At 42.3% G+C, this 116959-nt stretch overlaps 3 protein-coding genes across 4 annotated transcripts; 2 read left to right on the plus strand and 1 right to left on the minus strand.

Moving 5' to 3' along the window:
• Positions 1-2161: 2161 nt before the first annotated feature.
• On the minus strand, positions 2162-45467 carry atp6v1ab (ATPase H+ transporting V1 subunit Ab). Its single transcript, XM_055636637.1, has 15 exons — positions 45367-45467; positions 29401-29492; positions 28844-28972; positions 25262-25476; positions 24656-24793; positions 24112-24263; positions 22762-22924; positions 22026-22134; positions 16184-16306; positions 15474-15588; positions 13857-13920; positions 12821-13024; positions 11215-11309; positions 8552-8723; positions 2162-5177 (listed from the first exon to the last, which is right to left on the minus strand). Exons 2-15 carry the CDS (start codon positions 29480-29482, stop codon positions 5085-5087), a joined length of 1854 nt encoding a protein of 617 aa, XP_055492612.1. The 5' UTR covers positions 29483-29492; positions 45367-45467; the 3' UTR covers positions 2162-5084.
• A 1553-nt stretch (positions 45468-47020) lies between these two features.
• Positions 47021-74908, plus strand: naa50 (N-alpha-acetyltransferase 50, NatE catalytic subunit). Of its 2 annotated transcripts, none has more exons than XM_055636638.1 (5): positions 47021-47162; positions 62328-62464; positions 68335-68454; positions 69716-69782; positions 74257-74908. In XM_055636638.1, exons 1-5 carry the CDS (start codon positions 47155-47157, stop codon positions 74426-74428), a joined length of 504 nt encoding a protein of 167 aa, XP_055492613.1. In that variant the 5' UTR covers positions 47021-47154; the 3' UTR covers positions 74429-74908. The 2 variants fall into 2 exon arrangements, with proteins under 2 accessions (XP_055492613.1, XP_055492614.1); XM_055636639.1 differs by having other exon boundaries at positions 47022-47162; positions 62331-62464.
• A 3279-nt stretch (positions 74909-78187) lies between these two features.
• LOC129697911 (basic helix-loop-helix domain-containing protein USF3) lies at positions 78188-116068 on the plus strand. The gene is made up of 6 exons (XM_055636640.1): positions 78188-78677; positions 92359-92428; positions 104072-104100; positions 107345-107427; positions 108650-108746; positions 109086-116068. The coding sequence occupies exons 2-6, from the start codon at positions 92382-92384 to the stop codon at positions 115028-115030; spliced, it is 6201 nt and encodes a 2066-aa protein (XP_055492615.1). The 5' UTR covers positions 78188-78677; positions 92359-92381; the 3' UTR covers positions 115031-116068.
• The last annotated feature ends 891 nt before the right edge of the window (positions 116069-116959 follow it).

Below are 116959 nucleotides of genomic sequence, written 5' to 3' on the forward strand. Positions count from 1 at the left end.
ACCTTCAGTCATGACTAGCTGTCAGAGGAAGCTGGAAAGGTGGGTATAATGGTGACAGCTACATGGATAGGAAAGATTTAGAGGGGTGTGTGCTTATATGACCAGCTCCTATATGGCCGGCACAGTCGAGCTGGGGAGAAGAACCCATTAGGCTGTGGACCGAGGAGCTTTATTCTGCAGTTTCGTGACCCAAGTCACCAAACTACATGAAATTTTCACATATTGTGTAATTTTTTTTAATATAAATCACCCCTGAAACTCGATATGAAGAAGACTTGCACATTTTTATTAAATTAGAGAAAAACCGGAAAAATGTCGGGGAATTTTTTAGTCCAATCAAAGCACGTTTAACATTGAGTTGTCTGCCAGTTGGCCAATCACGCGCTTTGTTTCAGGCTAGCACACAAAATGGCTGAGGGGGCTTCACAGATGCCTGTTTTACTGGAGATTCCGATGTGTTGTTCTGTGGAATAAATGTCGTGGAAACTTGCAGCAGGTTAATTGTATTTAGTGGGAAAAGCATTAAAAAGGCTGAAGAAAGTGCTGCGAAGTGGATTAAAGTGCAAAAAAGCCTTCAAAGTCCCTGCTGATGTGCTGGAACACAAAGAAGGACCCCATGAATCAACTCTAACTGAAAGGTAAGACTAAAGTCTGAATTTATGAAAGTCTATCTGTATGGACTTTAATTAATTTAATATAATGTGAATAAATTCATTCATTCATACCTTAATCATTCATTCATTCATGAAATTGAGGGCCTAAACTATAACACAGTCAATTAAACATTGTCACTAATGCCAGCTTGTTGTAGAGTAATAAGTCTTTAACAACTAATCTCGGAGCTGCCTGCAAAAACTTACTGGAAAAAGTGCTCCGATCGCGGGATCTAGGTACCCGCGGTAAAGAGCGATCGATATCCCTCCGTTTTACTCCTGTTATCGGGTTCTGAAAAGGACCGCTACAGACGGCACTATGTACAGCCTCCCCTCCCCCCGCCTGCGGAGATGATCCCTGGATCCGCGATCGCGAATCGGCTGCTTATTAATTGAGACCGCAGCTTCACTTTACCGCGAGTACCTAGGCCTGGCGGTCGGAGCACTTTTTCCCGGTAAGTTTTCGCAGGCAGCTCCGAGATTATTTGTTAAAGACTTATGGCCCCCTCAGCCATTTTGTGTGCTAGCCTGAAACAAAGCGCGTGATTGGCCAACTGGCAGACAACTCAATGTTAAACGTGCTTTGATTGGACTAAAAAATTCCTGACATTTTTCCGTTTTTTCTCTAATTTAATAAAAATGTGCAAGTCTTCTTCATATCGAGTTTCAGGGGTGATTTATATAAATTTTTTTACACAATATGTGAAAATTTCATGTAGTTTGGTGACTTGGGTCACAAAATCCTATTTCTAGACACATGTTTGATGCTCGGCCCACAGCCTACATGTTTCAGGTTATGAAGGACATTTATGGATCTAAAAGGTGGACGCTTTCCAGCCCCCCCCTTGAATTTGCTTTCCAAGGCAGCTTCATCCTCTAAAAATTGTGCACTTATTGCAGCACTAGGATCACAACACCTGTGGTCTTTTAATACAGCCCCTGGGCTGCATAACTCAATTTTTCCACACCCAGTGGTAGCAAGCTAGTGCTATAAACAAGCCCCGCTTACCTAATTTCAGTTTAGTTTAGAGATACATTGCAGAAATGGGGCTTTCGTCCCACCGAACCCATGCCGACTAGTGATACCTATGCACTAGCCCCATCTTATACACTAGGGACAGTTTACAAATTTTACCAAAGCCAATTGACCTACAAACCTGTACGTCTTTTGAATGTGGGAGGAGACCAGAACATCCGGGGAAAACCCACTTACAACTTTCATTTACAGGGAGAACGTACAAACTTTGTACAAACAGCATCTGCGGTCAGGATCAAAACCGGGTCTCTGGCCCTGCAAGGGTGCAACTCTATTGCTGTGCCACCCTGAAATGTAACATTGCATGAAATTGCTACAATATCAGGCACCGTGCCAACATATGAAACCCCACCTCTGTACTAATTCATTGGATCTTTGCTTCCAATTGAATTTGTGTTACTAGTATAAAACCCCGTCTTAATATGGAAAATAAAGGCCCATGACACTTTAAAAAAAAAATCAGTACTAATCATTAAACACCATTACAATTTTATTAGTTTATATTTTATACAATTTTGAACAATGACTAAATTTAAAAAACTTAACCACGCTGCACACAATAAATCATTTCCTGAACAGTGAACTGGAAAAAATACAACTTCAATTATTGCCTTACATTAATCACAATGTACAACTTAATCACTGCTTTAAATTCCAAATATAGTTTTAATATCTGTTACAGCAAGATAATTAATTACACCCACGTTGTCATTTGCTGCATTGGGTTTGACATGAAGTCGATAGGAGGGAATGACTGAAGTGCAGTGACTACCTGTTTTACTACAGCGAGAATCAGAATTATATGCATTTTTCAGTTACAAACATTGTATATGAAGAAACCACCTTTCCTGTTCCATGTCTTTATTTGCTGCAGATATTCAACATCGACACTCGCTTTTCCATTTCAGCCAAACATCAAATATTCTAGGCAGTGATCAGACTGATTTCCCCTGCCTGGATTCCCTTTCAGGATTTTCAGAGCAAAAATGTTGTCATTTTCACAGAAACTAATGCATGAACAGCCTTTCAATTTTCTTTAGGGGAAAAAAAAAACATGAAAGCACCTGGGGCCAAATCCAAACTTATTTACAAATTGGACTATTTCCCTTGCTTATTCTAGAAAAAAACGTGGCCATTTACATGGACAATTAAGTTTAAACAGCAAGCAATTATATAGGACTGAAACTTATTTTGCCAGATTCTTCCAACCGAATTTAAAAAATAATATAGACTACATTAAGTTTTTATAATGGCAAGTATTACATATTTTAAAACATTTCAAAGTTGGTTCCATGGAGATTTGTTTCAGCTACTTTCAATAATACAAATTGGTTGTCAAAACTGGACTGAAAGCAATTACATTGACATTTTTTAAGTTGCATTATCTGGATAATTTTATTGAACTGACATAACTTTTAATTCATTGCAATGCTCTGTATTCATAGAACACCAAATAATTGCACATTAATTATACCAATCTAATGCTAACCTTGTTTGGGAGTATGGGACTTCAAATATTCAACTATTGCTTTACCATGCACTGAAATTATTTACTCGCATTAACTAGCGATGATATTTTTCACTTTAAACTCAGCTCAGTTTTTTCCCCTCCTGTCCAGGAGGAAGGTTCTATCCTGACTTTCATCTACTATCCTCTGCTCTCTATATCTTCACATTAAGAAATATCTCATACTATCACTCACAGCAAGTTCCTTTCGCCAATCAGAAAGGAGTGCTTAACCAAATTTTAGATAACAGCCGATCCTTCCACCAGACACATAAGCAATGAGGCGATCCAATCATTTGTGACATTGTATCGGTTATCTCCAAAATAATATTCTAAAACTAGAGATCATGTATCAACACCAACAGACCTAGAAACCAAGAAGCTTGTCCTAAAGTATAGTGTTTAAGTCACACACACCAGTCAGTCACAACTCATGAACCAAATTTAACTTGTGCAAATAGAAAATGTTGTCCATTGGGGGGAAAAATAAAATCTAGGCAAAGGGCATGCTCTTAGGAAATGCCATTGAGAAAGCTTCCGATGTTGGTCAACAACTGAAACTTAAATGGAGTTAATCAAAAACATGTAGAAACATCAATACTAACAGAGTGTGAACTGGTTATTTTAACAGGTACATTGTGCCATGTATGAAAAACTTATTCCATAATCCCTCAAAATCTCCTTTCGGATTAAAAAATTTAGACTCACCCTGGTTTCATTAGATCCCTTCTTACACTGCCAATTTTCTTCAATTCTGTTTCATGCTCACATCTTTGACTATTATGCGACTATTTTTCAAAAGAGATGAATTTGGGAGTTGAAAATTTAATTATACATTTATTGCCCCAATTCCGCAGCTCAATTTGGTGTTCTTCACAGATAGCTTTCCAAAACCTTCTTGGCCAAATAAATTGATTTAGAATCTACCACAATTTAATGAAAACAAGACCATTCCAAATTTGTTGACTTTTTCAAAACTCTAGAGCTTGATCTGCTGTATTGACTACTTCATAAGGTTACAGGCACATCCCTGTTGAAAAACTTCCAAGTGAGCTAACTGTAAAAAAAGTGTACATTTCACATGGAATTTGATTTAGAAGCCTAACATACTGTAAATCAAGCTAGAGCCAAGACAAAATGCTAAACCAGTGTTTTGCATAAAGTTGCATCAAAGGTAGAGAAGGATGCAAAACTTGCACTACCAGGGACCAAAACAACAGGTGTTTTACTTAATTTGCAAACAAGATATCTTTGCTACTGCATTTAGGGTTTACAACAGACTTGCATAAACCAAATTAGTTCCTTTGCTGAATAATGAAAAATCTAAAAAATAAATTTACCATGCGACTCCTTAACACCAAATGATCGATGCTGGGAATGAAGCTGGTAGATCTGCTTGCTATCACTCATTTTCCTCTTCCCCAAAGCTTAATTCTGGCAAAATGTCACACAGAACCTTGCTCACAACTTGAAGTACTTCATTTCAAAACAGCTAATTCTGAATGTACACAAAATTGCTGGAGAAACTCAGCGGGTTCACATATCCAGTGGCTTAAAAAAATAAGATGGAGGACAAATCACATTTGCAGTGGTTTAAAAATGAACTTGACTTGTGATTTACAGAAAATCAAAAGCACACAATACCAGTTATGGCAGATACATAGAATACTGATACTTGTTTTCACGACAGGTAAGCAGACCCCACACTTGTACAAACACATTCAGAATAAACCATATCTATCAAAGGCTGTCCGAACGGTGAATTAATAACCAGACATTCAACACAACAAAATTAACACAAAAGGAATGCAGGAAAACAAAAAAAAACAAAAACATAAATACTGGGAAATACAGGTTTTGTTTCAAGTATTTTCAGGGACAACCCATTTTAATCTTCTAGACTACGGAATGCAGTTTGCATGTCTTCGTAAAGTTGTATGTAGTCTGCCTTAATTTTTTGCTCGCCATCTTTCACTGGGTCCTAAAAGAAAAGAATATTCATAGCAATATATAATTTTGATAATGAAAGATTCCACTACATTGTAAGCAGCAAGTCACAAGTAAAATCATGCTGTTGTTACACGTGCCACTATTTAGCTCAACTTAAGGGCTCCATTGTGAATATGCCCTAAAGCTGGAAATGTTTTCTTCAAAACTGGATGCAGTGACATGGTAGTTAGGCGACTGATCTGGAGCAAGAAGCCTCAACTATTGACGAATCAAGATAAAAGTACAGTGGGGAATTTTAATTTGGATTTAAAAAGTCAGCAGCGCCAAAAACAAAACTATAAGTTATTAAAAAAAACCCACTGCTTCACCAATGTTCTTCGATGATAAAATAGTAACAACAGTCCCATATTGTACCGGAATTACAATAGGAAAACTGTCTGCTCCATTGATGCAGAATTCCATTTTCCCTCGTAACCAGAGGCCAAGGGTAAGGCCATGAGTGTCCAATACAGACAACTTCTTAACCATATATAACCATATAACAATTACAGCACGGAAACAGGCCATCTCGACCCTTCTAGTCCGTGCCGAACACGTATTCTCCCCTAGTCACATACACCTGCGATCAGACCATAACCCTCCATACCTTTCCCGTCCATATAACTATCCAATTTATTTTTAAATGATAAAAACGAACCTGCCTCCACCACCTTCACTGGAAGCTCATTCCACACAGCCACCACTCTCCGAGTAAAGAAGTTCCCCCTCATGTTACCCCTAAACTTCTGTCCCTTAATTCTTAAGTCATGTCCCCTTGTTTGAATCTTCCCTACTCTCAGTGGGAAAAGCTTATCCACGTCAACTCTGTCTATCCCCCTCATCATTTTAAAGACCTCTATCAAGTCCCCCCTTAACCTTCTGCGCTCCAAAGAATAAAGCCCTAACTTTTTCAACCTTTCTCTGTAACTTAGTTGCTGAAACCCAGGCAACATTCTAGTAAATCTCCTCTGTACTCTCTCTCTATTTTGTTGACATCCTTCCTATAATTAGGCGACCAAAATTGTACACCATACTGCAAAATTGGCCTCACCAATGCCTTGTACAATTTTAACATTACATCCCAACTTCTATGCTCAATGCTCTGATTTATAAAGGCCAGCACACCAAAAGCTTTCTTTACCACCCTATCTACATGAGATTCCACTTTCAGGGAACTGTGCACAGTTATTCCCAGATCCCTCTGTTCACCTGCATTCTTCAATTCCCTACCATTTACCATGTACGTCCTATTTTGATTGTCCTGCCAAGATGTAGCACCTCACACTTATCAGCATTAAACTCCATCTGCCATCTTTCAGCCCACTCTTCCAACTGGCATAAATCTCTCTGTAGACTTTGAAAATCTACTTCATTATCCACAACCCCACCTATCTTAGTATCATCTGCATACTTACTAATCCAATTTACCACACCATCATCCAGATCATTGATGTACATGACAAACAACAGTGGACCCAACACAGATCCCTGTGGCACCCCACTAGTCACTGGCCTCCAACCTGACAAACAACCATCCACCAATACTCTCTGGCATCTCCCATTCAGCCACTGTTGAATCCATCTTGCTACTCCACCATTAATACCCAACCATTGAACCTTCTTAACCAACCTTCCGTGAGGAACCTTGTCAAAGGCCTTACTGAAGTCCATATATACAACATCCACTGCTTTACCCTCATCAATTTCCCGAGTAACCTCTTCAAAAAATTCAAGAAGATTAGTCAAACATGACCTTCCAGGCACAAATCCATGTTGACTGTTCCTAATCAGACCCTGTTTATCCAGATGCTTATATATATTATTTCTAAGTATCCTTTCCATTAATTTGCCCACCACTGACATCAAACTAACAGGTCTATAATTGCTAGGTTTACTCTTAGACCCCTTTTTAAACAATGGAACAACATGCACAGTACACCAATCCTCCGGCACTATTCACGTTTCTAATGACATTTGAAATATTTCTGTTATAGCCCCTGCTATTTCTACACTAACTTCCCTCACAGTCCTAGGGAATATCCTGTCCGGACCTGGAGACTTATCCACTTTTATATTTCTCAAAAGTGTCAGTACTTCCTCTTCTTTGATCCTCTTAGTTTCCATAGCTACTCTACTTGTTTCCCTTACCTCACATAATTCAATATTCTTCTCCTTGGTGAATACTGAAGAAAATAAATTGTTCAATATCTCCCCCATCTCTTTTGGCTCTGCACAAAGAGCATTGGTTAAAAAAAAAGAGCCAAAAACTCAAAGAAATTTACTCTTCCACGATCAGACTCATTCCCACAACCCTCTTGACTACCTGGTTCCCAGATCTCAAGGCATGTTGGATACTGGGACTGACTTGTCAGATCTTTCACTGGCACTAACAATAATATCAAACAACTCTTTAAAAGAACTGTTAAAGGCATAATGGGCCGAAAGTTGCCGATGACTCTTACAGACTTCGACAGAAGCACCATAGAAAGCATACTGTTGTGTTGCATCGCAGCCTGGTTTTGGAACAGTTTGGCCCAAGACTGTCAGAAATTTCAGTTGTAGATGTAGCCCAATACATTACACAGACCAGACCTCCCACCATTAACTCCATCTACACTTCACATGGCCTTGGAAAAAAGCCAACTTAATCAAAGACTTGTTCCACCCTGATCATCCTTTCTTCAGCCGCTTCCATCAGGCAGAAGATACAGTAGCTTCAAAGCATGCACCACCCGACTTAGAAACAGCTTCTCCCCTGTCATGAGGCTTCTGAACGGTCCTTCGATAAGCTAGGGTACTGTCCCGATTCACTTCTTTCCCATTGCAGACAATGGAGTTTATCTATGGAACTGGTGCGCTGCCATGTTGAGAACTGCATTCTTGCACTCTGTATCTTCCCCTATGGTCTTACTTATTGTACTCGCTTTTGACTTGTTTGTATTTATATTTGGTATTATCTAATCAGATAGCAGGCAAAATAAAGCTTTTCAATGTTCCTCATACATGTGACAATAAAACACATAAACCTAAAATGTATTTGAATGACTATCCCTGCCCTGCCCTGGTCTTCCTCCCTGATGAGACTTGTCTGATTCCGAGACAATAATGACGTGAAGCACAGTAATGTTTGAGAGTGGCCCAGGATACAATGCGTCCACCTTCTTTTGTCTAGGGAATTTGAAATGTTTACCCTCTGAGATTAAGTGTGAACAAGGGGATTTGGAAAAAAAACAAAAAACATTTTGTTCTGGAAGGGCCTAGTGTTACCTTTTAGATTTAATGGTCAGATGTCGGGAATGGGCGACTGGCAAATCTTATAGAAGCACACAGGATGATTGGTGGAAATTATTCATTTGAATTGATTACCTTGAATTTCATGGCGCTCAGCCTGTAGAGAATCTCTCCCATGTGCTCACGAATAATCGCCCACGTGATCTTGTTATCACTTTGTGCAGTCGATTCCACTGCATGACGAGCCATATCATAGAAGCCAATCATATTTGACAGCATACCAACAGTTTTATAGAAAGGACAAAAGCTGGAGGAGGTTGAAGAAAGAAAACGCAAAGATATAATCATGCACCCTCATCAGCTGCCACCCAGCTGTATATCATCAGCTAACCTGCACATATTAAACTTATTCCAAGAGTGTCAAGAGTGTCAAGAGTGTTTAATTGTCATGCAAAAAACACTAAAACCAGAACAATTAAATCCTTACTTGCTGTAGTATCACTGGCACATTAAACACAACACAATCAATAAATATACAGATGATTATCCTAGGTAAGTTACATAGCAGTGCAAGTCAAAAAACATAATGCAGTATTACAAAGATAGTCATAAAAAGCGGGTCATTCAGCATCTGTGGAGAAAAGGAATAAGTGACGTTTCAGGTCGAGACCCTTCTTCGGACTGAGTTAGGAAAAGGGAAACAAGTTATTTGTAGATTGGTGTACAGGGTGCAAGGTTGTACAGGGTGGTTCAAGAGTCTGATGATTGACGGGAAGAAGTCATTCTTGAACTTGGAGATATTGGTTCTCGGGCTCCTGTACCTTCCAAGTGATGGAGGCAGCAAGATAAGAAGTAGACAGGGTGACGTGGGTCTTTGATGATATCAACAGCCTTTGAGGCAGTGATTCCTGTAGATCACTTAAAAAGTGGGGAGCTCACTATCTATGCTGAACGTGGAAGTAGCAGAAAATCAAACACGTCATTATCCAAGATTATGGCTTCAGCTATCATCCACAATCATCTAAACCCTTTTACCCCATATTCATTTGTCTCCCCACCTACCTCAACCCGCAAATACATTAAATACGTGACTAATTTCCACTATTCCATCCCAATTGTCCTCTCTCCCACAACCTTTCCTCACAGGAAAAAATTCTCCCCTTCATTTGAAACACTCACTTCCCCCAAAACCACCCTCTACCACATTCTATCTGGGAGAAATTCCCCATATGCATCTCTTTCATTTCAAGCAACTTGAAAAATCATATGCAACAGTGAAAATGATAGTAAATCGTTTCACCATTAAGAATTTTTACTTATTTTTTCTCTCCAAAACCAGACAGGATGATTAACTATAATTTCTAGAAAATTATTCTCTCAAAGGGAAGTAATACGGATAAAGAATACTCCACACCAAGGATTGCTGTAGGGTACAGCAGCATTCAGAAACACAATCACTACTGACACCAGGAGGCACCAGCAATGGCTGCCTCGCCAACAGTCTGTCTGTCCCTTCCTTCTTTTGTTGTTTGCTTGCATGTGTTAAATGTATGTTTGTAGTGTTCTTTAGCTTGGTTTATGTGCGGGGTGGGTGTGGGGGTGGAGGAGGAGAAGTTGGGGAAAACTTTTTCTAATCTCTTACCTCGACAGAGGTGATTATTTTCCGTATCGTATCTCCGCCTGCACTGCGGCCTAACATCGAAGAGTTCGCGGCCTTTGCTGGGCTCTGACACTGAGAGCTCCTCCGCGGGAGCCTGCGGACTTATCACGGAGTTTGCGATCCCTATCAGGGGTAGACTTCGGGGCTCCAACCGCGGATGCCTGCGGACTTTAACATCGCAGAGCTCGCGTTCTCAGGCTAGAGACAGACTTTGGGAACTCCAAGCCGCAGGAGCTTTGACTGCCCCCGAGACGGGAGCTTCGATCGCCCCGACCCCAGGAGAATAAAAGAGGAAGAAGATTGGACTTTATTGCTTTCTATCAGTGAGGTACGTGGGGAGTTCACTGTGGTGGATGTTTATGTTAACCTTAATTAGTTGTGTGTCTTGGTGCTTTCTTTTTTTTTTTAAAGTTTGGCTGTATGGCAATTCGAATTTCATGTACATGTGACAATAAACTGACCTTGAAACCTTGAGCTTGGTTACCAAACAGTAAAAGCAAGCACAGCCTTTCCTTTAACATGGTAGTGATACTTATGGCAATTCCAGGCATTGTTAACCTTCAGTTCTCTCCGGCAAATACATCTCTTCTTTCTCTAGACAACTGCCGTTAACGATGAATAACTAGTGATCTAACCCTCCACATACATCATTGCAAGGATAATTAAAAATATTAATTCAAAATTATATGAGAGAATAGGGAGGGAAACTATACATTTCTGATTGTATATTAAACTACCTAGCAATTTCCTTCACTAGCACTGAAAGAAAATCTGGAAAACCGCAAAGGAAAACTAATCTCTTATTACTATTACCTCAAACATAAAATGGAAAACAAATATGCTGCAACTGATATTAATAATAGTCAATTAAAAACAAATTAAAACAGAAAATACTGGAATCACTCAGGTCAGCTTCCAGGAGAGGAGTAAATATTTTAGTTCTCAAGACAGATAAATTAACAGTCAACTGAGAACTTGGCTTCATTCTTCAAACATCCCTCTTTACTGAAATTTGATTTTTAATTTCAGAATTTCAACATTTTTGTACCAGATGATAAATATTAGATATTCACAATTCAAAATGGGATGAAGCGACTATAATATACTTATTAGGGTTCAGTAAGCACAAGAAATTTACCGGTCATAGGCAGTGTATCCATTCTGTTGCAAAAAATCATCCTTTATCAACTTTGCCACCTCCAGTGTTATTTTGTCCGTTTCTGCCAGAGATGCCTGCACAAGAATTTAGACATTTGAAATGAGCAGTTGAACCTCAAGAATATTTGGCATTATCCTTTTACATCAGTAGTTAAAAGATTTGAATTTCATTCATACCATATCCTGTAAAGTGAAACTTAAAAGGACCAAAGTAAAAATCATATTGTCAATTTACAAATAATATTACAGTCACCTAAAAATCGACAAATGGAAATTGCCTAAAATATAAAGCCAACTTCCACACTGTAAAAGTATGACATTTCTGGTCTTTCAGAATCCAAACCTTCTTTCCCAAAGTGAAATAGAAAACAATGAAGCAATCTCATAGCACAACCATTTCAACCACTTCAAAAGAGATGATGGCTCAGTCGAGACAATTAACATTTAGATCATTTTGAGATCAGTTTCTTTATGACTTTAACATCAAAATAAATTCAAACTTTACTAAAATTCCCAACCTACCTTGGGGCTAAAACCATTGAATACAATCACCATTCCAACCTAGTTCCATGTGGATTGCTCAGATCTCAAAGTGGAAGCAAATCACTGTAGAATTTGAATGTGGTAATAATAGGTGACATTATAATTTGAGAGGCAAGCAGCAAGAATGAGAACTACAGAGAGTATATTGCCTGCACCCAGTGCAAGGTCATGTAAAATTCCATCATGGCTGGGGAGAGACTTGTAAAGGGGGAAAATCCAGTTGGTGTAGTCCATATTTAAATAAAAGACACCAGTAGGAACAGAGCTGAGATCCTGTTTAAAGTTTCAATTCAATTGCATTTGGAGAATTGTGTGGATTAATTTCAGAGACTAGAAAGCATTCAATGGAGAAAGGAACAAGGTTGTGCTAATTAGTGGAGGGAAGATGTGGAATGAAACACACATGAATTGTGCAAGAAAGAACTGCAGATGCTGGTTTAAATCGAAGGTAGACACAAAATGCTGGAGGAACTCAGCAGGATAGGCAACATCTCTGGAGAAAAGGAATGGGCAATGTTTTGGGTCGAGACCCTTCTTCAGACTGATGTCAGGGGAGGGGGCGGGACAAAGATAGAATGTAGTCGGAGACAGTAAGACGTGGGAGAACTGAGAAGGGGAAGGGTATGGAGAAAGAAAGCAAGGGCTATCTGAAGTTAGAGAAGTCAATGTTCATACCACTGGGGTGTAAACTACCCAAGCAAAATACGAGGTGCTATTCCTCCAATTTGCATTGGGCCTCACTCTGACAATGGAGGAGGCCCAGGACAGAAAGGTAAGATTGGGATGGGAGGCGGAGCTGAAGTGCTGAGCCACTGGGAGATCAGGAGATGAACATGGATTGATTGGGCCAAAAATAATACTAAACTCCCTATTTCTATGCTATATATCCTACACACAACCCTATGTAGTGCTCGTACTTTTGGTACCTACGTTTTGTCAGATGTAACAGGATCAGCTGTCAGGGGAAAGCTGGTTTGTGTACTCTGATGCTTCGCAATTCCACGATGAGGCTTGTAAAAATAACTTTTGTGAAACAGACTTACTTTTCCGACCAGCTGAACAATTTCTGCGAGGTCCTCTTCTTCCTGCAGGATCTCTTTAGCTTTGGTCCTTAATGGCACAAATTCCGTAAAGTGCTTTTCATAGTACTCATCCAGTGCACGGGTGTATTTGCTGTAGCTAATCAGCCAATTGACTGAAGGAAAATGTTTGCGCTGTGCCAACTTCTTATCCAAGCCCCAAAATACCTAAAAGTCGGCAAATGAGAGAAAAAAAAAAAAATGTTTCATGGTGTCAGTGACATGGAGGCAACACCTGGTGACCACGCAAGTTACATCTCAAAGATCCTCAATATTGCAATAAAATGTGTAAGTAGCAGGAGAAAGGAAAAAGAAAAGGCCAAAAAACCAAGAGCACAAGCTAAGGACTAGAAAGTCCAATGGCTGTAGTTCATGATTCAGCGAGTTCAAAACCTCTTCTACCACTATATTTCTTCTTGTTTAGGTAAGTTTCAGAAACATCTTTTTTTTCCCCCAGGTCAAGACAGGCACACAGAGTGTTAATCCTCCAATAACGCATCTAAACAATAATCACCCCAATGAAGCATTGGATTGCAAGAGTTAAAATGTCCTATCTTTTTATGTTACAGATAAACCACTGTATATAGTGGGTCTCAATTAATTACCACGTGAGCTTCAATATATTTCAATATTTGTTTCCGTAGATAAAAAGACCAGAGACAACGATTCCCTTTGAGTGCGACAGAGGTCGGCACAACTCTCGTCACATCACAGTGAAGGATCGTGTGTGTGGCCTGGACATTAAAATTGATGGCTGTGAGCCTCTGCTTATGCTATGGGTCCCGGGGATTCTCACAAGCTACTGTGGCGGGTGTTTATGATTATGTTTTATTTTTTATGAGGTTATGTATCTTGGTGCTTTTTTGTGTGACAGTAGACAAATCAAACTCCTTGTATGTTTACATACTTGGCTAATAAATTAATTACAATTATAATGTTGTTGACTGCTACTTATGGAGGTGGTATGACAAGGGGAGAATATTTATATTAGCTTTGTTACCTGCACAATGCCAAGAGTAGCTGATGTCACAGGATCCGAAAAATCACCACCAGGGGGTGAGACACTGAAACAAAACAATGGGTTAGCAAGATGCTGAACAAAACAATTTTAGCAGTCAGCTTATCCAAGTGGCTTTCCAATTCTAGGTTGACAAAATTAGTTGCAATAAAAGGTGAGAAGTAGAGAATGTGAATATCAGAGAGGGGTTATAGACACAAAAGTAGAAAATGACAAACACGAACAAAAAAGCAAGGCAATTTAAGAGATTAGGTATACCTATTAGCATTTGGATACATCCCCGCACTCGCAACAAGGGCAGAGTCCCCCTGGTCCTCACCTTTCACCCCACCAGCCGGCAAATACACCAAACCATCCTCCGCCATTTTCGCCTCCTCCAAAGTGACCCAACCACTCGCCACATCTTCCCATCTCCCCCCATGTCTGCCTTCCGCAAAGACCGCTCCCTCCGCAACTCCCTTGTCAATTTTTCCCTTCCCTCCCGTACCACCCCCTCCCCGGGCACTTTTCGTTGCAACCGCAAGAAATGCAACACCTGTCCCTTTACCTCCCCCCTCGATTCCATTCAAGGACCCAAGCAGTCGTTCCAGGTTCGACAAAGGTTCACCTGTATCTCCCCCAACCTCATCTACTGCATCCGCTGCTCTAGATGCCAGCTGATTTACATCGGTGAGACTAAGCGGAGGTTGGGCGATCGTTTCGCCGAACACCTCCGCTCAGTCCGCAAGAACCTACCTGAGCTCCCGGTGGCTCAGCACTTCAACTCCCCCTCCCATTCCCAATCCGACCTCTCTGTCCTGGGTCTCCTCCATTGCCAGAGTGAGCAACACCGGAAATTGGAGGAACACCACCTCATATTCCGCCTGGGTAGCCTGCGTCCGGCGGGCATGAACATTGAATTCTCCCAATTTTGCTAGCCCTTGCTGTCTCCTCCCCTTCCTTAACCCTCAAGCTGTCTCCTCCCATCCCCCTGCCCTCGGGCTCCTCCTCCTCCCTTATTCCTTCCTTCTGCCCCCCACCCCCCATCAGTCTGAAGAAGGGTTTGGCCCGAAACGTCACCCATTTCCTTTGCTCCATAGATGCTGCTGCACCCGCTGAGTTTCTCCAGCATTTTTGTGTGCCTAGCATTTGGATATTCTCAGTTTGAGATAAATGCATTTGTTTTGGAGAGTATATTAGAATATACAAATATTATTTTATAGTCAGCTATCTTTTAGCATAATTCTCTATAACATGTACTAATAGAGTGGCAAATATCTTAAGGAAGATTGGAAAAGTGCCCCTTTCCAACACCCTTCCTTTAATTCCGATGCAGTTGGAAGAATCCATGGAGAACAGATGACTGGCATAAAAGCCTATTCATTGCTGATATGAGAAGCTTGTAGCTACACAAAATTTTAAAAGTGAAGTCTACTACATATTATGTATTGAAAAACAGCCAATTTCACTTAATTTAGTACTGGTACAAGTTATACTTCAACAGAAGTCATAAAGATTTGTACCTCTCATTTTTACTCCATCTCAAAAGCAAACTAAACAACTTCCCTTCAGACAAGGACACACGGAATACATGCTTGTGCTTTCTGAGGAAATACTTACGCTCCGACAATGCTGACACTACCCTCTCTCTCAGGATTTCCCAGGCACTTGACTCGGCCTGCACGCTCGTAAAATGAAGCTAAACGGGCACCCAGGTAAGCAGGATAACCACTGTCTAGGAAGACGGAAAAAGTTAGGTTCAACCATTTTCCCAGCAATAAGCCTCGTTAAGCATCAGTGTAATAGTGTGCTGTAAGTAAAAATTAAAGGTAATTGGTCCAACGCTCGTTATGGAAATATGAATATGCGACCTACAACCTTTAACCTACTGGGTAAAATATACTGTCATTTCACTAAACAGCTCAAACCTTGCTTTCAGGAGTGTGCTAGTACTTCCCAATATCTAAAAGCAGGTGCAACAATCACAATAGTTTACGCTTTTATGAGCTTCTCAATTGCAAAAAAAAAAAAATTTTCAATGAATTCAATTCTAAAGATTTAAAACCAGCCTTTATTCAAATCATTGTGCCCACCTTTGTTTAGTGAAATTATTCAAATTGGAAGTACATTTCATTGTTATTTAGACGATTCCCATTCTCCGGCCAGTTGATATAGAATAATACGTCAAGCAATGTAAATAGACACAGGAGTGAAAGCTACTAGCAATCCCAGTCATGGCTTGATTTTGACATCAACGTTGGAACTAGTTTGAAATTACATGGTGATACTTTGACTTTAATTGTTAACAGTCCAGTACTTAGAAAACCTACCAGCAGGCATCTCTGCCAGCCGTCCGGAGATTTCTCGCAAGGCCTCAGCCCATCGGGAGGTGGAGTCTGCCATCATGCTGACGTGGTAACCCATGTCCCGGAAATATTCAGAAAGTGTAATGCCTTTTCACAATAAAGTGGTAAACCAAAGGAATGAATTAGAATTAAAATCATTTTCAGTGTGGCATTTTCTGCAACTAGCACAAACGTCCTTCAATAATTGAAGGTAAAGGGTTGAGCGAATTGAACACTTCATTGGTAGTCATGTAAAAGGATGGTAAGGGATGGGATTTACCATGTCAAAATTGAGGCAAATATGCAGGAGAATAAGTATGTGCTTGGGTAGCTTACAACCTAATGGTATGAACAATGAATTATCTAGTTTTATCTAGAACATTGAATTATCTATGAGTAATACCACCCTCACCCAGTTGCAGACACATTTCTCCCACCATTTCCTATCTTCCCAATCACCCTGCTCCTTTGAGGATAAGGACGTGCAGAACTATAAGAGATGCTTTTGTTTTGAATAGAGGGAAATAAGAACAGTCATGCACAGATAGTCCAAAAATGGACAAATGCACTGAAAATTGTTTTATTAATGTTTAGGTGCAGCAAAGAGGTCAAATAGGAGTTGCCAATCTAAGAGATTTACAAAGCTTGGGAAGGAACTGTATGTCCATGTGGGAGACAAATAAGTTGGAGATAGCAAAAAAAAGTGATAGAAGAATTCAGCAGGTCATTCAGCATCTATAGACAGACAATGTTTGAATCTTCTTCAGACTGATGGAGTTGGAGGGAAGAAAACTGGACAAGAGGCAAGAGTGTGGCAAAGCAATGTGTGGATACAGGCGAGGTGGGGAGGCACTGATTGGCAGATGGGTGGAATAAGTGACAAAGGTTAGAGGTTTAGAGGAGACAAAAAGATAGAAACATAGAAAATAAGTGCAGGAGTAGGCCATTCGGCCCTTCGAGCCTGCACCTCCATTCAATATGATCATGGCTGATCATCCAACTCAGTATCCCGTACCTGCCTTCTCTCCATACCCCTTGATCCCTTTAGCCACAAGGGCCACATCTAACTCCCTCTTAAATATAGCCAAAGAACTGGCCTCAACTACCTTCTGTGGCAGAGAATTCCAGAGATTCAGCACTGTGTGTGAAAAATGTTTTCCTCATCTAAAAGATTTTCCCCCTTATCCTTAAACTGTGACCCCTTGTTCTGGACTTCCCCAACATTGGGAACAATCTTCCTGCATCTAGCCTGTCCAACCCCTTAAGAATTTTGTAAGTTTCTATAAGATCCCCCCTCAATCTTCTAAATTCTAGCGAGTACAAGCTGAGTCTATCCAGTCTTTCTTCATATGTCCATGTGGGAGCATCAAAACCATCCTGACCACCTGCTTCACGGTATGGTACAGCAGCTGCACTGCAGCTGACAGGAAGGCACTGCAACGGGTGGTGAAAACCGCTCAGCACATCATTGGTGCCCCGCTCCCTGCCATGGATGCCCTCCACCGAAAACGGTGTCTGAGACGGGCATGGAAAATCATCAAGGACCCCTCTTACCCTAACCATGGGCTGTTTGCCCTCCTCCCATCAGGGAGGCGGTACAGGAGCCTCAGGTCTCGCACAAGTAGGCTGAGAAACAGCTTTTTCAACAACACCATTACACTGCTGAACTCAGTCCCGTTGCTAGCTATCTTTAGACTCTCCCATTTGTATACAGTTATTTGCCCAAGTACCAGTTCTAATTCATCCACAATCCACACATTGTTAACCAGTATTTTTTATTTTTATTGTATGCTTATTTTGTATTTTTATTTTCACTTCTACTATCTTGCCCTATGACTATGACCAGATGCTAAACTGCATTTCATTGTACCTATACTCGTATTTGTGCAATGACAATAAAGTTGAATTGAATTGATATGAAAGTCCTGACATCCCAGGAATTAGTCTGGTGAACCTTCTCTGTACTCCCTCGATGGCAAGAATGTCTTTCCTCAGATTAGGAGACCAAAATTGTACGCAATACTCCAGGTGTGGTCTCACCAAGACCCTCACCAAGACTCTATACAACTGCAGTAGAACCTCCCTGCTCCTATACTCAAATCCTTTTGCTATGAACGCTAACATACCATTCGCTTTCTTCACTGCCTGCTGCACCTGCATGCCTACTTTTAATGACTGGTGTACCATGACACCCAGGTCTCGTTGCATCTCCCCTTTTCCTAATCGGCCACCATTCAGATAATAGTCTACTTTTCTGTTTTTGCCACCAAAGTGGATAGCCTCACATTTATCCACATTATACTGCATCTGCCATGCATTTGCCCGCTCACCCAACCTATCCAAGTCACCTTGCAGCCTACTAGCATCCTCCTCACAGCTAACACTGCCCCCCCAGCTTCATGTCATCCGCAAACTTGGAGATGTTGCATTCAATTCCCTCGTCCAAATCATTAATATATATTGTAAATAGCTGTGGTCCCAGCTCTGAGCCTTGCGGTACCCCACTAGTCACTGCCTGCCATTGTGAAAAGGACCTGTTTACTCCTACTCTTTGCTTCCTGTCTGCCAGCCAGTTCTCTATCCACATCAATACTGAACCCCCAATACTGTGTGCTTTAAGTTTGTATACTAATCTCTTATGTGGGACCTTGTCGAAAGTCTGTAATTCCCCGTTTTCTCTCTCCCTCCCTTTTTAAAAAGTGGGGTTACATTAGCTACCCTCCAATCCTCAGGAACTACTCCAGAAAAAAGATGTCAGATAAGGAAAAGAGAAGAGGAAAATGTAAAGCCCATCGGAGGGATGTGGGTGGAAAGAGCCAGGGGGAGGGGAAACAAATGGGGAAATATGGAACTTGGGAATGGGAGATGAGTGTATAAAGAAGCAAAAAGGAGCAGGGTGACTGGGTAGATGGGAAAATAGTGGGAGAAATGTGTGCTCACCCGAGTGGGGTAGTATTACTTGAAACTAGATTATTAAATATTCATACCATTCGTAAGAGTTCGTGGATGTCTCGTAGCGGCTCGTACGAGTAAAAAGTAACAATTTTTTTCATCGCGAGTATTCTTTTACTGTACGAGGTAATTCAAGAGTTATCAGCGTTGAAAAACAGTCACAAGTTCACCGGATTTCCCGAGTACCTACCATTAGCATTACTAGTCGCTACGAGACATCCACGAACTCCTACGAACCCGAATTCGACTCAGGGGAAAACTCGGGAGAACTCTTGAATTACCTCGTACAGTGGGACAGGCCCTTAAGTGCAATGACCCAAGAATGGAAGTGGTGCACGTAAACCTTTTTCTCACCAGGAAGGGCTGCTGGGATCCTTTGATGGACGTGAGAGAAGCTGTGCAAGGACAGGTATTACATCTCTTGCAGTTGCAGGGGAAAGTGCTTGGGAAGGGGGCAGATTGTGTGAGAAGGAATGAGCCAAGGGGCTGTGGAGAGTGGTTTCTACGGAAAGCGGTCTAAATAGTGATGGAATCATGTTGAAGGTTACTGACATGTCAGAGAATGATGTGTTGGATGCAAAGGCTGGTGGGGTGAAAACTAAGCACAAGGGGAAGGGGGAGGGAGAGCAGAAATGCAGGTCATAGACAAAGGTGAGGTAGGAAAACCAAGTTTTGTAAATCTTGGGTGTTCTGCAATAGAAAGCATCATCTTCACAGTGGATGCGAGCGACAAAGAGATTAAGAGTAGGGATGTCTTTTGTAAGAGGCAGGTTGGGAAGTTGTAATCATGGTATATGTTCGATTCAGTGACTATGTAGCACATAGAAACATAGAAAATAGGTGCACGAGTAGGCCATTCGGCCCTTCGAGCTTGCACCGCCATTCAATATGATCATGGCTGATCATCCAACTCAGTATCCCGTACCTGCCTTCTCTCCATACCCCCTGATCCCTTTAGCCACAAGGGCCACATCTAACTCCCTCTTAAATATAGCCAATGAACTGGCCTCAACTACCTACTGTGGCAGAGAGTTCCAGAGATTCACCAATCTCTGTGTGAAAAATGATTTTCTCATCTCGGTCCTAAAGGATTTCCCCTCTCTCCTTAAGCTGTGACCCCTTGTCCTGGACTTCCCCAACATCAGGAACAATCTTCCTGCATCTAGCCTGTCCAACCTCTTAAGAATTTTGTATGTTTTTATAAGATCCTCCCTTAATCTCCTAAATTCTAGCAAGTACAAGCCGAGTCTATCCAGTCTTTCCTCATATGAAAGTCCTGACATCCCAGGAATCAGTCTGGTGAACCTTTTCTGCACTCCCTCTATGGCAATAATGTCCTTCCTCAGATTTGGAGACCAAAACTGTACGCAATACTCCAGGTGTGGTCTCACCAAGTACAACTGCAGTGGAACGTCCCTGCTCCTATACTCAAATCCTGTCAGTCGATAGTTTGATCCCCATGATGGAGACAGATTGAGAAGGGGTGCCAGAGTTAGTCCAAGAGAATTTACCGTATTTCCCGGCAATGAAGACGCACCTGCGTTGAAGCCACACGCCCATTTTGAGTTGTTAAATTTTGAAAAAAGACTGGTGGGACAGGATCAAGGGGCTGGTTTAGTCCAGGGCAACCTTTTTTGCATAGGGGCCAGGACCCATGTTTGTGAGCGGATGGCGGGCTCTATCTATTGCTACAGTTAATAAATGGAAGTAATAATACATACTAACTAATTTAGTAATTAGTAATAATACATACTAAAAATACCTAAATTAGTAATAATACATATTAATAATACATAATTTTCATGTGTTTTTCCATTAGTTTTCTGCAGTTTCCAGATCGCCTGCGAGCCCCGGGACTAGCTGCAGTTCCCAGGTCGCCTGCGAGCCCCGGGACTAGCTGCAGTTCCCAGGTCGCCTGCGAGCCCTGGGACTTGCTGCAGATTCGCGGCCGCTCGCAGCCACCCGAGCTACTGAGTGAGTTGCTGGAATGATCCCCGGCCCCCTCCTTCTCAACGCTCCTGCCCTCCCCGCAACTTAACCCCTGGCGGCCCAGCCATGCTGACCCTGTCCAGACTCTTGTGGAGGGAACTCTTTCCTCTCTCCTTCCCCCCCCCCCCAGCTATGCTGTCCTTTTACAGCTGCTGTACTGAGGGATTGCCAAGTCTATCTATCTTGGCTAGCAATCTAACATTCGGCCTACAAGACGCAGGTTAATTTAAATTTTCGGGCCTTATTTTAGGGCAACAACTGGCGTCTTCATTGCCGGGAAATACGGCAAGTAGTAAAGTTGATGAAATCCATGGGTACTGCATAGGTGCAGGAGGCAGCTACAATACAATTATTGATGCAGCAGAGAAAGAGTTGGGGAATGGTCCCTGGGCAAGTTGTGAACAAGATATGTTCAATGTATCCAATAAAATGGACAGACATAGGTGGGGCCCATGCGAGTACCCATGGCCACACTTTTTACTTGAAGAATGAGACAGGAATCCAAAGAGAAGTTAAGAGTGAGAACAAGGATGAGATTGATGATAGACCTATATAGCATTGACAAAGGAGTCAAAAGTTGGTTTTTAAAAGGATGTGGTGATTATAGTTTTGAAGATATTTGCAATACAAATCATTTGGGTACTCAGGAGTTTACTTTATAAAGCTTGTGCTCAGAAACAAACCAAGATTAAACATATTGTACAATAGGGAAGGGAAGGTGTGGTGCTGGGGGAGCCATTGAATGAAAAGCAAGCATGGGTTATCTTTGGGGACTTTCAATAAACCACCATGACATATACATTCATTTGCGATTCTCCAATAACAAGACAAAAGAACCAATTCAGAATCGTACTCAGCAAATTAATTAACAAATAAGATATTATACCGGTATAGATGGAAGCTTCCCTGGCAGCGACAGGCATGTTGGAGGTATTAGCCACCAAAGATGTTCGCTTCATGATGCTTTCTATTTTCCCATCAACTTCCATCGTCAACTAGAAGAGGAAAGAGGAAAGAGCAATGAAGCTCATTAACACTAATCAAAAATAATAATTTGAGAGATCAGTCAGCCCAAATGCTCTCTTTATGCAGCCTTTTGGCAATGCCAATAACCTGAATTGTTCATAGGTTAAACAGTGGAACTAAAATCTATACCCTTGTGTTATACTAATTAAAATAGAAAGAATGCAATATGGAGAACTAGATTCTTAACTACAATATAGACCAAGACCGAGCATTCAGCAATCATATGGCTCAATTTTAATGAGAAAGTACAAATGCTGAAAGACCAAAGGTCTATTGACTTATACTTATTTCATAGCAGGTGAAGGATTTACCTATTACTTTGCTCCTCTGGTCCTGCCAATGGGAAGAGGTCTTTCAGGAAGGGTTTTTCTTACCCCCAATAGATTTAATTTTGCTTTCCGGGTAAATTATTTTTGTGATTAGTCTCTTAGGGGATGAAAGTTACTTTTCATTTAGTCCTTGCTTTTGCTGAATTTGTTGAGGAGTTTGTCAAATTCTAAAAATATTTTGCAATGTTAAAGGGTACATATATAGCTTTTCCAATCCTTTGCTGCCAGCTTTGAAACACTTCAGCTTGAAGGGAACATTACACTAACCTCTGGGAAATCTCTCAGTACTTCAGACATCTCATTGCCACGCTCCCCACATCCAACGTAGATGATAACATCACTGTTGGAGTACTTTGATAGAGACTGAGAAATCACAGTTTTTCCACAACCAAAGGCACCGGGAATAGCTGTTGTTCCACCTTGCACACATCTTAAACATAACAGGACAAACAATGGTATATTAATCAACTTTGAACCAACTTTCCAATCAATCCAAGTAGAAATAGAACATGCTATTCCAATCAGATACACTAATCATTAAAATGACTGTAATATCATGCACAAAACCCTTATGACTAACCCTCGGCCAAGAGTTTAGAGTCCTCACTTAGAGTCCTCAAAGAACATTGGTGAGTAGTTGGGCCACAATGCATGGTGGAGGCAATCAACGGTATTCAATAAAACAAAAAAAATGAAGGAGAACATCTGTACCCATGTTCTAACATGAGATGCCTGTTTGACTATCTATCTTTCATTAAAAGTCTTGTTTTGTTTCTGTGTCTGTCTGTCTGTCTGTGCGATTGTATTTTTGCCAAAACGGTACATGGTAGCTAAAACTTTTGCAGAATCATTTCCCGTTGTCGGTCTGATTAACTATGGATAGTTATATGGATGGGAAGGGAATGGAGAGTTATGGTCTGAGCACAGGTATATGGGACTAGGGGAGATTATGTGTTTGGCACGGACTAGAAGGGTCGAGATGGCCTGTTTCCGTGCTGTAATTGTTATATGGTTATTATCTTTCCTTCAGATTTGATGGTATATTTCATGTTATTAATATTTAAAGGTTTAAAAAAGCCAACTTTAACAAGATTTTTACTGTTAAATTCCTTCCTGCCAGCTTCCAACAAACTTCGATCCAAAGTTGCAATACAGGAATATTCTACCAACTTTTCACCTGAACGAGATATCACAGTCCTCCACCCGACATTTGCAACAATGTTTCCATCATACAACACTTTCTCCAGCTCCTGGCAGGACAGGAGGGGGAGGGTGAATTGGTATTGCTATTGGGGAAGTGCAATTGGAATTTACAACATCTCTGGAGAACATAAAATATCCAAGTAGAAAGTGTGAAGAAGGGCCCTGAGCTAGAACGTCACCTTTCCATGTTCTCCAGAGATATTTACTGACGTATTGAATTACTCCAACAGTATATTTTTTGGATGCAGAAGTTATCTTGGTATCACTAATACAAGAGCCAACATTGTGCCTGCAGCAACAAAGAAATCATGAGCTGTTACACCAGTTGTTGGATGTATGGCAGCCAAAGGATTTTGGCCAAGAGTGGGATCAGGATTTATAATATTTGAAACATCTGATTGAAGACAAACTCACGGGAAAAGTGCGTCCAGCACTCGCTGTCCTGTTAGCAGAGGGTGAATTGCTGGAAGCTTCTCAGTGACTGGCCTCACCTGACGGACAGGCCAGATCTGAACCATAGTAAACTTATCCTTAATTCCTTCAAATTCAAGTTCCAGAACTACATCCTACCAAAGGGCAAGAGAAAAATGCAATTAAGAATTAATGTTGACCACTGTCATCTTCAAAAAGGACAATATTTTGTGCATACCCACATTCTCCTTGAGCCCACTACTAGAAGTTATTCATTCACACTTCCAGCCCCCAATTACCCACTATCCCCCATTTAAGTTTTCTACTGCAAATTATGTTCTTTTTGGACAATTTTCATTTTATTCCTTTGCTTATCTTTTTAACATAATTAAAAAAAAATTTTTTACTTTGTCAAAAATGGGAAATGCATAGAGGCAAAATAAAGTGAGATGTCTACAGTCTTTGGTTTCAAACAACTATTTCTAACTAATAAATCCGAGTGTATTTTTGATTCTGGTTTATGGAACAAACAATCACAAATACTTACAGAAACATCATAGTTTCCCGCTGGGGCAACATATGTCACAGTTCCTCTGTTTTTTGGCGGAAGCATGATTTTGTGCTTAATAAGAGAATTTTCATAGACTAAGCCATATATGTCTCCACCAGTGATGTGACTACCAACCTTTAAAAAAAAATGTTACAGCTCTAAAGATATCACACATTTCTTGTTATATTCACCAATAAAATCACATTCAGAAAGTCAAATACAACTACTCAAACTAATTACACTTATAATAATAATAATAATAATAATATTTATTTATATAGCACTTTTCAACAAAACCAGTATTTGAACCAAAGTGCTTTACAGAGATTGATTAAATTAATTGAACAGATCAATGCAATAAATCCATACAAATCAAAAAAAGAGAAAAAAGAGAAAAAGAAAAAAGACACAGAAACAGTACACTATAGAAATCAACATGAAACGTCCCCCCACAGCAGAATTCACTGTGAGGGAAGGCACCAAAAACACTTAAATCATAGGATTCAATTCAGGAGAATGCATAGCAGGTACAAAGGAATATATAAGTAAGTGGCAGAAGGAAGTGCCACAATTTTTTATAAACTTTTTACTTAAAGCTCTTACCCGCATATTCTTGGAAGGTGTAAATTCCCACTTTAAGTCTTTACTCAGAGCATTCACGTTGACACCACGGGGGATGTAAATGCTCTGCGATAGATCATTGATGTCCTTTAGAGGTCGCTGTATTCCATCAAAGATGGCTCCCATGATGCCAGGTCCCAGTTCCACAGAAAGGGGTTTACCTGTTCGCAACACAGGATCTCCGACAGATACACCAGCTAGAGGTGGTGGCTCAGGACAATGTGGCTTAAAACACTGACAGCAATGAATTAAGCTTAACTAAGATACCAGGCACCTTCAGTTGCTTTGAACATGCTAAGCAAGAAATCCCAGCCCACCAGCACTTTTAACTATTATGCAGCTATTTGACCAAATATGCCCGACACTAGTTTCCTGGAACACTATCAGAGCTCAGTCATGGGAAGAGACTATTAGAAACATAGAAAACAGCTGCAGGAGTAGGCCATTCAGCCCTTCGAGCCTGCACCGCCATTCAATATGATCATGGATGATCATCCAACTCAGTATCCTGTACCTGCCTTCTTCCCATACCCCCTGATCCCTTTAGCCACAAGGGCCACATCTAACTCCCTCTTAAATATAGCCAATGAACTGGCCTCAACTACCTTCTGTGGCAGAGAGTTCCAGAGATTCACGTAGACTCCACGATTATGTGGACAGAGAAAATGATTCAAGGATGTTCTCAATGTCTCTTTGAAACATGTCAATGCAACATATCCGTCAACTTTTGGCCTACAACTGCTCAAAGTAACAGAGCAGCGTTCTGCTTGTTACTGAATCTCCAACCAAATGTTACCCTCCTTGTTACATCAGACACATTCTGCCCCTTCTGAGAAATAATCTGCAATTCCTGCATTAGCTTCACTAGCTCAAAACACACTAAACCAGAATTAAAGTAATCCTTAATTCTGAGTGTCTGATGAAGTGTACAGGTCACACTTTCATCTTCAAGTGGAAAGCTTCCAAGTTTGGCCCCACTCCAGGACACACATAGAAAAATGAAGACCAACACTCCCACTGTTGCATTCCCAGGGAGGCATTGGCTGCTGGATGAGGTAATAAACCAAGGCTAATCTCTTGTGTGGATGTAAAAAAACCCATAAAAGTATTTCAAAATAGCAAGGGTGTACTTGCTGGTACTCTGAACCATTAATCATTCCTCTATCCACATGACTAAATCACATTGCAATTTGTCGGAACCTGGTGTGGACAAATCAACTTGCATTTTTAACTAATTCAAATGTACTTCAACTGTTGTCAAGTGCTTGAAATAAACCAAAGAATGCAAATCTATTCTACGTTCAAGCTACATAAGTATTTGATTAAGTTACCATACATCAAATTAAATGACAAAATATAGGAGTGTCCATCAATAGGCACAGTGCCCTCCATAATGTTTGTGACAAAGACCCATCATTTATTTATTTGCCTCTGTACTCCATGATTTAAGATTTGTAATAGAAAAAAAATCACGTGGTTAAAAATGACATTGTCAGATTTTATTAAAGGTCAATTTTATACATTTTGGTTTCACCATTTAGAAATTACAGCTGTGTTTATACATAATCCCCCCAATTTCTGGGCAGCATGACACATGGCTTCACAGGCATTTGTAATTGCTCAGGTGTGTCCTTAATGCAGGTATAAGAGGGCTCTCAGCACCTAGTCCTTCCTCCACTTTCGATCACCTTAGGAAACTTTTATTGCTGTTTATCAACATGAGGATCACAGTTGTGGCAATGAAAGTCAAAGAAGCCATTATCAGACTGAGAAACAAGAATAAAACTGTTAGAGGCATCAGCCAAACAGGCTTACCAAACTCAACTGTTTGGAACATCATTAAGAGAGAGCGAGCACTGGTGAGCTTACTAATCGCAAAGGGACTGGCAGGCTAAGGAAGACCTCCACAACTGATGACAGAAGAATTCTCTCTATAATAAAGAAAAATCCCCAAACACCTGTCCGACAGGTCAGAAACACACTTCAGGAGTCAGATGTGGATTTGTCAATGACCACTGTCCGCAGAAGACTTCATGAACAGAAATACAGAGGCTACACTGCAAGATGCTAACCACTGGTTAGCCGCAAAAATTGGATGGCCAGGTTACAGTTTGCCAAGAAGTACTTAAAAGAGCAACCACAGTTCTGGAGAAAGGTCTTGTGGACAGATGAGACAAAGATTAACTTATATCGGAGTGATGGCAAGAGCAAAGTATAGAGGAGAGAAGGATATCACCTCATTTATTTATTTGCCTCTGTACTCCATGATTTAAGATTTGTAATAGAAAAAAAATCACGTGGTTAAAAATGACATTGTCAGATTTTATTAAAGGTCAATTTTATACATTTTGGTTTCACCATTTAGAAATTACAGCTGTGTTTATACATAATCCCCCCAATTTCTGGGCAGCATGACACATGGCTTCACAGGCATTTGTAATTGCTCAGGTGTGTCCTTAATGCAGGTATAAGAGGGCTCTCAGCACCTAGTCCTTCCTCCACTTTCGATCACCTTAGGAAACTTTTATTGCTGTTTATCAACATGAGGATCACAGTTGTGGCAACGAAAGTCAAAGAAGCCATTATCAGACTGAGAAACAAGAATAAAACTGTTAGAGGCATCAGCCAAACAGGCTTACCAAACTCAACTGTTTGGAACATCATTAAGAGGGAGTTAGATGTGGCCCTTGTGGCTAAGGGGATCAGGGGGTATGGAGAGAAGGCAGGTACGGGATACTGAGTTGGATGATCAGCCATGATCATATTGAATGGCGGTGCAGGCTCGAAGGGCCGAATGGCCTACTCCTGCACCTAATTTCTATGTTTATGTTTCTATCTGTAAAACACAGTGGTATGCGTTGTTATGGCCTGGGCATGTATGGCTGCTGAAGGTACTAGCTTGCATCTTCATTGATGATACAACTGCTGATGGTAGTAGCATAATGAATTCTGAAGTGTATACACACATCCTCAAGTTCAAACAAATGTCTCAAAACATTGGCTGGCAGCTCATTCTACAGCAAGACAATGATCCCAAACATACTGCTAAAGCAAAAAAAAAAAAAAGAAGAAAAAACTGAAGGGTACTAGCCCCCAAAACAAGCATAAGCTAAAGATGGCTGCAATACAGGCTTGGCAGCGCATCACTAGAGAAGACACCCAGCAACTGGTGATGCGCATGAATCGCAGACGTCAAGCAGTCTTTGTATGCAAAGGATATGCAACAAAAGACTACTTTCATTTACTTGATATTGCTGTGTCCCAAACATTATGGTGCCCTGAAATGGGGGGGACTATGTATAAACACAGCTATAATTTCTACATGGTGAAACCAAAATGGCCTTTATTAAAATGTGACAATGTGCACTTTAATCACATGTGATGTTTTCTATTACAAATCTCAAATTGTGGAGTACAGGGGCAAATAAATAAATGATGGGTCTTTGTCCCAAACATTATGCAGGGCACTGTAGATATTTCTTATTAGCCCTAATTTTTCTGCTTATCCCAAAGTATACCTGTGAGCAGAGTATTCAAATGTATATGGTTAATCAATAAGGATACAAGTTTCTTCATAAACTTGGATTGTGGCCATATCTCCCTCCAAACGAATAATCTCACCAACCAACTCAGAGTGACCTACACGGACCAGCTCGTACATCGCTGCTCCAGCCATATTTGAGGCAGTGACAACTGGAAATAATAACAACAGTGAAACAAGTAAAAACATTCGCTCAGAGAAGAGAAAAACTAATTGAAATCAAAAGTCAAGGGTCGTAGATACCACAAAATGACACGGAACAGGCTCAATCTTGCCATTTTTTAAAATTGATTTTCAAAGTTTTAAAATAGTCCATATTTTAAGTTTAAAATTCTGAAAGCCAATCCTCGCTCTTGAAATTAAGAGTGTGATAAAGAATGCAATAGAAGCATTGCTTGCTTGTTGAATCTAGTAAATAAAGTTATTGGGAATACTTCTTTCTGCTCTCAAAGCTGTATCATTTGTTAAAGGGTGGCTATACGTTTTGAGGATATGTTAACAAAAGCCTGATTATGTTAAAGAAGGTTTGCATAACACACAACAGTCAGGCAAGCAAACTCCAAATGAACATAATACTCACCGGGCCCCGAGACTCCAAAAACATATCCAACCATTGTCTCGTGTTCGGCATCTTGGATTTTGGGAAGTTTGCTGAAATCCATCTTGAACGATCTGAAAATATTTTGTTATGATCAGTATACAAATACTAAAACCAGTGCCAATTAAAAGGCAAGTGAATGAAAATATGGGCCCTAAATGGAGATAGGATAATTTATATGGGAAATAGCAGAGGAAATAAATACTGTGCAGAAGACAAAAAACAAATCTTCCCAAAAATACGAAATTGCCAGTGCAAACGTGGAAGTGGGAGAAATGAGTACAAGAAAAGTATAGAGAAGTTAATGCCCCAGAAACGTGCTGAAACCCAAGGAATTGATGATCAGAGTTTTGAAGATGGTGGCGATGGAGGAAGTGCATTAAATATTTATCAGTTTCAAAAACTACAGATTCTGGAATGGTTCCTGTACATTGGAGGGCAATAAATGTGACCACAATTGTTAAGAAAGGAGGGAGAGTGGGAAACATGGAACTACTGCAGAGCAAGTCAGCCTGATATCAGTAAGATGTAAAATGCTGGAATGTATAATAACATACGAGATGTCACGGTACCAAGAGAATTTGAGCACAAACAACATGTTTGATTAATCTATTAATTATTTGACAATGCATCTCATTGAGAAGCAAGAGAACCAGTGGACGTGGTCCATTTTAATTTTCAGAAGGTTTGATAAGGTCCCACACCTTCGGTTAGGACACATGGAATTGTTATATATTAGTGCGGTTTAAGAGTTGGCAGATACAAAACAAAATAGAAATGAATGGGCCCACATCAGGTTGTGACCAATGCAAGACTGCGGCGATCAATGGTTCAGTCAGTCCACATCTTGGCTGAGAAAACTATGCATCATATATCCAAGTTTGCGGATGACTTCAAACTGGAGAAATGAATATGAATGAAACTTTGTCACTTGACAAGTCACAGTGGTATTCTTTGTTTTGCATACCCAATGTGTGCAAAGAGTCACCACATAATGGGTGACAACAAAGTTACAAATTATTCCATTTTACCCAAACCATTTTTAGCATGGAGTTAAGACAACAACCTCTCTTCCAACACCAGTAGAAAAAAGGTGCTGGTCATAACGAAATGGGGTAAACTATGTTTCCCAATCTATGTCAATGGTGCTGAAGTGGAGATGGTCTAGAGATTCAAGTTATTAAGTGGAAATACCATTATCAATTTGACCTGGTGCAACCACATTAATGACACACCCAATGACATGTTTCTACTTCCTCAGAAGACTAAGGAAATTCTGACGATAGACACAAATATAACTCAGTGGGACAGGCAGCATCTCTGGAGAGAAGGAATGGACGAAGTTTCGGGTTGAGACCCTTCTTTAGACAGTCAGGGAAGGGGAGATACAGAGATGAGGAAGGGTAAGGTGTGAGAATGAGACATCAAAGGGGGTGGAGATCAAGGAAGATATTGAACAGATCATTGTCAGTTAGGAGAAGGCAACAACAGAGCAGAGATAAAATGTAATTAGGGACAGTCAGACTTGTCAGACAAAAAAGTTGCAAAGGAGGAGGGATGGAGAGCGAGGGAAACGAAGGTTTACTAAATTACTTGAAATTAGAGAAATTAATATTCATACTGCTGGGGTGCAAGTTCCCCAAATGAAATACGGGGCACTGTTCCTCAAATTTGTGCTGGGCCTCACTCAGACAATGGAGGAAGCCCAGGACAGAAAGATCAGTGTGGGAATAGGAGGAGAGTTCAATTCTGACCATCTCCAACGACTCTTACCAGTTTCTACAGAGTCGCCATAAAAACATCCTACCGCAATGCATCACAGCTTGGTGTGGCACCTACTCTGCTCAAGCCCACATGAAATTGCAGAGAGTTGTGGACATAGCCCCGATAATCACACAAACCAGCCACCCCTTCAACTCCATCTACAAATCATTGTGGCTCGGGAAAGTAGCCAAAATAATCAAGGAGGACTTGCACACCCCTCATTGAAACTCACCAAATAGTGAAAGGCCTGGATACAGCAGATGTGGAAAGGATGTTTCTACTAGAGGGAGAGTCTAGGATCAGAGGCCTAGCCTCAGGATAGACGTACCTATAGAAAGGAGATGGAGGAATTTCTTTAGTCAGAGGATGGTGAATCTGTGGAATTCATTGACACGGAAGGCTGTGGAGGTCGTCAATGGATTTTAAGGCGGAGATTGACAGATTCTTGATTAATGTGGGTGACAGGGGTTGTTGGGAGGGCAATGGGGTTGAGAGGGAAAGATAGATCAGCCACGATTGAATGGCAGAGTAGACTTGATGGGCTGAATAGCCTACTTCTGTTTCTATGCCATGGATATTTTTTTATGAACACTCCAGTCCTGCTCTCTTCTCCCCTCTCCAGTCATGCAGAAGATACAAAAACTTGAAAGCATGTACCACCAGATTCAAGAATATATTTTTGCCTGCTTTTACGATTCTAGCTCACTGCAGCACTAACATTTTTTTAATACTCCTTCCTGTGTAGCTACTCTTTTGCTGCAACACTGTTGTGGGACGTATAATTGTTATATGGTTATATGGTATCACTGATGGGGACGAGTCAGCGTACAGAAGAGAGATCGAGCAACTGTCCAGCGCAATAACCTGGCCCTCAACACCAGCAAAACCAAGGAACTGATTGTGGGCTCTGGAAGGAGTAGGAGGGGGACCCACAGCCCCATTTATATCAACGGGTCGATGGTTGAAAGGGTCAAGAACTTCAAATTCCTGGACGTGCACATCTCTGAAGATCTTTCCTGGTCCGAGAACACTAACGCAATTATCAAAAAAGCTCATCAGCGCCTCTACTTCCCGAGAAGATTACGGAGAGTCGGTTTGTCAAAGAAGACTCTCTCTAACTTCTGCAGGTGCACAGTAGAGAGCATGCTGACCGGTTGCATCGTGGCTTGGTTCAGCAATTTGAACGCCCTGGAGAGGAAAAGACTACAAAAAGTAGTAAACACTGCCCAGTCCATCATCGGCTCTGACCTTCCTTCCATCGAGGGGATTTATCGCAGTCGCTGCCTCAAAAAGGCTGGCAGTATCATCAAAGACCCACACCATCCTGGCCACACACTCATCTCCCTGCTACCTTCAGGTAGAAGGAACAGGAGCCTGAAGACTGCAACAACCAGGTTCAGGAATAGCTACTTCCCCACAGCCATCAGGCTATTAAACCTGGCTCGGACAACTCTGATTATTAATAACCACTTTCTGCTATTTGCACTTTATCAGTTTATTTATTCATGTGTGTATATATTTATATCATGGTATATGGACACATTTATCTGTTTTGTAGTAAATGCCTACTATTTTCTGTGTGCTTAAGCAAAGCAAGAATTTCATTGTCCTATACAGGGACACATGACAATAAACTTGAACTCTTTTCCAAATGTTGTTTAAATTCCATGAGCTTCACAAATGCCCTAACAACTACAGTGCCCTCTAGTGTACATTTTGTTTTCTGCAGCCAGAGGGATGCTTAAAGAAAAAAAAAATCAATATTCTGCTTTAATTTCAAAAGATTTTGGGATTACCTCAGGCTGTCCAGTCAGAAGTGAAATTGAGGAATTGGATCCCACAACACTGGGCAAGCTCAAAGTCGAAGTTTACAGATATTTTCAAATTAGTTACTTAATTTTTAAACTTCTGCAATCGAAGTTAATGGGGAGAGCAGTTTCTCAATTGTTTGTGCAATTTTGGGATCGTTTCTGGGAGAGAAAAACCATAACTGAAACAAGAAGAGAGTTGCAGCCATTTGCTGACACTAGTGCCAACGAAATGAGTGAACTGGAGCAGTTTGAGGGTGTGAGAACATAAGACAAAAAAAAGTGGGAGTTGCAAAATGCAGAGGAGGGCGATAAAGCCAGAAGGATTAACTCTTTGCCCAGAACAATTTATGTACACACTCCAACATTCAAACAGGACTGACAAATTATCACCATAGAACCATGCTGACAAGGTTTGGCAAGGAGTCTTCAATTTCTTCCTGATCACAATTTTGCCATTTTAAACATCTGATAAAAAAGACTGTAGAAGGTAACTAAAAAGGCAATATGGGGAGAAAAGTTGCTAGCTAAGAATATAAATGAGGATACAGGGCTCGAAATTAGCGGTTGCCCTGGTCCCACTGACCACTCAAAGTGCCGCCGGGCAACCTAAATGGCGAGTCATTTTGCCCGGCTTGGCAACTTGGTTTACGGGTATAGTCAGTTTTGACAGCTATTATCATAAAATGCCTTTAGAAAATTCCTTGGATATTTTACAGGGCTCGAAAATAGCAGAAAACATGCTTGCATCAATCCATGGTTAAGCATCCCAGGTCCTGACACACATACCCTGAATAGTGCCAACCACCGGGCAACCTAATTGCAATGGCGAGTCATTTTGCCATGTCATTGTGGTATATATCATGTCTTGCAAGATATTAGTTTGTTTTTATTTGAAGGGTATATGCTTCAGTGCATAATTTGGTAACTACGCTAAAGGTCCAAAATATCGCGGAATGCAAGCCATCTTAAATTACCACCTCGCGTTTGCCTAAAAAGCTGCCAATTTATCAAAAGGGAAAAAAAGTTAATGAGAGCCTTACTTTGATGAAAAATTCAGCGAGCAAACGCGATAATTCACGATATTTTGGACCTGTAAGGAAGACACAAAATATCCACGGCACAATGTCGGCTGTTCATTTCCGCCGGACTTTGGCACCTTCAGTTCCCTCTTGAATTTACCTTACTTGCTATCTGACATTTTTTTTTTCCTGTAAATCTAGGTAGCTGTGCCTCACGGTCACCCCCGACTGGCACAGTAATTTGCAGCTCACAACCTCGCCGTTTTCTAATCTTCTGGAATTATTTTTTAACGGGTGGGAAAATGCGTTTTTTCCCCATCCACTATTGACATGGATAGAAAATGTACCGACATTTACGGGTCCCCCAGAATGGCAGGTAGTGTAGTGGGGTACCCAGGCTCTTGAGACCGCAGCTTTTGGTCATGTGGGTGCGTTAGGATCAAAGCTGGGCTAGCCAGTGAACCTTTAGGGTGACTTTGGGTGAATCATGGCCCGTGTAATATTAATTTGGTGGTGACAAGAACAAGGCAGATTATCTGAATTGTGTAATAGGAAAAGGGGAAGCGCAACAAGACCTGGGTGTCCTCGATCTTACAGCAGGCAGGAAGAAATAATTCTAGGAGCAGAGCCTGTGCCTTTCATCCGCAGTACGCGTAATACACGTAACTATGTTCAACTCGCGTGCCGAGGGTGGACATTGTAAGCCTTCACTTACAATGGGCAATAAAAGCAGCTGAAATTCTGCCTTTGCACCGTGGACTGCGCGCAGGGTGCTGTGCATGCCTACAGGAGTGGAAACCAATCTGCGCATTTTGCGCGGTTTGAAAAAATAAATTTTTTTAAACGGGTGGGAAAATGCGTTTTTTCCCCATCCACTAACTTGTACCGAACCTCGAGTGTCCTCCACAGACTAAGGCATAATTCTCCTGTGCCTTTCATCCGCACGCGATCTGCGTATGCACGGTTTTTACGATTTTCTGCGCATGCGCGGTTTTCACGATTGTCTGTGCATGTGCGGATTTTTACAATTTTTAAAAGTCGACTGACTGCCTAGTGCTACCCCGTGCACATGCCTAGAGCAGAGGTCGTTCTGCAGTCATACAAGGCCCTGGTGAGACCACACTGGAGTATTGTGTGCAGTTTTGGTCTCCTAATATGAGGAAGGACATTCTTGCTATTGAGGGAGTGCTGCGTAGGTTCACGAGGTTAATTCCCGGGATGGCGGGACTGTCATATGATGAAAGCATTTGAACGACTGAGCTTGTATTCACTGGAATTTAGAAGGATGAGAGGATATCTTATAGAAAAATAAAATTCTTAAGGGATTGGACAGGCAAAATGCAGGAAAAATATTTGCCATGTTGGGAGAGTCCAGAACCAGGGGTCACAGTTCAAGAATAAGGGGTAGGCCATTTAGGACTGAGATGAGGAAAACCTTTTTCACCCAGGAGGGTTGTGAATCTGTGGAATTTTCTGCCACAGAAGGCAGTGGAGGCCAATTCACTGGATGTATTCAAGACAGATATAACTCTGTGGGCTAACGGAATCAAGGGATATGGGGGAAAAAGCAGAAACAGGGTACTCATTCTGGATGATCAGCCATGATCATATTTAATGGAGGGTGCTGGCTCGAAGGGCCTACTCCTGCACCTATTTTTATGTTTCTATCCTCAATGGAAAAGATGTGTACATAGACGGGTCACCAGGTGATTGTCAATATGTCATTCAACTGCTTGCAATACATCCTGATTACATAGTACAAATTTCATTTACATATTTGAAGTTTTTCCTCAATGATGCAGACCTTAACTGAAGAAAAACAGGAATCTATCTACTTGCAGGCATTTCTCTTCCCTCCCCCAAGCCTCAGTCAATACTTCAATAGATGTTTCCCTCCATTTCCAACACCTCTGGTGTTGACTGAGGTGATGGATTTGAGTATAGGAGCAGGGATCCTTCTGCAGTTGTATAGGGTCCTAGTGAGACCACACGTGGAGTATTGTGTGCGGTTTTGGTCCTCTATTTTGAGGAAGGGCATTCTTGCTATTGAGGGAGTGCAGCGTAGGTTTACAAGATTAATACCCGGGATGGTGGGACTGTCATATGCTGTGAGAATGGAGCAACTGGGCTTGTATACTCTGGAGTTTAGGAGGATGAGGGGATCTTATTGAAACATAAGATTATTAAGGGTTTGGACACACTAGAGGCAGGAAACATGTTCCCGATGTTGGGGGAGTACAGAACCAGGGGCCATAGTTTAAGAATAAGGGGTAAGCCATTTAGAACGCAGATGAGGAAACACAGAGAGTTGTGAGTCTGTGGAATTCTCTGCCTCAGAGGGCAGTGGAGGCCGGTTCTCTGGATACTTTCAAGAGAGAGCTAGGTAGGGCTCTTAAAGATAGCGGAGTCAAGGGATATGGGGAGAAGGCAGGAACAGGATACTGATTGGGGATGATCAGCCATGATCACATTGAATTGCGGTGCTGGCTCGAAGGGCCTGCTCCTGCACCTATTGTCTATTGACTGGCTTGATGTGCCTTGCAAAGTGCTGAATGATTCCCTGCCATCAGTTGTCATTTATGTAGTTGTAGTTGAATAATACCCTGTTATGACATCTCTTTCACCATCTCTAATTTCTCATTTACTCAGGATCCCTCAGCAAAACAACATCAGCATCCAAATCAAGCTGATTATGCCCTGATCTACCTCATCAACATTTTCCTTGAAGTGTTCTGTGTCTTTGTACAATGAATCAGCACTGGATAAGTAAATATCGTTTCTAATTAAGCATTGTGAATATTGAAATCGACACCTTTATTTTCGCAGTCCCTATCCTATACTTTTCATCAATTTTACCCCTCTCCCCAATATGTACTTGAAATTGAACTAAAACATTCATAGCCTTGATGTCATACTTAATTTTGGGCTGAAGTTTAGTCTATATTGCTATACTAATTACCTTCGATTTTCTATGTCCCCAAGATTGCCCAACTCTAGTCTTGCCATGGATCATCTGCTACTGAAGCCTTCACCCAAACATTCTTCAACTCGAGAACTTACTCTCCAAACACACATTAACATCCTCTTTCTCTCCTTATTCATCTGGTGAATGCCATGTTCTAATGTAGAACCCCTTCACCGATCACCATGTTCACTAATCTACACTGACTGAATTGATCACGACAGAAGGATCATCAAAGCAAACAGAACACCCATTTTCCAACACCTTCATCAAGGTTCCGAACAGAAGGATCAAAGTCTCCGAGGGCCCCCCCCCAATGATTCTGCTAAAAACGATAAAGATTAAAAGGAAAATATTAAAAGCTCAGTAACGTATACTAATTCAGATAACACTGGTTAACAAAATAGACAGCAAGCAGAAATAAAATTCTAAAGAGTGACCTGGTACAGCACTAGGGAAACTTTCACATTTCACTTTTTTGGTGCATGTCCCATTAGATACATCCTCGTTTCTTTCCCTTTTGCCCATCATGTTGCAGATGCAGCAGGATAGTTTTGCCCAAGTCTCAATTTTTCCAAAGCCATGAGCAGAGAGAAAATGTTTAATCAATAAGAGTTTTGTGCGAATAAAGAGAGATATTGAGAAGCAGAAATAAGGTATTGAGAAGGAGAAATAAGGTATATTGAGAACGATGGAAAAGACAAAAAAAATATTCCCCAACAGGTCTGCGCATTTTAACTATCCTTTTATGAAAACACATTGTTTCACTGTCATGCTTCAGCACTTTGGAAATTATCATAAGTTACCCCTGCATATCTCATCCCTGCATAAAATCGCCATAAATGTTACTAAAAGTTTACGATCCATATTTTTAAAGAGCTACTTGCCTGCTGAATACGTTAAAGGTAGTGAAATATTAATCTTCATCTCTCAAACTTCTGCTAACTGAAAGGTAACATCTAAACAGCAAAGTTAACCTGCCTGTTATATTTAAAAAAAAGTCCAGTGGAAAGTCCATTTCTAAGCTGACAAAGTTATTTAATAACAAAGTCCGTTAAGCATGTTGGTGTTGAATATTTATACACACAATCATACATGTTTAAGATTTTCAATGTCGCTTTAATTGCAAGATTGAGTTATACGCAAAACCCTTTTTGTTTATATATGAGTGGGACCACAATACTACTTAAGATATTCTAATTCAGTACAGTGTGAACAATTTATTTTATGATTAAATAGACACAGGAGCAAGACTAATTTAATAAATATCTTGAAAGGACCAACTTTGAAATGACCCATTACACAGAGCTACAGCAGACGCTGTAAGCAAGTCACTGATGCAGTAAATCGATTTTTTTCTTGCAGCCTGTACAAGGTTAGTGACATTCTGCTTGCGGGGAAAGTCTTACTCAAGATTTGCCACACCAAATTTATCTAGCTTAATGGCAAAAAAGCCAAAGAAACAATGATACAGCTGCCCCAATGTAAAATAGCCAGACATTCATATTGCAAAACGATTCAAGAGTGAACTGGTTACATTACTAAACAGTAAAATAACAATTTAAGGAGTAAAAAAATATAACAGTGATTAATTTTGTAATTGGACAAAACACCAGAGCATGGGTAAGTAATATGGTTCATATGGGCAGAGCAAGGGAACTAGTCCAATTGCTGGAACAAAAGGTACAGATTCTGATATGAAACCGCCACCATGTTTGAAAAGGGCACATAGCTTTGCAGATGATGTGCTCATTTGCAAAACATCCCATACAAGTATAGTGCCCTCCATAATGTTTGGGACAAAGACTCATCATTTATTTATTTGCCTCAGTACTCCACAATTTGAGATTTGTGAGAGGAAAAAAACAAAGGGGGGGGGGAAAACAAAAAATCAAAAAAAAAAATCACGTGGTTAAAGTGCACATTGTCAGATTTTAATAAAAGCCATTTTCATATGTTTTGGTTTCACCATGTAGAACTGACAGCAGTGTTTATACATAGTCCCCATTTCAGGACACCATAACATTTGGGATACAGCAATGTCATGTAAATTAAAGTACAGGTGCACAACCTTTTATCCGGTGTTCCGGAAACCGAAAAACTCCGAAAACCGGCCATTTTTCCCCAGGATGTCGTCTGCACACCAAAGCTCGTGTTTGGCGCCAAACTTGACCCGAAACGACTCACGGTCAACCCAGGTCTGTACTACTGTCGCGGCTGCCTCCTCCCCGGAGACCGGGGAGACACTTAAACATCTGTAAATCATTGCTTAAATGATAGTCAGTTAGTTTGGAGGGCTTTTATGTGAAGGGGTAAACTTTAATTCTTAGTCCCCTACCTAATCGGAGAGGCGGGGAGCGGTAAATGCCTTACCGGGTCGCCGTGCAGTAACCTCCGCAGCACTGTGGCCGCCAACTCCCAGCTGGGGCTGCGGGCGGCACCGGTTGTAGCTCCGACCCCGGCAACTCTACCCCTGGCTGCGAGGCGCTCCAAATCCAGCGCTGCCCGCGGCCGGACGCCCGCAGCCCCAGCTCCGCGAATGTTGGGAGTCGGCGGCGTCGCAGCGCTGGGATACCAGCGGGGAGCGGGCAATGCCTTACCGGCTCGCCGTGCGGTAAGCTCCGGAGCGCTGTGGCCGCTGACTCCCAACATTCGCGGAGCTGGGACTGCGGGCGTCCGGCCGCGGGCGGCGCTGGATTTGGAGCGCCTCGCAGCCAGGGGTAGAGTTGCCGGGTTCGGAGCTCCAACCGGCGCCGCCCGCGGCCGGACAGAGCCCCCAGCTCCGCGATGTTGGGAGTCGCCGACCAGGTAGGGGACTAAGAATTAAAGTTTCCCCCTTCACACCCCACCACCACCCCATAAAATCCCTCCAAACTAACTGACTAACATTTATGCAATGATTTACAATGATTCCCCGGTCTCCGGGGGGGAGGCAGCCGCTCCAGACTTTTCAAGCCGCCCGCACTACCTACCTAATCTACGCTAAAAATCTTCCATTCGGAAATCTGAAAATGTCCGAAATCCAACAAGTGTCTGGTCCCAAGGCTTTCGGATAAAAGGTTGTGCACCTGTAATCTTGTTTATTATTTTGTTGCATATCCTTCGCATGCAATGACTGCTTGAAGTCTGCGATTCATGGACATCACCATTTGCTGGGTGTCTTCTCTGGTGATGCTCTGCCAGGCCTGTATTGCAGCCATCTTTGGCTTATGCTTGTTTTGGGGGCTAGTACCCTTCAATTTTCTCTTCAGCATATAAAAGGCATGCTCAATTGGGTTCAGAGCAGATGATTGACTTGGCCACTCAAGAATTGACAATTTTTTAACTTTGAAAAACTCCTTTGTTGCTTTAGCAGTATATTTGGGATCATTGTCTTGCTGTAGTATGAACCGCCAGCCAATAAGGTCTGAGGCATTTGTTTGAACTTAAGCTGATAGGATGTGTCTGTACACTTCAGAATTCATTATGCTGCAACCGTCAGCAGTTGCATCATCAGTAAGTGAGCCAGTACGTTCAGCAGCCATACATGACAGGCCATAACACCCCCACCACCGTGTTTCACAGATGAGGTGGTATGCTTTGGATCTTGGGCAGTTCCTTCTCTCATCCATACTTTGCTCTTGCCATCACTCTGATACAAATTAATCTTCGTCTCATCTGCCTACAAGACCTTTTTCCAGAACTGTGGTTGCTCTTTTAATTACTTCTTGGCAAACTGTAACCAGGCCATCCTATTTTTGCGGCTAACCAGTGGTTTGCATTTTGCAATGTAGGCTCTGTATTTCGGTTTCTGAAGTCTTCTGTGGACTGTGGTCATTGACAAATCCACACCTGAATCCTGAAGAGTGTATCTGATCTGTCGAAGAGTTGTTTGGGGATTTTTCTTTTTATAGAGAGAATTATTCTGTCATCACCTGATCAATTATAAACGCCTGTGAAGCCATGTGTCCCAAACATTAAGGTGCCCTGAAATGGGGGGGGGGGAACTATGTATAAACACAGTTGTAATTTCTACATGGTGAAACCAAAATGTATAAAGATGGCCTTTAATAAAATCTGACAATGTGCACTTTAACCACGTCATTTTTTTCTATTACAAATCTCAAATTGTGCAGTACAGAGGCAAATAAAATAATTATGGGTCTTTGTCCCAAACATTATGGCACTGTATTATTTTCATTGTGATCTTTGGTTATTATGAGTAAATTGATTGAAACTTGCTACTCAGGTTAAATAACAAAGTAGAAATGTAGATATCCTACATCTCTCGCCAGGACCTGACAGTTATTTCCTGGCTGTGATCCACTGTTGGACTCAACATGGCATCTAATGAAGAAACAAATGGTTGGTCAGCACTTATCCTTAGATCCTTGCCTGGCTATACATGGTGCAGGATCTACAAGCACATTCTTTAGAATGACAATTATATGGTTATGAAAAAGAATAATGTTAAACAATCTGAGATGGCTTTAATGCTATTCATTTTAGAAGATATTTTATTTTTTATCATTTTTTCAAAATGTTAGATTTTTTCTGGGATTGTGGAACATTGGAAATGTTGACAGCCTGGACAGATAATAAAGGGTTACTAGCAGAGCTTGGTGGTAGGGCTTGTTCAGACCCTACAATATAATTTGAGCACTTTGCTGAAGGCCCAGGTAGCTGCTGGTTTGTTTTAAGAAAAATAAAATCTGCATTATTGAATTTGAATCTGGCAGGTTTGTGACCAAATGGTGCGCGAGTGGCAAGGGGGAAAATAGGGCCCATTTTCTGCAAAGTAGGACAAATCAAAATGTTGTGCCCGATGTGTATGAAACATGCTTGGATGAGTTTCATAATTGCATTTTAAGACAGTAGGTTTAGTATTTCTTTGTTTCAGCTAGTATACACTAATTTGGACCTATGAATTTGGGTGTACTCTGATGGAATAGGTGTCAATAGATATATTTTTGTCAATGGGTAAATGGACTGCATTTAAATAAAAACATCTCATCTTGACAGAAAGTTAAAATATCAAGACAAAGCTAGGGAAAAATATCCTGGGAATGAGTTCTCACTTCTACCATGGGTGCATTCTGAGATATGTTAGATGTGCATGAGGACACTGGATTATGACATTAAGCTCTCTTTGGTTTTGTACCCCAAAAACATTAGACAATTAACAATGCAGCACTAACTATCCAACCTTACTTTAAGAATAATCACATGCAAAATATTCCAGAGGACTTGCAAGTTGTTGATTATCTAATTACTAGATGTTAATAAAGAATGTTTTAAAGGGAAAACCACCAATTTACTTCACAGCCACATACTCTCTGAAGCAAGGATGGATGTTTTTTTATTTTATATACACAAATAGTATGGCAAGATACTTCAGAGAATATAAAGAAAGGCTGTGTGGCTTTTAGACCAGAACATGTTCATACTGCATTAATAAATCAGTTGAATTTGTCCAACAACGAGAGATCACTAAATAGTTTTTCTAATTCCTCGCCAACGTGTAAGTGGAATTCAAATTTGCAACTTGCCATGACTAGATTTGTACTCGCCACACTTTAAATGCTACTCATGACTGAGTCTCAATACCTACATATTCATTAAAGCATTTGAATGAGAAGGTAGGGAAGGAAGTGAGAATAAGCAAATAAAATGCCCAACAAAACTTAATATTTCACCTGTACCTAGAACACGCTGCTTATTGAAAATATACACATCATAGCCTGAAGCCAGGATAATTCATCACATGAACTTGTTTGGACAGCAAAATCGCAATGCCATCTGGCACTAAACAGACCAAAATACTTTAGCTTATAACACCATTGTAACACTTCACAAGCATGTTGTAGTTGACCATCTAAAAATACAACTGCAATTGCTAATGAATCAAACATCTGCATTTGATTCATGACTTATTGCATAAAAAGATATTTCCTTAAGTTGCCTCATTTTTGTCAATCACCTAAAATCTATATGTTATGCTTACTATCCGATCGCCAATTGTAAGTAGTGCTTTATTCAATCTCACAAAAGTTTTAATTATATCTCCTCAAAGACCACCTCAACGTCTCTCTCGCCATTGTGTGAAGATGTGGGAGAATTGGGCAAAGTCCTAAGATTATAATTCGGTCGTTTTCAAAGCAATTTACTATTTTTTCAATATTACAGCCAATGCAGAATTTACCTCCCACTGTGTGGTAAGACAGCAAGCTGGAAGCTAATATTTTTTCAGGTCAATTTGGAACTTTGACCTTGATTCTTGTTTCACGTGCATGTCAAGTCTCAGATTCGCTCAACAGCCCAGTGTAGAATTCTCAAATGGTAGTTTTTCTTAAAAATGCTGACAGAATTAGAAATTGACCTAACATTCTCCCACGGCTTCTTTCTTGAATTAAAGAACCACCAGTCATTCTCCACCATACCCTACTTTATATGGGTGAATTTTGTTATCCATACAATGGAACACGTGCAACAAAAGAAAATAAGTGCAGGAGGTGACCAAAAAGTCCCTCATGCCTGCCCCACGATATAACATGATCATGGCTAACCTGCCCCAAATCTTATCTCTTTTTTTGTGGCAATTTCTCATGGCCCTCAATTCACTGATCGTTCACAGATTTACCTCTTTAAATGCTTCTTGTTACCTAGACTCCACAACACCATATGGTAAAGAATTCAAAAGAAACATTTAAGCATTTCAGTTTTGAATGACAGTCTGCTTTCCTTGCAATTATATTGCCTTGTTGGAGATCATCCCATTAGTGGAAACATTTCGATGTCTACCATGTAATTCCCGCTTATTGAAACATAAGATCCTGAGATCACCCCTCATTCTTCTAAACTTCAAGCAACAGTGTTTTTAAGACATTTGTGATAAGGCAAACTTCTCAATCCAGGAGTTAGCCTAGGAAATCTAATGGTTTTCCTAACTAGTATATTGTTTTTTTAAAGACCAGAACTCCACACATTTCTCCAGGTTTCAGCTACACTAAAATCCAATGCTTTAGCAAGAATTGTTTACTTGATCAATCTTTGACTAATTCCTTAACTTCTCCATCTCAGAATGGATTAATATCCATAATTAGCCCAGAGACTCTTAGATATATTAACAACACTTCCTCTTACATTTCCTGCTCTGAAACAAAGTTCAAAATGAAAAGGTAGGAGTAGTTCATTATTCCTACCAGTTAAGTGTTATATTCAGCATTTAATAGTTGGCCAGTGTATTAAGAACCTCTACAAGAGTTATGAAACTAGAGTTTCATTTCCTTAAAATGGTACAAAGAACAGCTTGACTCTACTTCTCAGCCCACATCCCTGGATGATTGATGGATTGCTCAATGATGCAGCACGCCTATATAGCCACTTAACCTGACACTACACACACACATACAACAACTGGCCGGTTGGGAAGGTGGTTTAAAAAAACAGTACTGGGAGATTGTAGAAGTGGTCAAATTGGGACAATAGCTCTGTTTCAATGTTTGAGGTAAAGCAGAAAGTAATGAGGCCATGGGGATGAGACTAAAGTCTAGCTTGGCACTAAAGTAGGAAAATTGTCATCTCCCAACTTCACTGAACCCCTCAGCTTGCTGTTTTCCTCTACTCTTGCTCATCAGACCTAAGCTTATTACATAAAATGCTGGAGTAACTCAGCAAGAGTTACTTCAGTCTGAAGGGTCCCGACCCGAAATGTCACCCATTCCTTCTCTCCAGATGCTGCCTGTCCCGCTGAGTTACTCCAGCATGTTGTGTCTACCTTTGATTTAAACCAGCATCTACAGTTCTTTCCTATACAAGCTTATTACATTCTCCCTTCCTTCTTTACCAACTACAGACTTGCTGTCTCCCCCATACCAACCCTGGGCTTGCTGATTTCACCCATTCGTGTATCATCCCCATACACTACACCCTCACCCTCTACCAGCTCCAGGCTTGTTGACCCCTTGTCCTCCACCAGCTCCAGGCTTGTTGACCCCTTGTCCTCCACCAGCATCAGGCTTACAGCCCCTCTCCCTCCTCCACCAGCCCCAGGCTTGTTGCCTCCTTGCCCTACACCAGCCCTTCCATACTTGTTTCAAGCCTCCCTCCTCTGCCAGCCCCAGGCTCGCTGCCCCCTTGTCGTCTGCCAGCCTCGGGCATTGCCTCCCTTCCCCTCCTGGGCTTGCTGCCCTCATCTGTCAACCCTGGGCTTGCTGCTTTCCCTCTGCCAACCCTGGCCTTGCTCTTCTCCCTCTGCCAACTCCGGGCTTGCTCTCCTCCCACGTTCTTCAGCCCAGCTCTCTCTCACACTCTCAGGCCAGGTCCCCCCCCACACCCCCATTCCTCTCCAGAGATGCTGCCTGCCCCGCTGAGTTTCTCCACCATTTAGTGCGTATCTCCACCCGCGCTTTACCTGCTGCTGCTGCCTCCGCCTCGAGCTCCTGCAGTCGGTTGACAGTCAGCTGACCGACCGACCGCCCGCCACGCACGCGCACTCCGCCAAACCGCAAGGGGCGGGACCACACAAAACGCACACATTACTCGCAGCTAATTCATATACTTTTAAAAATTACTGGCGGAGATTAAGATCTGAAAGTAGAAGCGATCGATAAAATAAAAAAAACTCGTTTTCCCTAAGAGAAAAAAAGCTTAACGAACGGATGACGTCAGCCAATGTTTCTTCTATTCCGAATACTGTCCATTACAAATATAAATTACTATTCGGGTTTAGTTATTTGTTGAGATGCACCGTTTGGAGCGGCTGATCGTATTTATTATCCCTTAAGTCAAATTGTCTGAAACGACCCCTGTCACGTGATGGACGGTTACCTCCCACAAACTTATGTTTTTAATTCTATTTAGTGAAACCACACAACATAAACCAAAGATCTTATAGATCTTTGACATAAACGGCGTAGACCAACATCTACAGTTCCTTCCTATAGATAAACGTTTGTTGAGAATGACAGAAGCTTCTCTTTTATGTGAAGATTAGAAAATTATAAAGCAGGAGCGTGTTAAAAGATCGGGGAGACTGTCGTTCATTTCTCTCTTTTTAAATGGTATGCACACAATTTGAAGCGAATTTAAAGGACATATGATGAAAGGAAATAAACTTAAATGAAGATTAAAGTGGCGGCAGTTCATTGCGAATCATTATTTCTGAGAGATTTTTGTTGCGTTCGGCTCGATCCAGGGACTGGGCTCGATCTTGGGACATTTTAATTAAAAGCAAAGTACTACCGATCATGGACATTTGAAATCAAACACGAAACGTTGGAACCATTCGGCAAAATAGAACGTGGTCATATAAACTGTTAATATTTCAGCATGCGACTTGAGTTCCGATTTGTTTAGCTTAGATTCGGATCCCGTTCTCGGGTCCCGTTCGTCCTGGCTCGGGAAGACTCGGGTCATGTTCGCCCGGGCTCTGGAAGACTCGGGCCCCGTTCGCCCAGACGCAGGACGTCCCGGGTCCGGTCCTCCCGGGATCGGGAAGATTCGAGTCCCGTCCGCCCTGGCTCGGGACGACCCGGGTCCCGTTCCCCCAGACTCGGGACGTCTCGGGTCCGGTCTGCCCGGGATCGGGAAGACTCGGCTCATGTTCGCCCGGGCTCGGGAAGACTCGGGTCCCGTTCGCCCGGGCTAGGGACGTCACGGGTCCGGTCAGCCTGGGATCGAGAAGACTTGAGTCCTATTCGCTCGTGCTCGGGAAGACTCGGGTCCCGTTCGCCTGGAGTCGGGACGTCACGGGTCCCGTCCGGCCGCACTCGGGAAGACTCGGGTCCCGTCCGCCCGAGCTCGGGGCGTCTAGGATCCCGTTCACCCGAAGTCGGGAAGACTCGGGGGCCGTTCGCCCAGGATCGTGAAGACCCGGGATCGGGAAGATTCGGGTCACGTTCGCCCGGGCTCGGTACATCTCGGGCCCCTTTCGTCCGCAGTCGGAAAGACTCGGGTCCCGTCCGCCCGGACTCGGGGAGACGTGGGTTTCGTTCGCCCGGACTCGGGAAGACTCGGTCGTGTTCGGTGAGGTGCGAGTGGAGCGTTGGCCCGGAGGTGGGGTTAGAGGTCGGAGGTGAGAGTGGGTGGCGCGGAGCGGAGGGAGCGCGGCGAGTGGCATGTGTTAGAGAGGAGTTGGGCGATTACCTTCATCCCCTACCCGCTCAGTTAACAGGTGAAGACGGACAAGCGCCCGCGCACCATGAAGGGGTGAGTGGGCGAGCGGGCCAGGCCTGTCGGGCTTTTCGTTGGTGGCGGGAGTTGCGCGCTGAGTTTTTAGTCAAGTTGTTGGAGTTGAGGCCTCGGGCTGCTGTCGCTTCTGACTGTGCGGCTCTCGGCCTCTTTCTGCTATGGCTCGGGGCGCTGCCTTCACACACAGCTTTCCATATCTATCCAGGAGCAGCAACATTGCCGCCTCAGAAAAAATCTTCCTTTGGGGTAGTTTTTTTTTTATGGCTCCCGTAAGTCTCTTATTAATTGGCCAAATCTGCCGAGTTTGGGCCAATTTTTTGTTGTTTGTACCTATACACGACGAGACACTTCAAGTTTATTGTAATATTTCTGTTATTTTGTACATTTAGATTGGAATATAATTTTTATGTCGTGCAATGGCTATTCATCTATTTCTGCCAATTGAACGACCCAGGAACATATTCACTAGTTTGTGGGTATTTAATATTTTAACGTCTCTCGTGTGAAGCCTTGGCCTAATTGTGTATCGTTTTATTACTATAGATTTAAAAAAAATGTTATGTCAGTCTATAACAAATTGGGATGAATGAAGAAGTTTGCACACAAGCGTTCTTTAAATGTGCAGTCTGGCATTTATTGTTGCTTCATCAACTTGCAAACATTTCCTCAAAAGTACTTAACTGAGTTTTTTTCTTAAATTTATATTTATATTCAATTTATATTCCTACTTTTTGAGTTGCAATGGTTATATAAAAGAAAAAAAATAGTTTCAGATGCTTATTGCTGAAAAGGGGAAGTCTGAGGCTGTGCAACAGGCAGTGTAAATTGATTTTATTTTTCTCATGCTCTGGGATTAGTTAAAATTATTTATGTTTAAATTGAATGAATGTAACATTTAATGTTCCATGTGGCCTTTTCAACTAATTGCACTGACAACAATCTGCCACTTGTGGCTCATTGGGAGGAGTCCTGTTGTCTCGTGAGTCAGGATGTTGCGGGTTAAAGTCTCACTCCAAAGACTTAAAGCGCAAAAAGTTTTAGACCAACATTTCCAGGGCTGTAGAGAATACTCTTGTGAAGGAGGTGCGGTGTGGATGTTAAATAGAGGCCCTGTCTGCTCTCCTTTTAGATCCTGTGTTGCTGTTATAAATGAGTAGAGGAATTGTTTCTTGTGTTGGGCAGTATTTATTGCCTGACCAACATTGCAAAAATTCTCATCTGGTCTTTATGGCCTTGTGGTTTGTGATAACTTGCTGTGTGCAAATTAACAGCTGATTTTTCCTCCAACAGTAACTACTATAAAGTGGAAGGGATGACCAGAGGTTACAAAAAGTGGTCCAATGGAGCCACTAATTCATCCCTCTCTCTGGCAGCTGCCTGAAACTGAACCAGAGCACTGGCAGCTTTATGTCATATTGAACATGATTAATTTTGAACTACATATACATTCCATCAATAAAACCTCCTCTAATATTGCCCATCTTTGGCCTTGTGTCAGACCTGCTGTTGACACCCTCCTCATGCTTTTTTAGACACTTCTGATATTCCTGTTGGGCCGGGGCCCTTCACTTTCTTACTTTAAACATGAAGTATACCAATTCAACTGCCCATATTCTAATTTACATCATCTCAGGAAATTCAGCTGCAATACTTACAGAGTACTCACCCCATTGTGAATCTAGTGGATTGTTAACTTTTTTCAGGTTGAGTAACGTGCAAGTTGGGATAGGAATCATTTTGATGTTGGCTATTTGAACAAGCACCGACAACATCCATCATCCACAAACCAGCTCAATCGGAAGTGATGTTTTCAAGTGAAGTGGTGGCATGGGCAAAGCTTTGCTTAGTGTACTGCTTAAAATGTAATCCATAATCATTTTGGATAAATCCTACACTATTCCCAGCATTGGTGTTTTATACTTTCAAACAAATAAGAACCAAATAGATCCAGGTACAGTTTTTAAAGGTACATCCACTTTCAAGTCCCACATTGAGATTGGCCTTTCCTATCATTGTAATCTATAGTTCACCAAGAATCCTGCATTATTCCTGTTCTAGTATCCATAATTTCCTTTGCCCCATCACTGGTGATCCTGCTTTCCTTTGACAAGGAACTAACCACATTAATTAATTTCCTGCACCTCCTTGCCTCTAGTTCTTTGAGATGTATGAGTCTCCTTGAAACTGATTTAACGAATCAAACCTCTCAAATGTTCTTTCTGGGCCAGCGTTAGTTTTTTATTAGATTATGCCTCTTTTCTCACAATGTTTTCCTATGTTTAGGCAAATGAATATAATTTGCTCTGTTGAGAAACTAGGAATTCTATGCCATTTCACTGCCAGTGATCAATTACGTTGAAATACACAAAATGTGTGGAGATGATCACTATTTAAAAAAATCCTATATGAATTTATTTTTCTAAAACAAACACACAGCTTGGTATCGAGCTTAGTTACTAGACGTGCTAAGTGTACGGTGTTACACATAGCAGCCTGTTACATGTAAAACTTGTTGGATTTAAAAAAAGTATTTTATTGCAAAAGGTGGGGCTTATGGCGATTGCATGTTAATAGTACATCTGAGATGATTGATCAAGGTGTGAACCTATTGAAGAGATAGGAAAGGAGAGAACATAAGAAGTATGTAGGAAGGAACTGCAGATGCTAGTTTATACCGAAGATAGACACAAAAAGTTGGAGTAACTCAACGGGTCAGGCAGCATCACGTCAAGGGTCTCAACCAGAAGCGTCACCTATTCCTTTTCTCCAGAGATGCTGCCTCACCTGTTGAGTTTTGTTTCTATCTTCTGAGTATAAGAAGCTGTTTTATTTGTCACCACTTCTTGTAATGATTAATAGTATGTCAGAATAGGAGAACCGGGAGTGATATGGGTAGTCCATAGATTGGATGTGATCAGTTACTTAAATGTGTGAAAACGTGTGCTTGACGTCCACTGAAGAAATATGTGTGAAGTGGCCAGCTAGACCTACTTCACACAACAGACACTATTTAGGAACAAGAAATTGTGCTGTTGGGTAATAGCACATTGATATGGGAAACTCCAGAATGTAAACACAATGTTAAAGACTTCAGGTATAGGAAACATGAGCTACTGAAAGATCAGTCTGTTGTACAAATAGGCGGTCTTTAAAAAAAAAACACATGTTGGGTCATTTGAGAGAGTTTACCGAAGAGGAGCTAGGCAGAAAAAAAGAGGAATGGAATGTGAAAATGACACAACATGAAGTGCTGGAAATGAATGGTGTTTATATATTAAAACGGAAGCTTGGTACACACAAAGGACTGAGAAAAACTTCTCTAATGGGCCTGTCCCACTTAGGCGAGTGCAGGAGACTCTGCGCTTGCCACATGTTCGCTGATGGTCTCTGGTCAGTCTCCTTCATGGTCGTGAGAAGTTCTCGCATTCTGGGAACTAGTCGCAGCCTTGGTATGGTCGCTGCAATTTTTTAAACAAAAATTGGTCGCCATGGAGAAAATCTTTTATTCTGTAATCGTAGGTGCAGTTGTAGTGGGGTCACCATGTAGTTATGGGTAGTCGAGGTAGTCAAAGGTAGTTTTAGTTAATTGCCTTTTCATTGGCTCATTGGGGGGAAAAAAATGTAGGCAGGAGTTTTAGGTTAACCGACCGGTAAGTTATAATGTCCGCTGAACTTCACAGCTGTGTATCTCTGGCTTCTTAAAAGTTGTCTCCACCCCTTCTCCCCTCTTTTAAAGGACTTACCGTACACTGTGCTAGCCGTCTTAATTACAGCGCCCATCTTGCTGTTCATCGCGGTGTGTGTCTGTATCACCTTGGCTTTCTACCGTGGGAATTTCAGACAGCGCTCCCCCACTTGTCCTGGCCCCCGCCTTTGCGATGTGTTTGTGTGTTCCACTCTGACAATCGCTGTTCCAGTTCCCGGTTTTTTAGGCGACTGCCGGCAATTTCACAGTCGCCGGCAGTCTGCTGAAAAATCGCCTAAGTGGGACAGGCCCATCTATATAACCACCTTTGCCTAATTCCATTCTTTAATAAAAATGTCCGTCAGGGTTGGCATGCAACTGGAACTGATGGCATACATTTACCCTTTTAGTTGATGAAGGCTGTGCATTTGAGTGGTGCTGCTGATGAAGCCTTGGTGTACTGCAGATGTGCATTTCATGGAGGGTGCAAACTGCAGTGTTAGAGATGAAAGGGGACCCTAACAACATGATAATTTACCTAGGGGTTATTGATCACGAGTGCACTCATTCAGAGGGGCTCAGGTTTCATAACATAAACTTGTTTGTCAAAGGGATTTCCCAACTCCCAGCTTTCGCAAGAAGTGTTCCCTGACTGCATTGCTGAAAGGCCTGAATTGTTTTAAGTTACTTAATATACTGAATCCAAGACTCCACAACAACTGTGCCCTTCTGATAGTTTTTAGTTTTGGAGATACAGCATGGAAACGGGACCTTCGGCCCACCGATTCTGTGCCGACCAGCGATCCCTGTACACTAGTTCCATCCTACACACCAGGGATGATTTACGGAAGCCAATTTACCAACAAACTGACGCATCTTTGGAATTTAGGGGAACACCGGAGCACCTGGAGGAAACCCGCGCAGTCACAGGCAGAACGTACAAACTGTACCGACTGCACCTGTGGTCAGAATCAAATTAGGGTCTTTGGCACTATAAGGCAGCACCTCTACTGCTCCGCCGCAGTGCCGCCACTGTTCTATCTTAAATTTTATCTGAGTTGTTCCTTGGTGTCATATTGTGAATACCACAGTGAATTTTGCAACGGCGCCATACAGCTCAGGAGCAGCCCTTTTGGACCACCATGTCCATGCCAACTTCCATGTGCTTATGCAGATTCATTTCCATTCCCAAAACGTGGTTCCCAGCCTTGTGTTTGTGTACTGGCAATTCAAATGCTTGGCTCGATCTTTAAATGTTGTGATAAAGCACCCTCTGGTTGAAAAGGTTCTTCCCCAAGACCCCTTCTAAATTTCTTGGTCTTTACTGTAAGCATATGCCCCTGAAATACTGCAGTTAAGGGATACGTTTTATACAGTCTACACTTCCCATGCTTCTCATAATTTTGTACATCTCTATCCGTTTCAAGGAAAACTAATCTAGCTCAACCAATCTCCCCACAATGCTTAATTCCAGGCAATATCCTAGTGAATCCCCTCTCCAATGTATTCCTGGCCTTCCTGTAGTATGGATGAGAACTTTACACAGTACTCCAGCTGTAGGCAAACCTGGTTTTGCCGTAACTCACTGCTCTCGTATTCTGTGCCCCAATTAATGAAAACAAATATTCTGCACACCACCACTTTTATCTACCAGTGCTGCTATCTTCAGGTATCCTTGGATTTGTACAGTGATGTCCCTCTGGTTGTCAATACTCACTTGGGCTCTACCATTCTTACTGTCCCCTACCATTATTATTTGTCCCAAAGAGCATCATCCCTCGTTTATTAGGATTACATTTAATCTGTCATTGCTCTGCCCATTTTACCAACTGATCAGTTACATTCTACAGCCTTTGTCCTCATCAATATTACTGATGTTTATGTCATTTGCAAATTTACTAATACAATCGGCACCTATATCAAAACTGTTAATACAAATAGCCAGTGTCCCAGCACTGATTCTCGTGGTACATCATTGGTTATAGGCTTACAACCACAAGTCAGCTTACGATAACCAAGCTGTTTTTGTATCCAACTTTCCGTGGATTCCATGGGCTCTGAATCTTTGGGACGTCTCTCGCCATACCTGGTCTAATGGCATTCTGAATTCTATATGGACTACATCAACCAAAGTGTTCTAATCAGTTCATTTTTCTACCTCTGGAAAAGTCAATCAATCTGACATGATCCATACCTAACAGAACCATGCAATCTAATCTAAGACCATGATTAATCTCAAACTTTGCAAGTGCCTTCCTACTAATCAATCAAATTTCCCTACCACTGATGTTAGACATTCCAACCTGTGATTAATTAGATATTAAAAAAATGTTCTATCTACACTGCAAATATTTTGTTGTTGAAAATTTGAGCACATGGCTTTCCATCTCTACATTTAAATCTTTAATACTTGAGGTCATGGCGTATTTATGTGTGATCTCTTGAGTTTGAGTTTAGTTTATTGTCACGTGTACCGAGGTGCAGTGAAAAGCTTTTGTTGCATGCTAACAAATAAATGGGAAGACAATACATGATTACAATGAAGCCATTCACAATGTACAGATACATGGTAAAAGGAATAACGTAAATATCATTTAATGCAAGATAAAGCCAATAAAGTTCGATCAAAGATAGTCCGATAGTAGTTCAGGGTTGCTCTTTCGTTGTAGGACGGTTCAGTTGCCTGATAATAGCTTGGAAGAAACTGTCCTTGATTCTGGAGATGTGCGTTTTCACACTTCTATACTTTTTGCCCGATGGGAGAGTTGAGAAGAGGGAGTGGCCAGGATGTGACTTGTCCTTGATTATGCTGATGGCCTTGCCAAGGCTGTGTTAGGTATAAATGGAGTCAGTGGAAGGGAGGTTGGTTTGTGTGATGGTCTGGACTGCGTCCACAATTCTCTGCAATTTCTTGCGGTCTTGAATGGAGCTATTCCCAAACCATGCTGTGATGCATCCTGATAAAATGCTTTCTATGGTGCATCTGTAGAAGTTGGTGAGAGTTGTTGGAGACATGCCAAATTTACTAAGCCTTCTGAAGAAGTAGTCATTGGTGTGTTTTTTTGGCCATTGGTCCAGCAGCTGTTAGTTATGACATTTACTCCTAGGAATTCGAAGCGTTCAACCATCTCTACTTTGGCTCCATCAATACAAACCAGTGTATGTGTACCGTTTTGCTTCCTGAAGTTGTTCACTATCTACTTTGAGAGAAAGGTTGTTGTCTCGACACCAGATCACAAGGTTCTACATCTCCTTCCTATCTCCTCATTATTTAATATCCATCCCACAATGGCAGTGTCTTCTGCGGATTTGCATGGCTGCGCATTTGTGGGTGTACAAGGGGTGAAGAAGGGGGCTGAGAACGCATCCCTGCGGAGCACCAGTGTTGAGGATTATTGTAGAGGATAATTTGCCACAGCGCTCCGGAGCTTACCGCACGGTGACCCGGTAAGGCATTGCCCGCTCCCCGCTGGTATCCCAGCGCTGCGACGCCGCCGACTCCCAACATCGCGGAGCTGGGGCTGCGGGCATCCGGCCGCGGGCGGCGCTGGATTTGGAGTGCCGCGCAGCCAGGGGTAGAGTTGCCGGGATCGGAGCTCCAACCGGCGCCGTCCGCGGCCGGACGCCCGCAGCCTCCGCGATGTTGGGAGTCGGTGGCCACAGCGCTCCGGAGCTTACTGCACGGCCATACGGTAAGGAATTGCCCGCTCCGCGCCTCTCCGACCAGGTAGGGGACTAAGAATTAAAGTTCCCCCCCCCACCACATAAAATCCCTCCAAACTAACTGACTAACATTTAAGCAATGATTCCCCGGTCTCCGGGAAGGAGGCAGCCGCTCCAGACTTTTCAAGCCGCCCGCCGCGCTACCTACCTAATCTACGCTAAAAATCTTTCATTCGGAAATCCGAAAAATTCAGAAATCCGAGTAGTGTCTGGTCCCAAGGCTTTCAGATAAAAGGTTGTGCACCTGTAATTTGAACACCTGTCTATTTTCACCGACTGCTCCTGTTTAGTGGTAGACACAAAATGCTGGAGTAACTCAGCGGGACATTTATGGGCCTGTCCCACTTAGGTGACTTTTTAGGCGAGTGCAGGAGACTGCGCTCGCCACATGGTCGCCACATGTTCGCTGGTGGCCTCTGATGAGTCTCCTTCATGGTCGCGAGGAGTTCCCGCATTCTGGGAACTAGTCGCGGCCTCAGTACCGTTGCTGCAAATTTTTCAACATGTTGAAAAATTTTCTCTCACCAGAATTGGTCGCCATGGAGATAATCGATAATCCTGCAGACGTAGGTGCAGTTGTAGTGGGGTCGCCATGTAGTTGTAGGTGGTCGCAGGTTGTTATAGTTACTCTCCTTTGCTGACCTGTCATTTTCATTGGTTCATTGGGGAAATATAACGTAAGCAGGAGTTTTCAGAACCAAGGATAACCGACCGGTAATGTTAAATGTCAGCCAAACTTCACAGCTGTGTATCTCTGGCTTATTAAAAGTTGTCTGGCTTCTTAAAAGTTGGCTCCACTCCTTCTCTCTCCACCCCACCCCCCTCTCCGCCCCTCTTTTAAAGGACTTACCATACACTGTGCTAGCCATCTTAATTACAGTGCCAACCTTCCTGTTCATCGCAGTGTGCGTCTGTATCACCTTGGCTTTGCACTGTGTGAATTTCAGACGGCGCTCCCCCTGCTTGCCCTGGGCCCCCGCCTTTGCGATGTGTTTGTGGGTGTGTGTTCCACTCTGACAGTCGCCGTTCCAGTTCCCGGCTTTTCATGCGATTGCTGGCAACTTGACAGTCGCCGGCAGTCTGCTGAAAAATCGCCTAAGTGGGAAAAGCCCATAAGTCATTGGACATCAGTAATTTGCCTTCATTTATATTAGCCTTAACTTGAACTAACTGTGTGTTCGAACAAATGTCATTGAATGCCTCTTGTAGTCCATATAAAATAACATCAGTATGCAGTTCGCATGTCCACTTCTTAAGTCAGCATGTCAAAATTTTTGTTTATTATTGAGCATGTCCAAACTATTATAAGTCAAAGTTATTATGGAGGCAGAGGTAACTGAAAATTATTTAATCTGATCTTGTACCATATCTCGTGATGGCCAAGTTTGGAGAGTGTAAGAGCAGAAGATACAAGATACCTTGTCAATTGATTCTAGTTTTAACATTCCAACTTTGGTGCCTTTGCTTCATTGAAGCCAAAGATCTAGTCCCACAATAATTATTGTTTACTTATATAATGTGCTTCATTATACTATTACTTGTACTATATCTGCCCTTTCAATGTGGGATTTGCAAACTTTCCAAACCTCTGCATTGTGAGATGTGGTTCAAGAGCAGATTAATTTTATTGATATTTTATCAGTTTATTTTCAGAACTTGCAGGAAAAAATTAGGTAATATTCAATTGAGGGATGTTTTTGAATAAAATTACAATTAACCAACTCTCCAATATTGATACTAAAACAAGCCTTTTAAATACTGTAATTTGAAAGAAAAACTAGGTGATTTTTAGTATTGCACATTTTTTTCCAGTAGTACAGGGTATTTGGAGGTCGCCGTTTGAATTGTAGAATACCCTCAGTATTCTGTAGCTGATGCCCTTTGATTATTCACAAATGGTAATGTGTTCATTGAATTGCTTAGATACCTCACATGGGACTTCGAGGAATTCTGACAACATTGTGGCCACTTTACTGAGACAGATTTAAGTTCTTGAATAAAATTCTTCAGGCATGTTCAACATCCAGTAGAACTTAATTTGGAGCATGAATGGTTTATCTATGTCTCTTATTTCATTCTGAAATTTGTTAATGTTGTAGTTTTGATGCTAACATTCTGTTGAATTTCTTTTTAAATCTTTAATTCTGTCCCTACTGCTGCAACAGGCAAATTAACGAAGAAGTTTGCAGTTTATATTATCCCGTGGAGGCTGCAAATGCCACACCAGTTTATTACAATAAATGGGCAGGTTAACCCATTAAGTCACATTTACAATTATAAAATAAAAGACTGAATGCCTTGTCCTATGCCAAAGTTCCTAATCATAGGACCAATAAGACAATAGAGCAAAACTATAAACAATTTAGATTTGTAAATGACTCTGCCTATTAATTTATAAGTAGTTTTATGCATCAATATGGAAAGCAGGACAATTATAATTTCTTCAAAAACTTTCCTTAATGGAATATTACCAGGTTTTCTGCTACAAATTGTATATGTGGATTCAATGTACTCTCACTGGATGATGCAGTAGCCATCTTTAAGATTCCAGTATTTAAAATGATAGCTTTCACATTTTTAATTACTGTCGTGCATATGGTATTTATATTATTAATATTATATCCTCAGTCTTCCATTGTGGATTATAAAAATCACAAGGTGGGCTTTAATGGAAGGCTTTAAGAGCCACAGTGTGAAGTAGTGGCAATTTAAAGGAAGAATATATATTTGTGCAACACCTAATCTTCTAAATTACAAGCAATGGATTTTAATGTGAAGTCACCTTTACATTAGAAGATTTAATTCTGGAACAGTTGAAGAATACATTCTAGGCACAGTGCCGCAAAAGTAGAGCTCCTGTCTCACAGCATCAGAGACCCGGGTTCGACCCTGACTACGAGTACTGTCTGTGTGGAGTTTGTACGTTCTCCCTGTGGATTTTCTCCGGGTGTCCCGGTTTCCTCCCACATTCCATAGGTGGGAGGAAACCGAGAGGTGGGAGGTGCGGGTTTGTAAGTTAATTGGCTTAGTTATATTGTCCCTAGTGATTGCTATGCGTAACAGGTGATTGCTGGTCAGTGCTGAAGGGCCTATTTCCACATTGTATCTATAAAAAACATATTCATGACATTTAATTCCTGAATTTTGCCCATTTATCCATTGTCAGGACCATTAATAGCAACATTTAAATGAGCTATTAATGGTCCTGATCGTGGAAAAATTGGGCAAAAATTGTTCAAATGTAAATTGCAGCGTTAAATATTCTTGCCACCTTGAGTAAAGAGATTTCATTAGATTCATTGGTAGACAAATTGCGGGTGAGGCAGCATCTATGGAGCGAAGGAATAGATGATGTTTCAGGTCGAGTCTATTATTATATTTGTATCCTTTTGTTTCCCTCTTCAAGTGAGGTTATCTATTTGGCTGAAGAAGGGTTTCGGCCCAAAACGTTGCCTATTTCTTTCGCTCCATAGATGCTGCTGCACCCGCTGAGTTTCTCCAGCTTTTTTGTGTACCTTTGATTTTCCAGCATCTGCAGTTCCTTCTTAAACACTATCTATTTGGCTGCCAAGTTGAACCTCTTTACAGTTGTAACTATCTGTTTATCCTTTTGCCTGTTTTTAGTGTAGCGATCCAAACCTGTTCAATTTTTTTTGACAGTTATGGCCTTTCTCGTATCGTCACCTAAAAGGATGACTTTTTCTTCTCTGTGCATACATGTGCTGTGTTCAATCTTTTGCTAAAGGTTGGACTGCATGCAGAGCATAGAACAGTATATAGCACAGGAACAGACACAGAACAGCATACTGGAATTAATTTAATTATTGTGATATTGCACCCGTACCTTTCATGCAATAGAGTTTTTCTATATTTACACTGCCCAATTATCTGTTGTTGTTGCCCATTGGAAACTAATTGATAGTGATTTTATGTATTTCTTGAAGGTTATTGTCTCAAGTCCTGATCGCCTCTGCAGATGCAACATTTCCTTAGTGCTGTACTGGACAGAATACCTGCCTAATTCTGTGCTTGACTGGCATGTAACACTAACTTCTCACAGACAAGAGTGTTGTCCTCTAGGCCATGACTGACATGTTGGTTGGATGACCATTGTGTTTATAATTCCATTCATTTTATTTCCCTTGATTTTCCCTGCATTTGGAAAGAAAACATTTTAAAATCAGCCATTGGTCACCATTTAAGCGGTCACCAGTTCAATCTGCACTGAGAGTGACGATTTAACACCTTTGCCACTTAAAAAAAAATGCATGTTATAGAACAAGCCTTGATTATTTTCATAATAGTATAATTTTTGAGGTCCCCTGATGGGATGTGATCTCTGCATTATAAAATGCAGATACCTGGTAGATATGTAGTCTGTTTGTATGGATCTGTGCTGTCTGCTTCATTGATTGAGTTTTGGTTTCATAAGGTAGAGTGCAAGCAACGGTGGAAAAATGCTGACACGAGGAACTGTAGATGTTGGAATCTTGAGCAAAACACAGTTGGAATAACTCAGCCGGTCAGGCTGCATTCGTGGAGAGAAGCCACCATGGATGCTGCCTGACCTGCTGAGTTACTCCAGTACTTTGTAAGAAAAATCCTTCTGTCCCCTGCTCTGAATTTTGGGAAACTTAATTGCTGAACGTGTAATTTGTCCGTCAGGCGTTCATCGTGTTAGTTGAGTCAGTGTGCTGTTGTACATGAAGATTAAATTATTGAGGACTAAACCGTAAGCAGTTAGTTTGAAGTCCTTAAATACTTTGAAATGCTTTATATTTCATTGCTCAAATTTTGAAAGCAAAGGAAGTAAACCTATTCCCGTCAGCACCACATATTGAAATCCCATATCACGATTCTATTTTAACACCAACACCTGTCTATCTAAATGTAGTCCTTTACGTTGTCATTGCAAGCACAGCTAATATAAAAAGACCGATAGTAATTTTATTAGCAAATTGCCTAGGCAGTCTCAACGGCCTGTAGTTTCTATCTGTTGGAAATATGAATTATATCCAACAAAGACCAGAAGATGAAAATAGGTCAGAATTGAGAATACAGATTTTGTAGACAAACTGGAAAAGGGTGAAAACTATTTTCCCAGGTGTATTCAAAATAAATGTAAATAAGATTTTATTGGCAAATGACTATCAATGTATCTACATGTTGTATGTCTCCCTATATGAATAACCTATCATTATCTGACATGGATCTGGTACACTGGTGTGTTATCGAGGTTCTGCAAAAGTCATTTTTGACTTCATGGTGGCAGTTTGAGTATTTGAATTTAATAAATAAATTAAATACATTCAAATAAATGTAAAGTTACTCTTGGTAAAATTGATCAGAAAACTGAAACCCCAACTATGACCTGAGTCTTCAATTTTTATGACTAGTTTCAACTGATGTTAATTGTCTAACTAACAATACTAACTCTTTAATTGTCCTTTGAGGTGGACGTGTCAAGAATTAATATAAAATTTGCCTTGGAGGGTTGAATGAAGTTTGGGAATTGTATTCCAACATCATTGATCTAGAGGGTAGCATTTTTATGGGTACCTGCTGCTTGGGTAAAGAATCATGCGAAGGTTTTTGCTGTCAAAGCATAGACATTTTCCCTATTTACGAGGATTGGTTGTTATCTTTCATTTGAAACCTCTATTGAAATTATTCTGTGGTTTATTTTACAAATTGTCCCTCTGTTGTCATTTAACTTGTGATGTGGGATGCTTAGAGATGCACCCCTTCTGGTCTTCTGTTCACCTCCATGTGCTTAGTTTGTATTTTGGAGTCTTGCCTTCCTTTACTATTGGATCAAAATTGGATCTTTATTGTAGATTCTGGCATGCTGACAATTTTGATTATGGCTCTCTCACCATATCATTCAATTTTGCTCTCTTTTCCTAGTAGTGACATTATAACAATACTGTTTACATGCATCCTCATGGTTTACCTGATCTTTTTAAATGCCTCCACCATTCTCCTGATCTACGTATTTCTTCCTCCATACATTTTTTCAAATTTGAAACATCCATTGGAAAATCTCACCTCTTAAGGGATCATTCATCTCTTCCATACTGGCACTGAAAATACCGACATCTTGTTGGAATAGTTTGTATTGTGTGGTTGTGATATTTGGAAGAGTAGAGGTGCAGAGTGACAATGTATGACATGATATGAGCCACAACAAACGAGTCCCCCTTGGAGTCTCCTGAGCTAACTGTTTTGCCCACTTCTGGCAGGTTTTATCTATCCTATGATGTACAATGGATAACATAAACCATTAAGCGTCAGTTACAAATTATTAAGTAAAGATTAGGCTATATTCCATTCTGGGCAAATGGATCATATTAATCCTGGCAACATATCAAAACCATTAACCATTTGCTTACAGAAAATTGGGTGGTTAAGGGTTGGTTGCCTGGGTGTACTTGAAAATGAGATGAGCTGATCCGTAAGAATTCTGGTATAAGCAAGATTGGTTAGGATGAGATCTAGCAACTTTACACTTTGATTCCATCTTATAACAAAGTTCGCAGGAGTTCCACATATCTTAAAGAAATTTGTATTAATCCCTGAAGTTTGAGTTTGGTAGAAGAGATTTACTGGAATAGGTCTGGGATACAATAAATGCTTATGTATGGTGGATGGATGAAATGGCATGTTTTTTTGAAACGCAGAAAGGGCTGAGGATCTTGAAGGGTTTTTGTAGAATTTTGCATGAAATTGAGTGCAGAGGATGGCCATTGAGCCCATTGTGTTTGCGCCAGTTAATAAAGAGCTGACCTAATCCTACCTCCTAGCACCAGATCTGCAGCTGTAGGTGGTGGCTCCTCGAGTGCTTTTGAATATGGAGAGGGTTTTTCTCTCTTAGCCTAAAACTTAATGCCGTCTGGCTGAAGAGTTTTCTTTATTTCCCTTCAAAGCCATCTACCAGTTACTTTAAATCTGTGTGTAGGAAAGAACTGCAGATGCTGGTTTAAATCGACGGTAGACACAAAATGCTGAAGTAACTCAGCAGGACAGGCAGCATCTCTGGAGAGAAAGAATGGGTGGTTACACAGAAAAGCTGGAGAAACTCAGCGGGTGCAGCAGCATCTATGGAGCGAAGGAAATAGGCAACGTTTCGGGCCGAAACCCTTCTTCAGACTGATCAGGGGTGGGGGTGGGTGATGTTTCGGGTCGAGACCCTTCTTCAGAAGATTTAAAAAAAAAATTTGTGCCTCCCACTGCCCTGCCTGTTTTTTTAAAACTCCTTTAGTAAGGAATAAGTGCTTCCTTTTACCTTACCTATGTTCCTTGATTTTATCCACCTTTATTAAGTCCTCGAATGCCTTTGTTCCAAACAAAACAATCCTAGTTTGTTCAATCTTTTCTCATTATAATTTTTTTAATCCTGGCAACATATTTCAATCAATCAATCAGTTTTATTCGTCAGTTTTATTTTATTCGATAATAAATCTGAAAGAAGAGTCTGGCTCTGTGAAAAGCAAATGGACAGTAACACGCCAAAAGCTGCAAAAGTCTGCAGGAGCATCATGCAATTGATAGAGTAAATGAGGGAACAATTTTAAGATAATGAGCAGGTAACCAGATGACACATAGAGTACGTGCTTATTAAAGTTGGGAATGGGAACAACTAGATTGCTTTGTGAGAGAGCCTGCGTAGAAATGTTAGGGTGAATGGCCTCCTATACTGTGGTTTGATAACTGAGTTTATAAATAGTTTCTGTAGTCCAAGTGCAGTTAATTACACTGTCTTTGCTTTGTTTCAGTAGCCGGATTGAGCTTGGAGATGTTACTCCACACAACATCAAACAACTGAAACGGTTAAACCAAGTAATCTTCCCTGTAAGTTACAATGACAAATTCTACAAGGATGTGCTGGAGGTTGGCGAACTGGCAAAATTAGGTAAAATTATATTTTGTTTCTGCCTTAGTGTATCCTATGTGTAGTGTATCATATGCTTTTAAATACGTTGCCAGTATTATATTGAAAGGAAGTACTCTGATACCATTGTGTTCAAATGATAGACTAAATTTTTGAGGATCAAATATCCTTTATCCACTTGCACAGATTCTGATTCTTCTCATGGAGTGGTATTTTGCAAAATTGGGAAGCATCACTTAGATTTTAGTTATCCATATTTTTGGAGAGCACAATAACATACATAAAACATTCCATTGGAGTGTTTGTTAAGTTATTAATAGGTTATTAATAGAAATTTAGATGGGGGTTTATATGAAATTATTTCCTGCCAGAAAATGCCACTCAACAGGATTGATGCTAAACACCATTTTTGAAAGTGAAGCAATGCAGGAAAATTCAAGGAGTTTCCACCTGCATTTGAAAACACTCCAGAAAATATTTATCTAACATCAACTTTAGTTCAGCAATCTGATCAATCTTTTCTTTTTCTTTCGACTCTGGGAAGGAAACTTGATAATTGTTGTTCCCATCTATTCAACTAAACTTTGGATTTTCTGGATCCTTAACATTTAACCACATGATTGCAGAAATGTGACCACTGACCTAGTTTGTACCACAAATAATAAAGGTTTCGGCTTCTGAATACTTGCACTTACGATACATGTATGACAGAGATGGAACCCAGATTACATTATGTTGATTTGGACAGGCCTCTGTTTCTGGGTGATATTTAGCTTATGTCAGAAAGCCTAATTACCTACTGGTTTTCTGAATTTAAGTTATTGCCTGTTTGTTGCAAAGAATAGCAAAAGTGACCCATGAAATGTCATTGTTGCTGGAAACTGAAAGGACACCATTACTCCCTTGGCACCATTGAAGGGATGGAAATAGCCTCATGGGTTCCTTACACCATTGTAAGGACCAGTTGAATTACATTGCCTTTTTATTTTGCTGCCCCCTGTAAAGTCAAAGGCTTGAGCAAGGGGTTTAAACAGGGTGTGCGTTCTTGAGAGCTGGCTTCTGATCGGTCAACGTTGAAAGGATGAGCCAGATTCAGTCAGTGATGGGGTTGCAAGCATCTGGGCAAGACTAAAAGCTGCAGCTGGAAGTTAAGTACTACTGAAATAATCCATTATATACTCCTGCGACTTTGGACAAAAATATCTTTGGGACCTAGAAGGGACTACACAAAGATAATTTAAATCAGAGGCTGATGTCAAAGTAGGATTTGAAAACAAGATTTGCACTTTCTTGGGCATTACTGAATAGATGAAGTAACTGAATATTCCAATAGGTTAAACACTTGATGCAATATTTACAGAACTTTATGGTCTTCACCCTTAGACACAGAGTTCAAACCTGAATGACTAGACAATTCTTTGAATCAAACTTTTTTATTAGCACAAGAAGTTTTTCTATAGAAGCAGGTGTATTGATATGAATCCTAGATCAATTAACTATAAATTGAGGGTTTGAAAATTCTATTCTTGACCATGTACTTTGAATTTCCTGACAACTAAATGGTACTCTTGGTTTCCTGCTTGATCTCTGTGGCATGCACATTTTCCCCATGACAGACCATCTCATATGAATGTCCCTAATCACAAAGCCCCACTCCCTTGCGTGCACGCCCCCGCCCCACCTGCGTATGTTTTCAGAAATGTGGGTTGGAGTTATAATCTCTTGATACTCAGTCACTCCAGAGGTCATCTTGAACGATGTGCCCACTTGCATCTATTGTGCACTTGCAACTCATTTTGCATGCAAGGGAGTGGGGCTTGATTAGTCAAAAATCCCATTTGTCCCAGCCATGTACACCAGCATATATCTGCACCTGTGTATTCTCCTATCCCTTAGTTTCATCCCTAGTTCCGCTCTCTCCTTGCGTTTCTACCGCTTCCCCTTATACCTATCTCTGTTCTTTGCCTCAGCTGTTTAATGCGGGTGAGATTTCTTGCCCTTTCTGAAGAAAGCTACTCCTGAATTTTACATTGAATGAATTAATAAGTTTATTGGCCAGGTATGTACACATATAAGGAATCTGCCTTGGTGCTCTGCTTGCAAGTAACAACACGATATACAGTAACAATTAAGAATGACACATTAAACATTAATAATAAAACATTACAGTTTAAATGTGAATGAAATAAAATACCTGAGCAAAATGAGGCTACAGACTTTTGATTATAGAGTAGAGCTGCTACTCGTGGAAAAAAGCTGTTTTTATGTCTGGCTGTGGCGGCTTTGACAGTCCGGAGTCGCCTTGCATCAAAGAGTTTGTGGCCAGGGTGAGAGGGATCAGAGATGATCTTACCCGCTCGCTTCCTGGCCCTTGCAGTGTACAGTTCGTCAATGGGGGGAAGGTTGCAGCCAACAACCTTCTCAGCTGATTGGACGGTTCGCTGCAGCCTCCGGATGTCGTGCTTGGTGGCTGAACCAAACCAGATCACGATGGAGAAGGTGAGGACAGACTCTACGATGGCCGTATAGAATTGGACCATCATTGCCTGTGGGAGATTGTGTTTCCTCAGCTGCTGCGGGAAGTACATCCTCTGTTGGGCTTTTTGACTGTGGAGTCGATGGTGGCCCCCATTTCAGGTCCTTGGAGATGATGGTTCCAAGGAACTTAAAAGACTCCACAGATGTGACTGTGGTGTTGTTGATGGTGAGTGGGGTCAGGGGAGGGGGAGCTCAAGTCTACAATCAATTCCACTTTCTTAAGAGCATTGAGCTCCAGGTTGTTGCAATGGCACCAGGATGCCAGCTGTGTCGCTTCCTGTCTGTAGGCAGATTCCTCCCCATCCTGGATCAGTCCAATCAGGGTTGTGTCGTTCGCAAACTTGTGAAGCTTGACTTGAGGAGTCTGTGGAGGTGCTGTGGTTGGTGTAGAGAGAGTAAAGGAGAGGAGAGAGTACGCAGCCTTGCGGTGCTCCTATGCTGTGAGTCTGCGGGTCCGAGATGTGCTTTCCCAGCCTCACAGGCTGCTTCCTGTCTGTCAGGAAGCAATTGAATGCATTGGATGCCAAGGTGGCTTTGGACAACTCTGTTGTCAACTATCTTGAAACAACAAACCCTGATGCCCTGTTCATTATTGGCAATGACATCAATCACGCTAACTCAGGAACATACTCCCTAAATAACAATAGCGTTTCTCCTTCCCCATCAGGGATGTTAACACTCTTGACCACTTCAATGGTCTACTGTTCCAACATGATCTAAGGAAACCTCCATCATTCTAGTCCCCAAGATAGATAGGTAAATAAATGTCTGAAGAAGGATCTCCACCCGAAACGTCACCCATTCCTTCTCTCCAAAGAAGCTGCCTGTCCTGCTGAGTTACTCCTACATTTTGTGTCTGTCTATGATTTAAACCAGCATCTGCGGTTCCTTCCCAAGATAAATAAAATGACCTGTCTCAATGACCACCGCCCAGTAACACCATTGACCAGAATGAAGAGCTTTGAAAGATTGGTAACGGCCCACATTTATGCCAGTCTTCTGGACAATCAAGACCTCTTGCAACTTACATAGAGGAAAGATAGACCTACAGAGAATGCCATCGATCTTGCATTAAATTCAGCTTTAAATCACCTTGACAATGATATATTGCCTATGTCAGGACTGCAGTGACTACAGCTCTGCCTTCATCATCATAATACAAATAAGCTTATCCGTAAAATGTCAGGACATTGTCTTGGAGCCTCCTTCTACAACTGGCTTTGGGATTTCCTGACCGGCAGACTTTAGTCAGTTAGAATTGGTTGTAACGTTTCCTCCGCTGTGATGCTTAATTCAGGATTGGTGTACTCAGTCATTGCACTACTCTCTGTACATCCATGATTCGGTGGCTAACTTGCTCTTTAAGTTCACCGATGATACCACTGGCTTTAAAACAATGATAGGACGAAGTACAGGAAGGGGAACCAGAACTTCATGTTATAGCGTCAGGATAATAAAGTAGACCTCAACAGGAAAAACAAAGTTGGTTCTTGGCTGAAAATCTTGGCCGAAGGTTCTTGCAGTGGCAGAGTGGCGCAGAGGTAGACTTGTTGCCTTGCAGCGCCTGAGGCCCAGGTACAATCGTGATTACGGGTGCTGTATGTATGGAGTTTGTACTGTCTCCCTGTGACTGTGGGTTTTTCCCCTTGTTTTATCCCTCTTCAGTGCTTTTATTTTGTGATGATCAGAGCAGTTCATGTCAAATTATCAAAAAGTTTATAGCCTCTTCCTCACTGCAAACCAAATTTCAAAATATCACTGTTTCTGTGCAAGAACTCATTAGAGTACAGTTACCATGGAACATTTAAATGGAATAAAAATGATGAATAATTGCAAAACTGCAATGTGACAAAGTCCTAAAGTGATAGAAATTAAAACTGAAGATGTACATATGTGTGCAGTTACAATAGACATTCCTGTGTTTGCTGCTGACTGGAATCTAACAGTAGAGCCTTGAATGCGTTAAGAGTATTTGTAAATGTACTGATCATACCATCTGTATGATCAGCAGAAGACTGTGGCATTTAACGGTATTCATGATGGAGGAAGTGAGCAGCAGTTCTTTTTGATACAAATATAGTATCCAAATTAAGCTTTAATTGATTAAAGGAAAAGAGAGAGATAGTACTAGAAAGTGTTCGTGTCTATGTGTTTTCTGTAATAAATTGACATGCTTGCTAATGATCTATTTCCGCAATGTCCAATTGGTATCAAACTGTGCAAGAGCCCATTATGGCTGTCCCACATTTTAAAAGAGCGCTCCAATTAGTACCAGTTTCACCTGCCCTGAAATGCCATGAAATGTTCCCCGTAGTATTTATCCAATTCTCTTGAAAATTCTGATGGATTCTACTACAACATCTCAGAAAACATTCTCTTTGTTTCACCTTGGGTTCAAACTCTTTTCAATGGAAAATGTCCCCTTTTCAGTGAGAACTGTCCATTTTCCATCCATGACTTCAAGAGTCAAGAGTCAATTTAATTGTCATTTGGACCCCTAGAGGTCCAAACGAAATGCCGTTTCTGCAGCCATACATTACACACAAATAGACCCAGACACAACATAATTACATTTTACATAAACATCCATCACATAGCTGTGATGGAAGGCCAAAAAAAACTTATCTCTCCACTGCACTCTCCCCCCCCCCCCCGATGTCAGAGTCAAAGTCAAAGCCCCCGGCTGGCGATGGCGATTGTCCCGCGGCCATTGAAGCCACGCCGGGTGGTGCGAGGTCGCACACCGGGTCTTGGTGTTGGAGCCCCCGGTGTGCGCTCGCAAAGTCCCGCGGCCCTTCCAGCCGCGCGGGGCAGTGGTGTCAGGCCCCGCTCCAGGAGACTTCGAAACACTCCCTGGAATATTTTGAATACTAATATATTTATACATCATTTCTGTTCCTAACATATTTTTCTGGGTCATCTCATTTTAGCAGTGTACTTTGAGTAAATTCTGGGTTGGATGAAGCTGAATGAAAACAGAATTTTCCTGGATATAGATATTGCAAGGTCTGGCACTTTTGGAAAGAGGTTCTATATGCTAAGTGAGAATTGGAATTCCCATTAGTAGTCACCATAACATAAACATATTAGAGCGGCTGAGGGGAAAGATGAGAGGCACAAATAATGTATTCGGGGATAAACTAAGCTGGTAAACATAGAATATTTTGAAAATTTGATAATTAATATATGGATAGTTAATTCTTTATACAGATTTTAATTTATTTTTAGTTAGAAAATGTGCTTGCTTTGTGAAATACTGAATGTTGTTATGAATTTGGGGGGTTCCTTTTCCGCTACTATGCGTTTGGAAATGGTTTAAAGTTTTGAATGGAACTTTATCTTCCTACTTGCAGCATATTTCAATGACATTGCTGTGGGCGCAGTGTGCTGTAGAGTGGATCACTCGCAAAACCAGAAACGATTGTACATCATGACCTTGGGATGCCTGGCACCATACCGGAGGCTAGGAATAGGTAAGCACTCATCGAATATTGCAGTGAGACTAGTCTTCTTAATTACTGACTAATATCATAGTTGTAAAGACTCAGAGTTTTCTTTCTAGACTGAAAGATTAGGATTGATGTACTTGAGATTGGAATCATTGATAGGATATATAGAAACTACAGAAACTACATTCTTTGGTCCTGGAGGTGGTGGTGTAAAGAAGGTCTGGAACTGGAGTCGGCCTATTCAGGGGTAATATGAAGAATCTTGTCACACAGTGGATTGAAATCTGGAATGTACTTGCCCATAAGAAGCAGTTAACTGAGTTTTTTTTGTGAGATGATAAACAAATGACATAGAACCTAGGTATGTGGATGTAATTAATATTCCAACCATTCATAATACAATTATCATTAAAAAAACTGGGGTCTGAATGTTCTCCTTGTGTCGCATGTTTCTAATATTTCCAGAAATATCCTTGAATTATTTTCACTAAGTGGTTGTATTCGTATTAATATTTTTGATAGAAAAGTAGGGATTGAACATTCTGGTTTTATTATTATGATTTAACAAATTGATTCATAAATTTCAAGGTGAAATACATTTTGGATTGGGGCTATTTTGAAACCATATTGGGCTTATTTTTAAGAAGGAACTGCAGATGCTAGAAAATTGAAGATAGACAAAAATGCTGGAGAATCTCAGCGGGTGCAGCAGCATCTATGCAGCGAAGGAAATAGGCAACATTTCGGGTCTGAAGAAGGGTTTCGGCCCGAAACGTTGCATTTTTCCTTCGCTCCGTAGATGCTGCTGCACCCGCTGAGTTTCTCCAGCATTTTTGTCTACCTTGGGCTTAATTTTAATGTTTTTGGAATTGAACTGTCCCAAGCATTGCATCAAAAATATATTTAGCACTCTGAATTCTCACGGTATTGGCCCAAATTAAGAAATTTTAAATTATGATGGGATGATAACTGAGCAAATTGCTTTGTCATGGCATGGGCGGTGTGCATATCTGTTACTGGCTTCCAAGAAAAGATCAAAAAAGGCTTCTTTATATAGACAGCAATATTTTCCAGTGAAAATGGTCCAATTTGGGAGTAAGGTGATACACTTATAAAGATATCACACCTGTTAAAAAATGTAGAGCATCTTTGTGGCCATGAGCTTTTTTCTGAAATGCACTTCAAATGGGAACATCCAGGATCTCACTTGGTACCAGTTGGTAACCTGCTATGTTACTGCTTATCTGTCATTGCTGTGCTTGACTTAAATTCCTTTTACATTTAGGAACCAAAATGCTGAATCATGTGTTAAACATCTGTGAAAAGGATGGAACCTTTGACAATATTTATCTGTGAGTATATTTTCTTTAAATCCAATTCATTCCCTGTGCATATTGTTGTGAAGTATTGATTTGAAAATGGTTAGTGTATAAGATTGTATGAGCATATTAGCAATTCAGCAAACTTTCCAGCTACAGGTGCACAACCTTTTATCCGGTGTTCCGGAAACCGAAAAACTCCGAAAACCGGCCATTTTTTCCAGGATGTCGTCTGCACCAAAGATCCTATAGCAGAGGATCTGCTCTGCTATAGGATCTTTGGTCTGCACACCAAAGCTCGCGTTTGGCGCCAAACTTGACCCGAAACGACCCACGGTCAACCCAGGTCTGTACTAGTGTAGCGGCTGCCTCCTCCCCGGAGACCGGGGAGACACTTAAACATCTGTAAATCATTGCTTAAATGTTAGTCAGTTAGTTTGGAGGGCTTTTATGTGAAGGGGGGGGTGAAGGGGTAAACTTTAATTCTTAGTCCCCTACCTGGTCGGAGAGGCAGGGAGCGGTCAATGCCTTACCGGGTCGCCGTGCAGTAAGCTCCGCAGCGCTGTGGCCACCAACTCCCAGCTGGGGCTGCGGGCGTCCGGCCGCGGGCGGCGCTGGTTGGAGCTCCGACCCTGGCAACTCTGCCCCTGGCTGCGCGGCGCTCCAAATCCACCGCCGCCCGCGGCCAGACGCCCGCCCGCAGCCCCAGCTCCGCGAATGTTGGAAGTCGGCGGCGTCGCAGCGCTGGGATACCAGCGGGGAGCGGGCAATGCCTTTACCGGGACGCCGTTCGGTAAGCTCTGGAGCGCTGTGGCCGCCGACTCCCAACATTCGCGGAGCTGGGGCTGCGGGCGTCCGGCCGCGGGCGGCGCTGGATTTGGAGCGCCGCGCAGCCAGGGGTAGAGTTGCCGGGGTCGGAGCTCCAACCGGCGCTGCCCGCGGCCGGACGGAGCCCCCAGCTCCGCGATGTTGGGAGTCGCCGACCAGGTAGGGGACTAAGAATTAAAGTTTCCCCCTTCACCTCCACCCCACCACCACCACCACATAAAATCCCTCCAAACTAACGGACTAACATTTATGCAATGATTTACAATGATTCCCCAGTCTCCGGGGAGGAGGCAGCCGCTCCAGACTTTTCAAGCCGCCCGCGCTACCTACCTAATCTACGCTAAAAATCTTCCATTCGGAAATCCGAAAATGTCCAAAATCCGACAAGTGTCTGGTCCCAAGGCTTTCGTATAAAAGGTTGTGCACCTGTACTAGCATGAAGAAATACTTCATGCATCCATCTACATTATTTCACTTTCTAGTTTGAGAATCTTGGTTTTCTATAATAGTTGTAATGTTTGTGCATTTTAATATGTAAAGTTCAAATGTAGCTTTATTTTCTGATTTGAGACGTTTCAGGATATCTTGGTTTTGAGAGACGATTAGTTATGGGGAAGTTGTACAATTATAATGAAGTATTGTATGAGTACTTGCACTGCAGCAATCACAAGACTGGTGTTGGGTTTGAGAACAATATGGCCTATCCAACAACCAACTGAATGTAATTAAGAGGTGAGAATGTTGGCTTGAAACAGGATACAGATGTTGCTTTGCTTATCCGATCAAAGAATTTTGTGGAAACTGTGTGGGTGGTATATTTCCCGATGCCGGACTCTGGAAATATAAATTCCAAGCTCTTTTACGGAAAGAGGTAACTAGACAAATAGAGGAAGAGATTCCAGGATGTGCACAAGGTCTTGGCAAATGTGACCATTGGGAATCCCTGGCGCATTACCCCATGTCAAGGGGCATTTAGAATGATATTGAGAACCTTGAGGCTACATGCCAAGCACCCAGAAGCAGTACATAAATGCAGTTTGAGTGTACTATCTCAAACTACCCGCCTGCTTGCACCATGGGGCACTTCTTGCTCCATCTGTGGGAGAGCCCTCTGTTTCCACATTAGTCTCATCCAATTCCCCAGAATCCACATAACCAGATTGGTAGCAAGATCATGCTCGATCCTGAGAACAATTTATGAAGAAGAATCTACATGGTTTTGTATGAAGAGCAGTAAATGATATTGATCTAGATAGCGTTTGACCCTTCTTCGTGTTGCAGAACCAAATATCCACCACCTGTTTGAAAACCTTCCAAAACTGCTGCCTGGTGAAGTAGGTCATTTAATGTGGTGGTTCTGCTTTTTATTGGAGTCATTGAGCATTTGTGAGCTGTGTGAAAGCACATCAGGCAGAAATAATGCACCCAATCTGACAGCACTCGTGGACTTTTAATTGGGAAATGGCTGGAGTGATATTTTGGATAGCTTGTAAATATTGGAGCTTTTGGTTTCATAAACATGCGCACAGTGTTCCTTAAGTTTGACCCTGTTGCTTGCAACTGAACTGCAGCTGGAGGTGTCAATTAAGTGTACTCTTGGTTCATGTAACTGGGAATCCCCTTGGACTTAACATGATCTGAGGCAACATGCAATGTACCCTCCAAGATCTTTGTGTTCTGATCCAAAATGAATTAGTGTCCTCTGTGTGCCAGCATAGTAATGTATTCACACCTAAGCAATTCAATATGGATACAGAATTGGAAATACTTTGCGCTAATGCTCAACCTGATGTACAAATCTGATGCTAATGGTGAGGTTTACTTCCCTGGCAAGTTGTGCCTTTTTTCTGGTATCTAGTCAGTCTCCAGATTAAATCTGCAATTACGTTATAACTATATATTTCATCTCAGTGCAGCAGTTGTGCTGTGAATGTTTCAGAGCATCTGTGCTTATTGAAACCGAGTGGTCACATCTTTTTTACTCCTGCCGTTAGAAATCAGTTTATTAAATTTATTTGGTAGACAAAAGTGCTGGAGAAACTCAGCCGGCAGAAGCATCTATGGAGCGAAGGAAATAGGCAAACTTGCCTATTTCCTTTTATCTACCTTTGATTTTCCAGCATCTGCAGTTCCTTCTTAAACATATTAAATGTATTTCTCTGGGCATTGTTTTGCTGACAAATGCTTTGACCTTTTTTTATTCTAGACATTTTAAGGATTGCAAACTACAACAAAATAATGGTCTAGATAAATGTAAAAACCTTCCTCACCGCTTCACATATATTCATGAATGAAAATGTGCTGTCTCGATTTAGTCAGGCCTGCATGAGACTAATCCCAATCTTTGTGCGATTTTCCCTTGTCATCACTTTCTGAAATGACTCGGGGAAAGCCACACAGAAAGTTTCCCAGAATTTATAGCTACTGTGGATTGGCAAAATGAAAATAAAACTAGTGTTGCCCACATTTCATAAATGTTTATTTTAAATTAAGAGATTCATGACCTTGGGACAGCAAATTAAATACTATTTTTGACAGAATGTTAACAATTGAAATCAACCTTTTTATTAAATAAAACATTCCAGGAACAGGTCATTTGGCCTCTGCTGTCTGCTGAACCCTGATTAACTAAACTAATCCCTTCTGCCTGCACATGATCCATACCTCTCCATATCCCACATATTCTTGTGCCTATCTAAAAGCCTCTTAAGCACTACTATCAAAACTATTTTTACCACCATTCCTGGCAGCGTGTGCAAAAAAAACTTGCTCCACCTAGCTCCTTTAAACTTTACCCCTCTCACAAACCTATTCCTTTAGTATATGACATTTCTACCCTGCAAAATAATTCTGGCTATCTATCCTGGGTATGACTCTTATTTAACCATTCAGTCTCCCCTCAACTTCCACTCCATAGACAATCGCAACTTCCTTCAACAAAGAAACACCACTAGCTACTCTACAGTCCTCTGGGGCCTTGCTTGTAACTAGAGGGAATACAAAGATTTCTGTTTGTAAGGCCCCAGCACTACTCTCTTGCCTCTCTCAATAATCTAGGTGAATCCCACCAAGCCATGTGGATTTATACACCTTAATGCCCCAGGAGACTAGACACCTCCACCTTGATCACAAAATGCATTTACATATTAGTATATCCCACACTGATCACACAAATGTCAATGTCCTAACCTGCAAATTGCTGTCTGTAAATACTGCCTGCATTTCTAGCATTTGTTGTTATTGAAAGACTTCTGAGGTACAGTAAAGGAATGGCAGCAGCTTGTGCACAGAGAGCAACCTCAAATAATAATTAAATAAATGGGCAGATAATTTGTTTGAGATGTTGATTGAGGAACAAATATTACTCTAGGCAGAGGGCATAACTACGCTGTTGTTCAGAACTGTCATTGGGCAGAAGTACCCTGCTATTCAGAATTGTCTATTTTGAAAAGATAGGGGGACCTTCTACAGTACATCAGGAGTACTGCACTGTTGGAGCACTGGTGCCCAAATCTCTTCAGTAAAACTTGAACTGTCAATTTTCTGACTGAGAGGGAACAGAGCTATTAATGCTGCTGAGTTAGTAGGTATCTGATGTGGAGTTAATAATTGATCTTTTTGCTTTCAGAAACAGTACATTTTAGTAATGTGAGCATTAATGCTGTGTTTACCTTTCTAGGCACGTTCAAATCAGCAATGAATCAGCAATTGAATTCTACAGAAAATTTGGCTTTGGAATAATAGAAACTAAAAAGAACTACTACAAGAGGATAGAGCCAGCTGACGCACATGTTTTGCAGAAAACCCTCAAATACATTGCTCCATCCCAGAGTATGGAATGTCAGAAATGAAATTGTGGCTGATCTTGCACGTTTGTTGCCAAAAAGAAGTCTGTATAGACCATTGGAGGGTGAGCGTCAAGAGGAGCCAATTCTCTACAACGCGTTGTGGCAATAGTCTTACCACGTTAACCAGAAACCACTCAAAATTATTCCTGCATAAAGCATTCTGTATCTTCAATTAGAATTAATGTATCTGAGACAAGTAACCCATTTGCCAGAACTGTAATCAAAGCATGGGGTTTGGTCGTGTTATTACTTTACCAGGTCCTAGGCGGGACATTCTTTTGTTTTCCAGTTCAAACGTGCAAACAAGTGATCTGATTTTGTATTTAAAAACAAAAAAGACCTGTTCATGCATAGTTAATTTTTCCATAAAAGTTTAATTGGTACTTTCAAAAAACTAATTGTCCTACAAACTTATTTGTGCCTATTGGAGTTATATCTCCCACTTTTCATTTCGTGGAATAAATATTTCAATTTTAAAGATGAGACTGTATTTTCTGTTGTGGTTGCTGTTTATTTTGTTGGTTGGAGCCAAGTCCACCCTTCTGTCCTGGAATTGTTAATGTGGTCATATGCTTGCCTCTGTGTCTGTTGCATGTATTTAATGTCTGTGTTATAAAATTTAAACATCAGTGCTATGGCTGCGGACAACATTGGGTCTTGAGAGTTAAAGGGATAAAATGTTTTAACTGCAAACCACATAACACATAGTTTTATTTAGTAAATGGGCCAGTGGGAAAAAAAAAGAAATAATAGAATTGTAGGTTACAAAACCAATTTGGCAACATTAAATAATTCCTGACCTTGAATCGAGGCAGGGAGAGGTGGAATATAATACAGTGAAGGGTTTAAATGTATAATTTAAGATGATGCTAAAATGCAAGAAATTATAATCTGATTCATTTAAGATCTGAATGATGAAAGCCATGCAAAAGTGCAAGAAATAAGAGAATGCATGTAATGCTCTTAGTAATAACTGCAGTCAGTGAAACTGGTTTGTTGAAGGAATCATTGATTGAGGCCCACACCTCAAGTTCTGAGACGGCCATAATGTTGAGTTGCCATTTCTTGTTTTTTTTCCTCTGGCCAGGAGTCCTTGCTATGACAATCCCTTCTCCTGTCTAATCTTCCTCCTCTGTATGGATTCTTTTTGCTGGCCTTCTACCTTCTCTGGACCTTTTTACTTCCAACTGCCGGAGGTACATCAACTTTCTTGACCTCCACTTCCGTCTCAACTCGCCCGCATCTGAATGCACAGACCTATGCTCACTCAGTAACAATCCCAATATTATTATCAAACTCGTCAACAGGGGAGGTGCCATAGTAGTCTGACAGGCTAAGCTCTACTGAGCCGAGGCCAGACGGCAGCTCTCAGACACCACCTCACACCTGTCCCTTGACACAGATAAACACCAGGCCAACATCCTCCAGACTGCTACTGACCTTGGTGATCTCCCCTTCACAGCTTCCAAATTTATATTTCCTTAACCTCATGCTGTCTGTTTTTACTTATTTCCTAAAATTCACAAACAGAACTGCCCTGGCAGACGCATTGTTTCTACCTGTTGCTGCCTACAGAACTAGTTTGCAAATACTTCAATTCTCTCTTGCCCCCTTTGTCCCTTCAACCTACATCAGAGACACGTCACACACTCTTCTACACTTCAATAACTTTTAATTCCTAGGCCCCCATTGCCACATCTTCACTTTGGCCATCCAGTCCCTTTACATTTTTATTTCCCACCTGGAAGGCTTTGAACATATGCAATCAGTTCCCCTCTCCAAACGCTCTCCTCTGCCTGGCAGAACTTCTCCTCGCCCTCACCAACATTTTTGACCTCATGTTCTTCCAGTCAAACAGTTCTTGTTCCAAACAAACATTAGGACCATTCCCAACTCTTTCTTCATTACATTGGCGACTGCATTGGGGCTGCCTCCAGCATCTGTGTAGAACACCTGGATTTCACTAACTTTACCACCAATTCCAAGCTACCCTCAAATTCACTGACTTTCTTTGACACTGCTCTCCCCTTATGTAGAAAATAGGTGCAGCAGTAGGCCATTTGGCCCTTCAAGCCAGCACCGTCATTCAATATGTTCATGGCTGATCATCCAAAATCAGTACACCATTCCTGCTTTCTCCCCATATCCTTTGATTCTGTTAGCCCGAAGAGCTATCTCGAACTCTCTCTTGAATACATCCATCTGTTTCCAGGGGCCAGACTATCGACTGATGTCTACAATGAGCTCACTGACTTGCACAGTTACCCGGACTACACCTCCCACCCTGCCTCTTGCAATGACGCCAACCCCCACTCTCAATAACTCAGTTTCCACCTCATCTGCTCCCAACACGAGGCTTTCCGTTCTAGGACATCCAACATGTTCTCTTTCTTCAGTCAATATAGTTTCTCCCATGCTGTGGTAGGTGGATCCCTCACCCGTATCTACCCTGTGACCTGTAGTTCTGCTCGCTTCCTTGCTTAAACCCCCCCCCCCCCCCAAGACAGAACATGGTTAGAGTTCCTCCAGTCCTTGCTTTTCACCCACCAGCAACCGCATCACCGAACACATTATCCTCTGACATTTCTGCCATCTTCAACGTGGTTCCACCACCAGTCTCATCTTCCCTTCCCCACCCCTTTTTGCAAGGGACCACTCTGCAACTGAAGAAGCTAGTCTGAAGAAGAGTTTTGGCCCGAAACGTTGCCTATTTCCTTCGCTCCATAGATGCTGCTGCACCCGCTGAGTTTCTCCAGCATTTTTGTGTACCTTCGATTTTCCAGCATCTGGAGTTCCTTCTTAACCACTCTGCAACTACTTGGTTCACTCAAACCACCCCTTTCCCAAGTACTTATCCTTGAAGCCTCAGGAGATGTATCACCTGTTCCTTCTCTCCAGACATGCTGACTGTCCTACTAAATTACTCCAGTTTTTTGTGTGTCTATCACCTGTTCCTGTGCTTCCTCCTTCACATCCATCCCAGGCACCAGCAGCCCTTCCAGGGGCACTGAGAACGAAGATGCACCCAGTGTGGCCACGTGCAGCAGCCAGGCCTGGTTCGCCACGAGAAGATAAGACTGTACTAAGAACTTTTAAAGCTTGTCAGCACCAGAAACCTGGTGACTCTGTGTGTACTGCCTAGGTGAAGTCTGCTGTATGATTTTACTGGATTGTGTGCAAAACCAAAGAATTTCACCGTACCTACGTATGTGACAATAAAGTATCATCGCATTCATTGAATTGAAGAGTCCCAAACTGAAATGCCATCTATCCATATTTTCCTGAGATGCTGCCTGACCTGCCGAGTTACTCCAGCATTTTGCGTTTTGCTCAAAGTTCCAGCATCTGCAGTTCCTTGTGAAGTCTGAAGAAGGGTTTCGGCCCGAAACGTTGCCTATTTCCTTCGCTCCATAGATGCTGCGGCACCCGCTGAGTTTCTCCAGCATTTTTGTGTACCTTGTGAAGTTGTGCCTGGTCCAGGCCCCGCCCTGCGCTGCTGTCATTCAGCTCCGAGTCCCGCCCCGCCCTCCTGTTCCCTCCCCCTTCGCAAGAATGAGCAGGCGCTACATTCAACCCATCAATCAACATACGTCACCGTGGCCACGCCTCTTCTCACGCTCACACTTCCTGCTCCCGCTCAACCGAACTTGCGCCACATCTCCCACCCATTGGTCCAATGGCTTCGCCGTCTGCTCGGCGATAGGCCCGATCGCCATGACAACGGCGGGTAGCACGTTAGGCTGCGCTGGGGCCTGATATTAAAAGGGGGAGGGGGGGAGGGGGGGGGGAAAGGAGAAGAGAAGAGAAGGTCCGGGCCCGAGCCTCGAATAGAAGTTAGAAGTTGCGGCCGTTTGGGAGGGAGAGTCTTCCCCCCCCCCCCCCTTCCACCCGCCCAGCCCAGCACCCCGGATCCTCCGCTGGATCTGAGCGCCCCCCCCCTTCACCCCATACCCCTCACGGTGGGGCCTCGGGCAGGGGCTGGGCTGGGCTGGGTTGAGGCCTGCACTTGTCTTTGGGGGTGTTTGTGAGCACGACACATGGATTGCTGGAGGAGGCTAAGAGGCCAAGATCCTGTCCAGGCCAGCCTTGAACCCTGAGCCCTTGCCCCCACCACCAACCCGCACACCCCCCTCCTTCTTTACACTTCACCCCCTCCCCACGTCCCCCAGAGAGAGGGAGGCAATGTGGGCACCGACGGCCGAGACCACCTGCGAGGCTGCAGCACTGGACCTTTCCCCCACCGTACCCTGAGGTAAGGCTGGACCATTGTCGAAGGCTGGTGATGGGAATGTGGGCAGTGGATTCAATTATATCCCCATTTCCCCTCTCACTGCTGTGTCCAAAACGTATACCAGTATGGAGTGGTGTAACTATTAAGTAAGAAAACTATGTGGTTTAAACCTCACTCCACAAATGGGCAGAAAGTCTTTACTGATAGAGATGTTTAAGAAAGAACTGCAGATGCTGGAAAAATCGAAGGTAGACAAAAATGCTGGAGGAACTCACCGGGTGAGGCAGCATCTATGGAGAGATGCAATAGGCGACGTATCGTGTCGAGACCCTTCTTCAGACTGATAGGGATGTTGTCTTTTGGATGAAAAATTAAACAGTGGTCTGTTTGCTTTCTTGGGCTTGTGTAAAATATTACATTACAATATTCAAAGATGATCAGGGAAGTTGTGTTCAGTTCCTGGCCAGTATTTATCCCCTTATAAACATTGCTAATGCTGTAATATATGTGTTTATTTTATTATATGTTTGATATTTCTCCAAGCATATTGACTGCTACATTTTTAATGTTATAATAATGTTGATTAAAAGCATTCCATTGGCTGTAAACTCCTTTGACATGTTCTGAAAAGGATGAGAAAGATATAGTGGAAATATTTGTTTTCATTGATGTTGCCTGAGTATTTGCTTGTCCAGTAACAAATGTGTCTTCTGTTTTCACAAACTTTTCTTTGATGCTCTTTCCCTGACTTGCTGTAGCATCCTTACCTGCTCTTTAAACCCATCTATCTGTCGAAGCCTTTGACACTAGTCCCAATATTTCTTTGTGGCCAGCTATCAGATTTTCTCTGACAATTGCCTCTGAAGTTCCTTGGGATATTTTACTCATAAAAGTGTTTCATAAATGTGTTAAAAATAAATGGTGTTGGGAATACTAAGCAGCTCAGGCAGCATCTGTGGGGATAAAGAAGCAGTTAACATTTCAGATTAATGACCTTTCATCAGAGCTGTCAGTTGTGTTGATCACCTGTAGATCTACAGAATTAATTGTTGCTGACTTCCAGTTGTTTCCTCCTTCATTGTGTTGTTGTAGTTATTGCCACTGGTAAATTATACAGACGGCATCCTAATTTTGCTTACGGTGGTATTGCTAGATTTGTTATAACATGCATGTGTGAATGAACTTTGTCAGACTCCTTGAGTAAACACATAAGAAGAAAGCAATTGAAGCATTTAATCTAGATAGACCAATGAGACAGATTTGCCTCAGCATCACCACAACAACAGTCTTAATGCTAAGCTAATATAGAATAGAATGCTTTCATAGAAACACATGTACCTGATCTGACATTCAACATGGTCATAGCGGATCATCCTCATCAGTATTTCTGCCCCTTCTCCCTGTGTGCATTGATCCCTTGGGCATTGACAAATACATCCCCCTCCTTGAATAAAAACCTGCATTTTTTTTTGCTTCTCTCACTTTCTTCCAGTCAAAGGTGTAGCCATGGGGCCAACCAATGTCTGAGTATTTTTTGGTTATGTCAAACAGTTCCAAACATACACGAGGACCATCCCCCACTCTTTCTTCATTACATTGACGACTACATTGGGGCTGCCTCCTGCACCTGTGTGGAACTCATGGATTTCATCAACTTTACCGCCTATTCCACGTTGAGGGGAAGACGAGACTGGTGGTGGGATTTTACAGCTGCTGAACAATCCCTCGCACCTTCTTCTGAAACTGTAAGAGGTGCAGCACTTGTCCCTAAACCACATCCCCAACATCTTTAAACAACCCTTCCATGGGAGGTAGTGCATCTCCTCCAACCTCATCCGTGATTCGGTGCTCTCCATGTGGCGATCTCTACATTGCCGATTGTCCTGCAGAGCATCTATGCCCTGTCTGCAAAGGCCATTTCGAGCTTCTGGTTGTATGTCATTTCATCTCTCTTTCCCATTCCCACGCTGACCTGTCTGTCCTTGGCCAGCTCCACTGCCTGCCATGGTGAGGTAATATACGAACTAAAAGAACCTCTCCTCTTATTCCTCTTGGTTAGATAGATATAGCAAGGTGGTATAAAATCATTAAATATTTCAATTTCAGATAGCCTACTCTCACCATGTTCTTTTCCCATTCCCACTGCTCCACCCAGAGTCTCTCTCCCTTCCCCGTTCACATTTCCTATTTCCATCTGTCCCATCAGCCACACACCTATCTACCTTTGTTTCTTTTCCCCTGGCCTATACCCTTTTCCCCTCCTCTATCTGATTTCACCTACCCTTTATCCTTCCCTCATCAGGTTCCACCCATCACCTTGTAGTTTGTAGCTACCCCTTCCCATCACCCTCACCTCATCTGGTACCACATATCACCTACTGGCCTGTCTCATCCCTCTCTCACCTCTTTAAATTGGCTGCCTTCCCCTCTAAGTCCTGATGCAAGGTCACAACCTAAATTGTTGACTAGCCCTCAGGCTTCACAAATGCTGCTCGACCCACTAAGTTCCTCTTGCAATGTTTTAAAAAAAAAACCCCATCTCTTCTCAAGTGGATGCCTGCTAACTACATTCGTCCTTAAGAACTTTCCTTAAGAAACGTAATGGTGTATTAAGTTCAAGTTCAAGTGAGTTTATTGTCATGTGTCCCTGATAGGACAATTAAATTCTTGCTTTGCTTCAGCACACAGAACATAGTAGGCATTTACTACAAAACAGATCAGTGTGTCCATGTACCATAATATAAATATATACACACATGAATAAATATACTGATAAAGTGCAAATAACAGATAATGGGTTATTAATAATCAGTTTTGTCCGAGCCAGATTTAATAACCTGATGGCTGTGGGGAAGTATCTATTCGTGAACCTGGTTGTTGCAATATTACATACAGTAATATTGCTCAGAAAGGATTACTCATGCCAGAACAAATTTCTATATGTATTTACCATACGTAAGTACCATATGCTGACCGTATTCATCTCATAATTGCAGCAAGACAATCCACAATACAGTTAGTTGCTGTGCTAAAACCACACCACCTCCTCTGTGCCATAAATAGGGCAACAAAATACTTAAAGTGTTTTCCCAAAGTGCGTGCTGTTAGTGATATTCCCACCATCATATCCTTGAACTGTTCATGTATGAAGTACATTATGATCCATGATGCCACTTTATGCCACTTTGGTGGCAAAAACAGGAAAGTAGAATATTATCTGAATGATGGCCGATTAGGTAAAGGGGAGATGCAACGAGACCTGGGTGTCATGGTACACCAGTCATTGAAAGTAGGCATGTAGGTGCAGCAGGCTGAAGAAAGCAAATGGTATGTTAGCATTCAAAGCAAAAGGATTTGAGTATAGGAGCAGGGAGGTTCTACTGCAGTTGTACAGCGTCTTGGTGAGACCACACCTGGAGTATTGCGTACAGTTTTGGTCTCCTAATCTGAGGAAAGACATTCTTGCCATAGAGGGAGTACAGAGCAGGTTCACCAGACTGATTCCGGGGATGGCAGGACTTTCATATGAAGAAAGACTGGATAGACTTGGCTTGTACTCGCTAGAATTTAGAAGATTGAGGGGGGATCTTATAGAAACTTACAAAATTCTTAAGGGGTTGGACAGGCTAGATGCAGGAAGATTGTTCCCGATGTTGGGGAAGTCCAGAACAAGGGGTCACAGTTTAAGGATAAGGGGGAAATATTTTAGGACCGAGATGATAAAAACATTTTTCACACAGTGGTGAATCTCTGGTATTCTCTGCCACAGAAGGTAGTTGAGGCCAGTTCATTGGCTATATTTAAGAGGGAGATGTGGCCCTTGTGGCTAAATGGATCAGGGGGTATGGAGAGAAGGCAGGTACAGGATACTGAGTTGGATGATCAGCCATGATCATATTAAATGGCGGTGCAGGCACGAAGGGCTAAATGGCCTACTCCTGCACCTATTTTCTATGTTTCTAGGCAAAATCCCCCCACCCCACCAACCTTGTTCCCAATTGGTAGACTGGCATTTTCTAACGTACAGAATTTGCTGGATGCAGATCTCTCCCTTTTGCAATTGCCTGTCTCCTAGCCCAATTAGTCCAGCATCATCAATTTTCACTGGAGTTGTGTTAATGTTGGAGGACTGAGTTTATCAGCAGATTGAAATATTCTTTGTTACAAAAGATTCACAAAAGTCAGTCCATGTAGAGAACAGTTAATGTAAATCGTGTTACAAGGTATAGTTCAGTTCAGTTTATTGTCACGTGTACCGAGATACAGTGAAAAGCTTTTTGTTGCATGCTAACCAGTCAGCAGAAAGATAACACCTTTATTTGGGTGGGGCTAAAACATTGAGATCAACAATCTTTGAGATTATTCCCAATCTGCTGAAATAATTTTATTGATATAATGCTAATATTATATTCCAGATTTTTAATTTATGTGAATCTCATTCAGAACTCGAGATTCGTGTATAGTATTCCAGTGAAAACTATGAACACAGCTGTCACAAAAGGTTACAACTTAACATATTTATCAACCTTCACTCACACACTTTGTCACTCTTCATTAATCATTTTACAACAGGTGGTTGTAAGAGACCATTCCTCAGTCCAAGTTCACCATGCTTTTCCACAACTAGTTGCCTCCCTAACAGCTCATCATAGCTGCACATATTGACTGCAACTTCCCAGCACCTGTCACAAGTGTCTTCCAATGTTACCTGTTCTTGGCTTGCATAAATAAGCTTCTCCCAGTGAAAGTAATCTTGCCCTACCTCAAAATTCAAAAAGCAGTCTAATATCCATTGGTGAACTTAACGTGAGATATGTTCCAAAGGTATTATCCTTCCATTTCCAAACTAGAAATTATTGTTGGACATGCAGATTTGTCAAAATTAATCTGGTTCCTAATTAAAACTCCATTCTAGGAATGCAGAATGAAAGAGCACACAGTAGAAAGTGTTAGCTTCCCAATTTATCCACACTGGTGGTCTTTCAGCAATGGAGTGCAAGTTGGATAGTCTTATAAACAAATTCCGCTTTGGAGTTTAAAAAATATCTCGCTGTGTCTTCCTTTAGGAGCAAAAATGAAGTAGAACATTTCAAACCAGAACTGATATCCATGATTAGATTTACTGTTCCTTACCAGACAAAATCCCTTCAAGAGAAGCCAATCCCCAAAAAATCTCTCAGACTTGCAGCAACTAAATTAAACTGTGCTGGATGAATGTTCACTTTAAAACTAAATAGTCCCATTCATTCCAATTTAGATTGGATGAAACAAAAGTTTTTATTGCGACCAAGTTAAAACATTAAAACAAGAAGGGTCTTGACCCAAAATCTCACCAATTCCTTTTCTCCAGGGATGCTGCCTGACCCACTAAGTTACTCCAGATTTTTTAGCCTATCTTCGGTGTAAACCAGCATCTGTAGTTCCCTCCTAATCCATTGATTTAGAATTTGGCACCATAACTTAACTGAGTTTCACCTTCAAAGCCGTATTAATTCTAATTTCCTGTATCTCTATTTTATAAATAATCAATTATTACTTCCTCAGATCTCAACTGTTGCCAGCCTCCTCATGCACATTACTTGAAGTTTTCCAAGCCTTCTAACATTTCAAAATTCACAGAACATTTGCATTTCAAACAAAATACAATTTACTGTCAAAAACATAACAGCATATGCCCACATACAACTCTAGGAAATCTATCAATCTTTTAAAGCTGTTATGTAACAAATTGCCAGAATACATTAATCATATGTGTATACTTTAAAACTCCTCACATCACCCAAATCTCACAGACTATTGATGTTCCTCCCCCTTAACTCAAGTTCAAGTGAGTTTATTGTCATGTGTCCCTGTATAGGACAATGAAATTCTTGCTTTGCTTAAGCACACATAAAATAGTAGGCATTTACTACAAAACAGATAAATGTGTCCATATACCATGATATAAATATATACACACATGAATAAATAAAGTGCAAATAGCAGAAAGTGGTTATTAATAATCAGAGTTTTGTCCGAGCCAGGTTTAATAGCCTGATGGCTGTGGGGAAGTAGCTATTCCTGAACCTGGTTGTTGCAGTCTTCAGGCTCCTGTACCTTCTACCTGAAGGTAGCAGGGAGATGAGTGTGTGGCCAGGATGGTGTGGGTCTTTGATGAAACTGCCAGCCTTTTTGAGGCAGCGACTGCGATAAATCCCCTCGATGGAAGGAAGGTCAGAGCCGATGATGGACTGGGCAGTGTTTACTACTTTTTGTAGTCTTTTCCTCTCCAGGGCGCTCAAATTGCCGAACCAAGCCATGATGCAACCGGTCAGCATGCTCTCTACTGTTCACCTGTAGAAGTTAGAGAGAGTCTTCCTTGACAAACCGACTCTCCGTAATCTTCTCAGGAAGTAGAGGCGCTGATGAGCTTTTTTGATAATTGCGTTAGTGTTCTCGGACCAGGAAAGATCTTCAGAGATGTGCACGCCCAGGAATTTGAAGTTCTTGACCCTTTCAACCATCGACCCGTTGATATAAATGGGGCTGTGGGTCCCCCTCCCTTTAATGAAACCGAGGAATGTACATTAAAGTATTGCCCATATTTTTTAAGATTGGTTCTTACTTGTAATTAACTCCTGCAATTATCATCAGCGATTCATGGTCTATAAACATTGGAATCAGACAATGTAAAACAAAAACGGAAATGCAGTAAATACTCAGCATGTCAGACTGTGTCAGTGTAACAGAAACAGTGTCAACATTTCAGGTCTTTAACTATGTAGTAGGTGCAGTACGTAAATTAATTGGATCTCTGTTGTTCTATTGAATTGTAATGTTGATTGGTTTGCGTCCACTTTGTCTTGATGATTTTCTTCATTAGTAAGATGGTCAGTAATTGGATATAATTTGCAAGATAATCAGTTCATGTTTCACTTAGTCTAAACTTTTAGCATTGTAACTTATTGATAGACATTTGATTGTGGATGTTTTCTAATTGCATAAACTGCTTACCTTTACCTATTGTAGAGGACATAGGAGATTATTCCTCCCACCTTTCTGCCCAAACCTGTAGTACTTTTGGATGAGGAAATAGCTCTTCTTCTTGCGAATGAAACACAAATCAAAGGAACCAAAACAAAATAGCTAATCTGTCCTTAATTCCTTTACATCAATTTGATTGGTTATCCTTTATTATTGTTTACGAACAGTCTATTACCGTCGTTTTTGAGATTAGCATTTAATTTACAGCCTCGGTGGTTTTGGAATTCAGGCATTCAAGCCAAACAAAGATGTCTAGATAGATATACCTGCAAATAGAAATGTGCAAGGTTGTGGGGAATGAGCTGAACAGTTGGACTAATTGGATAGTTGTTTCAACGAGTCAAACAGTAGCAATGTCCCAAATGGATGGCTTCTATTACCTCTGGAACTCTCTGCCACAAAGGTAGTTGAGGCCAGTTCATTGGCTATATTTAAGAGGGAGTTAGATGTGGCCCTTGTGGCTAAAGGGATCAGGGGGTATGGAGAGAAGGCAGGTACGGGATACTGAGTTGGATGATCAGCCATGATCAAATTTGAATGGCGGTGCAGGCTCGAAGAGCCGAATGGCCTACTCCTGCACCTATTTTCTATGTTTTCTATAATGGGAGTATCTTTTAAAAAATACTTTGTTAATCTGCTAACCCTATGGTTCATATACCTTTCAGTGTTTACTGCTATGTCCATAATCTCCATCAGGGGATAACATTAGGAATTTGGTCATCCAATCATTGGATATTTGTACTCATCAAATAAAACTTTCTAATTAATATGATTTTTCCTCCTTTGATCATTGAATGCTGGCTATTTTTCTTAGTTCCTATTCTCTTAATCTCACTGTTGGGTTTCTTGCTGACTTTGTAGCTGAATTGTAGCCAAAGGTTTGGGACTTCCTGTATAAATTCGATTAGCTGCTTAATCATCTTCAACTGTCCTTTTACACAGAATATTCTCATAAAAATATGATTTTGATTATTTGTTGTTGGAAACTAAAATTTGCAGCCTACTCCCTCTAGTTCTTTTCCCATTAATTTAATCTTTCTTCTTACTAATGATAGCAATTTGGTGAGATGAAATTTTGGTCTGGACTTTAGAAAGGTTGCATTTTAGATTCACCAGTTTGATTCCCAGGATAAGGGGTGGTCACACAGATATTGTACAACATTGACCTCTCCTGACTGTATTTTGGAGGAATGATGGGTGATCTCATTGAGCCGTGCAAGATTCTGAGTGGGAAATAAGTGGCTAGATGCTGAGAGTTTATTTCCTTTGGCTTGATAGTCTATATTTAGGCTTAGTCTCGGAATTATCTAACCAATTAGGGCAGGGATACGGATAAATTCATTTGTGAGAAGAGATGTTTTTGGCTTCTTGATTGTATTGAAATCTGATGTTGATAGGGTTTTAGACAGAAAGAGAATGGGAAGATGTGGGCCTCGTGGTAGGTGATCATTGAATTATTGGGTGGCATGCTGTTGCTTCTGTTGTACATTATTAAATTTTTTAAACCTCTGTTAAATCTCAATCGACCAGCTGTTCAAAGAATCCTAATTTCTAATCCCAATCCTAATTTCTCAAGTTTCCCTATATGATGTACATGTTGTCTGAACATAATTTCAGATTATTATTCAATGAATAAACACCTCATTAAGGAGATCATTTCTGTTTTGTGCCCCTCAGCTGTGTCTGAGTAATGCAGCACAGAAAAAGACCCTTCAGCCACTGTGTCCATGGTGGCCATTTAGTTCCCATATATACAATTTCCATTTAGCACTTGCCCATACCATACTTTTGCGATATGTGCTTATCAAAGTACTTCTTAAATATTGACTCAACTCCATCACCCACTCCAGATTTCAACCATTCTCTCGGTAAAAAAAATCTTCAGATCCTTTGTAAACCTCTTGCCCCTCTGATTAATCCTATGCCCGTTGGTTACAGACACCTGTACTAAGGGAAACCATCCCTCACCATCTAACCTATTTATGCCTCATAATTTGGTATATCTCAATTATATCTGTCTTCTGAGGTTTTTTTTGTATGTTTTTATCTTGTGGCAGAGAAGTTTTCAATTGAAAATCAAGGAAACTGCAGATGCTAGAGGTCTGTGGATGTTTGCTAGAATTAAAATGCAAAAAAAGTAACCAGGTCAGGCAGCATCTCAGGAGAAAGATACAGAGTTAACATTTCATGTTGAAGTCATGTTGTTCAAGCAATGGCTGGTAGCAGTGAAGTTCCATTAATATTTTTTGACTTATTTGAATTGACACGGGAGATATGAGAGGTATCTACTTTTCCCCAACTGTGATAGCAATTGAGACCCATTGTTATAGATCCTTTATTGGGTATATAATTCTTAATTATTATCTGTATTAAATTGAGATCTAAAGGACAGCAGATTTTAAGTATCATCTCTTCATACCTTGTATTTTAATGAAGGTAAAACTCAATTTGAGTGTAATCTGGAATGTTGTGGTAATTTAGAATTTTAATACTCAGATTGTAAAACTGGAAGCATTTAAAAAGTCCACAACTTTTGTGCTTTTAAAAGCTCAACTTTTTGAAATGGTGTTAGATAATTCATTCTTTTGCTAATGTGAATATTCAAGAGAACCTCGTAAGAATTAGTTTGCTTTATCATTGTTTCGTGTACTAAGGTACAATAAAAAGCTTTGTTTAGCTTGCTATCCAACCACATCAGATAATACCATATATAAATACAATCATCAAATTTAAGTACAATAGATAGAACAAAGGAGAAGACACAGGTGCCGAATATAATTCTCAGCATTGCATTACAACAGATCCTTAGATGGCTTATAAATGGTGATGGCATGATTTTTAGGTTTATCAAAATCTTCCAAAAGTGACTTTAAATCGAAGGCTAAAAAGTTTGTCGAATACTAGGTGCAATAGCAAAAAACCATTGATCTTTGCACGGGAACGCTCAGTTATGTGCAGTTTTACGAAATGGACATTATTTTGCTGCTTGGAAAGGATGGACTGGAACATGAGAACAACGTTTACTTTCTGATTGCTTTAATGCATTTAGTGTCTTTTGCTTTTCTTATGCATTGATGGGTCTGTTCACAAAGTTTCAGACTTCCCATGTTGCTGTGTCTCTGTAAAGTGATGCTTGAGAGTTATTCAGCATTACTTAGCCTCGTCACTTCTTCTTTCCTCAGGGAATTTCTCTTATGCCAACCAAACAGCTACACTGAGATGGGTTCTTGATTTTTATTTGGATTGCGCAATGCAGTGAGGTAGAATTTATCTGGTAGAATCCCATTGATGTGCTGTTGATACATTTTTGATACAGCATACATTTGTGAAACACAGTACCTGGAATCCATCAGGCAAGAACTGGGAATAGGGTACTATGAAGATAATAATAGGGTTTGGCAGCGTGGACATGGGTTTACGAAAGAGAAAATCGTGTTTTACAAATCTGTTGGAATTTTTGAGGTACTAAACAAAAACATTAAAGTATACAAAATAAGAGTAGTAGGATATTTAACCTCTGAAGCATATCCTGCCATTTAATATCATATCTAGTTTCTACCTCCATATAATTTTTCCACTTGCTGACCTATAGAAAAGATAAGACAAGTTGAAGTGTCTTTGGCTTTTCAAAACATCTTCAAACTTCACAATAACATCAGAAGTTATTTCCAAAAATGAGGACATATTGAATTGAGATTAATATAGAGGCATACAGTAGATTGAGGATTGGCTCACGAACCAAGAACAAATTAGAAATAAATGGAGCATGTTTAAGATAGACACATGGACCAGTGCAGTTCCGCAAAGATTGGTGAATGGGCCCCAACTGTTTTATCAGAAATTTGAATGAGGGTATCAATGCACTAAATCCCAATACAGAAGATTGTTGCAGAATGAGTAGGATTGGCAGCTCCACATTCTGGGATACAGATTCTACAGGCATGATAAAGGTGGAAGGTAAGAGAAGAGCAGCCGTTTGTTTGATTAGGGAGGACATTACCCAGCGAGTATATGTGAGTGGAACTCAGAAATAAGAGATTGATCTGATGGGATTGTACTATGGGACTTCCAATAGTAAACAGGAAAAGCAACTATGTAAAAGGATCGAGAATAGCTGTAAGAATAATAGGGTTGTAATGGTAGGCGATTTTAACTTTCCTAATGTTGACTAGGACTGCCACAGTGCTAAGTACTTGGATGGAAGTGTGTGCAGATAGGTTTTCGTAAGCAATTATCTTACGAGAGAGAGGGCAACACTCAACCTCACATTGGGAAACATCGCTGGGCATGTGATTAAAAAGTCAGTGGGGGAGCACTTTAGACCCAGTGACTATAATTCCAGAGTTTAAAAATAATTATGGAAAGAGATAGGATTGGTCCACAAGTTAAAATCCTAAAAATTAGGACAAGGCTAATTTTGATGGCATCAGACAGAAACTTGCAAAGATTGACTGGGAGAGACTATATGCAGGTAACAGAGCATCTTGCATAAGCAAGTCTTTTCAAAGTGAGTGGGGGAAGAGTTCAGGGATAGGATGTTTCTGTTCAAATGAATGAAAGACTGGCAGGATTAGGGAACCCTGATTTAAGAGGAATATTCAGGCTCCGGTCTGGAAAAGGGAGGCATATGTCAGGGACAGGAAACTGGGATCAAGCCAATCTCTTGAAGAGTATAAAAATATAGGAGTACACTTAAAATGGAACCCATGAGGGGGAAAATAAAGAGGGCATTTTTTTTTTTTTATTTTTTTTTTAAAGAAAAAAAAAAAAGAAGTTGGTTCAGTCTTCATGAAGAGGACACAAATAACTCCTGGAAACACTAGGGAGAAATGAAAAATGAAAGGAAATTGTTTCAGGAGCTCGAGAAATTAATGGAACTAAAGATCAATAAGGGAAATAGTGGATTTATTGGTGGTCAGCTTCCAAAATCCTATGTATTATGAAATTGTTCCTGTGGAACAATTGGAGGATGGCAAATGTGATCTCACCATTTAAAAAAAGTGAGATCACAGATCAGTTGGCCGAAAATAGACACAAAATGCCGAACAACTCAGCGGGGGAGAGAAGGTCAGTATCAAGGTAATTGTGATGGCAGGAGAAAATATCAAAATACTCGTCATGAATTTACGGAAGGGAAATAGTGTTTGACAAACCTCAATGATTTGAGGAGACAACCGGCACAATAGATAAAGGTGAACCACTAGATACGGTGCATTACATTTAGAGGTCAAGACAAGCCAAGAGAGTTTATTGTCATATGTCCCAGATAGGACAATGAAATTCTTGCTTTGCATCAGCACAACGGAATATAGTAGGCACAAATACATAACATATCATATCAGTGAGTCCATATACCATTATATAAATATATACACACATCAATAAATAAGCAGATAAGGTGCAAATAAACAGATAATGGCGTATTAGTGTTCAGAGATTTGTTTCAGTTGAATTTAATAGCCTGAAGGCTGTGGGGAAGCAGCTATTTCTGAACCTGGACGTTGCAGTCTTCAGGCTCCTGTACCTTCTACCTGAAGGTAACGGGGAGATGAGTGTGTGGCCAGGATGGTATGGGTCCTTGATGATGCTGCCAGCCTTTTTGAGGCAGCGACTGCAATAGATCCCCTCGATGGAAGGGAGGTCAGCCGATGATGGACTGGGCAGCGTTTACTACTTTTTATAGTCTTTTCCGCTCCTGGGCGCTCAAGTTGCCAAACCAAGCCACGATGCAACCAGTCAGCATGCTCTCCACTCTGCACCTGTAGAAGTTAGAGAGAGTCCTACTTGACATACCAACTCTCCGTAATCTCCTCAGGAAGTAGAGTCGCTGATGAGCTTTCTTAATAATTGCACCAGCGTTCTCGGACCAGGAGAGATCTTCAGAAATATGCACGCCCAGGAAGTTGAAGCTCTTGACCCTCTCCACCACCGACCCGTTGATATAAACAGGACTGTGGGTCCCCATCCTACCCCTTCCAAAGTCCACAATCAGTCCCTTAGTTTTGCTGGTGTTGAGGGCCAGGTTATTGTGCTGGCACCATTTGGCCAGTCGGTCGATCTCACTTCTATACTCTGACTCATCCCCATCAGTGATACGTCCCACAACAGTGGTGTCGTCAGCGAACTTGATGATTGTTCGCACTATGACTGGCTTCGCAGTCATGAGTATAGAGTGAGTACAGGAGGGGGCTGAGCACGCAGCCTTGAGGTGCTCCCGTGCTGATTGTTATCGAGTCTGACACATTTCCACCAATATGAACAGTCTGTGGTCTTTGAATGAGGAAGTCGAGGATCCAATTGCAGAGGGATGCGCAGAGACCCAGATCTGAGAGCTTGCTAACCAGCTTGGAGGGGATGATGGTATTAAATGCCGAGCTGTAATCAATGAATAACAGCCTGACATATGAGTTTTTGGTGTCCAAGTGGTCCAGAGCGGAGTGGTGAGCCAGTGAGATCGCATCCACCGTTGATCTGTTGTGGTGGTAGGCAAACTGCAGTGGGTCTAGGTGCTGCCTATCCCGCTGAGTTACTCCACTTTTTTGTGTCTATCTCCAGCATAGTAATTACTGCAGAACAGTATAAACTCAGGTGTATCTTATCCCATCCTAGTTTAATGTTGACCCAAGTTCAGTTTTGCTCTAATATAATTAACTTTTTTGTAATTTATTTATTATGGTAGAAGGAGTGCAGTCTGCAGTCGCTATGCCAGAAATGACAGAAAATCAGACACCGCTGCGCATAACTCACAGGTAAGTGGGTTGATTTTAAGCAAATACTTGAGATTCTTTCTGGGTCTAATGCATTCTTCCTATTCAGAAGCTTAGAGTGGGTTCAATTTTGCTTGTGTTCTGACCCTAATCAAGTATCTCATGGGGCCATCCCTTCCAGAATGACCATGCCTTCAAAAGTTTCTTCAGATTTATTGTTTTAATTGATGTGTTTCAGCGTCCAATCTCCTTTCAACTATTGCGATTGATTCTCACACTGACGCATATTTTATTTAAAAGTATATTGGAAATATATCCAAAAGGCACAGAGCACAATATTGTACTCATTATTCTTGTTTGCACAGTTGGTGTTCTCGTGAGCTTGCAAAGTTGCAGTTGGTTGTTATTTGTCAATCCAAGACCTGAGTTGTTCATTTCATGTAAGAATAATAGCATGTAACTGTAGGTTAGTGATATTGCTGTATGGACAGGCTTTAATATGTGAGGATGATACAACCTAATGGTTGTGGAAGAGGCTGGAGATGCTGATTAGATGCGTCTCCTAAGATATTTACAATATCTTGGTAATTTGATAAATTGGGTGTAGCAGGGAGGGTTTCTCTAAAGTGAAGTTTTCAGTTGTACCTTGTATTAATCTGATCCTAGGCCACTTAATTTGAAGGAAGTAAGTGAGATGCTTGCAGATGTCTTAATTTAATTTACCAAAGAGCTTGCACATCAGGAGCAATTATTTGAGTTTTGACAATTGTGTATGTCGCTCTGCTATTTAACTGAAAGTAAAGAGATGAAAACTACAGTATTGTAGCCCACTTAGCATATCATCTGTTGTCAGGAGATTCCTGATCAAGGATTATTAAATATGTTGGGAAGTGTTCAGTAAATCAGAGAGACCGCATGGATCACTTTCGAAAGTATCCTTATGAGAAGTTGAGGAGTACAATGCACTGTTCTCACTAATGCTCATCAGTGTAATCAGCGGAACAAGCATCTGCAACAAGTTGATCCATGAAAAAGTCAAATTAACGGAGCTTTCTCAAGAGTTGTCACAGACACTCTCTAGCAGTTATGTTCTTTAGACTTGTCCAGCTTTATAAGCATTGGTGCTACCAAATCTCCCTATGACTGCGTGAGATATCTCCGGGTGCTCGGGTCTCCTCTCACACTCCAAAGATGTGCTGCTTTGTAGGTTAATTGGCTTCGGTAAAATAGTTGCGAGTGTGTAGGATAGTGTTAGAGTAATCACTAGACAGTGTAAACTCAGTGGGCCAAAGGGCATGTTTCCTTGCTGTATGTCTAAAGTCTAAAGCCACAAAGCCCTTCTAGTATTTGACATTTACCATCTTGAGTAAATGAGTGACCATCTATCCTATCTATGTCACATCATTTTAAATGCTCTTATCAGGTTGCCCCTCAGCCTCTGACTCCGTAGAGAAATATTCTAAGTTTGCCTTGCTTCTCCTTATGGCTAATACATAGAAACATAGAAACAAACATAGAAAATAGGTGCAGGAGTAGGCCATTCGGCCCTTCGAGCCTGCACCGCCATTCAATATGATCATGGCTGATCATCTAACTCAATACACTTCAATCCAGGCGATATCCTGGTGAATCGCTTCTGCAGAATCTCCAAAGTCTTTAAATCCTTCCTAGTGACCAGAACTGCACACAATACTGTAACCTGACTAAAGTTTTTATATTACTGCAACATAACATCAACTTTTATATTGCTGGTGGGTCAGAACTTATCAAAAGACTGTCAAAGAAAAATCGAAGGCATTGACTATATACAATGATTCTATGAACATAATAGTGCCAGGCTGTAGTTTGGTGTCTATGGAACAATCTTCCAGTTTAAATAATCCCCAGATATTCAGGAGGTCACAGTCCGATGCTTTGACTAATGCTAAGTGGTTTGCCTTAATTGTGTTTTGATGGAACAGTTTGATGCAATTTGCTTGCTCGGCATTTGAGGATTGTTTAAATCCAGCCATGTAAGTAAAAAATCAAAAAAATCTGCACATATTGGAAATATCAAATAAAAACGCAGGGTGGAAGTCTGTTACAAGGGGTGCGTTGCAGGGATCGGTGCTGGCCTTTTTTGTTTATATGTAATGACATGCATGAGAATGTGGAGTCGTATAGCATGGAAACAGGCCCTTCAGCCCAACTTGCCCACATTGACCAACATACTAGTCCTCCCTGCTTTTGGTCCATATCTCTATTAACCTACACTATCCATATACATGTCCAAATGTTTCTTAAGTGTTGTGATGGTATCTGCCTCAACTACCTCCTCTGGCAGCTTGCTCCATACACCCACCAGCCCTTGTGTAAAAAGTTACCACTCAGGTTCCCACTAAATCCTTACCCCCTCACCTTAAAGGTTGTATGCTTGATAAGTTTCCTGATGACATGGAAATTGATAGTCGTAGATAATGAAGAAGGTTGTGTAAGGATGCAGTGGGACATTGATCAGCTGTAAAGTTGGGTGGAGCAATGGCAGGTTGAATTTAATGCAGACAAGTGTGAGGTAACGCACTTTGGGAACATATATGGCAGGAACTTTAGCATGTGTTGATATATGGAAGGACTTTGGGTGCAAATCCATATCTCTCTGAAAGTGCCATCACAGAGAGATAGGTGGCGCAAAAGACATTTGACATGCTTGCTTTCACAGGCCATGGCGTGGAGGTAAAAGTTTTAATGTCATATCGCAGTTGTATATACATTGATTAAACCTTAATTAGAGTACTGGGTAAAGTTTTTGTCTCCAAGCTGCATAAATAATATCGTAATAATAATAATAAAGCGCGTGCAGAAAAGATTCACCATCATGTTATTTGGAACAGTTATTATAAGGCGAGATTGGATGGGTTGGCTTTATACTCACTGAAATATAGGAATCTGACTTCCGGTGGCTGCTATGAAGCAGTGAAGGCAGCTGCACTGAGCTCTCCTCCAGACAAATCGTGTTTAAAGTCGACTCCCATGCCAGGAACGAGTTAAAAATTCTTATCAGGTTTGCTGAACGTCAAGGGTACTGACTCCATCAAACGATACTGGTGGTTTTGGGATTTAAAACGATCTTATCGTAAAAACTGGATGAGAAAGAGAAGAGGTCAGAGAGGTCCCAAGAAAACTACAATCAGTCTCCAGCTCCAAAAAGCTCTGGATGAGCTTGAAACTACCCCTGAACTCTCGTTTGAAAGTTTGGAAGAGGAGCTGGAACCTCAACAACCTACAAGCGATATGGCTGCGAGAAGTGATACAAAGGAGAAAGAAATGAAAAGCTGGGAAGAAACGGTAAGAGCTAATATTCTTAAAGAAATTAGTAAAGATCTTCAGCAGCAATTTGCCAAAATGAATTCTACAATTCAGAATAACTTCTCCACTATGGAGGGCAATCTTTCTATGAAAATTGATAAGAGCTGTGGCGAAGTAAAAGAGCTTTATGTAGCCCTGAAACAGCAGTTTAAAGATTTGGAGTCCAACACAGCGAAAGAGATGGAAAGTATGCGGAGAGAGTATAACAACAAACATGACATTCTGCTAAAGCAATTAACAGACACGGAAAGATTGATGGAAGAAATGGAGGGTGAGATGGAACAGATGAGCCAAGAGATAACAGGTCTGAAAAAACAACACGATACGAATTGGGAGTTAGCGAATAAATTGAATGAGAAATGTCAAGATTTAGAGGCCAGGGCTAGGAGACAAAATCTGAGACTTGTAGGAATTAAAGAGGGTGCGGAACACAGCCTTCAAATGCGTGATTTCATTACTAATCTACTTAAAGATGTTTTCAAACTTCCTGAAAAACCAAAGATAGATCTGGCTCATCGAGTGGGTCGCCTCCAAAAACACGATAATGCTAAACCAAGGCAAATTATTGTAAAGTTTCTAGATATTTCAACTGTGGAAACTCTATTAAAGAAGATAAAATATGGAGAAAATCTTACATTCGCTGATAATATCGTAAGATTCTACAGGGATTACCCTCGGGAAATTCTGGAAAAAAGACGCGAGTTTAAAACTGCAAGCAGTGTTTTATATGGACATTCTGAAGTTCGTTATGGCGTGATCTATCCAGCAAAAATGCTAATTACTTTTAAGGGCAAGCAACGCTCATTCACCGACCCGGACGCTGCCTGCTGCCTGCAATACGCCAAGGAGATATTAAACAAAATTCAATCAGGATCAGATTAATTGACAATTTGTCAAGAACCGTTTTTTTCTGTTCAATTTAAAACCACTCGAAACCTTCAGACAACTACCAGACAGTCTTATCTGCAAAGAATGTGCTATTTAATAACACGGCCGAACTAATCTTCTGAACTGAAAGCACATAGGAACTTTCAAGGCTGCAAGCACATCATCTCTGAAGCACGGAAAACTATGAGACTGTTGCTTTTTGAAATGGCCATGATAAGAGGCTTCTGTTTCACACTATATGACCTATTACTTACATATATAACTAACTAACTAATTAACCAATTACGCACAATATACTCAACCAACGTTAAAGGCGTAATGTCCTATACTAACACAATTAACTATATAGCAAGAAGGGTGGGGGAGGTTAGACATATATTTTAATTACTAAATACTAATAATGAATTAACTAACATACAGGTAAATGAAAAGTGTAATTTTTGATGAGGTATTTTAACCCATCATTATTTTTATTTTAAGCCAAATCTTCTAACTTACCTTTTATTTTATTCTATTTTAAACTGCTCAGCGATGACCTGATATGATAAGTTTGGTAACAATTAGAGGGAACCGACTAACGTTGGGTCAAATTCTAACAGGGGGATAGGGCCCAGTGCATAATTTCATCGACGGAGGTCAATTTTAAAACAAACTTAGCTACCTTAGGTGGCTTTTTTGTAATTTATCGCTTTTTTGATAAATTACATTCACTTTTTTTGTTTATTCACAATTATGTGTTGCAGGATTTAAGCATTTTTATGTACACTTTATTTTATGTTTTTCTCTTCCCCTCAATTATGTTTAATAATGTCAGGAGATGTAGAAGTACTGTAGAAACTATGAAGGACAACTCTGGATTCGGGACTCTGAGGTACTCGGCTGCATCACATGAAGCATACAGTCTGGTAATAATAGCCAATGCAAGATAATAGTCGAACAAATACCGGAGGTCTCACCTTCTGTAGTTGGAACATCAGAGGTGCGAATGAGCCAATTAAAAGAGGTAAAATTCTGGCACAATTAAAATCATTAAATATGGATATTGCGTTCCTACAAGAGACACATTTGAAACAACAAACTCAGATCAGATTAAGGGCAAATTGGATAGGTCAAACCTATTACTCCTCATTCACCTCTAAAGCAAGAGGCACGGCCATTATAATTCGGAAGGGCATACCTTTTAAATTAAAGAATTTCATATCTGATAAAGAGGGAAGATATGTTATAGTCACAGGAGAAATTTACAATACACCATTAACTATGATAAATATTTACGCGCCTAATTTTGATAACCCACAATTTTTTAGGAAAATAATAGATTTAATCGCAGAGCATAATTTTCAAAATATAATAATGGGGGGAGATTTCAATTGTGTTATAGATCCATATTTAGATAAATCAATAAAGCTAGGGAAGCGTCTTGTTAAAACCAAGACCTGTGAATTTCTAAATACTTATATAAAAAATAATAACATAGCTGATGTTTGGAGAATAGCAAATCCAAGTGGTAGGGAATACTCATTTTATTCATCAGTTCACAAAACTTATTCGCGAATTGACTATTTCTTACTGGACACAAAATTGATCCCGTATACGAATGAACCATCATATCATAATAGTATTATTTCTGATCACTCACCATTGACTTTTATACTTAAAATTGAGGGAATGCCGAGTATAAAGCCTTTTTGGAGGTTCAATGTACACATATTAAATAACCCGCAGGGTTATGAGTATATAAAAGAACAAACAAAACTTTTTTTTGAAACAAATGACACACCGGGTATTTCTGCACCGCTATTATGGGAAACCTTCAAGGCATATATTCGCGGTGTCATAATCTCTTACCAAAGTTTTCAAAATAAGGAAAATAAAAGAGAACTTCAGCGGATAGAACAGAAGATAAAATTACTAGAACTGGACAATGCAACTGACCCAACCATAAATAAACATAATAAGATAACTTTACTGAAATATAAAGTCAATAGAATATTATCGGCTAGAGTAATAAGAGTATTCCAAATTACAAAACAAGCGCACTTTGAATTTGGGGATAAGCCACATAAACTGCTTGCGAGGCAACTGAAGCAACGAGAAAAGGAAAAAACTATTACAAAAATTAAATCGGACAATGGTGAGTTGCTAACATTGCCTAAGGATATTAATAAGAGGTTTGCCCAATTTTATCATAATTTATACACATCCAAAATAAAGACAGATGTAAGTAAAATTACAAATTTTTTAGATAATTGCAAGCTCCCAAAATTGGGTAGTTTAGAACAAGAGCAATTAGGAGCACGGATTACTAGTGAAGAAATAAAACAAATAATAAGCTCATTGAAAAATGGGAAGACCCCAGGACCAGATGGCTTTAGTAATGAATTTTATAAAAGATTTCAGGAGTCTATTGTACCAAGATTATTTAATTTATACACGCAGGCTTATACTGAAAATAAACTACCAGAAACCCTAGCAGAAGCAACAATAACGCTTATACCAAAAAAAGATAAAGATTTAGAAGAGCCTGGTTCTTATAGAGCTATATCACTTCTAAATACGGATCAGAAAATTTTAGCAAAGATTCTAGCTAGAAGGCTAAATAATTATATTAACAATTTAATAAATACGGATCAAACGGGATTTATACCCAAAAGACAATCATTTAATAATTTGAGAAGGCTTTTTAATATAATGTACTCTCATAAGAAGGACAATGAAGATATCTCAGTGGTCACGTTGGATGCAGAGAAGGCATTTGATCAAGTAGAATGGCAGTATTTATACAAGGTACTCCAAAAAATTTAATATGGGAGAGAATTTTATCAGATGGATTAAACTACTTTATGACAGACCTACGGCAAGAATATTAACTAACAATACACTATCTCCAAAATGTTACCTATCAAGGGGTAATAGGCAAGGGTGTGCCTTATCACCATTGCTATTTGCCCTTATGATAGAACCGTTGGCCGAAAGGATTAGAAATCACCCGAATATTCACGGATATAACAGCAAGGACTCAAATAATAAAATTTCATTATACGCGGATGATATCCTTTTATATATTACTAATACACAAACGAGTATACCCACCTTATTAACACTAATTGAGGAATTCGGCTCTTTTTCAGGATACAGAATAAATTGGAATAAAAGCGAAATTATGTCTTTAAAACCACAGGATTCGAGACACTTACTAAAATTCCCCTTCAAAATTGCAACAGAAAAATTTAAGTACCTGGGTATTCAAATTACGAGAAGACACAAATCATTATTTAGTGCCAATTTTATACCACTATTAAATAAACTGAATGATACGATTAAATTTTGGAAAACGCTTCCACTCTCATTGATAGGCAGAATTAACGCTATAAAAATGACTTTCCTACCACAATTAATATATTTGTTTCAAGCAATTCCAATATATATTCCAAAATATTTTTTCAAAAAATTAGATTCCTCTATCACTAATTTTATATGGGACTACAGAACACATAGAATTCAACGAAAGCATTTGTGCAAATTTAAAGAAGTGGGGGGTTTATCATTACCTAACTTTATATATTACTACTGGGCAGTGCATATTAAGAACATAATATACTGGCTAGATAGTTCCACTCAGCAGTTGGAGTGGATAAGAATGGAGAAAGAGGAGTGCTATCCGCACGATATAGGAACGATCCTGCTCTCACCGATAAAATTGAATAGTATAATATATAAGAAGAACCCAATTATTCACAATATAATAAGAATTTGGAAACAAATAAAAGCATCCTTGAAATTAAATAATTTATCAGTACTAACCCCACTACTGAACAACCCCGCATTCAAACCTTCTCTCATCGACAACACATATCAGCAATGGGATAGACTGGGGATTAGGAAAGTAGGGGACATGTATGAAGTGGGCAAACTGTTATCATTTCAACAATTAAAATTAAAATTTAAATTGAAGGATAATCAATATTTTAAATATATACAGGTATGTGACTTTATGAAGAAACATACACATAGATTTCAAACTATATTTTTAGATCCTTTAGAAGAAGCAATGAATATTAAGGCTGATTCACAAAAATTAATATCATACTTTTATAATAATATATTAAATAGAGAATCACCCTCAACAGAAGCATTAAGGGAAGATTGGGAACGAGAGCTAATGACAAAGATCTCGAAGGATAGATGGGAAAAATATTTGATGAACACACATAACTGTTCTATTAATGCAAGACACAATTTAATTCAATTCAAATTATTACATAGACTATATTATTCAAAAACGAGGTTGAACAAATTTTATCCAAACGTCTCTCCCAGATGCGATAAATGTTTGTTTCAAAACGCTAATATAACACACTCATTTGTTGGATGTACAAAGTTGAATAAATTTTGGAGTGATATATTTGATATATTTACAAAGATTTTCAAGTCAAGAATAGAACCCAAAACGGAATGGATTATATTTGGAATAATAGGAGAAGATACCAATTTAAATAAAGATCAAAATGTTTTTTTTAATTATGGGTTAATAATTGGAAAGAAATTGATACTTAAATTTTGGAAAAGTACAACCACACCAACTGTTAAAATGTGGATTAGGAATATGATGGACATAGCACGCCTTGAAGAAATGAGACTCCGACTAATAGATAAATATGACCAATTCTTAAAGAGTTGGTCTCCTTTCATCGACTTTTTGGAATCATGTGATGCAGCGGTGCCGTAAGGATTGCCGATTTCAGTTCATGACGCGGATAGATCTACATCTCCGAATACAGATTTGAAAAATTCTCTTTTAAGGGGCCTTCTCTTCTATTGCTACTCTCCTCTTTCTCTCTTCCTTTTTTTATTTTTTATATACACACTTCACGTTTTTCTACTCTCTGCCATCTATTTTTCCACTTTTTCCCCTTTCTATTGCTTTCTTTTTCTTGATCTGCTTACTTTTTTCTTATAACATAAAACTAGAGGTTGTACATAGAATGGATTACAGTATTACATAGTTGGCACCTAAAATTAGGCGCCACTGTACTGTTTTATGCTGTATTAACTTCTAATAAAAAAAAAAAAAAAAAAAAAAAAAAAAAAAAAGAAATATAGGAATCTAATGATGACCTTAAAAGATGTTTCTAAACTTATGAGGGGCATAGTTTGCATAATCGTTTGTCTTTGTCGCAAGGCAGGGGAGCCTAAAACTAGAGGCTCAAGCGTCAGGAAAAAATAAATAAATTGGTGGTACAGGTGCACAACCTTTTATCCGAAAGCCTTGGGACCAGACACTTTTCGTAATTCAGAATTTTTCGGCTTTCGAATGGAAGATTTTTAGCGTAGATTTTAACGGCTGGCTCAGTGGTAGAGTGCTCGGCTCATATCCGCAAGGTCGCGAATTTGCGCCTAGATCCTGGCAGTTACTCGATCGCGAGTTTGAGTCTTCAATGTAGTTTTTTCTTGCAGAATAGGAGAGAATAGGGAAGGTTAGGCTGGGATCATTCTCTGCGAGATGATCTTAGTGCGGGAGACAAGTGTAGGAGAGGTACTGACTGTGTGGGCAGAACTTTGGAAGTGATTGCCCACCATTCTCAAAAGCCGCTGTGTCTCCCTGTCCCTCCAACTCCAGAGGAATCCGCTCCCCGATGGGCCGCTACGGCGACAAATGGCAGTTCGCCCACAGCCCGAGCTGCGCCCCCTCATCCGCAACCCGGGTTCCTCTGGAGTTGGAGCGGGGCTGGGCTAGAGTTGCTGCTGGCTGTGAGTCTCTGGGATCTCCGTGCTTGCAGTCGGTGTCCCGTTGGTCCTGACGTCTCCGGCCACCCCCCTGGACTGGAGCTGAGACTGGGAACTGTACCGCCCTTGCCCCCTCCCTCTGCAACTGCAAACAACCCCACAGTTCCCAGTCTCAGCTCCTGTATAGGGGGGTGGCCGGAGACGTCACAGCCCGAGCTGCGCCGCCTCATCCGCAACCCCAAGACCAAAACGTACCTTGCACACCATCAGCTTCTGTCCCTACGGGGAGCGTGTTCCTCTGGAGTTGGAGCGGGGCTGGGCTGCTGCTGGCTGTGGGTCTCTGGGATCTCCGTGCTTGCAGTGGGCCTGCGGGTCGGTGTCCCGTTGGTCCTGATGTCTCTGGTGACTGGCACTGACCTGCTGGCATCGCCGACGTAAAAAGACAGTGCAAAGCCCCGCGCCGGTGCAATGGGCGGGGAGCTGGAGAGGGGAGGGAAGGGGTCACACACATGGCCGGGAAGCAGAGGGGTGTAGGTGGGATGAAACTGAAGGGAGCGACAATCTGCTGCTGCCTGCCCGCTGAGTTTAAAAAGTTCCCACGCAAGACTCACGATACACTGTGTGTGTAGCAGCAGATTGTCAATTATTAACCCTCCCGCGCAATATTCCCTCACCTCTTTTATGAATGGGGATTTAGTTCCCCTTTCTTCGAGGACCGACCGGAGGTGCCGCTGTCACCTCTGCGGGCCGCCCTCGGTGAACGTCTTCAAGGACCTTTCTTCAAGGTCCTCGAAAAAATGTCCGCTATTCGGAGCTTTTCGTTATTTGGAACTTCGGATAAAAGGTTGTGCACCTGTATAGTGGATGGGGAAGAAAGATCTCTGTTTATAACCAGATCTAGAGCAATTGGGAAGGTGCGGCAAGGAATGGTAAATGACATTTAATTCTGACAAGAGTGAGATGTTACATTTTGGTATATTAAACCATGGCTGGACTTGCACAGAAAATGTGTAAATGGTAGAGCCCTGAAGCGTGTCGTGGAATAGAGATCTAGGAGTTTGGTGTAAGGTTTCCTGAAAGTGGCAGTTCAGGTGGGTAAGGTGGGTGACACTTGTCTTCACTAGGAAGTGTATTCAGTACAGAAAGACTGAGACCGTGATACGGCTGTTACAAGTCAATGGTGAGGCTGCCAGCTATAGGAACAATGTCATTTAAATTAGAAAAGGTGTAGAAGAGATTCACCGGAATGTCATCTGAACTTGCAAACCTAAGTGACAGGGAGAGGCTGGATAGGCAGGAACCTTTTTTCTTTGGAACATAGGAGATTGATTGAAATGTACAAATTTGGGAAGAGCATGGATAAAGTGACCACTCACAGGATAGAAAATTCTGTGGCACTGAATGAGAACAACTCCTAAAGCTTTGAAGAACCTCAATGCCACCTAAGATAAAGCAGCCTGGTATATTGCCACCCCTTTAACCACCCAAAGCATTGGTGGGTTGACATCCTGGAACTCTCTACCAAACAGCACTGTGTGTGAACACCTTCACCATGAGAATTGCAGAAGTACAATGGAGTACCTCACCACCATCTCCTCTAGGTTAAATTGGGCAATAAATTGGTGAGACCTAGATCTTGAAAATGAATAAAAGACACATTTGGGTGAGTTCTTTATCTTCTTTTATTTCTACTTAACTCTTTCCTTTTTTTCCTTATGTAAATAGGAAGAAAAATCGAGAATCTCACAACGCAGGTCAGTGTTTGTTACTGTTTCTGGTTCAGTTATGGTAGTTACAGTAATTTAGCTGTTTTTAGTCCATGTAAGGAGGATTTTGAGAAAGCACGAGGCTGCAAACTTTATGGAACGAGCATTATGATTGCATGAATTGTTCACCGTTCATGCATATTCTTCTGTTGTGATGTGTGTACCCAAAACTTCCCATGAAGTCTTTCAAGTCTGGACCTTACAGTCCACCAATGTTCATGTCCCTATGCACCAGTCACCTTAATTAGTGAGGATCAGCATTTGGATATTGAGCTAAGCCAGTAACTCAAAATGTGTAATGAAGCCGTTGTTATGTGGAGTTAGTGATGAGCCAAGAGAATTATTGCCAAGATACATAACTGTTCCGCCCCCCCCTCCCCTGACATCAGTCTGAAGAAGGGTCGACCCGAAACTTCGGCCATTCCTTCTCTCCAGAGAAGCTGCCTCACCCGCTGAGTTACTCCAGCATTTTGTGTCTACCTTTGATTTAAACCAGCATCTGCAGTTCTTTCTTGTAGAATTATCCCCAATCTGCCTTGCTCATTTTGTCATTCACAAAGCATATTTTGTGAAGCATTCACTTGAGCATTGTTTCATGGTCACTTGTTCCATGAACCCACAGGTGTTTCATAATAAAGTTAACATTGATTTTTGCTAACTAATGTAAAGTTTGAAAATGTTATTATCATTGGAATTTATTGCAGTAACTGCTGGTATATGGCTTTTTCTGCTTGAAACATCTTTGGATAGCTCAGGAACATGCTTGTGTTCAGCTGACAATCTCCTAACTTGCTCTTTATTTTTTACTTGATAATCTTGCTGTGCCGTTGTGGTCACATTAACATCGGCAATCCAGCTGTATCTTCTGTCCCTTGTTGCAAGTGGCCTCTGCCACTGATAGTCCAGGTGTTTTAATGTTAGTGTGACGACCATTGTTATATTTTGCACTTAACTATATAGTCAAGTATTATATTGGTCTTTTTCAAGGGACAATTACCTAGCACCAAGTGACAGTAATAATGAATTAACTGTTATGGTAATGTTTATTGTAATTATTGCAGTGACAATGTAAACCATGTATTGGCCTGGACTTTGTAGGAGTAAAGGCAGAATAATGACCTTTGCTTACCATCATTAGCCATTAGTTTATTGTCACGTGTACCAAGACATAGTGTTCATTATTCCATACAACTGACAGCAGCTCCAGGATTTGTGTAAATGCATGCTGTAAAAACACTATGCTTTCATTGCACCCTCACTAACTCTATGCAGTGTGCTGCAATGCACCCAAGCTGAATTTCCTTAAACTGATATGAATTTAGATATTTTACCAAATTAGTTCCATATAAAACAGCGTGAAAATCTCATCATGGAAGTATGCTGGTAACACACAGCAGGTCAAGCAGTTAAGAAATAAAATAATGTTTCAGGTTGATGACATTCCATTAGAAAATCTTTTGATTAGTTTGATTAATTATATGAGATCTAAATTATTTTTTTATTTGTTAACCAAGCCATAGCCATTGAAGTATATGTCCCTTAATTCACATGCATTACATTAGTTCTTGTATTTAACTTTTGTGACATTTTAAATTGCAAGGTTTTTTTTAGATATATCCTTAGTGGAGATATTTCAATTGCTTTACTCATCTATAGATCCAGTCAATGTTTTGCATTCTGTATGATATTTATAAACGAAAGTATTTTGTGGTTCTCCGCCTGTGAAATTCTCTCAACTGATTGAGTGTATGGGCAGCTGATCAAACTTTGTGTCAGGAATGGGTATCTTGATTTGATGAAAGATCATCCACCTGTAATATCTCAGTTTTTGTTTTCTCAGATGCTGCCTGATTGCTAGGTATTTCCAGCATTCTCCTTTATGTAGATGTTCAACATTTGCTCTGTCTGAACCTCAAGGGTCTAGAATGTTTTTTTTCCCCTTTCTGAACCTTTCTCATTTATTTATCTCGTCTCATTACTTCAGACAGATCAGCTTCCTCTCCTGCGACACTGAAATAATTGTATTATCCAGACAACCTTGGTCTCTAGAGACATTCCCATTTTTGCTGTACCCCCTTTCTCTCTTTACATCTTAAAATATGCTTATTTTCTCATTTTCAAGTTCTGGGGAAGCAATTGACCTGAAATGTTAATGTTGTTTCTCTCCCCTCTGACGCTGCCTGACCTGCTGAGTATTTCCAGTATTTTCTTGTTTTTAATTGTTTGATGACTTAACAGACGCTGAGCACGCGGAATCCTTTTGAATTGATATCTGAAAGAAGCAGTCATTGGAATAGGGCAAATTCTCTTCATGAGAATTGCTTGATCTTTGTTGAGAATATTTTTCCTTCCCGCTTTCAATGAAAATCAGTTACTTTGCCAGTAACCGCACATACTGGTTCACTTTATTACAATGTCACATTCAAGAGTTTGAAAATTACAATATTATGTACTATTCCTATTAGTGATTACCAATTGTGATTGTTTTACTAATGGTCTTCTGAAAAATCATCCAGAAATGTCCCCCCCCCCACCCCCCCCCCCCCACCCCCCCCCCCCCCCCCCCCCCCCCCCCCCCCCCCCCCCCCCCCCCCCCCCCCCCCCCCCCCCCCCCCCCCCCCCCCCCCCCCCCCCCCCCCCCCCCCCCCCCCCCCCCCCCCCCCCCCCCCCCCCCCCCCCCCCCCCCCCCCCCCCCCCCCTCCATTAAATACAGCAACATTTCTTTACTTCAAACGTTTTCCTTCACTCCCAATGTTGATACATAACCTTCTCTGTGAATAACAAGGTTATGGAAAATTATAGGTTTGTCTTTGAGCTGAGATAAACCACTGCAGCCAAGGAGATGGAGAGTAAACAAAAGATGATGGCTGAGGGGAAATTGCTTAAGTTTTAATAAAGTACTGGATGTAAATTAAACTGAAAATTAAATGCTAAAGCTTGCTGTGTGTGAATTAGTTGATCACTGGGTTACTTTGGAGAGGGTAGTTATTAGATTTATAACCACAGTGGAAAGGGGCAGGTATCCAGTTAATGGGCAGCACAGAGCAACTTCATTGTGATGTGCCGGAGTAACATGAAAATAATTCTAACTTTCCCAACATAATATTTCAGAACTTGGCTGCCTTGGTTGCCTGCAGACGTGTTACTGTCATAAAGGAAAGTTAGAAAATAGACAAAAATGTATTCAAAACTGAGCTCTTTCAATTTTTAAGACAAATTCTGATGTTTCTAGTGGAAAGACATCGAAAGAAGAAGATTAACTCGGGAATAAACAAAATTGGAGAACTAATTCCATGCTCTCCTGCTCTGAAACAGGTAAAACTGTTCCAATGTTGTACATTTTTTTTAATTCTAAAGTTAAACAATTTAGATAGATAATGGTGGTTTGTATCTCATGAGACTCAACCGGTATCATACTGCTGGGGTGTAAACTACCCAAGCAAAATATGAGGTGCTGTTCCTCCAATTTGCGGTGGGCCTCCCTCTGGCCATGGAGGAGGCCCAGGACAGAAAGGTCGGATATGGAATGGGAGGGGGAGTTGAAGTGCTGAGCCACTGGGAGATCAGGCTGGTTATTGCGAACTGAGTGGAGGTGTTGGGCGAAGCGATCGCCAAGCCTGCACTTGGTCTCACCGATGTAGATCAGTTGTGACCTGGAACAGCGGATGCAGTAGATGAGGTTGAAGGAGATGCAGGTTAACCTCTGCCTCACCTGGAAAGACTGCTTGGGTCCTTGGATGGAGTGAGAGAGGAGGTAAAGCGACAAGTGTAGCATTTCCTACGGTTGCAAAGGAAAGTACCAGGGGAGGGGGTGGTTTGGGTGGGAAGGGACGAATTGACCCGGGAGTTATGGAGGGAACGGTCTCTGCGGAAAGCAGAAAGGGGAGGAGATGGGAAGATGTGGCCAGTGGTGGGATCCCGTTGGAGGTTGCGAAAATGTCAGAGGATTATATGTTGTATGCGATGGCTAGTAGGGTGGAGGGTGAGGACAAGGGGGACTCTGTCCTTGTTTTACGAGTGGGGGGATGGGGAGTGAGAGCAGGGCTGCGGGATATGGAGAAGATCCTGGTGAGAGCCTCATCTATAGTCGAAGAGGGGAACCCCCGTTCCCTAAAGAATGAGGACATCCCCGATGCCCTGGTTTGGAACACCTCATCCTAGGTGCAGATGCGGCATAGACGGAGGAATTGGGAGTAGGGGATAGAGTCCTTACAGGAGGCATGGTGGGAAGAAGTGTAGTCCAGATAGCCATGGGAGTCAGTGGGTTTGTAGTAGATGTCGGTCAGTAGTCTGTTACCTGCGATGGAGATGGTGAGGTCTAGAAACTGTTGGGAGATGTCGGAAATGGTCCAGGTGAATTTGAGTGCTGCATGGATGAAGTCAGTGAGTTCTGCATGGGTGCAGGAGGTAGCACCAATGCAGTCGTCAATGTAGCAGGAGGTAGCACCAATGCAGTCGTCAATGTAGCAGGAGGTAGCACCAATGCAGTCGTCAATGAACGAGGCTTTGTTAAACTACAGTTTTCTCTTCTACGCAGAGTAAAAACATGATACTGGATCAAGCATACAAGTACATTTCAGAGCTGAAGAGACAGAATGATGAAATTCTTTTGAATGGGGGAACCAAAGAACAAGGTGAGCATACAATTCAACAATTATAGTGTAATCACTTTCATTGCCATGTATAAGAAATGGGAACATATAAAACTGAAGTAAAATGCTTACTTTTTTTTAGTATTTTTTCTCTCTTTATTGCCTCCCCCCCCTTATCCCTCCCATCTTATCTTTATGATGTGGCTTTATATGCGGTGCAATGATGAAACTTTTGACAGAATTTGTCATCATTGTTAAGTGTTGAGGCCATGAAGCTAACAGCCGGAGTCCTTGAATTTATTGCCATCAATAGAGCCGTATAGACTCTCTTAAATGGATCTAAAGCTGATTTGTTTTTAATTAAATTTGTCTTTTTTGCAGGTGAAGAAATTGTCAGACTACGAAATCAGCTGGATAATCTACGGAATGAAAATGACCGTTTTCTGGAATTACTTAAAGCTAACGACATCTGCTTGCATGATGACCCTACCATTCACTGGAAGAGGAAATTCAAGGGTTCAAAAGTTGCAATGATGATTTCTCCCAACCAAATGCAAGACGATATGCTCATCTACACAAATGGAAACCAACTGAATGGGAATTGCCACCAGACCACTGTGCAGAGTTCACCCGAGCTACCGCTGAACACCCTGAAGAACACAACTCCAGAATCATGCCTTGATATAATGATGCCGATGGCTGAGATCGGCCCAGTGGAAAATGGGGTTCAACTTCAGACAGGGATCTCTGAGCAGGACGTTCCAGACTGCCTCCCTACAGCTCGAACTTCTCTGAACACTGCACCGTGCACTAGCACCACGACCATTGTACAGAGTATGCTGAATGTTTCAACGAATACATCTGATCCAGACCTTCTTCAGCACTCACACAGCAGCTGCGCACTGACGCCTTTAGCCAGCCCAACAAGCACCCCTGCCCCAATTGTGCTGGACTGTCCCCAAGCCAGATTTGGACAGAGCATCTCTGCGAGTGGATGCCCTGTCCCGAATGTTCCTGGAGTTTCTTCAAACGCTTCCCTTGCTTTGCCATTGCACTTGCAACAGATGGGAACGATGTGCATGGATGTGGAGTGTCCCAGCGGGATAACACAGCAAACTGTTTTGGGTTCGACGTCGGCCAGCGGCCAGAACACGGAGTTAAGGTCAATGAAATGGCCCATGGTAGAATGCCCGCAAAATGTGGTGATGCCAAACGCTTGCCAAAATTCACCCACGCTGGCCCGTGGTTTCCCGCCGTCTTTCAAAGCTGGGGCAATGTGTAACGGCAGTATGATGTCGCCTTGCCCTGTAGCCAGCTCGTGGACAGTGTCCTGCCCGGTTTCTACAAGCGCCTGCTCTTCCGAGTCAAACGGCCTTGGTGCCTTTACTTGCATGACTTTCGCGGGTAACACTCGGACTACATGGACCACTTTACAGCTGGCCGGAAACACAGTGCATCCTGTCAGCCAGGTGAGCTGTAGTATATTGCCAACGACATTAAGCGAAAATGTCAATGCCAGAAGCTCCTTCCACGCCTCTGAGGCCGGGCCGCTGGTTAATAACGTGGCTGCGGTGTCCTCGGCTTCCTCCTCCACGCTTCAAGGGACCTCCTTCTGCTCCACCTACAGCCCACTCAACCCACAGGTGCCAGTCACCCTCCAGACCCCCCTGCAGCCCGTTCCAGCTGTGCCCACCGCCAAGGTAGTGTCACTGCTGCCTCCCTTGCAGGTGATCCAAATGGCCCACACCTCGGGTGGGTCAGACCCGTCCTCTCCAAACAGCCAGAAGCTGATCATCCTGCAGCCGGCGAATCCCAGTTCGCCGGCGGTGGTGAGGGGGGCCATTAACAGTCAGGCACAAGGACAGCAGATAGTCATCATACAGGCAGCCAGCCAGACCGGCGTCTCCGTGGTCCCGCCCCACGCCAACAGAGCCGCCCCCTCCCTCGACTCCAGCGCGGGGTCGTCTAGCAGCGGGGCCGGCGTTCATTCAGTGGGAGGGAAACACCTTGTACACATCTTGCCGCGGCCCGTGTCCTCCTGCGGCTCCAGCAGCTCGCATTCTCCAGCGGTGACGGGCGCCGGCCACCACCAACAGCAGCAGCAGAAGACCATCTCTGTCAACGGCCAGATCTTCGCCGTGCAGCCCGTAAAGCAAGGGGGGAGCTCAATGCACATCATCCAGCCGACAACCAGCGCAGACCCACACACCAACGTAGCCCTCAACACATTCGGTGCTCTGACCAGCCTCAGTCAGAGTGTCTCCCAGATGTCAGGGCCCTTAGGCCGTGGCCAGGCGCTCAGTCCCTCGGCCTCCAGCGCTCAGACCGTCTGCACCGCTGCCGCCACAACGAGCAGCCCCTTCACCAACAACCTGCCCGCCGCCGCTCTTGCAAGCAGGAACCCCGTACCCCCAAAATGTGCCCACGGCGCACACCGCCCCTCCAAATGCAAGAAATCGCAGAGGAAGCTTCTTTCTGCGAAGCACGGACTGTCCAAGAGGGCCAGGGGCTCACGGCACCAGCCGCGGGCAGCCGCCACCACCGGCGACCACGCCAGGTCTAACCCGGGCAGCCCACCCGAGTTTGCGGCCGTGGAGCAGGCGTTGCCTGCAGACTGTCTACCGGCATCTCAGCACCTGTCCTTGCCCCACAACGCGGTCACGGTGACCACTGCCGCCGCCTCACACGAACAGACAGCTGCTACACTCTCCCTCCTGGCTCCCAGTTTAGCAGAAGCCTCGGCTCTTTGCCCTGAGCACCCAGAGGAGACGCGGGCACCGCCCGCATCGCTGGCAGCCTCGTCGCCCCGGGTGGACCTGCTGAAAGACGATGTGTGCGCGGTTACGGAATCAACAGCCCCTACTGCCTACTGCCCGGCAGGAGAGACGGGGACGGGGAAGGAGAGCGGCTTGGGTCGATTTCAGGCTGTGTCGCCGACTCCACACGGTATTCCTGGCATCACCAGCGTTTCCCAACAGCTGGAGTCCCTGGCAGCGGCCCAGCGCCACGGACGCGTGGAAGCGAGCGAGGAGATGGGCAGCCAGGAAGGCAAGGCATGCGGCAGGGAGCCGGCCCCCTCAACCGGCAAGCAACGAGCGGATAACGGGCTGCCGAGCGGCGAGACGGAGGGCGCCACCCAGCCTCATCCATGCCCCCCGGAGCATGAGGGCACGACCGCCCCGCTCAGCGCCCAGCGCCAGACTGAGTCCCCCATGTCCACCAGCTCGGGCAGCAGCCGCGGCTTCTCTGTCGCCTCCCTACTACCGGACAGCGCCCGGGAAGACGGCGCCTTCAACTCCTACGGCCTGCCCGACCACAGCGACATCGTTTCCCTCGCTGCCAGGGCCATATTCGAGCAGGAGAGCCCGGGCAAGGGCTCAAGTCCCGACCTGGTGGGGTACGAGGCCGGAGCGAAGCCCCCGTGCGCGGAGAAAGCCCCGTGTCCGAGTCTACAGCCGGACAAAGGCCCAGGAATGGAAACCAATGCTGTCCAGTCGCAGGGTCCGGCCGGAGTGGCCTGTGTCGCCAAAGAAACGCCGAGCGTGTCCCTGGCGTGTCCGCCTCTCCCCAACCCAGTTGCGATGAACCAGGGCCACGGCGGCCCGACCGCCCATACTCAGCTACCGAGCGTCTACCCGGAACAGGGCGCCCCCCTGGCCGAATACCCCGCCAAAGTTCACCCCCAGTCTCCCCTCGCCCTGGAGTCGCGGCTGAAGCAGAGCGTCGAAATGCGAAAAGACGCGAGCAAGCGCAACGGGCCGACCGACCACTTGGTCTCCACGGCCAAGAGGCAGAAGCAGTGCCAGGGTGGGGGGCCGCGGCTGGACTGCAAGCCGGGGCTCGGCGCTTTAGCCGGCCACCTGTGCGATCGCGACCCGCCCTTCATGGCGCAGATGCCGGCCAGTTCTCCCAACCACAACCTCGGCGCCTTGTTCCCTTCCACTAATTTCCTGGGCACCAGTCCGGAGGAGACGCTGAGGACGATGGAAGCGCACTGCAACGGACCGCAGCGAGTGCAGGATCCGGCCGCACAGCAGATGCAACCGCACGGGCTGCTCCAGGCCAACGGGTCGTCTCCGAGCGGTCTGCCGCTGGCCCACACCCACTCCTACTACAAGCACCACCACCAGAGCCAGGCCCGCGATCGGCACCTGTACCAGCTACAGCACCACTACTCGCACGGTGAGGGGTCGGCTCAAGGCCAGGCTCACGGCGTCCAGCACCAGCTCCGCGTCGCCCCGCAAGACGCCCAGATGCAGAAGAAGCGAGGGCTGGTGCGGGCGGCGCCGGGATCGCAGCTCTCCATCCAGCCGAAGCAGCAGCACCAGGCGGGCGGCGGGCAGGGCCGGCACAAGGGCAGTCAGCAGCAGCACCAGCACGTACCGCACACGTACTTCAGCAACGCGCACCCGGACAAGAGGTGCGAGAACTCGGCGGGAGGCCGGAGCCATCACCTGCAGAGCCTCCACGCCCCGGACCTGCTGCACCCTGACGGCGGGCGAAGCGGCCAGGGGCCCGGCATCTTCCCCGAGCAGGTGGGCGGACAGTCGCGCATCCAGCGGCTGCTGACGTCCAGGTCTCTGGAGCAACAGATGGCTTCCAAAGCCAGGCCCTCCGACAAGCAATGTCCTCCTCACCGCCAAGAGAGAAACCGAATCTCCAGCTACTCGGCAGAAGCTCTGATCGGGAGGCCTTCCAGCGCCGAGTCGCGCATGGCCATGCAGAGCCCCAGGGCCGCCCTGGAGCAGTCCGAACTGCGCACCTATCTCGACCTGTCCATGAACAAATCTTTGCCCGTGCACGGCTTGCCACCCAAACTCTCCATGGAACACTGCATGGCGGCCGATGTACAGTCTCTGGGCGACTGCCAGCCGTTCAAAGCCACCCAGGCGGTGGGCAACTTTGAGGTGCAAGCTTCCCGGGGCAGCGAGATGGGCGGCGGCATGTCGGCGCACAGGGGAATCCAAGCGCACGGCTTCAGGCTTGCCCAGGGAACCGGCGCCGAGCGACCGTCCCGCCTGCCTTACTTGCCCATGCAAGGGATCTCGACCGCGGGCGGGGCATCGTTGAGGGACGGCGACGGCTCTTGCCACCAGAGCTTCTTGCAGAGCCTGCTGCCCCCTCCTCTGGCGGAGCAGCTGGGCGGCGGGCCGGGGCCGGAGCACGGCAGGAACTCGCAGTGCGCTCTGCCCATCAGTATCGAGTACAGTTGCGCACCGGCCAGGGACACGGGGCATGGTCGACGGGACGGCGAAGGGCAGAGCTGCGACCTGGGTCTGGGCGGGCTCGGATCCCGGAGCCTTCCCTACCCCGACCCGTCCTCGGTGTCCGAAATCCAAAGCAGAAACAGCAGCCCCAGCGTGGCGGCGCAGAAAGCATCGTTGAGACTGGGCGACAGCCAGGGGAACAAGTGCCACGCCAACGCGCAGGTCTCCTCCAACATGCACGGAGGCGTGCGGGTGGCGCTGGCCCACGGAGCCGAGCGGTCCCACCCGCTCCAGCCCGGCTCCTCGGTGGCGCAGCGAGTCCGGCACCAGGCGCAGGGCGGCTCGGCGGGCAAGCTGCGGCCGCGCTCGGGCAGCCACCGGGGGGGCTCCGAGGCGCTGGAGCGCAGCCTACAGCTGCCGCTGCCGTCCGGCGGGGGGATGATACTGGGCAGGCAGCAACCTAACACCACCCGCACCGCCAGCATCGTGCGCTTCGTCGCCGACAGCCAGCAGGTGCCCAGCGAGAACCTCACCCCGGAGCAACTCTCGCAGAGCTTCGGCTTCCCCTTCATCGCAGAGGGCGGCATGAACCCGCCCCTCAACGCCAACCCTCCCTTCATCCCCCCGGTCACACAGCCGGGCGCGAACCGGACCCCTACCCTCATTCCGGTGGAGCAGCAGAACCCGCTGCCTTCATTCTACCCTCCGTACTCGCCGGCGCACCCCAACCTCTCCAACGACCTCTCTCTCCCTTACTTCTCCAACCAGATCTTCACCAGCCCCAACACGGAGAAAGCCAGCAACCCGTTCGGCTCCATCCTGTCGCCGCCTCGGCCCGTTGGCTTTCCGCAGCCCAGTTTCCCACTGCTCCCCGACATCTCTGCCAGGCCCATAGCCAACAGCTCCAGCATCACCGCGCACCTGTCTAACTTCAACCTGACCACCCTGTTCCCCGAGATCGCCGCCGCGCCCCTGGCCGCAGACACCCCCGCCATGCCCATGTCACCTCTGTTGCCTTTAACCAACCCCGCCCTCTCCGACGTCTCCAAACAGCACTCCAACAGATCCGCGCACAATATCAGCCACATCCTAGGCCACGACGGCAGCTCGGCCGTGTGAAACCCGGCGTGGACTCTCCGGATGGCTGCAAGGTGCTGAGGTCGGAGTGGACTTCTCCAGCTCTCTTCACACCCTGCAGTTGCTCAACCGAAATAACCCATCACTCAGCCCCTCCCAACCAACCCCAATCTCCTTCGGCAGCAGATACTTTGAAGTGGGCAAGATGTTTTTTTATTTGGTGCCGTTAGTGGCAAGATCTCTAGGCTGGAGGCGAGTGCTTGAGAGAGAGATGGTGGGGATGTCAAGGGAGTGAGTTGCGCTCGGGGAGAACCATGGATGTGTCATCGCACCAGCCAGCTGTCCCCCCCCCCCCCCCCCCCCAGTGTACCAAAGTATTCACACGCTGGTGGCAAGGCCATATCTTTCAAGAAATTGCAGGCAAATTGACATCTTGCGTTCCCACAGCTCCTGATATATGATGTATGATATAGATTTTTATACACAGTGATGGATTGGTAGAACTGAATGATTTTGAATTGTAAATATGTGAAGTGGTGGGTTGTCTCGCCAACCAGTATTTGTTGGGCTTCATGTTAACAAGGGGGTTGTCCCTGGAGCGGTGTTGAGGTTGGTTGATTTACTGATCTGCTTATCAATAGTACAATGTACAGGGGCAAGAAATGGTATTTATCTGAGGGTTCCACTATTCAGTACAAACAACCCCCTTTTTATTGGGATCAATTTCTTAAAGAATTATGCCCATAAGATCAAATTGGCATGAGTAAAATGACACCCACCCTTCCATTTCCACTTTGTATTTAAAATGCAAGGCTACCATTAATTCAGCATTAGGCAAGGAGAAACAAAGAGGAATTTGGTGTGTATTTAATGGATGAGGGTCTGAATCTGCATGTTGTACAAAATATTTAAATAAAAAAAATTATAGTTAATTTCCATATAAATGCATTTTAGTTATTGTACCATACTTTAACATACTCTGTGCTTTAATAGAAGTAGGCCACCCTCTCCATGGGAGCCTGACTGATCTTTCTTTTGAGCAATGGTTTAAGTTAGATGGCTTTTGCAGTTACGGCGATTGTTAAATGCAAAAAAAAGTTTCGCTAGCTTTAGTTTTCTCTTAACCTTTCCATATAAAGTCTTCTTGCTTTGTTTCAGCAAAGCTTGACTTGTCCCCCACTGGAAGAGAGCCGGCATTAGTTTGTAGTGCACAAGTGCCCGTAACATAGCTGGTATTAAAAAAGCACTTGCTACTGCTGCATTGTCATATCTCAGTAGTTGAATTGTGATCAGTTCAAAAAATTTGTTTCCACAAAGAAATTTGCCTAAAACTACAAATGTTGAGGGGCAGTGGCAGTGGAACTTGTTTTCTTTCACTCAGATAGTTTTTACTCACTCATCTATTGTTGTTGAACAATAGATGCAAATCTGAGAATATTTAGTCAGAAATTTAATCTATAGTTTTAATCCCCACTAATATCAGAAATTGCATGTGACTTTGTTGGAGAAATCTAACTTCCTAATTAAATACACAGATCATTTTCAGGAGCCTGTTTAATCTTTTCCATCGACACTTTGTACCACTCTATTAACATGGAGAACGTAATAGAACAGAACAGTAAAATACGGGTTCAATGCATATATTATGGGCCATAATTGAAGCCCACAATGTTATGTGACTGAACGTGATGCTATTAACTAGAACTAAATGAACAGCACACATCTGCATGTTTGTGCAAGTGATGCCATAAATGACCAATCTTCTGATCCAAAATCTTCTAAAAGCTTTTTCAATGCCACTATCGTATCTGCCTCCACCACCACCCCAGGCAATGCGTTCCAATCCCCCACCATCCATAAATGTTCATAAATGGTAGTGCTAACATTGTGAGCTCCTCGAATCAGCATATGTACAGGAATCTTGCCCTCCTAAACTGCCAAATAAGCACAGCCTGCATAATAAGGCACAAC

This window comes from Leucoraja erinacea, chromosome 6 (genome assembly GCF_028641065.1).
Source record: "Leucoraja erinacea ecotype New England chromosome 6, Leri_hhj_1, whole genome shotgun sequence".
Lineage (NCBI taxonomy): Eukaryota > Metazoa > Chordata > Chondrichthyes > Rajiformes > Rajidae > Leucoraja > Leucoraja erinaceus.

Bases quoted from the DNA above. Each gene is read 5' to 3' on its own strand.
- atp6v1ab (XM_055636637.1), bottom strand. From the start codon at position 29,482: ATGGATTTCAGCAAACTTCCCAAAATCCAAGATGCCGAACACGAGACA. The intron at 16,307-22,025 runs GTATAATATCTT...TATTGTGAAAAG, and splicing joins GGAAGCTTCCATCTATACCG to GCATTACACTTTCTGAATAT. The intron at 11,310-12,820 runs GTAAGTCTGTTT...ATTCTTGTGCAG, and splicing joins TTGTTCAGCTGGTCGGAAAA to GCATCTCTGGCAGAAACGGA.
- naa50 (XM_055636638.1), top strand. The intron at 68,455-69,715 runs GTAAGCACTCAT...TTTTACATTTAG, and splicing joins ATACCGGAGGCTAGGAATAG to GAACCAAAATGCTGAATCAT. The intron at 69,783-74,256 runs GTGAGTATATTT...TTACCTTTCTAG, and splicing joins ACCTTTGACAATATTTATCT to GCACGTTCAAATCAGCAATG.
- LOC129697911 (XM_055636640.1), top strand. From the start codon at position 92,382: ATGCCAGAAATGACAGAAAATCAGACACCGCTGCGCATAACTCACAG. The intron at 104,101-107,344 runs GTCAGTGTTTGT...TGATGTTTCTAG, and splicing joins TCGAGAATCTCACAACGCAG to TGGAAAGACATCGAAAGAAG. The intron at 108,747-109,085 runs GTGAGCATACAA...TCTTTTTTGCAG, and splicing joins TGGGGGAACCAAAGAACAAG to GTGAAGAAATTGTCAGACTA.